General features: G+C 30.9%; 13 protein-coding genes and 4 non-coding genes across 31 annotated transcripts in view; 10 read left to right on the forward strand and 7 right to left on the reverse strand.

The window, feature by feature from the left end:
• Window positions 1–13,884: 13,884 nt before the first annotated feature.
• LOC107417036 (protein translation factor SUI1 homolog) lies at window positions 13,885–16,247 on the reverse strand. The gene is made up of 5 exons (XM_016025592.4): window positions 16,088–16,247; window positions 15,045–15,171; window positions 14,692–14,897; window positions 14,290–14,343; window positions 13,885–14,190 (listed from the first exon to the last, which is right to left on the reverse strand). The coding sequence occupies exons 2-5, from the start codon at window positions 15,079–15,081 to the stop codon at window positions 14,146–14,148; spliced, it is 342 nt and encodes a 113-aa protein (XP_015881078.1). The 5' UTR covers window positions 15,082–15,171; window positions 16,088–16,247; the 3' UTR covers window positions 13,885–14,145.
• Window positions 16,248–38,975: 22,728 nt separating this feature from the next.
• Window positions 38,976–41,154, forward strand: LOC107417037 (APO protein 4, mitochondrial). Its single transcript, XM_016025593.4, is given in 3 exon segments — window positions 38,976–39,364; window positions 39,367–39,412; window positions 40,103–41,154. Coding segments are annotated over 3 exon segments (942 nt in total). The 5' UTR covers window positions 38,976–39,204; the 3' UTR covers window positions 40,839–41,154.
• Window positions 41,155–43,849: 2,695 nt separating this feature from the next.
• On the reverse strand, window positions 43,850–44,926 carry LOC107417038 (uncharacterized). The gene has a single exon (XM_016025594.4). The coding sequence runs from the start codon at window positions 44,674–44,676 to the stop codon at window positions 43,900–43,902; it is 777 nt and encodes a 258-aa protein (XP_015881080.4). The 5' UTR covers window positions 44,677–44,926; the 3' UTR covers window positions 43,850–43,899.
• An 891-nt stretch (window positions 44,927–45,817) lies between these two features.
• Window positions 45,818–48,759, forward strand: LOC107417041 (uncharacterized protein C6G9.01c). 2 transcript variants are annotated; one of them, XM_025072332.3, is made up of 3 exons: window positions 45,839–45,976; window positions 47,393–47,582; window positions 48,240–48,759. In XM_025072332.3, exons 2-3 carry the CDS (start codon window positions 47,578–47,580, stop codon window positions 48,667–48,669), a joined length of 435 nt encoding a protein of 144 aa, XP_024928100.2. In that variant the 5' UTR covers window positions 45,839–45,976; window positions 47,393–47,577; the 3' UTR covers window positions 48,670–48,759. The 2 variants fall into 2 exon arrangements, with proteins under 2 accessions (XP_024928101.2, XP_024928100.2); XM_025072333.3 differs by lacking the exon at window positions 47,393–47,582 and having other exon boundaries at window positions 45,818–45,976.
• Window positions 48,760–51,763: 3,004 nt separating this feature from the next.
• LOC107417029 (peroxidase 27) lies at window positions 51,764–54,108 on the forward strand. The gene is made up of 4 exons (XM_048472665.2): window positions 51,764–52,027; window positions 52,783–52,971; window positions 53,255–53,420; window positions 53,515–54,108. Exons 1-4 carry the CDS (start codon window positions 51,806–51,808, stop codon window positions 53,919–53,921), a joined length of 984 nt encoding a protein of 327 aa, XP_048328622.2. The 5' UTR covers window positions 51,764–51,805; the 3' UTR covers window positions 53,922–54,108.
• Window positions 54,109–60,209: 6,101 nt separating this feature from the next.
• Window positions 60,210–62,087, forward strand: LOC107417043 (peroxidase 3). Its single transcript, XM_016025598.4, has 4 exons — window positions 60,210–60,667; window positions 60,801–60,992; window positions 61,138–61,297; window positions 61,426–62,087. Exons 1-4 carry the CDS (start codon window positions 60,458–60,460, stop codon window positions 61,842–61,844), a joined length of 981 nt encoding a protein of 326 aa, XP_015881084.2. The 5' UTR covers window positions 60,210–60,457; the 3' UTR covers window positions 61,845–62,087.
• Window positions 62,088–70,819: 8,732 nt separating this feature from the next.
• On the forward strand, window positions 70,820–70,919 carry LOC112491491 (small nucleolar RNA Z157/R69/R10). The gene has a single exon (XR_003055775.1). It is a non-coding gene; the product is annotated as a small nucleolar RNA Z157/R69/R10 (small nucleolar RNA).
• Window positions 70,920–71,173: 254 nt separating this feature from the next.
• On the forward strand, window positions 71,174–71,265 carry LOC112491494 (small nucleolar RNA R11/Z151). The gene has a single exon (XR_003055778.1). It is a non-coding gene; the product is annotated as a small nucleolar RNA R11/Z151 (small nucleolar RNA).
• A 131-nt stretch (window positions 71,266–71,396) lies between these two features.
• Window positions 71,397–71,509, forward strand: LOC112491496 (small nucleolar RNA Z152/R70/R12). The gene has a single exon (XR_003055780.2). It is a non-coding gene; the product is annotated as a small nucleolar RNA Z152/R70/R12 (small nucleolar RNA).
• A 113-nt stretch (window positions 71,510–71,622) lies between these two features.
• LOC112491500 (small nucleolar RNA snoR80) lies at window positions 71,623–71,748 on the forward strand. The gene has a single exon (XR_003055784.2). It is a non-coding gene; the product is annotated as a small nucleolar RNA snoR80 (small nucleolar RNA).
• Window positions 71,749–72,276: 528 nt separating this feature from the next.
• Window positions 72,277–77,314, reverse strand: LOC107417064 (uncharacterized). 2 transcript variants are annotated; one of them, XM_048472010.2, is made up of 9 exons: window positions 76,662–77,313; window positions 76,530–76,577; window positions 76,375–76,434; window positions 75,859–75,942; window positions 75,610–75,714; window positions 74,760–74,873; window positions 74,512–74,612; window positions 73,285–73,396; window positions 72,277–72,735 (listed from the first exon to the last, which is right to left on the reverse strand). In XM_048472010.2, the coding sequence occupies exons 1-9, from the start codon at window positions 77,157–77,159 to the stop codon at window positions 72,610–72,612; spliced, it is 1,248 nt and encodes a 415-aa protein (XP_048327967.2). In that variant the 5' UTR covers window positions 77,160–77,313; the 3' UTR covers window positions 72,277–72,609. The 2 variants fall into 2 exon arrangements, with proteins under 2 accessions (XP_048327967.2, XP_015881106.2); XM_016025620.4 differs by lacking the exons at window positions 72,277–72,735; window positions 73,285–73,396 and adding an exon at window positions 73,668–74,413 and having other exon boundaries at window positions 76,662–77,314.
• Window positions 77,315–79,031: 1,717 nt separating this feature from the next.
• On the forward strand, window positions 79,032–84,202 carry LOC107417048 (zinc finger CCCH domain-containing protein 13). Of its 3 annotated transcripts, none has more exons than XM_016025602.3 (12): window positions 79,032–79,184; window positions 79,423–79,674; window positions 80,739–80,849; window positions 81,165–81,204; window positions 81,385–81,529; window positions 81,670–81,726; window positions 81,862–81,959; window positions 82,092–82,163; window positions 82,313–82,524; window positions 82,723–82,928; window positions 83,358–83,564; window positions 83,911–84,202. In XM_016025602.3, the coding sequence occupies exons 2-12, from the start codon at window positions 79,548–79,550 to the stop codon at window positions 83,980–83,982; spliced, it is 1,347 nt and encodes a 448-aa protein (XP_015881088.3). In that variant the 5' UTR covers window positions 79,032–79,184; window positions 79,423–79,547; the 3' UTR covers window positions 83,983–84,202. The 3 variants fall into 3 exon arrangements, with proteins under 3 accessions (XP_015881088.3, XP_048327914.2, XP_048327913.2); XM_048471957.2 differs by having other exon boundaries at window positions 79,033–79,184; window positions 82,735–82,928; XM_048471956.2 differs by having other exon boundaries at window positions 79,033–79,184; window positions 81,171–81,204.
• A 636-nt stretch (window positions 84,203–84,838) lies between these two features.
• Window positions 84,839–89,842, reverse strand: LOC107417059 (histone-lysine N-methyltransferase ATXR2). Of its 3 annotated transcripts, none has more exons than XM_016025612.4 (15): window positions 89,541–89,837; window positions 89,359–89,434; window positions 89,175–89,260; window positions 88,743–89,068; window positions 88,340–88,452; window positions 88,196–88,227; window positions 87,770–87,915; window positions 87,146–87,233; window positions 86,808–86,856; window positions 86,653–86,707; window positions 86,340–86,409; window positions 86,196–86,265; window positions 85,751–85,827; window positions 85,465–85,521; window positions 84,839–85,343 (listed from the first exon to the last, which is right to left on the reverse strand). In XM_016025612.4, exons 1-15 carry the CDS (start codon window positions 89,622–89,624, stop codon window positions 85,233–85,235), a joined length of 1,440 nt encoding a protein of 479 aa, XP_015881098.2. In that variant the 5' UTR covers window positions 89,625–89,837; the 3' UTR covers window positions 84,839–85,232. The 3 variants fall into 3 exon arrangements, 2 of the variants coding, with proteins under 2 accessions (XP_015881098.2, XP_048328652.2); XR_007240519.2 differs by lacking the exon at window positions 84,839–85,343 and adding an exon at window positions 85,930–85,984 and having other exon boundaries at window positions 85,463–85,521; window positions 89,541–89,842; XM_048472695.2 differs by lacking the exon at window positions 85,751–85,827 and having other exon boundaries at window positions 89,541–89,841.
• Window positions 89,843–90,432: 590 nt separating this feature from the next.
• On the reverse strand, window positions 90,433–94,186 carry LOC107417057 (peroxisome biogenesis protein 22). The gene is made up of 8 exons (XM_016025610.4): window positions 93,838–94,186; window positions 92,874–93,110; window positions 92,723–92,770; window positions 92,139–92,195; window positions 91,953–92,054; window positions 91,410–91,475; window positions 90,982–91,083; window positions 90,433–90,859 (listed from the first exon to the last, which is right to left on the reverse strand). Exons 1-8 carry the CDS (start codon window positions 93,940–93,942, stop codon window positions 90,755–90,757), a joined length of 822 nt encoding a protein of 273 aa, XP_015881096.3. The 5' UTR covers window positions 93,943–94,186; the 3' UTR covers window positions 90,433–90,754.
• Window positions 94,187–95,398: 1,212 nt separating this feature from the next.
• Window positions 95,399–97,150, reverse strand: LOC107417061 (cyclin-U1-1). The gene is made up of 2 exons (XM_016025615.3): window positions 96,161–97,150; window positions 95,399–95,836 (listed from the first exon to the last, which is right to left on the reverse strand). The coding sequence occupies exons 1-2, from the start codon at window positions 96,586–96,588 to the stop codon at window positions 95,572–95,574; spliced, it is 693 nt and encodes a 230-aa protein (XP_015881101.2). The 5' UTR covers window positions 96,589–97,150; the 3' UTR covers window positions 95,399–95,571.
• Window positions 97,151–97,632: 482 nt separating this feature from the next.
• LOC107417067 (uncharacterized) lies at window positions 97,633–104,588 on the reverse strand. 5 transcript variants are annotated; one of them, XM_048472699.2, is made up of 14 exons: window positions 104,431–104,588; window positions 103,642–103,751; window positions 103,344–103,477; window positions 102,891–102,929; window positions 102,663–102,755; window positions 102,438–102,554; window positions 101,546–101,641; window positions 100,723–100,836; window positions 100,487–100,540; window positions 100,132–100,179; window positions 99,521–99,671; window positions 98,594–98,759; window positions 98,349–98,418; window positions 97,633–98,044 (listed from the first exon to the last, which is right to left on the reverse strand). In XM_048472699.2, the coding sequence occupies exons 2-14, from the start codon at window positions 103,694–103,696 to the stop codon at window positions 97,787–97,789; spliced, it is 1,395 nt and encodes a 464-aa protein (XP_048328656.1). In that variant the 5' UTR covers window positions 103,697–103,751; window positions 104,431–104,588; the 3' UTR covers window positions 97,633–97,786. The 5 variants fall into 5 exon arrangements, with proteins under 5 accessions (XP_048328656.1, XP_048328654.1, XP_048328655.1 ...); XM_048472697.2 differs by having other exon boundaries at window positions 103,615–103,751; XM_048472698.2 differs by having other exon boundaries at window positions 104,369–104,561.
• Window positions 104,589–139,655: 35,067 nt separating this feature from the next.
• LOC107417063 (putative zinc finger protein CONSTANS-LIKE 11) overlaps window positions 139,656–144,179 on the forward strand; it is a 5,548-nt gene continuing 1,024 nt past the window's right edge. For 2 of the 5 annotated variants that reach the window (XR_007240076.2, XR_007240077.2), the window contains exons 1-5: window positions 139,656–139,988; window positions 140,176–140,930; window positions 141,261–141,467; window positions 142,329–142,672; window positions 143,367–143,431. Coding sequence is in view for 1 of the 5 variants with exons in the window: in XM_016025616.4 (XP_015881102.2) it covers window positions 140,334–140,930; window positions 141,261–141,467; window positions 142,329–142,672; window positions 143,367–143,502 (1,284 nt within the window). In the remaining 4 variants the exon portion in view is untranslated. The other 3 variants (XR_007240080.2, XM_016025616.4, XR_007240078.2) reach the window with 3 other exon arrangements.

Genomic DNA, 144,179 nt, shown 5'->3' on the forward strand with positions numbered 1-144,179 from the left:
TATTTTAGTAACCATTGTATCACTTCTATCAGTAAAATCACATATCATGTGTATTTTCTTAATATGTATTTTTGCTTTTGTGAGAGGACTGTGCTACAGCCCATTGTTATCATAGTAAAGGGTAATGAGCCGATCTATACTTAGTATCACATGAAGATTCAAAAAGAATTTCTTAAGTCATACAGCTTTCTTTGTAGCTTTAGATGCAGTTACGTATTCAGCTTCAACTGTGGAATCAGCAACACAAGTATGTTTAACACTCCTCTAACAAATGGCTGCTCCATTTAGGGTAAACACATATCCTGATGTTGATTTACTAGAGTTAATATCCTCTTGAAAATCAAAATCCATGTAACCAAGGGTTTCAAGACTCTTACTGGAATAGACCAACATATAATCCCTCATTCTCTTTAAATACTTAAGTATATGTTTTACTACAGTCTAGTATTCTACTCCAGGATCTGATCGGTACCATCTTACGACTCCTATTGCGTAGCAGATATCCAGCCTCATACATAACATGGTATATATAAGACTACCAACAGTCAAACCATAAGGTTGCTTACTCATGAGTTCTTTCTCTTCGGGAGTTTTTGGTGATTGCTTCTTAGAAAGATGAATTCTATGTCTGAAGGGTAGAAGTCCCGTTTTGTAATTTTCCATGCCAAACCTAGTTATTGTTTTGTCAATGTAGGAAACTTAGGAAGAACTAACCCCTTATTCTTCCGGTCTTATAAAAGTTTGATTACTGGAATATAGTTAGCTTCACCCAAGTTCTTCATATCAAACTACTCTTTCAGGTAACCTTTCATATCTGACAATACTTTCACACTGTTTTCAATTAACAGAATATCATCTACGTAAAGAATCGGATAGACTACCACTATACCTTAGATCTTTTTATATATACATGGTTCATCAGGACTTTTCTCAAAATAGTATGATTTGATAACTTGATCAAACCTAATGTTCCATGACCTTGATGCTTGCTTAAATCTATAAGTAAACCTACACAACTTGTAAACCACATGTCTTGACCTTTTGCTATGAATCATTTCTGTTATTGCATATAGATATCCTTTTCCAGCTTCCCATTTGGAAAATTGTTTTAACATTCATTTGCTAAATCGTATAATCAGAGGCTGCTACTACAACTAAGAGAATCTAGATAGATTGAAGCATTGCTAGTGGCCAAAAAGTTTCATCATATTCTATGCTCTCTTTTTAGGTATAACCTTTTGCCATCAATATAGTTTTGAAGATTTCAACCTTCCTATCTAGTCCTCTTTTTCTCTTATAGGTTCATTTGCACCCACTAGGTTTTACCCCTCTAAGAGCTTCTACAAGTGACCATACTGAGTTTGAACCTATATATTTCATCTCACGGTCCATTGTCTTTTTCCATTCTTGCACACTAACATCCTCCGATGCTTCTTCGTATATGGTAGGATCGTTATCAGGATTATTCAAAATGACTTGATAAGTTTCTCTTAATAAGGCATACCGTGTAGGTTTACGTATTATTCTCCTACTACGAGTTTGCTGCATTGGTTGTTGCACATGTATAGGAGGATCCAAGTTTTGTGGTTCAGGTGGATCACCAATCTCTTCATTATGGTCCTGTTCTTGAGTTTCTTGAATTTGGTCCTAAGCCGTTTCTTGTGTTTATTCACCTTCGGGTACATTTTGTACATTTTTTCCTCTTTGACCATCAACAGGAAACAAGGGTGGAAAACTAGGAGTTTATGGAAATCTCAAACTGAGTAAAGCTTTTCAAGAACCACTTTACTCTTAGGTTAAAATTGTTCATATAATCCTTTTCTAAGAAAGTGGCATGAGTACTCGCTATCACCTTTTGTTTCTTTGGATTATAAAATATTCCACATCTTGTTTCCCTAAGATCGCCAATAAACATACACATTTGTGTACAAAGATTCCAACTTTTGTTGTTTCTGTACCAAGACGTGTGCTGGAGCACCCTAAATTCTAATAATTCAAGCTCGACTTATGCCCTTTTTCCATAATCTTGTGGATGTCTTTGAAACAAATTTAGATGGAACCAAGTTTAATATCTATACAGTTGTTTCTTACACATAACCCTAGAACGATTAAAGTAATGATGAATAACTAAACATCAACGTCACCATATCTAAAAGAGTACTATTTCTCCTTTCAGAGACTCCATTTTACTAAGACATTCTAGGAGATGATAATTGAGAAATTATCCCCTCTTTAGCTAAGTAAGACTTGAACTCTCCAGATAAATATTCACCACCTCGATCAGACCAAAACTGCTTGATATGGACACCTAATTGCTTTTCTACCTTAACCTTATACTTTCAAAATTTATCAAAAGCTTCAGACTTATGGCGCATTAGGTAAATATAATCATATCTTGACAAGTTATCAGTAAATGTCATGAATATTCATTCCCACATTTGGCTTGAATGCTCATTGTCCACAAACATCAGTATTTACCAATTCCAATTGTACGGTGATACGATTTCCTTTGGCCTTAAAGGGCCTCTTTGTCATTTTACCTTCTAAACATGATTCATATACCAGTATAAGTTCAAAGATCAAAAGATTTAAAAATCCAGTTTTAGCTAAACTATAAATTCTGCTAGAATTAATATGACCCAATCGCAAATGCCATAGATCGATTTCATTTGAAACCTTCATTTTCTTAGATAAGGAAAGTTGGTCATCATCATTATTTTCAATGGTATTAATACTATAAGAATAATAAGTTAAAAAATATAAATCATTCATCAATAATCCAGAACAAATAAAAGCATTATTACTCTTTATTGAAACTGAGTAATAAAACTGCAATGTTAAACCATGTTCAACTAAACAACTAATAGCAATCAAATTTCTCTTGAAATTCGAAACAAACAAATAGTCTTTTAAACATAAAGTTTTATTATCACAACATAACTCTATTAGTCATACTGCCATTACAGAGACATATTCCTTATTTCCCAACTTCAAGCTTCTTTGTCATTTACTAAGTTGGCTGCTTTGTTTGAACCACTGCAAAGAGTATCAAACATAGTTAGTGGCTCCTGAATCAATGATCCATTTATCATTATAATTATCTACAAAACAAACCTCAACAACATTGAGGCTACCCATATATGATTTAGGGCAATCCTTCTTCCAGTAGCCTTTTTGTCTGTACGTAAAGCATTTGTCTTCTAGCTTCTTTATTGCAGCTGGTTTGATAACTGGACCTATTCCTTTTTGCTTCTTATTCTTCTTTCCACCCTTAGGTTCCCCTTTAGATTTTGAGGAACTTTAGCATGATAAGCACTTTCCTATTCACGAAAGACATTTCAGCACTATCAAGCTCGTGCACCAATTCAATAGGAGTAAGCTTCAGTTTGTTCATATTATAGTTCATTTTGAATTGACTGAAGCTATCTAGTAGAGATTCTAAGATCATGTCAATCTTCATCTCTTGTTCCAGCTTAGCCCTCATCACTTCTGCAATATTGATGTACCCCATCATCTTTAGATAATTGTCCCACATATTTTCTCTAGTCATACGAGTGTTCATTAGTGCCTCTATAACTACTTGTCTAGCAGAACTGCTACTTTTAACAAACATCCCATCTAAAGTCTGAACTATTTCCGATACACACTTTAGATCATTAATTTGCTTTTGGAGATGTTCTAGAATGCTGGCAAGAATATAATAATGAGCTGTTGTATTTGCCCGTTGCCAATCTGTAAAATTGCTTTTTAGTTTCCTTTTAAGCATTGGCAGCGAGCTCCTGAGGTTTCAGAGTTGTAATAAATTTTAATCAAGAATAATGTAAAGATTGGTTTTCCATAAGTCGTAGTTATTTCCATCTAATGGTATTTAACTCAAAATTGTAGCTAGAGGATTAAAGGATGCCATTTTCTGAAATTTAAAATGAACATATATTAACACATAATCAACAAAACAAACATACAAATATGTAAATCCCTTAAATTACTTATTATTAATATTTATTGTAACAATAACTTAGTTTCCATTACAAATACTTACATTGGGCAAGACATTTATAATAAACTAAATTTTGAACATGATATACAAAGTGTCTTACTAAGTCGGCTCTTAGGAAAAGTGAGATGGGTCAAACACTCCTTAAAAATCTACCTCCTCTATCTACTCAGATAACACAAACACACACCCATTTAAAATTTATTTTAGAAATTAACAATTGTAATAATCTTTAGGCTTTTAACAACACTAATAGAGCCCCGTTGGGAGGATTATTAATGTTATTAAAATTGAATGTAATAATCATTAATTTAATTTTAAAATTATCTTAAATATCTAAACATTGTCGAAGTTGGGGCTTACAACCTTATTAAAATTTTAAAATTATTTTAAGTCCAATCCAATAAGATCGGATCATGCTTATCCGTTGGGATATCACATAACTATTTTATTATTGGACCCTTAATGGAGCTCGCAGGTTTCAAATTAATTGAATTTTATCTTAACCTTCACCTATTCAATATTTTACATTAATTAATTAGGATTTTCCATAATAATATTATCTAGATAAAACAAATCTAATTATACATATATATATATATATATCAAATGATGCAATTATATGACAGCATCTATTATAAATGGCATGTTAAGCACATATCACATGTTATATCTATATAATTTAAACAATTATAAACATGGAATAATTAATAGGCCCTAATTCATGGTTTTCCAGAAAAGAAAATTACAAGTCCAATAGGGCGAAGAAGCCCAACTTGACATCTAGTCCATACTTCTTCTTTTCTTCAAGTCTTGTAAGTTTATAGGTATAGGCCAAGTTAGAATTGGTTTCTAGGTTTTTAGCCCAAAAAACATAAAACCCTGATATGTCCCTATTGAATCCGAGCACCAAAACTACCACCAGCTGCCACATAAAACTCGGATCATCACAAATTTTACAAAGAGGTAGACCACCACAAGAGGAAGCAATTGACCCAAAATGGTCCAATTTTAACGCTGCATGCACCTCTACATGCCGTCTGAAGTAAGGCACATGAAGCTCACTCATATCCATTTTGATCATGTATGTGGGTGCATGCGGTGGCCTCTGACAACGGTCCTTCTCCCACCAATCCTCCTCCATGTCTTGCATTTGTTCCCATGTTCATTTTTCAAAAGGAAGCTTCAATCGGCATGAAAAATGATGAACAACAACATATACACAGTTTTTCACAGGTATTTTTATATATTTTTCTAATAAATCTGAATTTACATATAAAATTTCAAATAAAAATTGCAGGAAAAAGATAAATAATTAAGGAGAAAACCTAATCTTATGATTAGCCTTTTTTTACATCCCAAAAGAAAATACAAGTAAAAATCTACCATGGATTAAGGTAAAAAACAAATCATTCATTCATAATACAAAAATTATAAATAACATGAATAATAGAATCGTAAGTGTCATATATCTAATATATATCACATATACATGAAAAATAAAATAGTAAAAAAATATATATATTTGATTTATCACACCGATTCAATTAAGACTCTGATACCAATTGTCAAAATCCTGCATACAATGAAAGCCTGATCGAGATTGAATAAAGCATATAATAAACTAGTATCATTATCCATTAAATTTTATTAACCTTTTAAGCAAGACCTTCCAAGCTATTCTAGTTACAACAGAACTATGTGTGAGCACAAGTAATTACGAGAAATAATAAGGTTCAAAGGTTTTATTTTTCTGTTTAGGTTTTCCACTGAGGTTTTCAGCATCTGGAAACTCTGTAGAAACTTTATATGAAGTCTCTTTAAAAAGTAGTCTATTTATAAACTCCAAACTCTAACCTTTCATGGTTTCCTAATTGCCTTGGACCCAATAGATGGGCCACACTTGTCTCTAAACAATTAGTGAATGAGCTTTGTCACTTTATTAGCTAACTTGCAGATCCAACGGCCATTATTAATTAAGGCTCTTAATCAATGATTTAGATTGCTTCTAGAGCATAAATCCAACAATTCACTCCTCAAAAACATGCGCCACTACTGAGCTTAGGAAACAAGAAAATGTAAAAAATAAGAAACAGATAATGACACCTCAAATTAAAATAAAATAATACATTTATATCTTTTTTTGTTAATAAAAATAAATATATTTTATGTATAGGGCTCATGACATGAATTGATATATTGATGAACTTGGAAAAACAAAAAAGTGTGGCCAGCTGTATAGAAAAAATAAAGTAGCAATTATTTTATAAACATGTAATGGAATTGGTTATTATTTTGTAATACATTTTCACATCCACCAATTATGCTCCCAATTAATATGAGAAAATGATTGTTTAAGGACATGTTAGATCATTCTTGCTTTTGTTCTTATCTAGACTCCTTCCCCTTCAATCATTAGGATTTTTTAACATTAATAATATATTGTCAAATGAAATTGACGTAATTGATTGATTATTCATATTTATAATAGAAAGATTATAGATTTGGGATACCGAATGAGGAGAATTATTGTAAATGTCCACAAAAAAAAAATTAATAATATGCTACTATATACTATATTAAAATATATGTGTATGTAAATAATGTTTTATCACTTAACTGTTAAAAATACTCATAGTTTTCTCTCTATTTGCAGTCCTACATTCTTCTCTCTACGTATGGAAAAGCTCATGGGATCTTGCTATTTTGTTGTTTCTGATTCACTAGCATATATAAATATATATTTATATATGTTATGTGTTGGAAACTATTTTCCAATAAAAGACATGTGTATTTACCTTGAGTATAATTTTTTTAATTTTCAATTATTAATTGAATTATTATCCATATAATTTGTTACTTTATTATATTGTTCATTATAAACTAGAAGACAGATTCAATACAAAAAGGAAAAAAAATGTATATTTATATATATATTTAACTCTATTGTGCGTAATTTACTATTTTTTTAATCTCCAACTTGTAATAGCGAACACAAACCAAGTTTTGTTTCCTCCCTTTATAACACTACATAACAAAATAGTTGCAGGGACAAATTATTAAGTTAAATTTGTAATAAATATTAGACAATAAATATTAAAGCATAATTTGGAATCATTTTCTCTTATAAATAATAAAATTTCATATGAACATAGGAGGAAGATTCATAAAATCAGTATCAATGAAAATATCGCGTCTTTAAAATATAGAAATATCCATGAAAATATCAAAAATTATTAAATATTATTAAAAACTCGTAAAACTTTACAAAATATGATGGAAGTTTAGTTAAAATAATGAAAATTTTTATTGGAACTTCCAAATGTACTTATTTGATCAAGTAATTATCAAACTAACTACAAATTTCTAAAAATAATGAATAGATTTTATATTTCTCTTTGTCAATAAATATATAATAAATTTTAATGGTTATAAATATATTATTATCAATAAAAAAAAAGTAAAAAAAAATACATATTTGATTAAAACTTATTTATTCATTATTATATATATATATATAACAATTAAAATGTCATCTTAATACTACATAGAATGCCTAGTGCTTGAAAATCATTGATCACTTCCTTATTCTCATTTTGCAATGTGAAATATGAGAAGTAATTATTAAAAGTTGTATTTACTTAATAATTTTGCATGTAATTATTAATATGCCAATCATATGAATCTTATATTATATAATTGTCCTTTTTGATAATTATTATATGATATTGGTTGCATACATATATATATATATATATATATATATATATAATAATTAAAATGTCATCTTAATACTACATAGAATGCCTAGTGCTTGAAAGTCGTTGATCACTTCCTCATTCTCATTTTGCAATGTGAAATATGATAACTAATTATTAAAAGTTATATCTACTTAATAATTTTGCATGTAATTATTAATATGCCAATCATATGAATCTTATATTCTATAATTGTCCTTTTTGATAATTATTATATGATATTGATTTACTGTATGCAAAATTATTATTCTCCAATTGTTGAGCTTGAAACTGTATCCATAAGTTACTACTAGAATATTTCACACACATCAATTGATATTACATCAATTCATTTAGCTATATTTGCAAATATATATATATATATATAGATATATATTCCCTACACATCTATATAATATTTATAATTTATTTAACATGCATATTTGTATATTTGTCATAATTTATCTATACTTTATAATATTTATAGAAATATTAAATTTATTATAGCAAAAAAATAATGGATTGGTAAACAATTAAACATTAATAATATTTATTAATTTTGTAATTAAAAAAATAAATTTAATATAAATTTCTATTGAAATTTTAAAATTTTCTATAAAAATTACAAATTTTTTAATAAAATTGTAAAACAAATTATGTGAATATTTTGATGGAAATTTTAATAAAATTTTTGTAAAAATATAAAAAATTTTGATAAAAACTTTATCCATTTTATTTTGGAGCAAAATTTCATATTCATTCCGTTAAAACGTAAAAATTTTAGTAAAATCTTTACGAAAATTTCAAATTTTTAAACAGGATATGAATATTTAATATACAGTGGGTTGGTAGCTACGTCCACAGAACTATGTTCCCTCATATTTACTCAGCGTGTACTTTCCGCTTTTCACTTTATTATTACAATTGTTCAACGACCAATTACTTTTCCTGCACAGATAATACAATGGTAAAACTCACCTATTTTCTTTACAATGTTCGAATCTCTCATCTTTTTTTTGTCTTTTTCTACCATTTAGCCAAAAAGGATTACCATTCCATTAATCGTCAAGTACTAAATAAGAGAATTGAATTAAACTTCCATACTTATGGTGACAAAGCAAAATTTATTTATTGCTTTTGTGACTGTTTTTTCAACCTAAGACATTATCATCTACAAGTACAAGAGTTAAGTTTCAACTTTGAATGAGTACCAAAATAAAAATAATTTAAAATACATATAAAAAATGCAACAGGATAAGGTTTTTGTCTTTTTTTTTTTTTTTTTTTTCCTTTTTTTAAGCTTTGTCTTATAGTTCCAACAACCTGTACCTCCATTAGTTAAGTTAATGGGTCCAAATGTTTGAATGATTCAATCCGAATTAAGCCAATGCCTATTGTTGTACTGCATCATTCTGAATAATAAACTTCTGGTTTTGTTCTGAACATTTTTTATTAAATATTCAGAGAATGTCTTGATTGCTCATAAAAAATGAAATTGTTGGAATTAACTTGGCAATGCATATCAACGGTTTCTTTCTCAATTCTCTTCTAACAGTGAGTGTTTTTAGTATTTTAAAATTTGAAAGAAGATTAAGACAAAGGGATCAACTATCCCCTTATCTTTCCATGTCCGGTTTGAAAACATCGAAACTGAGTACCAAGGGATACTAGAAATCAAGTAGTTATTTAAAAACAGAAAACAAATTTCTATTAATTGTACTCAAAACAATGGCTTAGGAGCTGTGTTAGAACAGTAAAAGCAAATAATTTAGTCATTCAACTAGAGCTACATCTTTGTATCCCAGCAAGGACTCCACTAGAGCAGGTTTTTCTAGTCCCATTAATATCAAATCAAATTTACATTCAGGGGAGCTGATAAAATAATCACATAATAGAATATTGAAATTTGAAATTTCCAAAGCATCAAACCAGGAAGGAACTAATTTAATATTGTACAAAGAGTGAACACCATTTGATTGCAACTGATAATAGTACCTCATACTTAACAGTAACAGTTTTTCTTTGTCTTTTGAAATTAAAGAAAACTGCCAATGAAAGACGTACAACCAAACTTACTTTTTGTCACAAAAGAAATACCCCAAAATTTTTTCCTGCTCTTAAACACGAAAGAGAGAAAGAGATAGACACAATCCGATTTTGTGACATTCTTTTTCTTGAATCATTCGCTGCTTGAATATCTTGAAGTCCAATACTTCTCAATTTCCTCTGCTGTTCTTCCAGGAATTCTACCAGCAATCAGAGACCACCTAAAGTAATCAAACACCCCTTTTTTCCATTAGAACAGAAAACCCAGAGAAATTTTAAAAAAAAATTTAAAAAAAAAAAAAAAAAAAAAGGGACCATCCCACCTCTCGCCTACAAGATTATACATCCTAGTAATAAGGGTTTCTTCATCTTCTGAAAACTCAAGCTTTGAATCTTGACTGTTTTCCTCTGCCAAAAGGAAAAGAGAGGAAAAAAAATGAAAAACACAAAATTATTTCAAGAAATTACTGGTAGACCAGATGAAGAAGCTCTGAAAATGTGATTCCCTTCACAAAAAAGAAAATTAAATGAAAAAAAAAAAAGAGTAAAAGAAGAGGTAATTCGAAAAGGGTACCTCTAGAATCGACAGAAGTATCATCAGAGGAGTGATCCAAATCAGCCATGAGAGGGAAAAAAATAAAAAGAAATAAAAAGAAAAAAGCTAGGATTTTCAGCAATGAAGAGGAAGAATATAGAGAGGCAGGGCAGGGCAGGGCAGGAACCGTGTGCAAAAACAGAAGTTACCAGGTTGTATTAATAGGAGGTGGAAAAGGAGTCATCCAAAAGAGAATGGTCTTCATGTATTGGAAAACAAACAGAAATATACCACTCAATGGTTTTTCAGTAAGAAACCCAAACGAAGAATGGTAGTTGACACACTTTGCTCCAGTCCTGCGTTGATCGGTAGTTGAACACTTAACAGTCGGTTGGTATAGATTTTCTCATATCTGGCTCTTATTCTATATGTTACTCACACCCTTAATTTGTACAACAAGATTGGGTGGGTCCACCCTTTTTTTAACACTGACCCATTAAAATTTATGCAGATATATATATATTAGAGGGGTAAGGGTAAAGATATATTGACTTAAACTTCTGCTTTTCCACCTGAGCTTTTAACATACTCTCCTCCTAATTGCTAATTCAACCGCTAAGTTGATAGAGGTTCAAATATTACCATATTATTATCAAAGTTGAAAGTACATGTGTATGGAAGTATGAAATTCAAAAATATAAATGTAAATAGGTTTTAATATTGATGGATCTACAATTTGGGATTGTAAAAATATTTTAACCTTTACCCTTTAAATTTTTTTTTTTCTTTTATAGGAAAAATCAATAAATGTTCATGACAGAGAATAAAATTAACAAATGCAAATTTTATGTTTGAGATTTGCTATTTGTTTTTATTAGTAATCATCATTAATGGAGTCATTACTACTATGATATTTGTTTATTTTTTATTTTTTGATAAAGGCTATGACAATTGTTATTTGGTGACAATTTATTATGTATTAGATTTTTTTTTATTCTAAAACCTAATTTGAAAAATAGATCATGTTGAACAACTATTTAAAATGTCAAATAGCATATAAATTTTACTGACATCACTAAGGATAAATGTTATTTTTCTTTTATGATAGTCATCATCACTCACATTATGTAATAAATGGCCATGGCCTACTTATGCTTGATCATAGCAACCCCTTTTTAAATTTAATTAAAAATATGTGCAATTTAAAAATAAAGATATTGCTATAATTGAGAAAATATATTGAACTAGGCTTTAAAAGAATATTTATTTTACCTTTTTTAGGAAATGAGCATCCATCAAATTTTATGAAAGAAAATATAATACTAAAAGTATCATCTATTTCATTAAAATATCTATAAAGTATATACGTATTATTATTTAATTAATTTATATTTAATAATACTTATCCTATAAAAAATAACACATATACACTTAATAAATGTATTGGTGTATTAAATGTAACTTGTAGCATTGCTGGATAAAAAATTATCTAAATACCTAAGACGGCAATTTCGAAAAAAGAATCTCATATTCGTACCAAATTTGATAAAATCCAAATAGGAACCTCCAATCCAGATAGATATGGAGGTGGTCATTGTTTAGAAGGATAGAATAGTATGCAAATGAAATGATTTTGATTGGAGTAGGTTGGCTGCTTTGACGGTGAGAGATTTCTTGGGCCACCGTTTCAAGGTGTAAGATTCATATATCATAATAGTTCCTACATTTGAAGATGTTTGGTGAAAATCCACTATTTAGGCAAGCACTATCAGCCTTAGCACTAATTGAGAAAACGCCAAACGAAAAAACAAATCTGTGATGGTAAAACACCAAAACTAATGGTATTTAATTTTTCTTGAAAGCCTTTTTCTTACTTTATTTTTTTGGCTTATCAACAAGTGTTTCCTACTTTCGTGACCGATACTATCTCCAAAGAAAACATTCATCAGCGGCTAGTCATCTTGGAGAAAAGTGGGATAATATTTTAGCTTTTCGAAGAAAATTATACAAACGAACAAAATGAGATAGAAGACGACAAATTATAGACAATTATCAAATGGTTTCCTTCAACAACTAGAAAGAGAAAGCATAAAATATGACCTTTAATTTTTTTATTCACTAATTTCTAACCAGATGGATCTATAATAGGAACAAAGAGAAAAAAGCTCAACTAGTCTATAGAGAAAAATAAAAATAAAAAAAAAATAAAAACAAACTTTTTATAAATCATTTATAACAAAGCATTCAATAATCATCTTATGAGAAATGAATGACGATGATCCGATAATATACCTCTCACACCTATGAAGATTGAAAATAACACTGGTTGCACTGCGTTCTCCTTACCCGTAGTGGCTTTTCCCTATCAGAGAAACTTACATAATCCAATCCGTCAATTGAAAGCAGAATTAAGAGTCAGCACATAGGGAAGATTCATATCCTCTGATTGGATAAAGAGAAGCTAGCGGATGAGAATCCTTTTGCATATCTATACAATAAATCTACAATTAATCATTTTCTGGTGAATATCTATTCAATTAATTCATGTTGATGATGTGATATGTCGTTTTACACTCTGTCATTTGGTTTTTTATTTTATTTCTTAATCATCATTCTTTTTTAACTCCTTACCATGAACAATAAAGTGTTATTTGACTAAGATGTTTATTTTTTTGTTTTGTTTTTTTTTTTTTCTTTTTATAGCATCGACACGAACCTCTTAACCAACTTTCAAACCTAATAAGCCCAAATATTATAACATTAAAAACAATAGAACCCATCTAGATTGTTTTAAAATATATGATTTGTCCTTATATGCTGCATTCCACGTTCCAACAAGGGCCACTTAATGTTGTCGAGAATTCACCTTTACACCCAAATGAACCACCATCGTAATCATCCCATTTCAAATCTAATCAGCCTAAAAAATATTTACAACTGAAAATTTAAAGCCTAAAAAAAATTTAGATCTTGATGAATATAAAAAAAATCTAGATCTTGATGAATATAAAGACATAGTAACCAGACTTTATCAAACTAATTTTCTATGCTTTGTCAAACTATCAAGCTGCTATAGCAGTAAACAAGCAAGAGCATCGAGTATAATTTGGTGCCATTTTCATCCAACGTACAATGATCAACTAGAAAGCTTTAATGTTTGGTTAAAATAACAGTTATGTCTAAAAATTAAGGATTAGTAATTTCCAAGAATAAAAAATATGGAATAGAATATATAATCCTATTATTTAGTTTGGTAGAAAAAAAAATAAAAACATTAATATGAAACAAAAAAAATATCAAAGCGTGAAAATGTGTCTTACATTACTTTATTTTAAAAAATACAGATTCTGAGCTTTTAAAAAAAAAATAGTAATTCATTATCCTAAATAATCAAAATTCTATAAGAATAGATAAAACAAATTTTAAAAATCCAACCAAATAAAAGAATATCAAAATTTTAAGAATTCTTATTCTATTCCACTATCTATTCCATAAACCAAAACGTATCCTAAATCTTAGGATTATGCATTTCAATGATGTACGAGCATAAGCCGGAAAAAACTACTAGTGTGTGACCACAAATAAAACGCAGGAATATATCATTATGGTTAAAAGTCATGGAAAAATCAATAATCTTTCCACATAACAGAGCAAGCAGCTGAAACTAGCAGGACACAATGCTATTATAGCAGACCTTTTTCAAAGTACAAATACCAGAATAATTTTTACAAACACTCAACTCTACAACACTTAAATCCAGATCATATACCACTCGCTACTGCATGTCAAGGTAGGGCAGACAACTACATGTAGCAAAATGATACTGTCGCTATTTAAAAACCATGGATCTTGATATGCTCCTTCTTCACAATGCCAGCCTGTTAAACAAACATGGGAGATCCAATGAGTTAGCTACATTTAGACTTGATATACACAATATCATACAGGGGAACTCATAGCAAATCCACATTTATTACCTGCACAAGGAAAGTGGAAACATTCTTCCTCTGGTCTCCCTGAAGCTGTATGACCTGTAGCAATGCAAACGATAACAATTTAAGGTTTTGTATTCAAAGACATGCCTATGCAGTATATGCTTATTAAAGTTGTTAGGGGAAACTCCATATCTCAACAAGGACTTGTAACTCCATGACTCCTCTGTTACATAAGATGAGTACAAAATCTAAAAAGTGCAAGGTTAAGGACTCTATACTCAGGAAACCACAACCATGATATGCATAAAAGAATATACTCCTCATTTATGATAGGAAACTGTTGAGAAAGTCTTTTGTATCAACCATATATACCAACATGAAAATCATAGGTCTGATTGTGCAACAAAAATTGTAATTTGGGTTTAGCAGGGAGTGAAAACAAACCTGGCCTAACTCAGGATCCTGGACAACAGTACCATTACAGCAGAACTCTTTCTTAAGGTCCTTAAGTATCTTGTTATAGCTAAATTCCTTCTTCAAACCTTGCACAGTAGTCAGGCTTTTCCTACCGTTACGTTGCTGTATACGCACATGCACATACTCTTTTGAACCAGCACCTGAGTCCTCAGCATTTGCATCAGCAAAGGGATCTGCCCACCCATACAACCCAACGAAGAGAGGAATACGACTTAAAATATTATCCAAGGCTTTCAATAAATGATATTATTAAAAATACACCGGCTAGTAGGGGAAAAAAAAACCAAAAAGAACCCAAAAAAAAAAAAAACATAGCCTACCAAAAGCAGATGGAATCTGATCGTCGAATTCAGACATGAAACTTGACTTTTGTAGATAGAAGCTTACGTAACCAAGAAAGGAAATCCTTGATTTTTAACCAAGTCTCTCAACAAAGGTTTGACGAAGCTTAAATATCAGATTATCAAGATGCAGCAATAAGTTAATATGTCAGAATAAGTATGACAAATTATTATGAGCATTTACAGTTTCCACAATAAGAAAGCAAAACAATAATATAAGAGTCAAATATATAGGTAAGAATTTAACCAATACATCGCTACACATCCACTCCATCATCCTTACTTACTATTTAATGGTATTGTGTTACCATTGAAGGCTTAACATTTTGTTACAATAAAACCTATTTGCAGAATATGGATGGCAAAATTGCAAAACATATTCCATATTCCATTAACCAATTCAATTCCCCAAAGACACAGCAATCACCCAACATAAAAGTCTCTAAGAATTTGGTTTACACATCAGAAAAACTAGTTTCACATGATTTTCAACAACCTAACAAAAATTACAAAAAGGTATCAAGACTTCAAATTATCAAATTATGATCTTTCCAATACACAGTTATATGCTATTCAAATGCCACTGATACAAAGCATAATTCGATTCACCATCTACCAGAACTAAAGCCCCAAATCACAATAATCTAAAATAAAAAACATTTATTTTAATTAAAAAAAAGCATAATGTGATAAATAATTCAGAAAATGGAACACACCAAGCAATTGCGCTATCATTCAAACCCTAATTAAAAGAAACAATACCAAATAAAGGAACCAAAAAAAAAAAAAAATGAACTCGAAAATCTATAATTAAAACAATAATAGATTTAAATAAAATCAAAATTACAGGAAAACGATCATAACCCTCAAGCTAAATGGAGCAAAAGACCATAGAATTTCCAAGACAACAAAAATCTAACACAGGCAAATACCTTATTGATCAAACACAATACGAAAACACAGAACAAGAAAAGAAAAATTAAATTTATAAAATTAAATTAAAAAAATAAAAAAATAAAAACCTGAAAAGCCGAAGTCGTTGAATCCGAGAGGAGGCAAAGAGAGACGGTAAAGAAACACGAAGTGGGTGAGATGGTTATATATAGAACCCACAAATGTCTTGCGAACCACACAACTTTTTGGTTTTTTTATTAATAAAACGTTGAATTTCCTGGCACCGTACGTCTCTGTTTAATCCGGTAAAAACAATTTTTATTTTTTATTTTTTTTGGCTTGCATTTTAACGGTAGATATTGACCTTGGTATTTTAACGGACGGTCCAAATTAATTTTCAAAGTTTTTTTTTTTTTTTCCTTCTCTGGCTGTTTTTGGTGGTTGGATTTTGCATACGGTTCGTAGGATGTGTACGTGCGAGGCGAGCGTGTGTTCTCGAAAAGCACAAGATTGATTATTCGATACTGTGCGTACAGTGCACGCTTTGACTTACCTGGGACCAGATGAGGAGGGACCAATAATTGGCCTTTTCGACACGTGGGTATTACTGAGGTCACACATGTGAGTATAAAAATGGGATGCTTATCTCAATTTCTTCTCTTTTTATTTGTTTTTCTTTTGTGTTTTTTTTTGTTGTTTTCTGCTTTTTTCATGGAAGTATCATCGATTAGGCGTGCATATCCATATGGTATCTCGTTCAATTTAGTGACTGTAACCAAATAATATTAACAGTCTTAAGGTGGTTATCTATCCTAAAAAAAAAAAAAATTAGTAATAATGAAATTTTAGTACTGATGAAGTGGATTAGTTTCGGTGGTAGAATATTTCTATTTGTATTCATGAAAATATGAGTTCGAGTCATACGGAAAGTAGGAGAAATGGATAATTTGTATTTAGATAATTTATTCCCAAAAAAAAAAAAAACTTGAGTATTAATTCAACACACTTCTAAAACTATTTGGAAATAAAATTCATTTACAAAACCTATATTTATAACCAATCCAACTATATTAATCAGTATAACTTTTTTCATTACTAAATGAACAAATCTATATATGAAATCCAATACAAATCAATCTAACTTATAATCGGTTTGATGATGGATTATGAGCTTGAATTTTTTTCTTCTAATTCTTGAGATTTTTCAAAAAATATTTAGGGTTTTCGAATTTTAAACTTTGAATAGAAACTTTTAACTTTTGGACTTTTTTTATTACATAAAATATTTATTTTTCTATACTACATAAAGAAAAAAAAATACTAATACATAAATATTAAAAAAAAGTTAAAGAATAAGTTAAAGTTTCAAATATCACGTTATAATTATACAAACACACAAACTACCAATAAAATTGTAAAAAATAACATAAAATTTAAATATATATAATTTTATTATTTATATTTTTAATCAATTTAGCTTTTTTTTTAATAATTCACTAATTTACAAACTACCAAAAATTCCCCTTCCTATATCAACAATTCATTCTCTCATAGGCACAAGTAGAGATGCTTTACCATTGGAGCTACCTGCTTCATCAGAAACCGAACCAAACTGAAAAGACAGTCGATTTTTGATTTTCTATATCCATCTGATCCAATTACACTTAAAAAAAAAAAACTAATTCAAATAAATTGGATGAAATTGAATAAACCGGTTTCATCAGTTTGTTAGTCTTTTTCATACACCCTATATGATTGTATATCAACAAAATTATTTAGATACTTTTTTTTTTTTATGGATTGTTTTATGTTGCTGTGAAGGTCAATGGCTGAGATGTAATAGCTTTGCTGGATACAGGTTGTACACAGAACCTAATGGCACAGAGAAAGGTGGAAGAATTAGACTTGAGTAAGGGAGGTTTGTTAGCCTCTTAAGCATCGAATGGGGGTCAAGCATGGATGTCATGGACCATGCTTGAGTCCTTGGTGTGCCTAAAAGGTTGGCACACGGCATTGCTGCAGAGTATGAGGCTGTGTGGGCAGCACAACATGGTGACATTGGTAGGCATTGGGTGGATGTCTCAGACATGGCAAACAGACCGAAGGTGTAGTGAGATGTTGGTAAGCAAATGCATGATGGACTATGCACGGGTTCAGACTTAACCAAGGCATGATGGGGGGAGACTACACAAGCATAGTGGACTAGCCAGACATGTGCGCAGAAGTACATGTACTTGATGCCCGAGAGTAGTGTGCATGGGCAGAGGATGCATACGGACACACCAAGAGGAGCATGATGAGCCCAGGAGACGCAAGTTATGAGGTATGACAGTTGCAACGTGCAGGGCAGCAAAGAAGTGTGATGTAACACTTAACAGGATGTCTAAATGGATCCAAGGATAGCATGGGGGATGCATGAAGCTGTCGGGCACTGTGCGAGTAGGCACAAGTTACGTGCTTGTGCAGAGTGCATGCAAGCTTTGAGTAGGCACAGATGTGGGCTGCTGGATAAAGAATATGCAGGGGTATAATGACCATGATTTTCGAGGTTTGTTGAGCACCCAATGCGGGGTTGTTGAGATAAGTTTGAGTTTGTTGGTTGCATTTGAAATGTGGTCAAGATAATGGGATTTGGCTAAGTTTTGAAAGGTGATCACAAACCTTGATAAGTGGAGATCAAGGGAGTTTGTTGCAATCCTATACTAGTTCGAATTTGAATTCGAAGGATGTGAAGATTTCGCCAAAGAAGACACGTGGCATGGATGGACGCATGACATGTGGCAGGTAGTTATGGGATGGATAACTATTGATGCTAGGTGGCACGAGATCACAGGTTCGAAGAGTCCTGCACAACTAGGAGAGTAAGTTATAATCTCATGTAACTACGGATAAAGATAGTTGCAATCCTATACAACTAGGGATGTTAGTTGCAATCTATTTATATAAATAGATGTAAAACTGAAAGCATGATATACCAATCTCATAAATCAACCCATAGAGTAAATAGGGTGTGGTGATCCGTATGTGATAGGGCATTGTAATCCTTATTTCTTAAGTGAATGAAGAAAAAGGTTAAGGCAAGGGAGTAACCCCTTAAATTGTGAGTGCCATGTGATTACCTAAACACTTGGTGTGTGTGTGTGTGCGAAGAGGCATACTTGACCCTCGAGTTGTGTTGGTTGTGTCAGTGTGTTTGGTGATGGCATACAGAATCTCATGAGTGGGTGCGAGTGTTAGTGAGATAGGCTAAGGTTGGTACCTTTGGCCGAGTGTATACAAGTGTTGCATCTTATTTCCATTGCAATGTGCTTGGAGTGCACAAGAAAAAATTGACTAAGATGGGAGCCCTAGGCCGCACGGAAGCGATTTGGAGAATTTCAAACCCCCATGACAAGGCCTAAATGGTTGATGGCTGCATAGAGGCACTATGAAAAAAGAGAAGTTAAAGCAAAGAAACTGAATTAAAAATGTAAAAAAAAAATAAAAAAATAAAAAAAAAAAAAAAAAGAGGAAAAAGCAAAAAAATAAAAAACTTAATTACAAATAAACAAACATTTGATTAAATAAAATCAAAAGATCAAATGGTGGTTAAAAATAAAAATAAAAAGATAACTAGTTCTCCTTATATATACAAATTTCATATATTGATTTACAAAATAAAAAGAAAAATTAATAATAAAAATATTGTTTAACTACCAAGTAATGATATTACTATGTAGAGTGTTTAATGGGTATACTTGATATGTTTCCTAACACATAAAGATTAAAGTAAATATAACTATATTTTTTATAATCTACATTACATTTGAGAAGGAAAATTAAGAAAGGCTGCTAATTAAAAAAAGGTCAAGGTCATTTACATTCGTTGAAGTGTGTTTTAAATACAATTTGATCTCAATAGTTTTAAAAATGTCATTATCTTCTTTTACTTTAAAAGGTTTTTATTTTTCTTCTTTGTCATTTCATTCATACTTTTTTAAATTGTTTTATTTACATTTCCTATAAAGATATCGTTTATAATTTTTAAAATTTAAAAAATTAAATTAAAATTAATGTAAACTTAAAAAAATTTAAATGGAATATTTTTAATTAAAATTTATTAAATATAGACATCCAAATAGTAAAACTATAGAGATCACATGAGGAGGTAAAGAAACACGAAGTGGGTGAGATGGTTATGTATAGAACCCACAAATGTCTTGCGAACCACACAACTTTTTGGTTTTTTTATTAATAAAACGTTGAATTTCCTGGTACCGTACGTCTCTGTTTAGTCCGGTAAAATTTATTTTTTTTGGCTTGGATTTTAACGGTAGATATTGAGCTTGGTATTTTAAACGGACGGTCCGAATTGATTTTCAAAGGTTTTTTTTTTTTTTTCTTCTTTGGCTTGTTTTTGGTGGTTGGATTTTGCATACGGTTCGTAGGATGTGTACGTGCGAGGCGAGCGTGTGTTCTCGAAAAGCACAAGATTGATTATTCGATACTGTGCGTACAGTGCACGCTTTGACTTACGTGGGACCACATGAGAAGGGAACAATAATTGGCCTTTTCGACACGTGGGTAGTACTGAGGTCACACATGTGAGTATAAAAATGGCATGCTTATCTCAATTTCTTCTCTTTTTATTTTTTTTTCTTTTTATTTTTTTTTTCCTTTCTTTTTTTTCTTTTTTGTTGTTTTCTGCTTTTTTCATGGAAATATCATCGATTATGCGTGCATATCCATATGGTATCTCATTCAATTTAGTGATTTTAACCAAATAATATTAACAACCCTAAGGTGGTTATCTATAAAAAAAAAAAGGAAAATTTAGTAATAATGGAACTTTAGTATTAATTCAACGCACTTGTAAAACTATTTGAAAATAAAATTCCTTTACAAAACCTACATTTATAACCAATCCAGTACTAATCAGTTTAACTTTTTTCATTACTAAATGAACAAATCTATATATGAAATCCAATACAAATCAATCGAATTTGTAATCGGTTTGATGATGGATTATGAACTCGAATTGTTTTCTTCTAATTCTTGAGATTTTTCAAAAAATATTTAGGATTTTTGAATTTTAAATTTTGAATAGTAACTTTTAACTTTTGGACTTTTTTTATTACATAAAATATTTATTTTTCTATACTACATAACGAAAAAAAAAAAATACTAATACATAACTATTAAAAAAAGTTAAAGAATGAGTGAAAGTTTCGAATATCACATTATAATTATACAAACACACAAACTACCAATAAAATTGTAAAAAATAACATAAAATTTAAATATATATATATATATATATATAATAAATATATATAATTTTATTATTTATATTTTTAACCAATTTAGCTTTTTTTTTTTGAATAATTCACCTAATTTACAAACTACTCAAAATTTTCTTTCCCATCATTCGAATTCGTATTTTCGTAGACATAAATAGAGATGCTCTACCACTGGAACTACCTGCTTCGTCAAAAATCCAACTAAACTGAAAAAACAGTCGATTTTTTATTTTCTAAATCCATCTGATCCAATTACACTTTAAAAAAAAAAAAAAACTAATTCAAATAAATTGGATGAAATTGAATAAACCGGTTTCATCAGTTTGTTGGTCTTTTTCATACACTCTATATGATTGTATATCAACAAAATTACTTAGATACTTTTTTTGTTTTTTTTAATCCTTGTTTTCTACAAATAGAGAGTATATACATATATATTATTAAAATTTGCAGTGTTAGAAATTAGGCAGTATATGGAGCATGAACACTCTTCTGTTATATTTTATTTCTGGAAATGTTTAGTTTAAATTATTACAAATATATTGTTGCTTTTTTTAAATGTTTTATTAATCTTAAACATATCTAAATGTATATAATACCAACTCTAAAATATGAAGTCAACTCTAAAATATGAAGTGTCCCGTATAAAATTATATATATATATATATATATATATATATATATATATATATATATATATATTACTATGGTTTGTCTTATTCATAAAACATTTTTTGTGTCCTAGGAAACCATCAATTGGAAAAATTAAAAAATATAAATCCTTTTTCTCATTAATATACCAATTTTTTTTTTTAAAAAAAAACCATCTAATATAAATATATAATCTTTTTTTTTACGTTTTATTTCCAAAATTTGTGCCTTACAAAAAATAATTCCTTAAAAGATCATTTTTAGATTAAAAAATAAATAAAAAGTATGTATATAGGAGAGAGTTCCTTGTACTAAGGAATTTGACATGACAAATCATTATAACTTTTGACTTTTCATATCCAATGGTCAATAAATATGTATGAAAAAACAGATTTTGGAAATTACTATCCATTTGATGAACATCATACAATGTTAATAATAATTTGTCAAATCTATTTGTCTAGAGAACATGCCCATAGAGGAGGGCTCCCCATACAAAATTTTTTGACAAAAAATTTAAACCATTCATTGATATAATCTAAGCGTGTATATTTGCCTTATTTAAAACCCTTTAATTTCTACAAACATCCTTTTGCCATTCTCTATCTAAGCTGCTGCATTTAAATAATATTCTATTTTCCTAATTTGATTTTTCTCTCTGTAATTAAGCCCTAACCATCTTTCTCTCTCCTCCCCAATTATCTCATAAAAAAACTTAACACTGCTCTTATGTTATAATTATAAAAATAAAAAAAAACCCTCTCTTCTAATAAAATTTTAATTGCATATAAAAAGAGAGTGAAAGTTCTAAAAGTCTTTCTTAAAAAAAAAACATTCATCTATCTCATCAACCTCCAATTATCGGTTTCTCAAGAAAACAAAAAATCTTCGATTCTAATGGTTGAATCCATTACAGCACATCCATACAAAGAAGACAGAAAATATGTATATATATATATATATATATATATATATAAGTTTCTTGTTGATATGTGGGTAAAGAAATATACTTTTTTTTTCTTATACAAAAGAGACAACACTTAAAAGGTTTTTTTTCCCCCTAATAAATTAACTAAGAGTTCTACATTTATTAAAATAAAAAAATTAAAAGAAAAAAAAAAACAGAAGGTTCAATATCGTTTATTATTTTCTTGAATACATAATTTATAAAGAGGAAGCTTCATAGGTTGCAAATTGTCAAACACTAATTCTTTTTAGTGAAGTTGTTTAACATCTAATTTTGGAGGTCAAGGAAAAAAAAATTGGGAAGTTTTCTTGGTTAATGTTGTAGAAGTAAATATTTACTTGGGTTCTATATTTATTGATTTGTATTTGTTCGTTTATAGTTTTATTGACTCTTTGTATTTTGCATCTCGCTTTTTATAGTTTATATATTTGTATTTCATATGGATGACTATTATATATTTGTGAATTGCTTTATGATTTTTTTTATGGTAATTGTGAATTTATTTTCATTTTGTAATCGAAAATTGCTTATAGTTGATTATTTGGATAATATTTGACGGATCTATGTATGACAATGATCATTTGTTTGTATTTCGTGACTATATTCGTAAACAAGTTTTATTCTTTTTTTTAATGAGATAATTGGGGCTGAGAAGAGAGAAAAATGATTAGGGCTTAATTGGAGAAATAAAAATTAAATTAGAAGAGAGAAAATATTATTTAGAAGGAATAGTAACTTATTTAAGGAATGATAATAGTGTGTGAACACAGGCAAATACACACCTTTAGATCATATTTATAAAGGGTTTTGATTTTTTGTCCAAAAAATTTGTATGCAGAACCCTCCCTGTATATATATATATATATATATACATGTTAATAATTATTATGGTGCCCTTATAATTATGTATCACACCAATTACAATAAAATCACTATAAACGAATATCCATATGATTATGAAAAATCATTCATTTAAATGGGTTATTAATTTATCGATAAATGAATATTTATTGATTTATTGAGAAATAAATATTTATTAATTTAAAAAGAAATTTAAACTATTTTTGTGTACTAGTTTTACTAACTATATAATATATATTAATAAAAAAAATGATCACTCAAGCTTGATCAACCTACAATCATGAGATTAGCTATCATGCAATCAATAATAAATAAAGAAAAAATAATCAATACAGATAATTTCACCATACAAAAAAGTCTACTAGTGAAAATAATCTCATTGATAAGTGCAAAAAAAAAAAAAAAAAAAAAAAAAAAAAAAAAAAAAAACACGTTGTACAATTGGTTAATTAGTTGACTTTCTACTTATGGAAAATTATAGATTGATTGGTGGATTCTTATTTGAAAACTTATTTCCTTTTCTTGTACATTTTGAAAAAAAAAAATTAGATGCATATTTTGGGGGAAAAAAAAAAGCTATTAATTAAAATTTTCTTATTATAGATGCTGAATGTTCATATATATTACTTATTTTTTACAAATTTGATCAATTATTAGTGTATATATTTAATGGGTCCTATTTAAAAAAAAAATGATTAACTTATTCATTTAGCGAATTTATTCATTTACTAACTCAAGTTGGGATTGAATAATTTATTTATTTCTAAAATTATTCATGTAACCACTCATACCAAGTGTACTGGAATTTTTTGTATTTTAATCAAGTTTGACTGAAGTTGACCAAATAGATCTCATAGTTGATTTTTTTTATACTAATTGAATTTCTATTTGACCAGGACACCATTATGAAGTAAGCGTTATCCCGAGTTTATAGACCAATAGCACCACAAAATTGGAGTTGAAATTAAAAAGTTATGGTCAAAACAAAGTAAGGTCTAGACTGATGGAGTGAGGCCTTGGTTGACTTTTTATTTGTATAAATTGTGCTTAAACTTATGTATCATTGTATAGTGCACGTCAATATGAATTGGTAGACTAGTGGTACACTTAATTTGGACCTACAGTTGAAAAGTCATAAATTTGTAAATTTGCAATTATTTTTCTAGGTCTGACTTTACTAGGTATTTTAGACAACATGTGTAGAATGTGGGATTATGGACGTCAACTTACACGTGCCATATGATAGCATGGAAATGAATCCCATGAATGCATAATGTCACAAAGGAAGCCTTTTATTGGGCCATTTGGCTTGTGAGAGAGGAGAGAGGGAGAGGGCATCCACTTTCCCTAGCCAAATCATCCACCTTCGACCACCCTTCACTTTCATGTGCCGCTCCGTAGCCCACTCGATGGTGCACTAGCCTGCATAATTTCTTAATGAGCAGGCCTACGACGCACTAAGATCAGAGCTTTTTCTTCGACGATGGTGACAATAATTTTCCCAATGAATTTCATCCCTCTCCGGCCACTGTCTCACCTCATTGCCTCCATCATTCCCTTACCCACTCAAAAGCCAATTGAACCCCAAAATTTCATGGTCGATGGATCGCTGACATGTAGGGATTGGGACTTTTTTCAGCCACAGTGATGGCTCGCTGATCTCCCTTTTTCGTCCAGTTTCAGGCCTATCCACCATCCTCCTAAACTTAAATCCAAGGTACTTTTGGCTCGATTCGAATTAGTTTGTGAGACCTGAGACTATTAAGTGGCCGAGTCTTTCCAGCAAGATTTCTGCCACTGCCAGTTGAATCTCTTACGAGGAAGTGTATTTGTAACCCTCGTACTCGGATTTGTAACCCTCCTACTCTAAGTTTCATATTTGATATACAAGTTGCTAGTTTTGGTTGAGATCTGTGTTTAAATTCCTAGATAAACTACGTGTAAAATACCCGATGATGGGTGTTATGTTTTTATTGATACGGTGTTATGTTTTTATTGATATTTTAGGCACCTATGTAAACTAAGGAATGAATCTTGTGAAGAATCTGAAGTGATTCATATTATGAGGTATTTTTGGGTTTAATTGCATAAAATGCAATTATGAATTTTTGGTTAATATTGTATTATTTAAATAAAAGGTAAATTGATATTTATATGTGTTTTATGAATACATACATACATACATATATATATACATATATATATATATATATATGTATATATATATTTTTTTTTCTAAAACTAAAATTGTTAGTTGAGTATTATAAAATAATTTTTATATGGAAAATTATATTTCATAAAGCTTGTAATTTTTGTAAATACAATTTAATAAATTAAAATTAAATAAATTATATGGGTTGATGTATTCTGATGGCCGATAAAAATTTATAAAAATGGAATTGTGTTTAAATTAGAATATCTATATTATTTTTAGATACAATATAAAATACTAGTATTTTGTACTATCATTCTTATTAATTAGCGCGCATGTATTATTTAGTCATCCTATGGAAACTAAGTAAAAGAGGATTGATAAGTGTTTTGCATTATGAGCATTAGTTGGCCTCCTCTTAGCCATAGGATAAGAGGTTGTGAGTATCAGAACCTTAGGATAACAAGGTGTCTGATTGCAGGTATCTCTTCTTATATTTTTTTGTTAGAAGATGTATGGGATGCAAGTGCCACCTGCCATCGCTCGATATATAGTGAGGTGTATTAGGTATATACTTGATATATGTTTTAAAAATATTTTCAATATATGTATTTAATTTATGGGCTTAAATTGTTTAATTAATTAGTTATTAATTAATTAATTAATTAATTTTGTATATGATATTTATTATATTATATTATTTCTACCTTAATTTTACTTATATATTATAAAAGAATATTTTTAGGAATATTTATTTAAATAATATTTTTTAAATTTTATTTTATTTTATTGCCCACAAAAATATTTAAATATTTGGGGATACAAAATTATGGGTCTTGTAAAAATGATTTTTAAATATGAAAATTTTTCAAATTAAGTGAATTAGTGAGGGTTTGGAGAGAAAAATTATTCTTCTAAATTTTTTTATTTTAATTCATTAAATTTTCCTTATCATTATTATGAACATTAATAATATAGCTGTTATAAAAACTTTTAATATTTATCAAATAACTATTTATTATTTTTTATATTAGTATTATATTTATTATTACTAATGTTACTGTTAATACTAGATGAGACCATTCATTGGTATGATTAGCATCTTATTTGTTTTTCATTGTTTTCAAATTCGTTCTCCTAGTTTCAAGTGGTTAGCAAATCAACCACTAGACTGCACCCTTCTAAGTGCGTCCTTCCATTACTATATTTGAGTAGAATCCTTCTTTCTATCTATCTGTATCATTATTGTTAGGTCTAAAATATTGATGATTTTATGCCATATTTATAGCTTAATATTTGTTAGTTTGTGTTAATTTGTTATGGAAAGATACTTAATTATGTATTTTTCTTAATCTAGGTAAAAGAGGAAGAATTTTAGGAAAACAACCATAAAAATGGATTCCTTGGGTCAAATTATGGTGGGAAGCAAGATTTGAGCTCGAACGGACTAAGCATTAAAAAGATTCCAAAAAGATACCTTTAAGATTCCATAAATATTCTATTTAGAATTTCATGATGGAAGTGGATGTCATATGAATCATCACGATCTGAGGATTTCAAATGTCTCGCTATTTTTGGATTTCGAGGTGCGAGCAAAAAGTTATCATCATTTAAAGTTTAGAATTTATAAAAAATAATATTCTAGTTAAATCTCCACCATTGATCAAAAGAGGGAATCTAGACAATTTGAGGGTCAAGATAAAAACAAGTGGCAATAATTGGTTAATTTATCATTAATGAGGCACATGTCATGTCACATGCTTCATTAAGGATAAATTAGACTAATTAACTATTTTTTTTAGGAGGAATTAGATAAAAGGAAAGTAGTAGAGAGCAAGTAATATCCAGTTTCCTTTTTACACATGAAATTCGTCCAACTCTTTTCATGGCCTAAAAAAGGTATCTTCCAAGACTCCCACATTAAAAATAGGGAGAGAAAAAGATTCCCAAGGTCCTATATATATAGCCCCCATCACATTGAAGGAAGATATACAAGTTTAGAGAGTTATTTAAGAGCTTTTAGGAGGCTTAAATAGAAACAAACCAAATTTTGGGAGTTTCTAAGATTCTCTTAAGGGTTCTAGGGTTTTAAAGTTTTAGAGTTTTAGAAGATCAATTGGAGAGCTTGGAGGAGACAGAGAGACGTGGGCTTGCTTGGAGAAGAAGGCTACGACTTTGAGAGCTCTTGGAGGATAATTTCTTCAATAGTTTTTATTCTCTTTTCCTTTCTCTTTAATTGTGAATCTTATTATTTTTAATAATTATGGATGTTGAAATTATTTTTACCATGAACTAATTTTCATAGCTAGGGCTATGATGTGGCCCTAACTATGAAGGTTTAATTATTTTAATATATGTTGAGTTTTATTTAATTAGTAATATGTTTTGTTAATAAATCATTGGTATACTTAATGCTTTCATAGGCCGGAATGAATGAATGATTTTAATAATATTTGAGCTTGGAAAAGAATAATATTATGGATCTCCAATAATTTACATGAATGCATAATTGATTGGAAAATAGTTATGTCTCATACCATATTATTTGCTTAATCTATGCTTGATGAATTTGCATGATTTAATTTATAGGTTGGAAGAAATAAATTAGGTTATGTGAATATTATCAATTGTGAGTGGAAACTACTTTTGATTAATTTTGTGATTAAGTGTGGTTAACAAAATTACTAGTTAATTAAATTCACATATTTAAGTAATTAAATTGGAATAGTTAGTGGTGAAATCAAACCCTAGTATTCATAATTATTCTCTCTCTTACTTGAAATTGATCTAATTTTGATTGATTGCTTTTATTTAATTTAGTTTATTTATTTTAATTGTCATCTTAAATTTTAGTTTAAATATTACCAAAACCTAATTATCTTTGGTACTTAATTCTTAATCCCTTGGGTACGACAACCCTATTTTTTCTCTTTATTACTTGAAAACGATTCGTGCACTTACGAGTTGATTTTACACATCAAGTTTTTGAACTCTAAAACTTTAATGAACATTCAAGGTGGTTATACTCGAAAAATCTAGCTTTAGACTTGAAATTCTCAACATTCATCTTTTGCTCTTTTGCACCTAAACATCTTAAAACCTTGCAAAAACTCAAACAAAACACATCAAAACAACCTAAAAACAAAAAAACAAGCAAAAACAACTAAAATAAATAGATAAAAAATAGGTAAACAAAGAAACTTGGGTTGCCTCCCAAGAGCGCTTGTTTAAAGTCATTAGCTTGACTTCATCCTTTTGATGTTCAACCTGGATTAAATATATAAATGATGTCATCCTTATAATATTGTCCAAGCTTATGATATGGAAATTGTGCATGATGATAATCTTGTGGTCTTAGCAAACTTTTTACTCCTTGTACTATATAAGTCTCAATTTGAGCTAAAAGCATGAATTGAACTTTCTTTTTGGTAGATTGGATTCTTTTAGGTCCAAAAATGCTTTGTTTGTCTCCTCTTGGGATGCATTCAACCTCAATTGCATTTTTGGAGCATGGATTTACATCTTGGGCTCTTGAAAATTCAATATTTGGCTTGAAAAATTGAGATTTAGCCTCTGTTGGTAAGCAATCTTCATGAAGTGCGGCCATAGCTTTATCCTCATCAGATTTGGCCAAATTTTGGCTTGATTAATTCCTTGACTTATCCTCTTCATGATCCTTAAGCCCTTTTTACAATGAATTTGAAGGAAAATTAGAAAATTCCCATGAACTAGTGATAGTGCGTTGGGAAACTTCTTTTGGTGGGCAATCTTGGTTATGTGTGTACCTCATTAAACTTATCCAAAATTGAAGATTCTTGTTGCATTTCACTCCTTATAGACACCTCTTCATGTTCCTCAAATCCTTTGTCATCATTATATGGCTCTTGAACGAATTCAAATTCATCAACTTGCTTATTACACATAATCTCCATGTTAGTTTCCAAGTCTTCTTGGGATCCTTGTGAAAAAGTTGTCATTGATTGCTCCAATTGAACTTGAAAGTTTGTACTTGGAGAATATTGATTTTGCAACTTGCCAATCGCTTCATAACATTTAGAAAATGTTTCCCTATGCCTTTCCATACACTCGATCAAAGATGTGCTCACTTGATAACTTGAAAGATCTGAATTGTCATACCTTGAATAACTTTGCGGAGCAAAAGGACTTCCCACTTGACAATGTTCACTTAAATGATTGCCTCCACACCATTGACATGTTATAGCTTGAACCCCAAAATTTGCAACTTGATTATATTGTCTTGATAAGTCTTCTATTGAGTCTTCTAGAGCAAAAGGATTCCCCACTTGACAATTTTCACTTGAGTGATTTACTCCAAATCATTCACAAGATACAGGTTGAACTCTAAACTTTGCAACGAGTTTAGACATGATTGCAAGATTCTTTTGTAACTTGACAAAATTATCACTTGGAGAACTAGTTGGCACCCCATAATCCCAATAAGGTTGATGACCATAAGCTTGATATTCCATGATTTTCCTAAAAAGAAAGCACTAACAAAACAAAGATTCAAATTAATTGCAAGTTTATAAATCAAACAATTAAAATTAAACCCTAATATACAAACTAAATTTGAAAATAACAAAGATAACAAAAGTTGAAAATAAGAAAAACCCCTAAGTATGCATAACTTTTAACCTAGACACCAATAAATTAAAAATACAATTTTGGTTCCAAGTACCACAAAGTAAGTATTAAAAATTCAAAGCAAGTTGGCCAAACAAGCAAAGAATTAAAACCCTAGCATGCAACACTAAAACCAAAATTAAGAAATAAATATAAAAATTTAAAATAAGAAAACAATGTTCAAAGTACTACTAAACCCAATCCGAATTAATATTAATGCCTTAATCCTCGGCAACAGCGCCAAAAACTTGATGTGTAAAATCAACTCGCAAGTGCACGAATCGTTTTCAAGTAATAAAGTGGAAAAATAGGGTTGTCGTACCCAAGGGATTAAGAATTAAGTACCAAAGATAATTAGGTTTTGGTAATATTTGGACTAAAATTTAAGATGGCAATTGAAAATAAATAAACTAAATTAAACAAAAGCAATCAATCAAAATTAGATCAATTTCAAGTAAGAGAGAGAATAATTATGAATACTAGGACATTTGATTTCACCACTAACTATTCCAATTTAATTACTTAAATATGTGAATTTAATTAACTAGTAATTTTGTTAACCACACTTAATCACAAAATTAATCAAAAGTAGTTTCCACTCACAATTGATAATATTCACATAACCTAATTTATTTCTTCCAACCTATAAATTAAATCATGCAAATTCATCAAGCATAGATTAAGCAAATAATATGGCATGAGACATAACTATTTTCCAATCAATTATGCATTCATGTAAATCATTGGAGATCCATAATATTATCCTTTTCCAAGCTCAAATATTATTAAAATCATTCATTCCTTCCGGCCTATGAAAGCATTAAGTATACCAATGATTTATTAACAAAACATATTACTAATTAAATAAAACTTAACATATATTAAAATAATTAAACCTTCATAGTTAGGGCTATATCATAGCCCTAGCTATGAAAATTAGTTCATGGTAAAAATAATTTCAACATCCATAATTATTAAAAATAATAAGATTCACAATTAAAGAGAAAGGAAAAGAGAATAAAAACTATTGAAGAAATTCTCCTCCAAGAGCTCTCAAAGTCGTAGCCTTCTTCTCCAAGCAAGCCCACGTCTCTCTGCCTCCTCCAAGCTCTCCAATTGATCTTCTAAAATTCTAAAACTTTAAAACCCTAGAACCCTTAAGAGAATCTTAAAAACTTCCAAAATTTGGTTTGTTTCTATTTAAGCCTCCTAAAAGCTCTTAAATAACTCTCTAAACTTGTATATCTTCCTTCAATATTGTGGGGGCTATATATATAGGACCTTGAGAATCTTTTTCTCTCTTTATTTTCAATGTGGGAGTCTTGGAAGATACCTTTTTTAGCCCATGAAAAGGGTTGGACGAATTTCATATGTAAAAAGGAAACTGTATATTACTTGCTCTCTACTACTTTCCTTTTATCTAATTCCTCCTAAAACAAATAGTTAATTAGTCTAATTTACCCTTAATGAAGCATGTGACATGACATGTGCCTCATTAATGATAAATTAACCAATTATTGCCACTTGTTTTTATCTTGGCCCTCAAATTGCCTTGATTCCCTCTTTTGATCAATGGTGGAGATTTAACTAGAATATTATTTTTTATAAATTCTAAACTTTAAATTATGATAACTCTTTGCTCGCACCTCGAAATCCAAAAATAACGAGACATTTGAAATCCTCAGATCGTGATGATTCATATGACATCCACTTCCATCATGAAATTCCCGATAGAATCTTTATGGAATCTTGAGGGTATCTTTTTGGAATCTTTTTAATGCTTAGTCCGTTCGAGCTCAAATCTTGCTTCCCACCATAATTCGACCCAAGGAATCCATTTTTATGGTTGTTTTCCTAAAATCATTCATTCCTTCCGGCCTATGAAAGCATTAAGTATACCAATGATTTATTAACAAAACATATTACTAATTAAATAAAACTCAACAATTATTTTTATTTCTTCCATTTTTGTAACAATTGTATCATTTAAAATAACTTTAAAATACTTTGGTACTGAATTGTGGATCTGATGGTCTGTATAATACTATTCATGTTTATTAATTACTTTTGCGTTTGGTTTTTTTATTTTTTAAGTGTTGCAATCTTGTCAAAATTTCGTAGTAAGAGGGAAAGAATTAGGTGGTTGTACCTTTTTGGAGTGTTTTTCTGTGCAGAAAAATTTTAAGGATTGGACCATTATACCTTTTTGGAGTTTTTTCTGTGCAAGAAAATTTAAAGAAATGTCCAATCCTAGGAAATATGCTGTCAGATATTTTTTTATATACAATTTTCGGTAGGGTTTCCCTTAATCAGGATTAACCTAGTATTCTGATAGAAAATCCTCAAAGGGTCTTGATAATTCATTTATTGAATATTCATTTATTAAAGTTCTTCTGTATTCTGGTGTGAAGTATAATTTAGTATGAATGAAATTGCTAATTATCATGTTGAAAAATCTAAATGCTAATAACCTGTAAATAGTTGATGGTTGTTTTAAAAAGTAAAGAGCTGAGAAGAGATCTGTTAGCCCCTTAAGTATTGGACGAAAGCCAGGCATGGAGGCCATGGGCTATGCTTAGGTCCTCGGTGTGCCTAGGAGGTTGGCACACGGCATCACTACAGAGTATGAGGTTGTGTGGGAGGCACGGCGTGGCGGCATTGGTAGGCATTGGCTGGATGCCTCAAACATGGCAAACTGATCGAGGGCACGGTGAGGTGTTGGTAGGTAGATGAATGATGGACTATACATGGATTCACACTTAACCAAGGCATGGTGGGGGGAGACCGTGCAAGCATAGTGGGCTTGCAAGACATGTGCGTGGAGGTACATGTACCCGATGGTCGAGAGTAGTGTGCATGGGTGGAGTATGCATACAGATGCACCAAGAGGAGCATGATGAGCTGAGGAGGAGTAAGTCATGAGGTGTGATAGTGGCAATATGCAAGGCAGTAAGTGAGTGTGATGTAACACTTAGCAGCATGTCTGAATGGATTCGAGGCTAGCGTGGGGGATGTGTGAAGCTGCTAGGCATTGTGCAAGTAGGCACAGGTTGCATGCATGCGTAGGGCACATGGTTACTTTAAGTAGGCATGGATATGACTTGTTAGATAAAGAACATGCAGGGGCATGATGGCCATGATTTTAGGAGATTGTTGAGCACCAAATGTGGGGTTGTTGAGATAAGTCTGAGTTTGTTGGTTGCATTTGAAATGTGGCCTAGATTATGGGATTTAGCTAAATTTTAAAAGGTGGTTAGAAGCTTTGATAATTGGAGATCAAGGAGTTTGTTGCAATCCTATCCTGGTTCAAATTTGAATTCGAAGGATATGAAGATTTGGCCAAAGAAGACACTTGGCATGGATGAACACGTGACATGTGGCAGGTGGTTATGGGGTGGATAACTACTAGGCTAGATGGCACAAGATCACAGGTCCGAAGAGTCCTGCACAACTAGGAAAGTAAGTTGTGATCCCATGCAACTAGGGATAATGATAGTTGCAATGCCATGCAACTAGGGATGTTAGTTGCAATCTATTTGTATTAACAGATGTAAAGTTGAAAGTATGAGATACCAATCTTATAAATCAACCCATAGAGTAAAGAGGGTGTGGTGGTTCGTGTGTGATAGGGCGTTGTAATCCTTGTTTTTTAAGTGAATGAAGAAAAGGTTGGGGCAAAGGAGTAACATCGTAAATTGTGAGTGCCTTGTGATTACCTACACATTTGGTGTGTGTGTGTACGTGTGTAAGTGTGTGAAGAGGCATACTTGACCCTCAGGTTGTATTGGTTGTGTCAGTGTGCTTAGTGGTGGCATAGAAAAACTTGTGAGTGGGTGCGAGTGTTCGTGAGGCAGGCTAAGGTTGGTGCCTTTGGCCGAGTGTGTGCAAGTGTTGCACATTATTTCCTCTGTGAGTGCTTGGAGTGCACAAGAGAAGGCTGACTAAGGTGGGAGCCTTAGGCCCCACAGATGCCAAAAATTTGGAGAGTTTCAGAGCCTTGTGACACCTGGTATCAGAGCAAGGTTAGTACCACCTCGTGGTATAAGAGCCACGTTGATACTAAGGTGCAAGTATCAAGAGCCGTTTTGCACAAGTTGGGATCAAAGTTTCCTCATTTGATACCGAACTTGAAGAGTGTGGAGGACATAAGATACGTAGGTTTGTAGTTCATTTTTGGTATATTGTGAACTGTGGCTGAAGGTACAACAATGGAGACCTTACGTGAACATGTAACTCATCTAGAGGAATTGGTAAGTGCTACTTCTTTAGATTCAATTGTAAGTCTTTTCGAACCGCATAGATGTTGCTGCAAACAATTTGGATGCTCTAGCGCATAACTTGGAGTTATTTATGATGGAGACAAATAACAAGTTTATAAATGTTATAAAGGACGATGGCCTTTAATGATAGCATGAAGGCAAGAGTAGAAGCCTTGGAGACACAAGTGGCTATTCTAAAGTCGATTACAGGCGGTCTTTCGTCATCAATAGAGGTGGTTCCATCAAATATCAATGTCCTAGATCCGAAGCCGTTAAATGGTGCTCGAAACACCAAGAAATTGGAGAATTTCTTATGGGGCATAGAGCAGTATTCTGCAGCTGCCTACTGCTTGAATCATAAGAAAGTGACCATCACCAGCATGTAGTTGGTAGGTGATGCCAAATTATGGTGGAAGACTCGACTACAGGATGATGAGAACTTTAACCGTTTGAGGATAGAGACGTGGAGAAGGTTGAAGAAAGAATTAAAAGATCAATTCTTGCCAAGCAATACAGCTTGGGTGGCGAGGAAGCCGTTGAAGAAGTTGAAACATACTAGTAGCATATGCGAGTATGTGAAAGAGTTCAATTCTTTGATGTTGGACATTAAGAACATGTCCAAGGAAAACAAGCTTTTCAATTTTATGTCAGGCTTGTAGGGTTAGGCACAGGCTGAACTGAGAAGAGAAGGAGTGCAAACTTTACCGATTGCCATCAATGCCATGGATAGCTTGCTGGATTTCAGGTACGTGAATATGTCATCATCTTCTGAGGTGAGAAAGATTGGAGAGAGCATGAAATCCAAAGGAAGCAAGAAGAGAAGTGGCAAAGAGGTAAAGAAGATAGGAGAGTCTTTGAAGCCAAGGATGGATGACCAAAACACCGGGGTAAGGTGTTTTTATTTGTAAAGGACCACATTATGCTTGTGATTGCCCTAGGAGGGAGAAAGTCAACATATTGGCTGCTGTGGTAAGTGACAATGTGGAAGGAAATGATGATACACCATTATGGGTAGCACCATTGCAGTAGGTGAATGTTGTCACCGTGAAGAAGCTGAACTTGTAGCATGGATTGTTTTATGTTGCTGTGAAGGTAAATGGCTGAGATGTAATAGCCTTGCTGGATACAGGTTATACATAGAACATGGTGGTGCAGAGAAAGGTGGAAGAATTGGGCTTGAGTAGGGGAGGTTTGTTAACCCCTTAAGCATCGGATAGGGGGCCAAGCATGGAGGTTAAGGGCCGTGCTTGGGTCCTTGGTGTGCCTAAGAGGTCAGGACACGGCATTGCTGCAAAGTATGAGGCTGTGTGAGTGACACGGCATGGCGAGATTAGTAGGCATTGGGTGGATGCCTCAGACATGACATACAGATCGAAGGCGCAGTGAGGTGTTGGTAAGCATATGCATGATGGACTATGCACGGGTTTAGACTTAACCAAGGCATAGTGGGGGGAGATCGTGCAAGCATAGTGGACTAGCAAGACATGTGCGCAGAAGTACATGTACCTAATGGTTGAGAGTAGTGTGCATGGGCGGAGCATGCATACGGACACACCAAGAGGAGCATGATGATCTGAGGAGGCGCAAGTCATGAGGTATGACAGTGGCAACGTGCAGGGCAGCAAAGGAGTGTGATGTAACACTTAGCAGCATGCCTGACTGGATCCAAGGATAGTGGGGGATGCATGAAGCTGTCGGGCACTGTGCGAGTAGGCACAGGTTATGTGCTTGTGCAGGGCGCATGGCTGCGTTTAGTAGGCACGGATGTGAGCTGTTGAATAAAGAATATGCAAGGGCATAATGACCATGATTTTCGAGGTTTGTTGAGCAGCAAATGCGGGATTGTTGAGATAAGTCTGAGTTTGTTGGTTGCATTTGGAATGTGGTCAAGATAATGGGATTTGGCTAAGTTTTGAAAGGTGATCGCAAGTCTTGATAAGTGGAGATCAAGGGAGTTGGTTGCAATCCTATAATGGTTTGAATTTGAATTTGAAGGATGTGAAGATTTGGCCAAAGAAGACACATGGCATGGATTAACACATGACATGTGGCAGGTAGTGGGCGGATAACTACTGAGGCTAGGTGGCACGAGGTCACAGGACCGAAGAGTCCTGCACAACTAGGAGAGTAAGTTGTGATCCCATGCAACTAGGGATAAGGATAGTTGCAATCCCATGCAACTAGGGATGTTAGTTGCAATATATTTATATAAATAGATGTAAAGTTGAAAGTATGAGATACCAACCTCATAAATCAACCCATAGAGATAGAGCAAATAGGGTGTGGTGATCCGTGTATGATAGGGCATTGTAATCCTTATTTCTTAAGTGAATGAAGAAAATGGTAGAGGCAAAGGAGTAACCCCTTAAATTGTGAGTGCCATGTGATTACCTAAACACTTGGGGGGGAGTGTGTGTGTGTGTGTGTAAGTGTGCGAGGAGGCATACTTGACTCTTGAGTTGTGTTGGTTGTGTCAGTGTGCTTGGTGGTGGCATATAGAACCTCATGAGTGGGTGCGAGTATTAGTAAGATAGGCTAAGGTTGGTGCCTTTGGCCGAGTGTATACAAGTATTGCATATTATTTCCACTGCGATGTGCTTGGAATGCACAAGAAAAGACTGATTAAGATGGGAGCCTTAGGCCGCACGGAGGCGAAAAATTTGGAGAGTTTTAGACCCCCATGACAAGGCCTAAATGATTGATGGCTGCGTAGAGGCACTATGAAAAAAGAGAAGTTAAAGCAAAGAAACTGAATTAAAAATGTGAAAAAGAAAAAAAGCAAAGGAAAAAGCAAAAAAAAAAAAAAAAAAAAACTTAATTACAAATAAATGAACTTTAGATTAAATAAAATCAAAAGATCAAATGGTGGTAAAAATAAAAAAAGATAAAAAAAAAAAAAAGATAACTAGTTCTCCTCATATATACAAATTTCATATATTGATTTACAAAATAAAAAGAAAAATGAATAATAAAAATATCGTTGAACTACCAAGTAATAATATTACTATGTAGAGTGTTTAGTGGGTGTATTTGATATGTTTCCCAACACATAAAGATTAAAGTAAATATAACTATATTTTTGATAATCGATATTACATTTAAGAAAGGACAATTAAGAAAGGCTACTAATTAAAAAAAGGTCAAGTTCATTTACATTCATTGAGGTGTGTTTTAAATACAATTTGATCTCTATAATTTTAAAAATATTATTATCTTTTTTTATTTCAAAAGGCTTTTATTTCGCTTCTTTGTTATTTCATTCACACATTTTTAAATTGTTTTATTTACATTTCCTATAAAGATATCGTTTATAATTTTTAAAATCTAAAAAATTAAATTAAAATTAATATAAATTTAAAAAATTTTAAATGGAATATTTTTTAATTAAAAATTATTAAATATAGACATCCAAATAGTAACAACTTGTAAATGTATATCACATCAGCTTTGGAGCGAGGAATAATTTGGTATGAATTGTCATATCAATTTTGGAGTGACTTATATCCATTAGTTTTCAGATTATATAACTAATTGCGTATCTATAATACCCTTATAATTATGTTACCATGTGCGGTTGCACCACCAATACATCCTCAAGGCAACCCTAATTGTGTATAATATAGTAATTTTCTTTTTTGAATGTATACAATATAGTTTTTTTTTTTTTTTAATGTATATAACATAGTAGTTGACATGTCTTACAATCGAATGTATAATAATAGAATTATTGTTTCGGACATATTCCAATGATAGAATTTAATCATTTATATAATCTGCAAAACTTTGTCATTTTACATTTTGCTTTTAAAAGAAATAAGTATAATAATTATATATCTTATTTTTTTATTTAAAAAATAAAAGTATAGTAGTTATGAAAATTTGCATTTATTATCAATTATAATTATTTTACTTTTCATGCAACGATTATGGTTTCTAATTTTTGGTTTCATGCTTTTTTACTAAAACGATTATTTTTTGAAAAACCAAAACATTTTATTAGATTTGCCTTCAAACAAGAAAGGACATTTTGTTCGATTTACCTTATCATTTTTTCAGAAAGATTTGTCAAACTTATTGCTGGAAAAATTTAAAATCGTTGAAAATGTCAAAATTAAGAAGAAAAATTTGAAACAAAAAAATAAAGCATCTAACCAACGGATTCAGTCAGCCCACTTTTTTATTTTTATTTTTTCTGGCCCACTAAGTCCATACGCGTCGTTTTGGGTTGTTTTTTGGCCGTCTAGGGCTTGTGTTACTCAGGAAAACCCTGAACATTTTCTTGCTCGTCGATGTTAAGCTCTTAAGAATCCTTTATCTTTGTCCATTTTTTTATTAAATAAAAAAATTAAATAATAATAATGGGTCTGAGGGAAAAATCGTCGGAGATATTGAATTTGAATTTGGAAGGAAAAACAGTGCGTGGTTCTGGTTCATGTCCTACAGTTCTCGGAGGTTTTACAGCTCGAAAATAGTGGATTTGAAGTAACTACGTTCGATGATACAGAAGAGAATTGATAATCGGGGCAATGGTAATCCAATACGTTGATTGCTTCCAGTGGTCCAGGAGGTCCTCAATTCCAGGACACTCTTATATGAGGCGTCAGTGTCTTCCTCAAAGTTTTCCCTCTTCTGGCCCCCAAGTATGTTCTTCAAAAAAAAATTTTTTTTTTTTAACGGTCATTGTTAAGTTCGAATTAAATGGAATAATCCCATTTGTTTTTAGTTCATTGGGGGCTAAAACAACCACATTTTATCTATGTTTGATACATTGTTTGCCTTGAAAACAGTTTTCATTTTTGAATATCTCCATTTTGTTTGTTTCACTTGGTCTGTATTTATGTTTTCTAATGAGAATTTTGATTCTTTCTTTGCGAATAATTTGAGAGGTTTGATTCTGTGAATGATTTGTCAATTAGAATAACAAAAGTAAAAAACAAATAAATAAATAAATAAGTGGTGTTGTAAGCTATTTAGAGTGTGGATGGCAAATGCTATGTGGGTTTATGATTCAATATGCTTGTTCGAGTATGAATATTATACTGGTGGGAAATTATTTTCTTAAAGAAAAAGAGTTTTTTGTTTCAGGAAAATAGTATGCTGAATCATTGCACTACTATCTCAGCTTCCACCAATATTTCATATAGCAGTTAAATGTTTATTTTTTCTACAAGCTGGCTTTTGAAGATAACCAAAAAAAAAAAAAACTGCATAGATTTCATTTTCCGCTTTTAATTTCCATCTAATTCTGCTTTTGTTTCTTATTCTTGTATAAGAACAGACTTCAAACCCGGCCTAAAGACCCAGTTTTCATAGTTGAATGCTTTTTGCAGGTTCTGTTCAGAAGTATATGTTGGCAAGGAAGGACACTCGATTCAGACTTGTTGTGGTTATAGACGAAATGCCAAGAACTGGGTTCATGAATGGATTGTTGGTGGTCTGAGTGATATACTTGTTCCAGTTAAGACATTTCACCTAGAATGCGTGCACCAGGATGTTATTAAGCACCACCAAATATTTGACTTTGAACGTGTTCCTGCAGTTGTTGAGCTATGCTGGCAAGCAGGAGCTGTTCCAAGTGATGAAGATTTATACCCCAGCACTCACAACATCCAAGTTAGCTGTGCTGTTGTTGATGAAGTTGAGTCTTTGTCACCTGATGGACTGAGGTCCATAGCCAACGGAACTTTGAGAGCATGGGAAACACTTGGAATTGGGATACAGAAACTGTTGTTGGTATATCCTGCTAAAGTCTGTAAACATTGTGCAGAAGTTCATGTTGGGCCGTTGGGACATAAGGCTAGACTTTGTTGGGTGTTTTAAGTATGAGAGATGGGAGAAGCCCACTTTTGGAAGAAAGCAGAAGTGGATGATTTGGTGCCCCCAGAGGCTGTGTGGTGACGAAGACCTCAGGATCATCCTGTGCTTTTAAATGAAGAGAGGGACTTTTATGCGCATGCACCTGCAGTGCCACATCTGAGCATAAAAGCTGGTGCTATTGCACCTGCAAAGTACAATTGTATGATGAAAGTGCAAGGCTTATCTGGTCCTGTAGAAATCAAAGTTTGAAACATCCTGTGAGAATAAATTCAAGTGAGGCTTGTTTAGACACATTTGATCTGGTAAATATTAGGGAGGAGCCAAAAGCTCTTTCCTCATATTAATCTGGAGCCTGATTTGTTCCCTGGTTCAAGTGGTTCGAGATTTCTCTGGTATGTCTGTCTTTGAGCTATTATTTTTTCACCTTTTGCATTCATTTCTGCTGGCCATAGAGATATTTGTCTTCACATTACTACAGGGGGTTAAGGGTTTTTGTTGATCCATTTTGGTTGGTAATGTTTTTAACTTGAATGAAAGTTCACTGCCTCGAATGCATTTCTTATTATTTGTAGCGGTAAATTGATTGAACCCTCGCTTCATTGGTTCTTATGATACATAATCTTCTTTTATTTAACTCAAGTATAGCCAATCTAATTATTAGCTGTTAAACTTCAAATGATTACACTGACAATTACTGCATAGCTGGTTAAAAGATACCTAAAATCTTTAATGCAATGGATGTTTCTGTTATTTATAGAAATGTCACAAGATGGATTTCTTTGAATCATCAATGGCTCCATATCAACGGCATGAGCAGAGTTGTTGCAGCTTTTTGAATTCATAATGAGCATTTTAGCCTGATTTGGATTCTCTCATTGAATCACATGGTTGTAGACCTTTGTGGTATGCCTCAGCCTTATGAATATTTTACTTTCAGATTTAAGATGAATGAATGAAATTGTTGTACCTGTACATATAATTTCTTAAGTCTTATCGGTTAAATTCCTAGTGCAACCGGGATACTTCGAATGTGAATATTAAGTTTCACTACTTCCCTTCTCTGAACAGCGCTTGAATAAGAAGATAATCCTGCACTTAACAAATTGACAAAATTTTTTAAGGTAATTGAATAATTTGATCATATTTCCTGTGTTAAATATTCATCCTTCATTGCACCCTTATCATTCATTAATTAATTATCCTTTTTTTTTTTTTTCTTTCTATCTTTTAAGTTCTAACTAAGAAAAATAGAGGGCACCAAGAATTTTACCAGATTATATTTACCGAATAACATGGTATAGTTACGTATCATTATCCTATGGGCTTGTTGAGTCTCACTTATCCTTTTAAGATATTTATAGTTATCCATGTTTAAGTTATATTTGTTTTTTAACTAATAAGATAATGACAAGAAGTTTTGCCACAACATTTAGTAAATAATTTAGGTAAAGTACTTGTTGCTTGTATCGCTACCTTTATTTTCTCCACGTGAACCCAAAAAAAGAGAAAAAAAAAGGAAAATAATGATAATAATAAATTACGTCTCTCTCACCAAAGGAAGGAAGGAAATATATGAAAGAGCCTCTAATAAATTAGCTAAATCTTATCAACTCAATTTTACATTTTTACTTTTTATTTTTTATTATTATTTTTTCCTGAAGAATCTGTCAAGCTGTCATATATGTAGTTGTGAAAAATTTCAATACATATAACACTAAACAAGGGTTGGAGGATATAATTGTAAATGGAAAAAAAAAAGAAAAAAAAAAGCGTTGATAGATATCCTTAATTTTTTTTCCTTTTTTAATTGACAAGGTTAAATCCTTAACTTATACGAGATAAATAATCTAAATAATTTATAGAAAGCTTACTAATATTTATATATGTATATATATATATATATATATATATATATATATATAATTTTTAGGATGACCATATAAATATCACAGATTGATCAGATTACAGATCCTTTCCTCCAAAATCCCATCCCTGTAGTTTGAATCCTACAAGGCTCTAATGTTACTTGTTTAACATTCCAATAGCATGCTACGTACAAATTCACAAACTAACTCACGAAAATGCAGCAAATGTGAACACCTGTCCTTCTCCCTCTCTCTCTCTCTCTCTCTCTCTCTCTCTCTCTCTTTCTCTCCCCCTTCAGTCTGTGTTAGATGGAGACTGATCGAGCAACAAAAGGAAACAGACTTGGGTTTTATTGGTGTTTTTGAAGGATACAATATTAAACTGAGTCATGAGGGTGGTGGTGGAGAATTTGACAGGAACTCTGTTCTACATTCAGCTGGGCAACGATGCCACAGTCCGTGAACTAAAGCGTGAGATCGAGGCCCAGGAGAAACTCCCTTGTGACCGTCTGATCTTGATTCCAGATACCAATCCTAGCTATCCCATTCATGATGATGGTGGTGGAGTCTCGCTCGTTGATTATGGTGTCCAAGATGGGTCCCATATCTATATCTTTTTTAATCCCCTTGATGAAACTAATGATGCCTCCTCCACTCACAGTTTTGTTTTCACCCCTCCTGATCATAATTCTCTCTTTGGTGTAGTGGATTACCTCCCTCCTTTGTGATACATAGAATTACAAACTATAATTTTCAAAAAAATATATTTTAATTTAGTGATATGATTTTGTTACATTTTTTGTTTTTGTTTTTGTTTTTGTTTTTTACTTCTTGAAATAAACAGCATTATTAGTTAAACCATTACTGTGCAGGAAAATCACTCTTAATCAATGAGATTAGTTGCTCCAAATCTGTGTTGTTTCCCTTTTGTGTGATTTTTCTGTTTCTGTTCCCTTTGTCCTAATATCTTAACTCTGTTTTGGTTACTAATTTGGACAGGAATAGTAACTGTACTAGAATTTAACAGAAATTTGCCTTATTTTATTCAAAGTTAATTCGTAGTTAATGGATAATAAATAAGAAACACAGAAACATCCTTGTTAATGCTTCACGCTATTATCATAATGAATGGCATAGAAAACATGCTCTTCCATTCCAAAGAGGGGCTTATAATTAAGTTGCAGTGATTAAATGTATCATAAACTTAGAACTTAATATTTTCCACTAAGCATTTTCAAATCCAGTAGACTGGATTCTATTGTTCCAGAGAGTGCATGTAGCATCAAGAAATAAGCTAGATTATAAAACTGATGGATTATAAAACTAGTTATAATAATCTTTTATTCTCTAAACCAAAAAAAATTTATTCATACTAATCTTGATCTAGATCCGCCTGGTGCCTACTAAATTTCCCATGGAACTTTTTCTGATAGAAGACTGGTGGATCAACTTTCACTGCGAATGATGGTTCCTTTAAAAACATACAGGATATCTCCATCTTCCACACCATGCCACCTGAGGCTACAGTTGTCACGCATAATCCTTTGCCTGTGTATGAACAAGTAATCATCCATTGGAAGAACCTTCCTGCTCAAGAGCAATTGCCTAAGCTCATTAACAGTGCTCGAGTCTATCATTTCCAAAGGGATACTGGCACCATCAAGCAGACTTGATGAAGTCTGCACCACTAGACTCAAGCTCTTCGAGGTTGGTTCAATATCCTTCATACGATTCACATTCTTCAGGAACACATGAATCTCTGAGAATTCACATATCCCATACTCACTCAAATTGCGAAAATCATCCTCCATTTCTTTTCCAGAAATGAAGAGTGACATTCTTCTGATGGGGGTTCCATCAACGATGTGGATTTTCTCTTTTAGACTTCGTACTGTCTCTGTTTTGTCCACCTCTATGTAATGCTGTCTGGCTGAAAATTTTACCACAATCTGGATTTTGCAGGAACAATATTGGTTCACTAAAGGTTCCATGGATTTGATGGTGAGGTCAATCTTGGTACCTTCAGTGACAATCGGATAATCTTCCATGTCGAGTCCATCTAGTAACTCAATACCAGACACTGTTAGACTTTGTGCAGCAATGGCAACACCCAGAAGTTGTTCTATCTTCCTTTTGATTTCAATAACAGGTTCTTGAAATCCCACCTCTATGAAAAATTCGTGCTCCCACATACAAATGATAACCCTCATTGTGTTTCTCATAAATATGATCTTTATGTATTGGTCTGTAAGATTATAAAGTGCTTTTTGTCCTCCTTTATATGAAAAATCAACTTTGATAAAGAGAGAAACGCAAATCACATTTAATAGAATCACAAAAATGAAAACATTTTGTATGACCCTTAAGAGTCTGTTATGTTCCTATCTGCTTGTTAGGCTTCATTCTGAAAGCATTATTGTGTGTTGTTTGTTTTTATGTTTTGAGCATAAAATTAATCACACAAAATTTCATTTTACATGCAGATTCACACACATTTTGGTATGAAGCATAGCTGAATAAACTGTACTTGCATGAATGTGCTTCATCAATTCCTTGTCCAAATCTTTTTCAAAAATTTAAAAACAGCTCTTAATATAAGTAATATCCTTGATGAGGAAAAGAATCATAACTTAATTTGGGACATGTATATAGCATGAGACACTGTCTAGCTACTAAGCTATAGATAACTATATTTTTATGTAACACTTTTAAGAGTGCTCAACCTACATTATTAGTGGAAAGGAAAAACAAAATTTCTACATATATGTGCGTATATGATTATATGTTACACCCTTTTTTTTTTTCCTCAGATTTTGTTTGATGTAAATTAAGCCTCACATGGCTACTTAAAGATTGACTATACTGATAGAACTTAACAAGTCGATTTTAGGTGTGACATTAAATAAATATCTTTTGGTGACAAAATTAAAAGATTATTCTTTTTTTTTTTTTTGGCTTAAAAATTTTTAATAATAACAGATTAAAACTACTATAATGAAAAAAATAAAATAAAAAAATACGAGCTTGAATTTATCAATCAGAGTATATAAGTTTGACTAATAATGTATAATATATCTATTTCTTTTTTCAGACATATCTATAACCATTTCGAAATAAGCATAGATATGACCAAACAAAAAATACAAATAAAAAACACAGAATATTCTTCTAAAATTCAAAATTGATAATATTTTTTTAATCAAAAAATTTATAATCTATTATAATTCGTATAACTGATAATTTTATTTAAAAAAAAAAAAAAAACATGTTTCCCTAAGTAACTCATCAAAATCAAATGCTATGATAACAATAACTAAATATTTGGGAATAATAATAATAATAATAATAATTAAATTATTAATAAAAAAAAATAATAATAAAAATGAATTGCAGCTCGCGCTTGTTTGTCTGTGTGGCCGCTTGTTTTTGGCAACGCCCTACAGACCATTGCCCGTTGCTTGTCTGCCGCCGTTTTCTGAAATTCTCTCATCTTCGTGTTGGAGTTGCGATCTTGGGCAGCTGGTGAGTGAATTCGTCTTCATATGTTTTTCTTGTTGCACGAAAGTTGAAACCTTCACCTCCTTTGGGTGATTTTTTTTTTTTTTTTTTTTTTTTTTTTTGGGGTTTCCTTCGGAGTACTTATAGTACTCTGCTTTCTATGAGGATTTGGTTTTGCTTTTTCGTTTCGATCTTGAGTTTCTCTTTTGATTTTATGCTGCTTTTTTTTTACTTTAAAAAATAAAAAAATAAAAAAAAAAACCAGAAAAAGGGAAAACTCAAAAGAGGAATTACTGGGACATATGAGCAACTTCCGAAGAAAATGAGTGAACTTTTTTGTTTCTTTGATATATTAATTCTTCTACTGTGGTTTCGTGTTTATTTGAAGATAAATGTGAACTAGTTTAAGTACAGCACTTGATGAAATTTTCAATATTTATTTATAATATGCATCTAATAGGCATTGCTAACAGCATAGGTGGTGAGGATAGCATCAGGGCACTATATATTTGATATTACAACTTAATTTTATTTATTTATTTTTTGGTTATTTTGAGAACTCAACTTTCACTCATTGTTACATTCAAATTATATTTAGGCTGAGAAATTTCTTGATATTTTCTTTGTTTTTCCCTACATTGTGACGAATTCACAGTAATGAAACATAGGGTTAGTTTGTGTTTCTTTGAATTTGGAATGATATTGAACCAATGTGGAAAGTCTCTTACATTTTACAGGTATTTCAGTTAGAGATGTTTTCTTGTGTATGTTATGAAGGAGTATGTATTTTAGTTGGTGTCTCTGTTTTTTTTGGCATGCTTATGGGTCTTGAGTTCTCCCTGATTTCTATAAATATAAATATGTTTTTAGTGTTTGACATGCTCATTTGATATGCTTGTTAATTATATAATCACACGGGGTGGAACAATAATATTTGAAAGTTATGGGAAGTGAGAATTAGTGGTTGAATTGACGGAAAAGGTGTTTGTAATGTATGGGTAGGCTTGTAATAGAGTAGAGCATAAGAGAAGTTCAGTTTACTGTTATGGCTGATGGACACTACCACCTCTACCAGTTATATTTTCTTGATACTTTTAAATTTCAGGCTTTACCAATTTGGGGGATAGGGCAGGGTTATGGTGTTGGGAGAGAAAAAAAAAAAAAAAAAAAAAAAAGTGTGGGGAATTTGCGATTGTGAACTTCTAGTAGTTTGAAATTCGTTTTTTATATTAATGCATACACAGAGACAACCTAAACATATATATATATATATATAGTCTTTTTCTTATGTGGATATAGGAAGTTTTTTAATTCCGTATACTTTGTAATTTTACAGGATTATGTAAACTTGTAAAATTACACTGTATCTGGATATCTGCATGTGATAATTTTCCTATATATTTATATATACATATATATATATATATATATATATATCAGAAGCAAATGAAAACTCATGAACTATGGAGTAAGATCTGACGTTTGCATTGTGGAATGAAGTGCTGCCCTCCACTGCTGCTCATTGTTTTAAAATTATTTGAGGCTTAGGCTTTGAGGCTGGCCTCTAAGTGAGGCACAAGATTATTGCCTTGAAGCTATAGCCTTGGCGCCCTGTGCTGAAGCTTATGTGGTGAGGCTTTCTGCCTCAAGGCTGCCTTATGGCTTAAGGCTTGAGACAGTTGAGGCATAAGCCTAACCTTTGCCTTAGTTTGAATGTGGTTTTTCTTTTATGGTTTTAGTTGTTTTTTTTTATTTTTTTATTTTTTTGGGGTCCTTCTCCTCTCTATCTAACTTTTTTAAAGGCTGTATTGAATGAGTCACTGAAACTATAAGAGAGTTGAATCAATCATGTGAAAGAGAGAGTAATTAAATTAGAAGCTTTTGAAACTGAAGAATAATCAACTTAATCAAATTAGATGTTATCTAATATGAAGCTTACGCCTTGTTCCCCTTTGAGGCTTATGCCTCGCCTCAAATTAGAGAAAATGCCTCTAGACTGCTTTAAGATTTTTAAAACTTTGCTGCTCAGTATATTCTTTTCGGTAGCAGGGGGTAAACTTTGTTCATCCTTGGATTATATAAAACCTTCTCTGCAGGCATGCAAGAGTGTTTCTATGCTAGACTCTGGCCAAAATTGTATTATTTGTGAGAGTGCTGTTCAGTAATACTTCTTACCTTTAGGAGCAATTTTTTTATTCATGAATTCTTCCTTGTAGATACAGATCAGATGACACCAATCTTTTACCAGTTTTTGTTTCAACTCTAATTAAGATTTATTTGAACGTAGCTGTGAGATCCACAGGATGACCAAAAAGGGTAAAGCGAGAACTCCTAAGAAATTGCAAAAGAATGCTTCTACAAAAGAGGAGAAGATCTCATTCAAGAAACCTGGTAGTGATAACACTTCTGTAGAAAAGTATAACAGCTCATTGAAGAAACGTACTAGTGAGATCGATGAAATCTTTGCGGGAAAAAAGCGGAAGGAACCCGTAACAGACACTGCAGAAGCTAATGAGGATTTAAATTCAAAACCCAAGAAGATGAAGAAAAAGAACGATAAAAGGTTTAAAGATGAGGATCCTGCAGACTCTTCTTCTCGGCCAAGAAAGAAAATGCAAGATGGCCTTAATATTTACACAGAAGAGGAATTGGGTATTAATAAGGGGGATGCTGGTGGCACCCCACTGTGCCCATTTGATTGTTCATGTTGCTTCTGAGGACACTCGCAAATCTCCTAGAAACTTTTTGTTACCATTTGCAGTTTGATGTTTTACATGAAGAAATAACAATTTATCTGTTTATTGTTCTCTTGTTTCCTTTCTCTGTTTTACCATATATTCTTTATTGTTTCGATGTAGAATGTATCCTATCTTAAAATGAGAAAATTTTTTGTATAAAAAAAGAAGACTTTTTAATGACCTAATTGGATACTTGACATTAAATGTAAATGTCAGGATGAAAGAATTCATCACGAAAAATAAATTCTTTTACAGTGAATTACAATAATCAAACAGGTGCTCCAATATCTGTAAATGAATTGAAGCTGGCTTTGTGAATAGCATTTTGTTTCACCTGGATTGGTTTTTTTTTTTTTTTTTTTTTTCATTTTATTGTTATTAAATTATTTACATACATATTGTTATAAATTAACAATAAGTCAGAAATATTGTACATGTTATATATGATACCAATTAATTTAGGTTAATTTCATAATTATCACATTCCATCCACATTTTGGCAACGTGACCAAAATATTAAACAAACCGAGCGATTTTCCCATTCAAGAAAGGACTGCAATATTTGTAATGGCCTTCATTTACTTGCTAATTTATTAATAGATTGCAGATTTCTAGGCAATTTTCTTTTCAATTAGCCCTACTAACCCTTACAAACTTTGAACCTGCCCTCACATTTGAAGCCACCAACCTATTCACCAAATAAAAAAGAAGAAGCCGCCATTTAACAAATATAACAATCTCATCCCGGCCACTCAAAACCAGGAGCACTGCATGCTGTGAAACTTCTATTATATAGTAAGTTGTATTAAAAAAAATTCAGGAAGTTTCATGTGAGATGCATTAATATTAGTTCATGTATGTGATTGCTTAATCTTTACGTTATACATCAAATTTTATTTTATTTCCAATTGTGAACCTAATTCCCAATTTATGCTGTAAATCTAATTTCAACATAGTAACTGATAAAAATTGTTATTGAACCAATTAAAATTTTAGATTTCAATAATTAATTGATTGAGATGTTACATTTTGTACCTTCCACATACACATTGTTTCCCAGGGTATGATGGAAACATGTTCCCAATGTAACATAACTCACTTATATTTAAGGTTAGTTTGATAATGGTTAAATTTTAAAAGAGTCAATTGTAGTTGTGCTGAATAAAAAATTGGTTTCTATTGTACTTAAAAAAAGAAAAAATAGTGTTTGATAACATGTATTAATAAAAGTTTTGTAAAATGTAAATGTTACAATAAATCTTTAGTAGCTTATTAAATTGAACTGCTGTAAATTTTATAATTACTAAAATGGAAATGATATATATAAGTTTTTTTTTTAATAAAAAAGTAAAAATTTATTTGTAGTTATGTTATGATACTTTTATAGTAAATTTAAATAATATATAATAAATTATCAATAATTTATTATGTGATTGATTCATATTAAAATTTTTATTTGAGCTTGTATTTATAAATTAGTTTTAATTTGAGAATGTTTGTTTGATAAGATAAAAAATAAATATAGTTTGGTATTTTATTAATTAATCAAGAGTATTTTAGGGATTTCAGTTTATCTATTGTAATTATAAAATAATCAAAATTTTAAAATTATCCTAGAATTTAATTTTAAAAACTGCTAACTAACTGCCAAATTTTGTCGAATCACTCATTGTAATTTTATCATATATATAAATGATCAAAAATTCTTTTGTAATTAATTCTAAAACTTCCAAATTATTACCAAACTAAGCCTTAATATTATAAAATGCAAATTAATTTCACAAAGTTGTTAGCACACTTGAAGGCCAAAAAATAAAAAAACAAAAAAAACAAGGTTGTTAGCACGTAACGATCCTCAACAGTCACAGGCCATCTGTTCTTGACCATATTTAACGAATTTGCATTGATAACCAATATGGCCAAGAGAAAGAATGTTAAATGCAAATTGTATAATTGAACAGTACTGGTCAAATTACATTAGACTTCTGCAATTAAAGTTTGTCATATATATATATATATATGACATGTTAATATCAGACACGTTTACCATGATATACAATTAATGGGAGCGTTAGTTTACCTGTGTGTATCAAAATGATGTTTTTGGTTCTGATCTCTTAATAGCTGTCTGTATATACCCCACAAATTATTCCTCTTCAATTATTCAAAAATCATTACTTTTATTTTATTTATTTATTTATTTTTTAATAATTTCCTACTCAATGATTTTGTTCCTTCATGTATTAAATGAAACTTTGTACTTTTCCAAATCTTGTGAATGAAAATTAATTATCCTTAGTTGTCAATTTGGTCCACAATTTGCTAATAATTTATCTGCATAAAACATCCAATTTTCACTTGAACATTTCTATTGCCTTTTGTAGCTCATCGAAGGGAGTTCTCTAGTACTTCTACTTGAACGGTGTCAGTATGTTTGAGGAAAATGTGGATATACAGAATAAATACAGTTTAAAAGGCATTGAAATACCACATATATATATAAAAATAAAAAAAAAAAAAAAGCTACAGTTCGGCCTATCTACATGTAGATCCGCATCAAAACCGATACTAGATTACGATTCGGTGCTTCAACATGTGGATCCGCACCAATTGTGTACATATATACAACAAAGAATATGCTTTTTTTTTAAAACGTCGGCTTTGATGTGGATCCACAGACCACACCGTAACCTCCTTCCGTACATATATATATATATATATATATATAGAAGAGAAAAAAAAATGAATATAAAAAAGGAAATTCTAATCACTTTCTGGCTGGATTATGATGCCCTCAAATATTGTTTTCTATTCTCTACTTGAAGTAGAGCCACGGATTGTCATGTGAAGCCTTTTTTTCTCTTCTCTCCCTGCCGCCCTCCCTCTTCCGCTCTCCCTTTTTTAATATCTTTTACCGAGTATCTGATAAATCATTGTCAACCCCTTTGCTAAAGACATTTTCAATTTAAATTACAAGTTTATATAAAAAAAATTCAAATGACAGCTGCTTGTTGATTTGTTATGACACATTCAAAGGACTAAACTGAGCTATATATATATAAACCTCATAGCTGCTAATTAAGCATATCTATCAAGATCAAACACAGAGAGACAAATGGGTATTCACAAGCTTGTCTCTGTTTTCCTCTTTCAGCTCCTTCTTGTTCTTTTGGTCTTGGAGAGAAGCAATGCAAAGTATTTGAAACTGGGCTTTTACAACCAGAAATGCCCAGATGCCGAGGCTATTATTACGAAGACAACTCACCACTACATTTCTCGAGCACCAACCCTTGCTGCTGCTTTATTGAGGATGCATTTTCATGATTGTTTTGTTAGGGTATGTTGTTTACTACTCACTCTTTCTTCTCCTATTAATACATAAATATATATATATATATATATATATATATATATATATATATATATATATGCAAAATGCAGTATTGATCATGAATAAAAATATATGTTTCCCATTTTAAGTGTCGTGTATATATGTATAATAAACACGATGACCATTAATCATTTATTTGCCTTTCTTGACTTCCAAACATGAATACTTGTTCCCACATCACCATATAATTAAAACATCATGTTTCTGTAAAATATAGTAATAGTTAAGAATATACATATATATTAATGTTTCTTTATAGTACGGATGCATGCATAAAAGATTATTATCAACAATAATTTTTATTTTCAATTGTATTCATAAATTTCTATTATACAGATATTCTTATTATAGAATTTATATATATATATATATATATATATATATATATGTAAACTACACATCTTGAAACAAATATAGATACAAATATAACTAAGGATGTCATAAAGCATCAACAACAGAGAATATATATGTATATACATTTATATGATTGATTAACCAAAAAAATTAAGTAAGAAGGGGGAAAAAATAATAATAATAAAAAAAGTTCAAATGTATTCATGCATTTTGCAAAGTTTTTAATCGTCTCATAAATTTTTTCCCCCTTATCCTAAAACCTTAATACTTAAGCAAAATAATAATAATAATAATTATGAGAAGCTCTGCCTCCAATTAATATTGAACTAGTGTATATGTATGTGCAGGGATGTGATGGTTCTGTGTTATTGAATTCCACAAGGGACAATCAAGCAGAGAAAGCTTCAATCCCCAATCTAACTCTAAGAGGGTTTGATCTCATAGATGCTGCAAAATCGGCAGTAGAAAACAAGTGTCCCGGTGTTGTCTCTTGTGCTGATATCCTGGCCTTGGCAGCTCGAGATTCAGTGGCAATGGTATCATTAAACAAACTGACCTCACTCTCTACACATAATAATTTGTGTCTCTATACACATTCAATATGTGTATATAGATATATATATAAATCAATTATTGAGCGCCTAACGTCCAATTACATGTAATTTGTGCACTTTTTACCCTAATTATATGCAATCGGGCATTAAGCATCCAGTAGAAAATTTTTTCTCTCTCTATATATAGCTGATATAAAACTAATTAATATTGAATAAAGTATCTTAGCACAAACTAAATCATCACCTATTTCAATATTTGTTTCAGATTAATGGACCATACTGGGAAGTTCCTACTGGACGAAGAGATGGAAGAGTGTCAAAAGCCTCAGAGGCATTAGCAAACTTGCCTTCTCCTTTTGGTGACATAAACCATTTAAAATCACTCTTCTATTCAAAGGGTTTAAATGTCAAAGACCTTGTTGTTCTATCAGGTAATGTTTTAGTACCACACTTTTTTTCTTATTTATTTATTTTTTTTCTTTTTGCCATTGAAATCCAACTTTTGAGCTTTTTATTATGCTTTAGGAGGACACACCATTGGGATTTCTCACTGCCCTGCCTTCTCACCCCGGCTGTACAATTTCACTGGAAAAGGTGACGCAGACCCTTCATTAGATCCACACTATGCAGCAGAGTTGAAGAAAAAATGTAAGCCAAGAGACACAACCTCAATTGTTGAGATGGATCCTGGAAGCTTCAAAACATTTGATGAAGATTATTTCAGTATTGTTTCCAAAAGAAGAGGTCTTTTCCAATCTGATGCTGCACTTCTTGATGACAAAGAATCAAAAGCTTATGTCAATCTTTATGTAAAAACACATGGATCTACCTTTGCTAAAGACTTTGCTGAATCAATGGTGAAAATGGGTCATATTGAAGTCCTCACTGGGAAGTCTGGTGAAATAAGGAGGAAATGCGCTTTTGTCAATTGATTAATTATTTGGGTTCTTGATTCAAAATTTTATTAGTGTATACGTTTTCCTTTTCTTTCCTTTTCTTTTCTTTCTGGACTGCAAAGTAATAAGTGTATATGTGTGAGATCTTCAATTTCTTGAGGACAATTAATGGAGATTGAATCCAACATGTATCTTTGTAATATCAGATTATTGTTTCCAATTGAGAAAATAAGATTGTGTTTCTCCATCTCATACATGACTTTGTTATATGTTACATCTTTACATAATTTTTATTATTACTGCAATATTTTGAATTGTAATTAACATATGCATATGATTCCCTCTGAAAAAAAACCATGTGTACCTAATTTGATGGTCTGGCCAGGGACAATTTTGTTTGACGAATATTCTACTCGCACGTCTTGGATTTTTTTATTAATTATTTATTGTACAAAAGCTTTCAATTTTTGTTTCTTCTGAAGGAGGATTATATTTTATTTTGCATCATTAATGCATAGAGAACAAAATAATTATTATTTTCTTTCTATTTTAAACAAATAGCAGTGTTCGATTTTTTATTTTAAAAACAGAAAAAAAATATTTTTTTAAGGGTTTATATCATTTTAAACCCCAAACTATAACATGTTTCTTACTTTACCAACTATGTATAAAATTTGACGCATTGCTGCCAAACATGTTTTTGTATCACTTTAGTTCGATCAAGCATTTTCCATGAATGAATTTGCTGAAATTAACTACACACACAACCCCATGTAACTTTTTTTGAAAACAGTTTTATCATAGTTAACCCCATGTAACTTTTTTTGAAAACAGTTCTATTATATCATATTTTACTTTTGCCAATGTTATGGCTGCTTTGACCAAATTTATTAGAAAAAGTGTATAATCATTGAACTAAAATAACATAAAAACTACAATTTGGGAGGTAATATGGCAAATTTTATAGTTTGACAGACAAGTTAGAAACATATTATAGCTTGGGATAAAATGATACTAACTATCTTTTTAAATACATGACTAAACTTGAGCTACACTTTGAGTTTTATGTTACTAATAAGTAATAACATCTTCTTCTTTTCTTTTCTTATTCTTTTTTTTTTCTTTTTTTTTCCTTTTCTTTTTTTTTTCTTTTCTTTTTAGGATGAATAAAACATCAGTTATGGGTTATATGCTGTCCCGGGGGGAAAGCTGAAGTCCTTGAATTTTAATTCCTATTATTAACACAATATATATATATATATATATAAATAGTATTATGTTTGATAGTTCAAAAGTATAGACGTGTATATATATATACAGTCCGTCTATGGTATGGCCGGTCCTCATGCGGATTACAGTATTGGTGACGGTTTTTTATAGTATTGGTGACAATTTTCTAAAAAATCATCGTTAATACTATGAAAAACCGTTACTAATACTGCGGTACTCATACGAACCGTCTTCATCATAGAATTTTCGTATATATATATATATATAATAATTATTTATAAATATGTAAATAATTATTCAGAATATCTTAATTTTATATAATTCAAATATAGTAAAAAATTAAAATTAAAGTGAAAATAACAAATTTATTATTTTTACTAATTTAAATTATATTTTAATTTTATAAAATTAAAAATTTTAACACACACACACACACGAACACACACACACACACACACACACACACACACACACACACACACACACACACACACACACACGAAACTCCATCCATAGATAGATATTAAAAGGCAACACACACACACACACACACACACACACACACACACACACACACACACACACGAAACTCCATCCATAGATAGATATTAAAAGGCAAGATTGTACTAAAATTACATTGTTTAGTAAGCTGTATGGATTACACTGCGGTGGTAGGTTAAATCATGCTTTCTTCTTCTTTATTTATTTATTTATTTTTGGCCAAAGCACCGCTTTTCTTTTCTTTTTTTGTCTTTCTTTTTTTAAAATAATTAAACACTGCTCTTCTTTGTTAACACATGGACAACTCTTTTTTATTAAAAAATAAAATCATTCAAACAATAATATTTTTTACTTGTGATGTAACTTTTCTTTCGATAAAAAATGTTTTTTTCTTCATAGAAATGTTATCTTTTTGATAAAAATTTATTATGAATAATATAATTATTTTATAAAATTAAATGAGTAAAATGAAAAACCAATTAATCTATTTTAAATTTATGAAAAGCTTTATAAGAATAATAATAAAAATAATAATTTTATTCATTTCGAGTAATGTAATTATATAAGAAAATTTGATGAATAATAATAATCATTTTTATTTTAATGGAAATAATTTTTCTAAAAAAAATTGATTGTATAATACGTTATCATCCTACATACCAAACACATCTATAATATTCTTAATCACAAAAATAAATAAAAATAAATTAATCTCATTATAAAACTAACCAAAACACATAAGCAATAGAAGGGAGCACCAAAAAGATTGAGAAATAGGTGGAGAGAGTTCCATTTGTATTACGTGCATGTATCCTTTATCACAAGCCCATTATATATAATCTCGTATGGGTCATAGATTACAATTACATAAATTACCAATAAACATAAGAATTAATACTATAAAGATATTATATAGGTTACACAATAAATACATATAAATGTGTAAATTGCAAAATATATATATATATATATATATAAATCTATAAATCTCTTTTGTTCATGAGTGGACAATGAAATAATTATTCCTTGAACAATCAAATATATAAGAACCTTATGGCTATTGGCACAGACTTGCAAGTCCCAGGAATCGTCGGATCTTTTATGAGCAATTGCCTTTCCGACTTAGTTACCCCAAAAAAAATAATTAAAAAAGAATAACAAAATAAAAAGACAATTGCCATTCCGACTTCGAAACGAAACAAAGAATCATAAAAAGCAATTCTTCCTTCTAATTAAAGTACCATATATTCAGGACACCCCCTTCTTTTTTCAAAGTAAATAAACGACAGCCTAACAGTTACCAATTATTTGTCTGTAAGACCACGACATTGCCTCTTGTGTACGTTTCTCTTATTTTTTTTTAAATATTAATTTGCTATTTTTTTTTTCGCTCTTTACGAAACAAATCTATTACCATCAAAGTGGATTCGATCTCCTTTTTAATTTCTTAATCTACAATCCCTTTTTGTTACTCTATATTTTCTTCTTTTCTTTTAACAATGGACATTACTGAAGCGGATGCTTTTTTTGTTTTTGAGTTAATAAACTTAATTAATAATCTTTGTTAATTATGCTTTAATTTTGTACTTTTATAGGTATATATATATATATATGATATACATATGATGTTATATCAAAGCAGATTCTGTACAATCACATTTCTTGGACTTAGAATTAATTGCATTTTGTCACCAGAGGCCAGTTGTATATGTACAGCTGCTATACAATTATTATAAAAAGTTACATAAATTATTGATCAAATGATATCATTTCCATTTTTTCTTTTTGGAAGAAAATTATATCATACCCTACAAAACTGGATTTACATCAATTTCTCCATTTTTTCAACATTTCAATTGACAATTCAATTTCAATGAATTAATTTTCACAGAATCGATTATCTTTTTAGTTACCAATCAACTCTCAACTCTTGCTTTCACTCTTTATTTTATATTCTAAACCCTTTTTTTGAAATACCCACCAAAGCTTAAATTAAATTAATTTATCATTTGGGGTCCGACTATTAGCTATCAATTACTCAACTAACTAAAAAAGCATATAACATGATGCATAGGATTTTGATATGTTGGAATTAATTTCTATTTTATGTTGGAAATTTATTAACATGATAAGTTTAAGGGTTCCCATAATTGTCCCACCAGATTTTTAGACTTTGTTTGTTCTTTTTTTGATCATGGACCAGATTTTTAGATTTAATTCACACTTTCAAAAGTTTTTTTTTTTTTTTTTTTTTGAAAAGCATTTTCAAAAGCTAAGAGCATAATCTAGGGATAATTTCAATTGGAGCATAATCTAGGGATAATTTCAATTGTAAAGTGATTTTCCTGTTATATCCCACTGGTTATTTTTAATTAATTTAGTCGTCTTTTGTTTTTTCTAGTTAAATTAACTAGGAAAACGTGCTCGGACAAGCAATGCAAAATTCAAATGAATCTGAGTTGCTAAATATGATGACACTCCCATTAAATTAATCAACGGATAAGGATGAAGAACTATATATAACTTAAGCAAAAATCTAGCTTTGCTATCATGAACCAAATCAAAAGAAACCAAATTGAATATGTTGAAACGAACTTAGCCCTTATATAACAAACTTGTAAAGCTCTATCCCATTATAGATTAGCGCGTGTCGTCTCTAAGTCTCTCTGTTGCTTCTTTCGAGAGCTTTACAATGATATCTTATCAAGGAAAAAAAAAAGAAAAAGAAAAAAGAAAATCATTATTTTAAACTGGTCAAAGTTTTTTTTTTTTTTTTTTTGAATAACAAAAATTGGAAAGGTAGATATTGATGTATCAATCCCAAGCAATGTATCCACCGATTAGATAGATGTGTACATCTATTTTTAATTATAAAAGGTGCACTTATTGGATCAGATACTTTGCGTACATTTATAAATATAAATAGTTCCATAAATATGATTAGATCTCTAATTTAGATGATAGTAGGATTTAAACCTTTACCATTTTAGTCAAAGTCTTAAGTTTTTTTTATGAACCCATCTATTTACCTGCATATAATGGTCAAACAAATTTCATTGTGAACCATATATAAATATATATGAGAAATAATTTATCGGTAACATATCATTCCAACCTTGGATAAAAATATACTTATGTGTCAAATGCTAAGTAAATTATTTTGATTAATTATTTAAAACTAAAATTGTAATTTTAGAAGTAGCAATTTTCAGTATTTATCACATTAATGGATATCCAATTTAATAAGGTGGGAATTATATTCCAAGATCAAAACTATATATCTTTCTATATAATATACATATATATATATATATATATATATATATAAATAGTTATGTTTTTTGGAGTTGTCAAACAAAGAAAAAGTTCGATTTAACGCTCTCTTTTGACCCCTTCGATCCCCACAATGTTTTTTACTTTAGAAAAGGAAGGTGAGGGTTAAATAAATAGAGGACCACAATTTGGGGAGTAAAAAATGCGTGGAGATGATCGAGGTGGCTAGCTATATGCTCTTAACAACAATATTATTAAATTATGGAACCAATAATAATGAATCAAATTAATATCGATGCTCTAACATATTCCATTGTGATGGCCTTATTAAAAATGTAATTTAATTAAGCTTTATACGATCCTCATAATGTCATCAATCTATTCAAATAACTCTGTTTTTGTTTGTTGTTTCAAATAACTCTGTTTTTGTTTGTTGTTTTTCATCTTGGATTTGCATGCACGTCTGAAAATAGAAGAAAAGTACAGATCGTTAGGCATATGATTTTCACCGACTTTGTTCATCACGTTCCACCTCCCCCATCTTCTTTATACTCCCATATGTCACATTATAAGGGCAGCTATTTCTCATGGCTGGCAACAGGTAACCAATCATTGATAAAGAAAAATGGACATTCCAGCACTCATGATAAGACTGCTTTTGTATGTTGTTGGAGCAGTTGAGTCCATTATGTAGCAGTTATGCATTACATAATACACACACACACACACACACACACATAACGCAGATATAGTATACAGACACTGACAAAGTTCTATCACATCCATCAACAGGATTTTCTTTATTAGGCATTAGGTTGAAATTTAAAATATATTAGCCAATGACTCATTAAATTTATATAAAATTGGTTTTATTTATATTATATTTTAATAGTTCACTGATGATATATTTTTAAATTTCAACATTTAAAATAATTTTAAAATTAATAGTTAAAAAAAATTCTAATAATAAAATCTTCATATCCACGGTATTAGCAAAAAGCAAATACATTATTAATGACCCATTAGGTACAGATTAAGAGCTGATAATCCAAGTCAAAATTATATATATATTCTGGAGAAAGCTAGATATAATTTCTATATCTTATTAGAAGTGAAGAAAAGGACAAGACTATCATCAGATAACCTGTGAGAAATTTAGGGAAAAACATGTGCCTAAACATAATCCACTAGCAAAGCAAAGAAGCAAAAGCGATTATTCATATTTAGAACTTAGTAACTTTATGAAATCAGCCCTCCGAAGAGGAAGAGGGGGCAAGTCTAACTACTCATCACTTTTAATAATCGGCGTACCACACCTATCATATAATATATGATGAAAGTATTACCTCATGGCACATGTTAGCTAGCTATAGGTGGACAAACTTAATTCCATTCCTTTTTGCTCTTACCTCGCAGCCTTGTTGTTGAAGATGATGTGGTCTATATATGGAACCCTTTTACTCAAAAACTTCACAACTCACAAGGCAGAATAAAGTGGCTTGTTCTAAAGGAGTAACAACACAATCTACAATACATAGATTGCAAGTGGAATAATATTAAGAGCGAGAATGAGAGGGATATTTTGTTTTGGGTTTGTGATTTTATGCCTTTTAGCAATTTCTGGATCAGCTAGAGCTCAACTTCAACTAGGTTTCTACTACAAGAGCTGCCCAAAAGCTGAGAAAATTGTACAGGACTTTGTTAATGAACACATCCATAATGCTCCATCATTGGCTGCAGCTCTCATAAGAATGCACTTCCATGATTGCTTTGTCAGGGTTTGTATTGGTTTTAACTAATATATTTTCCTTGGCTAATACTTTCTTTGTTTTTTTGCAATTTTATCACTTCCTCTGTGTTTAATATGCATAACACAGAGATTGATTATAGTAATTTTTTCACCTGAATCAGGGATGTGATGGATCTGTGCTTCTGAACTCAACATCTGGTGAACAACCTGAAAAATTCGGTCCCCCAAATCTTACACTTAGAGGTTTTGACTTCATTGAGCGAATAAAAAGTCTGCTTGAAGCTGAATGCGCTGGAATAGTTTCTTGTGCAGATACCATTGCTTTGGCTGCTAGAGACGCCATTGTAGCCACTGTGAGAAACTAAAACAATAGCCAACAACAAATCAAACCCATTTTTCAATTTTTATTTTTATTTTTTTATTCTTTTTTTTTATTTTTATGTTTCTCAAGAAAATGGATGATTCTATTTTTTATATTGTATTTTTTTGTATGGTCAGGGGGGTCCATTCTGGAGAGTTCCAACAGGTCGTAGAGATGGAGTGATTTCGAGGATATCAGAAACCAGCGCCATACCAGCTCCAACTTCCAATTTTTCCACTCTCCAAACACTTTTTGCTAATCAGGGTCTTGATCTAAAAGACTTGGTGTTGCTCTCTGGTAAAGCTAATCAAACACTGTGCTTCACTATTTATACATTTAACTTTTTACTTATTTAGACATACACGTATTAATATATAGACATGACAGAGACGTTCTTATCTTATTACTGAATAATTGTTTTATAGGTGCACACACAATTGGTGTCTCCCATTGCTCGTCATTTTCAAACCGGCTGTACAACTTTACCGGAGTTGGTGATCAAGACCCATCATTGGACAGTGAATATGCCGCAAATCTCAAGGCAAAGAAATGCAAAAGCCCAAATGACAATACAACAATAGTTGAGATGGACCCGGGAAGCCATCGCACTTTTGACCTTAGTTACTTCACCCTTTTGCTCAAGAGAAGAGGTCTTTTCCAATCCGATGCTGCTTTAACCACAAACTCATTTACACAGTCTTTTATTGAGCAGCTGGTTCAAGGTTCAGTAGTCCCTGATTTCTTTGTTGAGTTTGCCAAATCCATGGAGAAAATGGGTCGGATTAATGTTAAAACTGGTTCTGAGGGTGAAATTAGGAAGGTATGTGCTTTGGTGAATAGTTAGGAATCCTAGTCACTGTCACTTTCTTATGCGTCTGATGTTCTGCATTATGTAAACCTAAATTTATTTGGGGATTCTTCTTTCTTTTTTTTTTCTTTTTTTGGGTAATAATTTTATTGGGATGTCTTGTTATTCATATGTCACATGAAGAATAACAAATTATATTGAGCTGTGCTGTAATTTGTAATAAAAATGTGTGAGTTTCTTATGTGAAAATAATATATATATATATATATCATATATAATAGAGTTTGGGAAAAATTACTTGCTCTACCTTTTTTTTGATAAAATAATTACTTGCTCCACCTTGAACTTTATCTGAGTTAGTATTTTGCATTTTAAATAATTTTTTTCTACCATTTTACACTCCAAATTTATACATCTTTTCTTTTGCATCATTGGTCTCTGTTATCAATAAAACAAATGGAATGGCTCAGGTGCATGCGTAGGGGCCATTTACTTTAGTTTGCAAAAGTAGACCCAAAAAGCAGGTTCAAACAGTTGAAACGACAATATTACCAAAAGTTTGGGTCGTCGAAGCTGTCCAGTCCTTGACTCGGTCTCCAACAATGGAATTGCTAACAATTTTGACTCCATCATCCATTTCTCGACCACCCATCTCCAAAAAGACTTCTTCTGCACTTCTATTTTATAATTAGCTTAATATATATATATATATATATATTATAAAAATTATAAAAATATTAAATAGATATTATATTTTTCTTAATCAATTTAATTTATAATAAAAAATAATAATTACAAATAAATTATTATTAATAGAAAATACAAAAATATATATATATATATATATATATTTGATAAAAATTGATTTATTAATTAAGATAAAATAAGTATTATAATTGTATTAGATTTTATAAATATTATCTCAATATTCATAGAATTCTTAGATGGTTGAAAATTATTAATCTCTTCTGTCTTCTTATTTTGATATGTGAAATGTAAAAAAGTAATTATTAAAAAATATATATCTTTGATAATTTTTCATGAAATTATAAATATGTAAACCATAACGATCTTATATTAAATGTATATATCCTTGATATTTAGTATAATATATTTTATTATCTCTTTATTTTTACATACTAAATGTTATTAATTTAGATACTATCAATATCAATTCTATATAATATTTTATTTCTATGTTATTATTTTTCATTTTTATATAATCAATTATGAACTTGTAGTTATAGAATCCTAATGAATCCATTTTATACAAAATATATACCAAGTATATATATATATATATTGTCAATAAATAACATCTATCAAAATTATTTAATTTAATTTATCTGTTTTATTTATATAATTAAATATTTGAAAATAATTAAAAGGTAAAAAAAAAATTACTAAAGTTAATTTGATAAAATAATTTACTAAATATCAACAATATTTATGAATTTTAAAAAAAAAAAAATTTTTTTTAATTTCATAGAAATTTTGAAAATTTCCATATAAATTTCTGAAATTTATATGGAAATTTTCAAAATTTCAATGAATATTATGGATTTTTTAACCAAATTATTAAGAATTTGATGTGATTATTTTGATGAAAATTTTTATAGAAATTTATGCGAAATTTCAAAAAATTTCGAAAATTCGATAGATATAATAGAAATTTTATCTGTTTCCATTTGTGACCTAAATTTCTTTTTGATCTCTTAAAAATAGGAAAGTTTCAGTGAAAATTTTAGATATTTAAAACCTTGATCATAATATTTACATTAAATCTCTAACAATTTGAGTAAAAATTTATAATTTTCATAAAAAAAATTTGAAGTTTTATAAAATTTTAAAAATATCTATAAAATTTATTTTTTAAAATTTTTATCAAAAAAATTTTATAAATATTATTGATATTTAGTAAAATCTTTTGTCAAATCAACTTTATTTGTAGTTTCTTTTTTTTTTTCTTATATTTTAATTGTCTTTCAAACATTTAATGATATAAGCGAATGGATTTAGTTAAATAATCTTGATAAGTTTTATTTATTGATAAAGTATATATATATATATATTGCTGCATATTTTGTAAGGAGAGGATCCATTACATTCTTATAATTACATGTTAAAAGTTGACTATAGAATAATAAATCTTAATAATATAAAATAATAGAGTAAATCTAGAGTAACCAAATTTTTCTTTTTTTAAATCTTGGTATAGAGTGATTTGGCATCCTTTTAGTGATTTTGCCCCATAAATATGGAATAATATCAATTTAACAATCATTAAAAAAACTATCACATAATTGGTTATTAAAATTTTGACAAAAAAATTTGATACTTATAGTATTGTCAAAATAATAATATAAAAATACAATATTATGAATAATTGGTGTTGATATTATTTTTATTAATATAATATAATGATCATCGTCAAGGACTGTCATATTTAATACAAAATCCATATAGTTGGCATATTAATAATTACATACAAAATTATAAAAGAAATTCATATTTTAACAATTATTTTATGACATTTCACATCCGAAAATGAAATTGAGGAAGAAATAACAATTTTACAACTATCCATGAGCTTTATATTGTGGTTTTAAGTTAACATTTATGAAATATAATATAAGTGTAATAAATATTTCATGTATCTTAATTAATAAATAATTTTATTAAATATTAATTTTTTTACATAATTTTATAATCAATTTAATAATTAATTAACTAAATTAATTAATTTTAAAGCTTTAATAAACAATGTTATTTTTTTAAATAAATTTTCTTTTTTCTTTTTTATTTTTTAAGCGTTTATTTATTTTTTCCCTTGTAGTGTTAGATAACTATCACTATTATCTCTACAACTTGTTTTTATTTGACATGTATGTCTATTAAGCTTGCGATTCATATAGCATCTCTGATTTATGTTCAAGCCGTGCGAATTTTCTTTACCATCTCTAATCAGCCCATGTGATTGTCATTCACCAACTTTGATCAAGGCTCATAAAATTTATAATAAATGAGATCAAGATCAAGCAGAGGCCTAATCTCAGATCACACCTGCGTTTTGGGTCTCCCTTTTCTACTTCCCCATTTTCTAACTAATATATAGGCATCGAGTCTCAATGATATGGTAGATTCAAATGAAAGTGAAATTATGTCTCCTATTCTTTGTTTATGCATTGCATGAAATGCACGTGAGCCATTCCGTTTGTTTAATTGAAAGAGTACCAAAATTGCAAGAAATGTAAAATGTCAAAAAATATTATTTAGAATGTAAACAGCTAACCATAATAAAATTCAGAGTATAAAAGAGTCAATTTCTCTTGAAGTTTCTTAAAGGTTTAATTATTGTGTCACTTTCATCTCATTTTGAGATATAATACTTTCTCTCTTAAATTTTTTATAATAAACGAATTTTCTTTTCTCCTTTACAAACCCTTGTTTTTTTTTTTTTTTTTTTTTTTTTTTTTTTTTTTTATATCATATTTTTTTTCTAAACGTTTTACCTTTTTTATATTCTTCTCCAAACATATTATTAGTAGTGATCAGCCGGCGGCTCTTTGTCAAGTGAGGTATTTTATAACATTCACCTCCAACTTTTAACGTATGATGATTTTTGTTTTCTTAATGATTAAGGTTTTAAGAAAAGGAAATGGATTTTTATATTTGATGATTAAGGCTTTAAGAAAAGGAAATAGATATTTATTAAGGTTTAAAAAATCATAACTTAAACACACCCTCACTCTGAGATTTGAGAAGTTGCACGTACCACTTTTGGAGTTAATTTTTAACTAAAATTGATTTTAATCCTCTCTCATAAGTTTTGGAAAATTATCATTTATTTTGGAGTTCATTCTCGACTAAATTTATTTATAAGATGTCTATTTTACGATTCAAATTCAAACTAAATATCAAGACCTTATTTTGTCATCTTTTTATTTTATTTTACAATATTTCAAAATGTAATTTATTTCTCTTTCTATTTATATTGTTTGTCACTATATAAATGATATCTTAAGTAAATGATATTTTAATTATTATAAAATAAACCAGATAATAATAATTAATATTTATTGTGACAGAGTGAGTAGTAAGGTAGACTTTTCTCCTAGATGGTATTTATTGTGACATAGTAGAATAGACTTTTCCTCTAAATCGTAAAGTGATGTAAACTCTGTTTCTGTGGTTTAATGGGAATGAAAATTTCCCTAATTTGAACACATTAGAAAATACGATCCTCTGTCCCCCTTTTAGGTATCCCCACCAACGAATCAATGCCACATCATTTCAAATTATTTTCAACTTCTTCTTTTTTTTTTTTTCTTTTTTCTTTTTTTTTTTTTTTGTGTGTCTGTGGGTTGGGTAAGCAAGTTCCTTCTGTCTTTCGTCTTCCATCTCTGTTTGAATGTCTCATAATTCCTTCTATCAGAAAATATTTTTGAAGGAATTTATTTGTTAGGTGATCATGTGTTTTGGATTCTTCACGTTAAGCGAGTTTTTTTTTTTTTTTTTTGTGGTTTCAAAACTTTGGCATGGTACGAATCAGAGTAAGACAATTGTTACAAAGCAACTCTCAATTTGGATGGAATATTTCACTCAAAGACATTGACTGACGCAAATAAATATACCGACCGATCATATATATTATTTATAGGCTCCTGCTATTATCAGGACCTACCGGACCATTTATATACGGTCCAAAAACGTGATTTAATACTGGCCATTCGATTGAAAATAAACGACTTAGATTACGGCTGTTTGGTATCCTCGGTATCCACCGCAACTGTGTACCTTCTCTATGTATTTTCTTCCAACTAAAAGTCCTCCCACTCTCTCCGTTCACTCCTCACTCTCTCCCTCTCTCCTTAAGCACATCTTTATTTATTTATTTTTTTCTGGGATTGTTTCGGAGAAAAAATAACTGATAAAAGAATCAGCCAAATATTGTTTTGAACATTATGGAAAGGTACCGAATAAAGCAAGTCATGCTGTAAGGGGAACGAGTGAGAGCTTTGCCTTTCCTAACTTAGCCAGCCGATTCGGAACATTTATTCCATGTTTTTGCCCTTTCTGGTACATCATCTGTCACAATCCCTCTTTTCTTTTTTCCTTCTTTTTTTTTTTTTTTTTTTTTTTTTTCTTTCCCATCTTTGAAACTGTCATAGAAAATTTTTCCTTTTTTCCTTTTTCTCTTTTCTTTTCTTTTTATTTTTTATTTTTTTTCAATTCCAACTCTTGGGTCTTAGAAAAACAATCTCTGAGCTACTCTCTCCCGCTCTTTCCCCCAGAAAAACTCAAACAGACACTACAAATCTCTGTGTGATCATTCCGTACTGTTTGTTCTCCAAAAATCTCTAACCCAAAAAACACTCAGCTCCATAACAGTTACAGAGGCTTCATAATGATTTAAGATTTTCTTTTTCAAAAATAATTGAAGAATATTGTATTTAATTTTTTGATAATCGCCACGGAACTTACCTTTAAGCTGCTATAAGTCAGTTTGTATGTCTAAATTGATATATAATAATCTCTATCTCCATCTGAATCCGGTCCTTGGTTATTATCCTGTAGAAGAGCTTAGGGTGACCCACCGGCGTTTGGAACTTTGGCAAAGATGGTGGCGAAGAAGTTTCGTGGCGTGAGGCAGAGGCCTTGGTAAAAACAAAAAATGGGCGGCCGAGATTAAGTTGTTAGTTTTAATCGAATGGGCAATATCAAATCACGTTTTTGGACCGTATATAAAATGGTTTAGGTCGGTCCTCATAATAGCAGGATCTATTATTTAAATATATATATATATATACACAAAAATTCTAGAACGAAAACTATCCGTATAAATATTGTATTAGTACTAATAATAATTTTTTATATAATTAACAATAATTTTTTTAAAAAATCATCATCCTTTTGAGTTTGGTAGAATATGCAGGCTGAATAAGGAAAACCACCAATTTTCTTTGTTTGTTTTTTGGATATGAACGATTCATGTAACGAATATAATATACAAATCAGAATTTGTTCAAGATTTCCAATGTATACCCATTTTGGCAGGGTTGCAAAAATCTCAAGCTTGGTCCAATGATGATTATAGATATGAATGCCGAAGAGATTTGGTTGATTCAAACAATGATTAGAAAATTGCCAATATACACTGATTTTGGCAAAGTCGCAGAAAATTTGAAGCTTGGTCAACAGATGATTTTGAAAACAAATTCGGAAAAAGAGAATAGAAACTAACGTGAGTCTCCTTAATAATTTTTTGAGTAATGTGTCTTAATTCTATTGGAAAGACAGGGATACGGATAGGATGATGAGGACAGGAGATCTTGATCCGAGTAATATGTGTATATATTAACATTTTTACACGAATTATTATTATAATATGTGTGTGTATATATATATATATATATGTATGCATGTACGTAACAATTAAGAGGGTGTAAATAAAGTTAATCAGATGGTCGATTTTGTCGCCGGCAACCATTTTGAAGTTTTGAAAATCAACAGGCCGGTGACTGACTATTGGTCGGTTGGGTGCTTAATTGATTTGGGTTTTAGCTCTTGGGCATGATAAACTAAAATCCTTATCTCTGGTCATTCCGACTTCCATAACCACATTGCTTACCATCTTCTTCATCGAGTAATTCTCTCCTTCTCTCGCTCTCTCTCTCTCTGTCCACACTTAATCCATCACTTTCACAAGTTCGATTGAGAGAAGAGAGTACCACACCACCGAACCCATCCACCACTTTCACAATTCCGGTTTTGGAAGAAAGAGATAGGTGTTCCTCATCATGATAATAATAATAAATTGCAAAAATCTCTGCAATAATGGAAGTGGGAATCAGATATTTGGTTTTTGCTCCACTTTTTGTAATCAACCAAAGTTTGGAAAATGTGAACTCATCATCTCTACCAAATCCATCCAAGCGTTTTTATTTATGCAACCACCACTCAACTTTGCAGAATCAGTTAGGAGGGTAGGGTTTTTAGATATAAAAATATATATTGCAAATAAGATCGACGATCTTGATTTATAAGAAACCATGGCCGATCGCCTTCTTCTTTTTGATAACCAACCAATTACCGATCATTGGAAAACATCAGTCGGTCGGTTTTTTGCTGTTGTCCTAATTTTACGCACACCTTTATGTAATAATAAAGTATAAATCTTTGTCTCGGTTTTATATTGAATTTCATTTTTCCATTCAAAAAATTTTATATGAATTTTTTAATCACTAATATATTTTCGCATAAATAATTTTTTGGTAAACAATTGAATGCTTGCCTGTAACGCTACAAATAAGATCATTCTTTATATGATGGCATTAAATAGTGTAATATTTAAATAAGTTTTTTTTTTTTTTTTTTTTCAATCCAAACCGAACCAATCTACACATAAAATCTAATCTAAATCAACCCAATTAATAATCAGTTTAGATTATTTGAATGATCATTTTTGAGATCAGTGTTTTTTTCTTTAAAAAAAAAATTGGGCTATTCTTAAAAACTTTTGTGCTTTTTGAATTTTGAATTTTGAACAACAACGTTTAGCTTTTGAACATTTTCATTATATAAAATATTTATTTCTTCTAAAATGGATGGATAATTTTTTTTAAAAAAAAATAGCACATAAAGATTCATTAGTATTAAAACAAAAAATCATATAAGTTAAAGCTTGATAATAATTAAAAGATTTGCATATCACATTATAATTATAACTGACCCATAAAATTGTAGATAATAACATAAAATTTAAATATATATAATTTCATTATATATTGATAATTGGTCATGTTTGGTTCAATTTTATTGAATTTTAGAAACCCTATCAAACTAAATTGGAATCAGTTTTTAATTTTCAAAACTGATCCAATCTGGTGCCAAAAAAAAAAAACAATTTGAACAAATTGGATTGAATTGGATCGGTCAGTTACATCGGTTGGTCGATTTTTTTGCACAGTTCTAAAGAGCAAAATCTTTGGTGTCAAAAAAAAATATAAGACTTTAAATATGAAATCTAATTTTCCATGCAAAATTTACGAATAATTTTTTGGTTGGTGGTACAATCCTGAATGAACCAATGATATTTTAATTTTAAATAAATACCAAAATATTTATCTAAAAATATTAATCAATTAAATATTTATATATAATTCTTCACATTATTTGATAAATAAATTAATAAATATTTTAGTAACTTTAAAATTATTGATCATATAAACCATTTAACTTTCCCTTAAACATAGAATAGAAGATTACCAAATAAAAAACATGAGTCAAATGAGTTGGGCTCAGCTACAAGCTTAAGGTTCCGAACACCAAAATGGAGATGAAAAATTATTGTAATTGTAAAAAGGATATTATGACAAAAATAAAAAATAAAAAAGCATGTAATAAAATATCCTATCAAAAATTACACATAAAAGAACTTAAATAAATTTAAATCTTAGAGAATGAGCTGGCTTTTTTTTTTTTTTTTTTTTTCAACACACACATCCAATACTTCCTAGTTACCACTTAAAAAATAAAAAAAGACAACCACAACAAGAACATCCAATAGTTCCTAATCATATATATATATATATATATATATTATTTTGATAACTATACTTCCTAAATCCCAATCATATGTTATATATGTATAAAGATCCAAATAAATAAATAAAACCCTAAGACAAAAATAAAAAAATAAAACCTAAAGAAGCCTTTATTTAAGGCCCATTAAAGCCCAGCCGCCTAACAAACATGAGCCCAACGCCGCTAACCAAACGCGCGTATGTTTAGAAACCCTAATTTTTCTTTTTTGTCTGCCAAGCAAATACTGCCTATATATATAAGAACCTTCGCCTCACCGTCCAGTCATTAACAGCTTCGTCCTCTTCCTTCACCTTCTGTTCTGGTTCTTTAGATCCCAATTCTAGGGCTTGTATGGGTTTATATTTGCATGCGTTAAGTGTATCTTGGTTTTATTTTTTTGTTACGGTTTTTGTTTATTTGTACAGAAGAGTGCGGTGATGATACAATTTTCGTGGACTAGAGTTTCTGATCTGGGTCTCAAAATCCAGAAGCTGATTAACAACCCTTGGCTGTCTGAGCATTCTTCTAAACAACTTAAGTTTTCAATCCTGCTGCAAATTTTTTTTTTCCGACATTGTAGAAGTATTTTAGGAATAGATCTTTTTCCTTTATCTGAAATTTTCTCATTCAATGGATTTGAATCAGATCTAAGGTAAAGGCTTTTTTCAAACCGCCCCTAATTTTTTAAAATCTTTTTTTTTTTGGTTGAAATAGTTTAATTTATGTCATTTTGTATGGTAGAATAGTTTAGGGGTATAGAGAAAAAGAGACAAATTTGGGTGCTAATGATGATAAATTTAATTATCTTAGCGGATTTCAGTGAGATAATATAAAATTGTCAATGATCTGATTGTTACACACACTGAAGCCCCTATTTATAATTACTCCAAAAACTAAAAAATAAAAAATAAAATCTTTTTTTTTTTTTAGCAGTGAAAAAAATTTCTTAAATTTTTTTTTTTTTTTTTTTTTATGAATGTTGTGTTGGAATTATGGGAGGTTGAAGCAATGATGAGATGAAGCACTTGGATGTGTTTTGGGGCAGTGGACGGGATCATTTGGTCTCGCCGTGAGCCTTTATAACTTATAAACGACTTCTCCTTCCACTGAGCTCTTAAAACTCCCATTTAGCCAAATTATAAATTATAAATTTAAGAGTAATTGTTTTAAGAATTTAAGCTAGTAAAATTGCTCAAAGACATAAGATGATAATGAAATTGCGTCCATTACCAATTCTGGGGGATAAACCAGTTCCTCTTGGCATAATGGCTCGGACGCTATATAATTTTTTTGTGGCCATCCTGATCAATGGTCGTTTCCCTGCCATATGATCTTGGAAACACCACGAACATTCACACTCGGTTCAGTATCAAACTACCACAACTAAATTTAGTATTCTAAATTCCAAAAGAAATGTAATCGGTTCTGATCTGATTTTCTGTTCCTTTAGGATGATCCAAAGCCATACCCAAAAATAAAAAAAAATAATGCTATTTTGATTTTGATTGGTGATGCCAATGAATGATTTGCACATTGTAAATTATAATACAGTGAACAACGGGTTCTGATTTTCTGTGATGATTCAATGCCATACCAAAAAGATGCGAAAAGAAGAATTTTTTTCTGTTTAGGCAAGTGAATGATTTGATATTTTTTTTTTTTTAAAGCAAAATTTATATTTGAAGTAATGGAACAGGTTCTGATTTTTTTTGCTTGTGTTCCCTTAGGATTATGATGATCCATAGGCATACCAAAAGCACCAATGCCAAAGAAGAATTTTGATTTGTTGAGGCCGGTGAATGATTTGAACATTTTGAAAATATTAATACAATGAACATTTGAAAGTAAAATATCAATTTGTTGAATAAACTGTTACTTAGGGTGGGGGGAAGTAATCAAAGAACAATTTTTTTTCGTTTTTTGTTGTTGCTTGAAATCAAAGAACAAGCTCTTATGTTAAACTACAGAAAAATAATGTCAGCCTAGCCTACCGCTAAAATGAGTACAATTACGAGCACAATTTGGTAAAATTTCTTTCGACAGTAAATAAGAACTTTTGTGGTTGCCATTCTTGGCACAGTGGTGATCGGTGATCGCCGACGAGAAGGTGGGGGTGGTGGTTGCTTACTATAAAAAAGTTTGTTGTAATTATATGTGAAAAAAATAAAGTTATTCACCAGGCCGTATACAAGGATTTCTGTAGACCAGCACAAATTTACTTTTTGCTTGCGAGATAAACACCTGATATTATGGCTGCTCCAGCAACCACAATGCCAGTGGATTTAAGTATTTTTGCAGCTGAGAAAGCTGGCTTTAATGGAATTTCCATAAGATCCTTCACCTGCACCATAGAGGACACAACACCCACCCATCAAAATATGGCTGAAAAATGCTTGACTGGTTTTGCATAATTGTGATGGTAACTACTACAATAGTATTAACTAACAGCATCTTTAATGGCAAAAGCCCAAAATTTAGCAAACGTCCAAAATTTAGCATTAACATAAGCTCTCCACTAGTAAATGCCTCTGATGGCAAGCGATGGCAAGTGATTTTAAATTTTATTAAACAGTAAGAGGATCCACTTTTGAATTACATTTTATCAATTAAACATAAAATAAATGTTAATTAATTCATTAAATAACATGGGGCTCACATACTTTATGAAAGTGGGGTTCAATGTTTGGCAAATTTTGCCACCCCAGAAGCTAAATGAAAGAAAAATGCCATATTTTGGCAGTGACATGCGCAAATGGCATGCCATTGGAGATGCTTTAATAACAATAATAGGAGTACTAGTGGTAATAATAATAGTGATAGTCTCAAAAATATATTATTCAAAAAAAAATATATATATATATATATATATATATATATGCTAACCACCAACCTCAACAGGCTGCTTCCAATGCTTCCTAATTCCTTGTAGGTGCCCCTTTCCAACAACTGCAACTACTGAACCATGTTCGCTAGCAATTCTCAGTAATGTAGATGACATGTACCTGAAGCATGCAATATCATAAACAAGTAACGTATGGAAAATTATTAAAATCCAAAGGGCTTCTTAAGAAATCATCCAAATACACTTTCTACTCTTAAGGCAGATCCGAGTTAAGATTAACCTATACAATTAATTAAAAAAAGAGAAGAGATAGAAAGGGGCAAGACTGGAGGCTTGTTAGCATCAAGTAGAGCAATACGCTAGTAAGAAAAAAAGATAACAAATCTAGCTTAACAGAAACAGATCTAAGCATGGCTTTCTTTATTTAAAAAAAAAAAAAAAAAAAAAAAAATATTCTAGAATTTAAAAACTATTGTAGGCACCACAAAAGGGTGGCACCCACAACACCTCCGCAAACACAAGAAAAGAAGATTCATTAAACAAACTTGAAGCAAACTCAAAAGCCAAAAAGGACTTCATCAGAAATATATTTGAACACTATATTAGGATACTCAATTGGGAACATTCTTTTATTTGGTGTCTAACTGCATGGTAACATGCCACGTAGTCCCAAATATAACTTAGTTCTATAGTTGCATGCACAAGCAGAACACATACACAAGTCAGATTGGTAATACTCAAAACCTTTAAAAAGGAAGCACTCAAAAATAGCAAAGAGAGATCTGCTGATAGATCAAGTTACTACCATAACATTTACTTTGCACCAATCTATAACCAGCCAGTTACTGCATAATCAGGTTAGCCAAAATAAATAAATAAATAAACAATAAAAAAATAATAATTTCAATAGCCCTCCAAATGTCGAGGGGAACATATATCGAATCTATAGCTCCAATGCTTTCTATACTCATGAAAGAACATGAGAGATTTGAAATCAAATTTAAAAGAGTATTTTCATATTGGGAGAAGGGCATGGAAGTAAAGAGAAATTTAAGAAAGCAAAACTTTCAGCGCCAACAAGGCTAACTCTTAATCAATTATGAGATCCAAAATTATAGGTGTGTAGTACTTAACTTCAATCTTTCTTTTTTCAAGCACAATAACCGTCTATGGGCACCTAGACATAATCATACTTGAATTAAAGTTGTCATGAATTCACAATTAAAAGAATAAAGACATAAAAAAAAGGACTATAGGAAGCAAAAGAATACTAACTGATCTCGCTCGTGTACAAGAGTTTCCATAAGAGTGGGGAACTCCTTACTCATCTCTTGAATCACAAGAGTCAGCATATCAACATCATCCATTTCCTTTAGCTAAAAGCAAGTAAAACCCAGCTATAAGTAACTGTATATTAACATAACATAGTATTTCTTTTCAAACTTCAAATAAGTATGCACTTCAAAATTTGGCATAATGTACCTTAGCTTTTCATGATTAAATTTTAATAGAAGTTAGCTTACCATTTTATTCAGATCCTCAGTACTTGGTAAAAAGACTGCTTGGAACAACAAAGAGTACAACAGCTTAATCTTATGCCAAAGAGGCATTTTTGCCCATGTCCTTCCTATGGTGATCTGTTGCAACCAACATGAATCATATTCAGTCCATTATTTAAAAATAAAAAAAAGGAAAAAGAAAACCAATGAAAATACAGGTGGCTTACATAAGGAAAGACAACTCACAAAATACTTAATGGAGAAAAAAAAAAATATATATATATATATACACACACACATATATATATATATATATATCAATGAAAACACAAGTGGCTTACCTAGGGAAAGACAGGACAAAATACTCGAGGATTTAAAAATTGGAGGAGCATTACCATACAATACTTGAAATTAATATAAAATAACATAAATGATCATCAATGAGATCAAGATTGACTAGACACTTATAGATATTCAGCAAGTCCCATTAATTTCTCTAATGGAGCATGTCTTGACTTTGAAAAGAATAAAGAATAGCAAATTAAGAATCATGCCAAAAGAAGATGGTCGAATAAAGGGCTGCAAGCCCTAAATTGGGTCTAGAGTAAGCTTCTCAAACTGGAAATATCCAGCAATAAGCAGAATACAATGTACAAAGTAAGATGCTATACATGCAAGCTGTGTAATTGTACCATTCATGGTTATTGGACAAGCCCTTTATTCGCTCCATTGAAAGTAAACTAATTAAAAATACTCAAAAATTAAAGCAATCAACCCCAAAAATATTCAAGCAGACAACTTGTTTCTTCCAATAGTCACATGGCAAATGGCGAGATGAGGTGGTGGAAACATAGGGAGGCAATATGTTACTCACCTGCACTGGACGATCACCAAGTATCACTTTACCACCATACTTCACAGCTTCCTCATATGCCACACGGAACTCAGAACCAGGAAAAACCTCCAACTTATTAGCAACCTAACATAAAATGAAAAAAATAAAATAAAATAAAAAAATAAAATTACTTGAACACAGAAACAATATGCTCGACTTTGTCACATTGTACTTGGATGAAGAGGACGAAAAAAAATAGTAACACAGTTTTAAAATATAAAAACATACCTTGGCAAGAAACCAACTGTAAAGTATTCCAAAGATGTTGTGTTTTTTCTTCCACAATTCTACCATTTCTCCAAATGTTGGTACCTAAAGAAGCTCAATATAAGTGCATATGCAAATACACTACTCACCTAAACTATTCTATTCGAATTAAAGAGTACTATCATTTACTGTCCAATCCAAATGCAGACTGACTCAACTCACATCATTATAAATTGAGTGTGTATTGTAACCAAAACAGAATCCAATTATATATATATATATATATATATATCAAAACAGAACACTGAAAACAGGTAATCATTAACCATCAACAAATCTTTGGACTTTCTATAAAAAGAAAACGATAAAGATCCACTAATAGCCACCCCTTTCCTCTTCAACCTTCTATTAACCAAGTCGCTAAGGCAAGAGATAGAGGAAAAAAAATTTGAATCTGCAATCCGAAAGATGTAAATAATAATAATAATAATAATAATAAAAAGAATATATATTAAAGGAAACTATTAAGACTCGAACCTTCAAATTCTGAGGAGTAAGCAAAGCTACTCGACTCGAACATAGCTCCAAGAAAACAACCTATATTGATCAAATGCACAATCATTGTGGATGCTAAAAGTTCATAATAGTTGAAGACTTTCAATCATATCAATAAACCAAAACAGTGAAAGCACCTCCGGTTTTAAATAACTGATTACAGCCTCAACTTCTCTGCAAGATTCCTGCAAGCACGCACAAAGCAATGATTAATTTGAATCCATTTTCCTCAATTTTGAAACAGCATTCACCGAATTCAAGCAAATTACCATTGAAACGTGAGCTGTTCCGACTACATAGACATCGCAAACACCATCATTAGCCGACGATTCACACGAGAGAACTGTCACGCTCCTCGAAAGCTCATCCGGTAGAACCCTCCTCTGCTCCGAGGCTTCTGCTTCAGGAGGCCTCCTAACGGTGATGTTGTCATCGTCATCGTCTTCTCTCGGCACATCAACACGGACAATACTATCGGATAAGCTGTCCACGACGACGGCAGGGTTTTCAATGTGAACGAAATCTTCGCCGGTCGGTGGGTCAGTTTCCGGCGACGACGAATCCATCACCGGCCGGAAATTATCGGATTTATAACGATTGCCGGAAATAGTAAAATTATTTACCAGTTTCGGAGGGATCGAGAATGATTTGAAGGGTGTGGAGGTAAAAGTGTTAGGGACACGACGGAGAGATAGAGAGTTGGCGGTAACAAAGCGGGCCGACTCGGGCGAGTGAAATGGGGTGACTAGGCGAGTCAACCGATTCATAACATTTCAGTTTCTGGTTCGATTACCGGACGTGGTCATCAGCACGGTTGAGAAGAATGAAGAGGATGCTTAAACTCTACCCTAGAATTGGAGCGTCAGCGAGGGTGAACTTGATATTTTTCGTATTTTTGCCTTCAAAATCATTTTTCTTGCTTTTCGAATTACAAAAAACAAAAAATAAAAAAATAAAAAATTCTTTCTTTTCGTATTTAATTTTTAAATTTTTTTCATTAAAAAATTATTATTTCATTTTCTTTTATTTTATTTGACTGATTTTATTTTCGCCCTTACCCCAAAGATATAAAAGATTTTATTTCCTCATGTTATTTTATTTTATTTTATTTTTTATTCAAATTTTTGTTTTCCAAAAATGAATTTTTTAAAAATATTGAAATTTTAGAATATTTTATTAAAATTAAAAATTAATTTGATAGTGATTTTTAAAAATTATTTTAAATGATTTTTTGATTTTTTTAAATATTAAATAAATGATTTTTCAACAACAAAATTATTTTGAAAAAATAATTTTACATTTTATTACCACATACTATATAAAACGTTTTTTTTTTTTTAAATTATTCCTAAAACGTATACCAAGTTTTAAACTGAGCACATTCATTTTTTGTTTATTATAGATCAATTGCTAGTTTTCAAGTTCCAAATAACTAAAATCTAAATAAAATGTTAACTAATATACAGATATAAATGGTACTTGAAGCAATTAATTTTCATAACATGAATAATTGATTTGTTCATCAATTCAATCAATTTTCATATAAAAAGAACTAATTATTACTCGTTTATTTTTTTGCACATAGAATTAATTACTTAGTTTGATTATTTTCTACGTATGACTATGAGGACGGAAACCGTAAAAAGCAATTATTTCCTTGAGAACCAATTTTAATCGGAATCCAATTTTTCTTCACTCACCAAAAAATATAATACAATTTTTCTGGAATAAAGAAAAAGGAAAAATTGTAAATGGTTAATCAATTTTTTGTAATTCGGTAACTCTGTAAAAACGGAAAAATTTCTAATACTCCAAACACTCAAAACTCCTGGCATTCATTAACTGACATGTGTACTTTTTTTTTTTTTTTTTAAATCTAAGTAAGAAAACCTTTTTTTCTGTAGTTTTGTTCTCCGTTTCTGCTTCTGAGTTTCATCCAAGCTCAGAGAGAGAGGACCGAATCCAAGGATCTTTTTTTGTAAATGATTTTTTCACTCTTAAACCAAAAACAATCATAAATCTAAAACCACCCAACAACATCTTGTAAGAGTTTATCTCTCCTTGTTAGAGTGAGTGACTCTGATTTTATATATATATATATATATATATATATGTATTACAAAAAAAATTCAAACTTCATGATCAGTAAAAAATTCCAAGACTAAATATTTTATCAGTTTGGAGATTTTGGGTTCATTTAATTATTCCATTATTTTTCTATTAGAGAATCAGTGACTTTGCTTCCATTTTGCCACTATTGAAGGATTGAATGAGATTTGGTACTTGATTTTTCTTTAATTTAATTTTTGTATTTATTTACCTTTTGTAAATTGACCGACCCAGCGGTAATTGGAAAATGATGAGGTGACGATTAGAGAGTGCCCAAATAACAACGTTGAGATTTTAGTATTTGTGGAAAGCGATTTGAGGCTCCGGGCTCCCTAATGGCAGGGGCAGAATTGGAACCCCAAACAAAGCACTCATTTGCAACGGCGTTTTTACGTGGCCCCCCCACCAAAATACACGTGTCATTTTGTGAATGGAAGGATTTTTTAATGCTCCATAGCCGGAAGTACTAGAAAATTTTCCCCGTATACATAAACGGTATTTGTGTAATTTTAACCGGTATTTTCCGACCCAGAAACCGACCCATTTACCCACCTCCGCTTCATATCCTCGCAGTAGCCAAAAGCCTTCTTCTTCCTCTTTCCACTCAGCGTCAGCGGTTGAAGCATTTTGATCAGCGACACAATATCAATTTCTTCTATTTTTTCTTTTTTCTTTTTTTTAAGGTATTTCCATTTTCATCATCAAATGCTGCATAAATTTTACTTTGATAAACAACAAAAGAAAAGAAAAGTAGAGAAAAAAATATATAAAAATATATTGTTTGGCAGGTTAAATCATTTTCACTGTCCACCATAGTTTCTCAGCAATGGAACTGACTGTTATTTCAGTAGAATTAGGGTTTCTGCTTCTCTAACTCAGAATTTTTATGCTTTTTTTTTTTTTTTTGTTTCTGTTTCTCAGGAATTGTCTTTTACACATTATATGTCCTAGACAAACAAATTGAAATTCTTTCTTCACATTTCCCGAAGGTTAAATATATATATATATATATATATATATATATATATATAATATTTATTGGTGCGATGGTTGAGCGGAAACTCTTCAAGACGAAGCTATGCGTGCTTTATCAGAGAGGCCGATGCACGCGCCAAACTTGTTCCTTTGCCCATGGAGATGCGGAGCTTCGGCGTTTTGCTGGCTCTTTTCATGGTAAATTTTGCTCCTCATGCCTCCTTTTTCTTTAGTGTTTCAGTAATATGAAGAATATACGAAGCTTACAGGTGCTTATCAGGTGTATATGTGTGTGTGTGTGTGATATTTTTGATAGCAGGCATACTTATCACAGTTATTCATATTATATACTTGCAATCTTTGCCTTTGAATTCTACTGGAATGTTTATCTATTTGTGGAGTTAGCAATGGAAGTGACAGTCCGACTGGGATATTGCTTTGAAATGCCCTGAAAATCTCTTTGTTAGAGAGGTGCTATGCCTATGCTGATCAAAACTAACAGGATTGCTGTATTGTTTCTTCAGGATGGATTTTGCTGGTTGATTAGTATTATATCAGATTGTGGTATTTCTGTGGCGATCTTTATCACCATAGTACATCTATCTTCGATATTTATATGATGGATCAGAATTAGGTTGTTGTGGAATATATCTTCTTCTATTTTATCATGAGCATATGCAATTTGGCATATTGTTCAATTATGTTATTAGCCAGTTCAGTTCGTTTGTATTATCATGGGGATCATGCTTTTGTTCACATCGTTTGTCACTTCTTGATTGATATCACCAAGGGATTCCTGTGATGGAGAAAGAATGCTAATTATTGGGACATCTTAGTGGATGAAATCAAATTTTATTGCATTGCTCAGATGGTGCTTTTATTGTGATATGGCACCTTGGAGATATTTCTACTCATTCTGATTGCATTTTATTCTTATTTCTCAACTCAACATCAAGATGGGAGTGCTAATTCTCCTCTATCCAATGCCTCTTTGATATATGAAGATTATCTCCATGGTATAAGCTCAAAATTGGGTTTACTATAGCTATTCATTCATTATATGAGGGTACTAGTTTCTATGGCCCCTTTGGAAATGGCAAGGAGACATCATTACTGTTCATTAATATGTTTCTCATGTTAATCCTAGCAATGGTAAGATTAACCTCAGTATTACTTATTGCCCCTCGCCTTGTTTCTTGTGTAAGATAAATTGTTTTTTATTATCTTTGTGTTAACAAATATTCTTCTCTTTCTCATGACAGGAAGGCGTGAATATCGAACTGATGACTTGAGAGATAAGCTTGAAAGAAGGCATTCTCCAAAGCGAAAGTATTCAGCAGAGAGAGATGGAAGAGGCCGTAATACTGTTCATGGTCAGGAATCATCCTTATAAGTTTTAATTCTGTAAATCCCCCTAATGCACCTTTCTATTTTTTACTGTTTTTGTCTTTTCCTTTATTTTATCTTTCCTTGTCCACCTCTAGCGTAATTCAAGTTAAATTATCATATGATGTTACAGAAATTGACATTTTTTTGGGGACTTCCTCCCTTGTGGTAATAGTTGATTGGTCGTAAAATACCATTCAGGGCTAGATGGTGTCTATTTGGTTTTATGTTCTTCTCATGAAATGACTTCTACTTCTTTCTTTCCTTGTTTGTTTGCTATATTTCTCTTGCTGGATATTGAGCTGCAGAGCATAGTCCATCGAAGTCCCTTGAGAAAGAGAAGTGAGATATTTTCTTCTTTTCTTTTCCTTTCAATTTCATATCCACATCACGGCCACTTGTTTTATTTCAAAAGAAAATTTCCTATATTATACTGAATAAATTTCCTTTAAATGATGTGATGCACATAACTTCTATCCAAAAAAATGTAATACACATAACTGAGTTTGTGTCATCATACAGAGACAGAAAGCGGAGGAAAAAACAGCTTTTAGATGGCCAAAGTGATATTTCTGGAAGTTTGAGGATCACAAATGGGACTGAAGATCAGGCTAAAGAAGGAAAAATTACAACTGAAACTGAGCCCCGAGGTGCACTTGTGGAGCAGGTTTAAAAATTTTGGTCAAAAAATATATATATATATATATATTTGCGACTGACTGCCTTTGAAACTGTAGCCTAGTGTTTTTCTAAACGTTTCTTTTTATTTTTTCATTTAAAGTTTATTTGCTTGGTAACTGGTTGCAGTTAAAGAAAGTGCGGTTAGATATCAACAAGCTTGATCACCACAGATCTCAACTAGAGGTCAGTTCTATCTATCTCAAGCTGCAGTTTCGTAGTGGTTTAACACGTGTGGTGTTTGTAGATCTCTTTTTATAAACAGTGATTGTGATGCCTTTTGACATTTTCGTCTTGCTGTTACTTGCCATTGTTTCACAGGTCTACCTGGAAGAAAAGGTTCAAGAAGTTGATAGTCTTACTTCTAAAATTCAGGAGCTTGAGGATCAATTATACAAAGAGAAAGAGGAAAGTAAAAGGTAATATCTATTTGTAACAGGAAAATTGTGTTCTTTTCCTCGGTCACTGGGTTGGCTGTTTTATTGTTGTATTTCTCGCTGACAAATGACTGCTCTCTTTTTATTTTTTCTGTTGGCTATTAAAATATACAGGATCTTGTCAAAAATAAATAAGTTTGTCAAAGCACATAATCGCTGTTCACGGATACAAGATCAACTAAAGAGGCAAGATTTTGTTAAGTTTAATTCTCGTTTTGCTTTTACATGCATTGATTGCAATCAAGTTTTTTTCTGCCTTATACTTTGACGTGATGGCATCTTCTTTTTTGGACTTTGTAATTGTTGTGATCAATTGATTTTATTGAAACTCATAGGTCACAGCTCCGACTTGGTAAGTTGGGAGATGAGCTTGGCTCAGATATAAATAAAATTGGTGCCAATGAAGAGGATTCATGCATCAACATTGTCAGTGATGAAGAAACAACTGGTTTTCCTGTCAGTCCACGTAATGACCAGCAGGATGATGCTCCTCCAACCAACAAAAGGCTAGATTTTAGTTGTGGTTCTGCCAAAGAATCAAAACAAGGTGACAGTTCATCTAAATTTACAACCATATGTTCTTTTAATTTTCTGTCTGCTAACGGGAGTTCATAGTTTCCAAGACTTTGAGGTATGGAAATCTATCATTTTTAAATTGATTTTCTAAGCGTAATGGCTTGAGATTTCCCCTGTTCTCTTATTTATTTTATTTTATTTTTTTGTTGTGGATGCTTACAAATTTCAGTGGTAAAAGCAGATTTGACAAAAAGCGGTAATATAGCTGCACCAGTGAAATTGAAGAAGCCTTCTCGGTGGAGTATACCTTCTCAATCTAATGATGAGAAGGAGACTCAGGCAGTGGATGGAAGAAGTGGCTGGTCAAGGCCATCTGTATCTATTGAAGGCAGGCATGAGAGGCGAAAGACTCTGAGCATCCTCTCTGCTGAGAAGGTGCATTTGTTAAACTTTTCTACTGCAATTTGGTTTGGTTGCTATTTAATATTTGAGAATTAGCATAATTTTTTTATGAAATCAAAAGCTTAATGGAAGCATGTGCAAGCAATTTTTTCTCCTTATGTTGCACAAGTACCAACTGCAATAAGTTCTTTTAGCAAGTTGGAGCTTTGTAAATGATGATATCATGGACATGTTCATTTGCTTGATTGAGCATATTTTGTGCTAAATAATGTTCTGAAATCAACTTTTAATTGTTTGAACACTAGACCAACTGTGGTCCTTTTCTCCCTAGTATAGAGATCAACCTGTTGATGTTTTGGTTAGCAGTTAGGCATTCATGAAACTGCAGATAATTGCACTTTTTTTTTTCTTTTTCTTTTTTCAATCATAGGACTTTAATCCATTGTACAATCAAATTTGCAGTTGAAGAGATCAGAGACAGGGCTTGTATTACCATCAACCAGCATGGCTGCTCATGCGGTTGATGAAGAAGTTGACATTGAACTGGAGGATAATATTAGGGCTGAGACTGCTTCAACAAGAGCTGAGAAGGGAGCTACATACGAGATCATGGGCTTGCCATTTCCACTTCCCCCACCTCTTCCCGTCCTCAAAAATAATTATTCAATGGTTAGTACATTTACTTGTTTATTTTTTCTGATAAGAAGCATAAATTTTTTGATTGTCAAAACATCATAAGACTCCAAAGCATGAGGCATAAATGACCAATCTGCAGCAAAAAAGAGAATAAAACAAAGGGCATTCATGTTTTGTTAAGCATTATTCTTTCACCATCTTGATTATAGTGCATGAGATTACTGATTCTTGTTATATTATGTGGCTATAATATTAAAATACAGTAAAACTGCTTTAGAATTAATTTTCTGCTATAATATGAAATGCAAGCTGTAGCATATAGTAGAATCTTTCCGAACATATATTTGGTATCTTAATACAGTTTGATTTGGCTTTGCAGTATAAGGGCAACGATGAGAATATTGACGTGGATGGGATTGAGGAGGAGATGGTGCAGGTGGATATTATTTAATATGTGAAATAGTAGTTTTTTTATTACTAAATTTCGTAAATGTTTTGCTAGAGCGTTTTCTTAATTTGATTTGAGATAGTGAAACCTAGATGTTGGTTGACAAAAAATGTACAAAAACTTAATAGCTCCCTCCTGGATGTGTGCATTTTATATTTGTGATATGGTTTTTTTGGCATGATTAAGAATTGGGGTTTTCATGAGAGCATAAATTTGGGGAGCATTGGAAAGGTCTCGATGGGTCTGGTTGATGAATTATCTCAAATATGGTCTTCTTATCGACCTTGTCTTCTTCCTCGTCTTCTTTTTTATATTTGTTTTATTTTATTTTTTCAAACGGTTGTGGATCTACTTTACAGCTGCCAAAAAGAATACTTTTTCGGGAACTTAAATCTAGACTATTAGGTATATTGGTGCTCTTGTATCCTGGCACTCCGTTTAAACATGCACCATTGTCGTACCAGCATAATATCAATGAAACAAATTATTCTTCTTAGGCATCTGGGAATCAATCTGTTAAGCGATAGAAATTTTATGATTTATTATCTTTTCATTATAATGGACAAACATTTTTTGTTAAAAGGAAAAGAGGAACCAATAATAGCTTTTTCTTTATTATTATTATTATTCTTCTTCTTTTATGAATTGGCTTAGAATTTTTCTTGTAGTTAGTCATGTCATATGCTCCCGAGAGAATTTTTCTGAATTTGGACAAAGGGAACAATTTAGGCAATGGGAAATATTTTCTTTAGGGACAAAATAACACCCTCATCAGACCGTGTTTCTAAATTTAGAAGGTTATTATTTATAAAACCATTAACCGAGGCTGTTATGAGTGGCCTAGTGTATTACAAGACCATTTCTCCTGAGAACACTGCGATACCGTTTGCAACAAAGATGTTCACAATCATTGTGTGTAAAGGCAGCTCTTAGATGAAGCTGCTAAATAAATGACTGGCCAGGAATGGACGTTTAATTTCCTGTCAAAGCATACATACAGTGCTATCATTTATCCAAACTTGGCATATCTGACGGAGTTAATGTTTTATGTTTTCTATAATAATTAACTATTTTCGATATCTCTCTCTATATTCCTTCTTTCAATATTTTAAACTGGAAAATGCCATCTTCACTCGTAAAAAATCAAACATCCAAACAGCAACCAAGCGTTTGTCTTTCAAAAGCCATGCTGTTTCTTTCGTGTCGTTATGAGAGATTTCAAGTATTGTTTCTCCATAGGATATTTTGCTAAATTATGGCTCTTCTTCCATACATTTGGGGCACCTGCATTTAAAACCATAATCTTCAAGTAATGCCTGTCTCTCCTCAAATGGAAGTTCCTCGTCTACATACGAAATGGTAACCTGAAAAATGCGGTGTTTTTAAGTAGTAAATATTATGGTTCAAAGGTTCAATGAAATGGGGAACCAAACCTCATTCCAAGAACCCACATGAAGGGTTTTAATCTTAAGACGAACAGACTACCTCTTCTCCCTTGCACATTGGTTTTAGTGCAATTATTGTTGCTTGGCCATCTCTGTCCTGCATCAGGAAAAGGGGGGCGGGTGATGCACATTCCAACACTTAAAACTTAGGATCTAACATACCACTACCTCACACATCAAAACATTCAGAATTCCCTCGTGCTATAATCATGTTTTTTGCTCAAATTTCTTATGCGGTTCGGATATGAATAGATGCAATAATATGCTGTGTTCACTATGTTTTCAGTCATCACCAAAATCCTAAAAGCAACTTAACATTTACATACCTCCTCTCTTTTGAATGCTTTTGCATTTGGACAGCAAGAATGATTCATACAACTCTGCAAAGGATAGAATGCGGTACCTAAAACAATATTAAAAAAATTATAAATTTCTATTTTCTGGCCAAAACGAGAGAGTTGAAATAAATACTATATGATATTTGCAAGTTTCATAAAGAATTTACAAGTAGCAGTTTCAGATATACGAGGAACAGGATGTCAGCTCCACAAAAAGATTAACTAAGAAAAGAATAAGAAAGTTGTGAAATTAATATGGAAGTTTGTTCAAGTACCATAAATAAAATAAAATAAAAATTAAAAGCAACACGATTTTCTGTAAATTTAACATCTGAATTTCTTTTATAGAATTAGGACAGAAGAGCAATGTATTACATGCGGTAATACAAAACAACTAATTGAAAAAATAAAGAAATAAAAAAAAAATGGGTACCCTGGCAACAAACTGCATAGTCATCACCAAGAGCATCTAATAATGGTTGTGTAATGTCCTCAGCTTCTTTCTGCTAATAATGATATGGAATTAGAAATTTCAATCTTCAATAGAATGTTTAACCTCAAGTGTATGCTTTCTAACCTTTTGAGGGTATGGAAGCTCATCAATGTGTAAAAAGTAATCCTCTACTGGAGATGCTACAACCAAATCACTGCAAGTATAAAATATCATATAATTTCCATATCTTAAGCATGTTATATGCAGTACGACAATCCATATTAACTTCTTTGACAGCTCAACACCGCAAGCATAATTTTGGACTCATGCATACTTCACATATTGAATAGGCTTAACAGAGAAAAGGAACAACTTTATTCTTCTTTTATCAGAAAAAGGAAGGGTTTTTTACACATAATTATTGAAAATTGAGGGGTCTTGATGAAGTGTGACTTACAGATTATTCAACTCAAACATGCCAATTAAATGCCCATAAATATCAAGGGAGAATACTTGGTAGAGTCAAGGACCTCAAATCAATAAACTGCAAGGATATTAAGAATTATTATTAAATCAAGAAAAAGGATTTTGATTGCCCAAGTGAAAGGATACGCGGTTCACATTCCATGTCAAAGATGGCTGCCTTTAAGAGCTGAAGTGACTGAAAAGAATCAAAGCATTGTTAGCTTTTATAATAGCAGGGAGTATGCATCATTAAAATTTGGTCACAACAACCACACAGCAGGAATGGGGATTCAAACTATAAAGGAGAGAACAAAAAAATGCAATTACATTTTGAAAAAGAAAAAATGAATCTAATCACAAACTTTGTAATGTAGTTGAAGCTTTGTTGTCAATAAATCTTCCTTTTGAAGGGCACGTGTGAACATATTTTTGTGAGATGGACAGGTCAAGAATACCGCTCAACTAGCTTTATATTTAATTCTTACCGTGAATGCCAGGCTTCTTATTTGCATCCTAAATGGAGCTTCATCAGAAGATTCAACATCAACAGGCAATGCAACGCAATCCCACCACCTAAGAACAACCATAAGTCAGAAAAGGGCCAAAAAACTCGTGTATGCAATCAAAAGAATAAAAGAAAATTATTAATTAACTGTTTACAAACAGAAAAAAGAATAAAGTTCAAACAATTATTTATTATTGGAATACTCTTAGATTTTGCTATGTTGATAAATAAAATAATAAATATTTAAATAATAGGTTTCAAATATAAATAGTTGAAAGAGAAAGGTAAATAGAAAATTTTAAATTTCTTTGTATGCATTATAGATGCATTTTTATCACACAAATGACACCATTCAAAGTTGAATTTTACATTTGAAATGGGTCGTAAAGCAAAAAATTTCATCAAAACTCAGTAAAGTTGAGCATAAGTTATCCTCCAATAATGAATAAATATTTCTAATATGAACTCTGCACATTACTATGTCATCAAATATGCTATATACTCTATAGTCATACATACAAGCTTCCTCTTTTCCCCCCATAAGATGTAGTTAAGATTTGGTTTTTAGATATAACACAAAAAGGAGATACTAGTAGATAACTACCTTCTCTTGTGTCCCATTGATATTGGTTTCCATGCCTCAAAGAGTAAAGATAGATCTGTAGGGCTCGAAGCATTTGGAGTTTTACCTTGTTTTTCAAGATAAGTAGCTTTTAGCTTCCTGTACCTTAATATGGTAAAAGAAATTGCCTGAAAGCATAGTACATAATATAGAAAGTTACACATTTACAGAATATAATGTGTGAAATTGTAATTTGTTATATCATTTTACAGAATATAGAACAAATTGTAATTTCTTCATTATTTCAATGGACAAATATTTCCCGTTCTTGAGCCATGGCAAAACCATAAACAGATAAGCTCAGATTGCATTGCTGCATATATAAGTATATTTTACACTTGATTAGAACATTCAAACCAAGAAGAAGCCATATAAGAAAATTAACATATTTCTCACAATAAGACATACCTTCGCAGCAAGGAGGAATATATCATTTGTTTCTGGCCATTTAAAACATAGAGAGAGAAAGAGTAATCAGATAAAAAAGCACTGTAGAGAATCAAAAGGAAAGCATAAGCTAAAAAAATGTAGTCAATGCAAAACGCATCTTACCATTCGCATGCTGTACAAATTCTAAAAGTGCCTCTCTAGATATTGCTTCCGACCTTTCCCCAGTGCAAAGCAAGGAATGAGAAGTTTCCCAATCAGCCTCTGCACATAATTTGCTACAAAATATTCACTTTATTACTAATATCTACAAGGAATACACAGAAAAATGAACGACCGAAATAAATTTCTGTGAAAAATGTATAAGATATGAAACTAAAGGAGACAATTTTACATAATGAAAATTAGAAATATCCATCAGTTGACTCCCTATAAGCTTTCAGGTTAAACACTTCCTGTGGGTACTATGAAAGTGAATGTGCTCCATAACTAAGGTATATTGGACGAGCAAAATAGGATCCGACAAGAAAGATTATACAAACAAGGGTGGTTACATCATGCCCCTTACCTGCAATAATAAGCTTCTCCACATCCCCCGGGACAAGGAACAGCTGGAGGCAACGAGAACTTGTCGGAATAAGGCAGCACCAATTCACCATTCATGAGTGACTCCACAAGCCCTTTGGGCAGAGAAACTTTATCTTTGGTAGTGCTGGAACCACATGCCATGGAGCTATCACCATTCTCAATGCAAGAATCATCTTCTCCATCAGAAGAGTCGCTTCCACAGCAACCCTTTGGAACTCCCAGCTCTTGCAAATACAGTTTCCTCCCAATTTGGAGCTCAATCGAGCCAATAAAACGAAAGCAGAAGCCACACACCAAGCAGTCAATCTGCAAACATTATACAAAACAAACAAACTGAATAAAAATATCAAACTAAAATTCAAGAACAGCAAAGGGAAAGCTGAAAAAACTGTAAATTCAAAAGTAAAGGGACCTTATTTGAGGAATGTTGAGCACCCACGAGCATTTGATCCTTCAAAACAAGTTGCCCTTCTGTGAAGTCCGACTCAGCATACACACCTAAAGATAATGAGACCTAGGATTGAGAACTGAGAACCACCAAAGATGGCAAAACCCAGAAATTGCCAACACTAGAGAAACTGAAAAAGATTAATTACCCTTCCCAAAGTCTCCATTTGGGTTCACTTTAATGTCCCTGCATTTCCTTGTCGACAAAAGCTGGTCGAAGTACTCCTGAATATCCATATTGTGTTTGGAAGAATTGAGAGAAGAAGCGTTAAAGCCATTGGATTTGAAAACAAACAGAAAATAGTGCAAATATTTGAGAGGGAGAGAGTACCTGTACTTGGAGAGGTGAAGGTGGAGTAAGAAGAGCAGAGATTTCGGAGGCAAACCGTTGGCCGATTGGGCAAATGTTCTCCATTAAAGGTTTAAACTTTGAGCTTCCTTCACTGACCAACTCAGAGTCAGTCTCAACTCAACTCTCACCTAATAAAACTTTCGCCACCGCCGCCAAAGTATCCATCAGGCGGTAGGGCCAATTCTACTCCCTTTGTTATATGGCTTGGGGTGGAAAAAAAATAAAAATAAAAAATAAAAATTACAAAGAGATTTTGCTATTTCCCTGGCAGGTTTGTCACTTTTTCCATTCTATACGTCCCTCTAGTAATCAAAATTAGAATTATACAATATTTATTCTTATAAATAAACAAATAATACAAGTGATTCATATGTTATGTTGCTCTTTGGCTTTTCTTTAGCGTAGAGAGCTTCTTTTTTTTTTTTTTTTTTTTGGCGTGAATAAATACCATTTATTTTTAACAGATATTACTGTCACATTATTTATTCTTCTTAGGTTTGATTAAATCATAAAACAGATTCCATCAAAGTTATCGAAAGAAAAGAAAAAAATTGATAAAAAAGAAATCTATGACTCTATAACTTGTTAATTATTACTTTTAAGATTAAAGAACACAACCCAATAGCAATATTCCTTAATTAGATTTTTCCAACCCCAATAAATCCTGATTGTTAACAGTTGTTATTTATCATTCATAAATAAACATTTTAAAAAGACAAAATTGAAGATATCACCATCTTTGTTTAATTAGGTTAAAATGTTTTTCTCACATTTACTTAAATTCATTCTACTACTTTCAAGTTCTAGCTGATAATATACCTTATTTTTCTATAATGAAATTTACCAAAAATATATAGCATTGAACACCAAATTATGGGCTACAATATGGCATATCCTTTCACTAAGATAAGTTACAACAGCAATAGTTGAAGTAAAATTTCAAGTTCACCGAGTTTGGATGTGACCTAATCTAGTACACAAATTTGAGACAATGAGATCTTCTCCCTTGAAACAGGGACAGAGGCAAGCAACTTTTCAATCCAATACCAGCAACAGCAGCCAAGTATGCACAACGACACTGAGCTGTAGCTGGTACATAACGTATGATTAACGCAACCCCCAAATGAGGAATAAAAGAACAACATAAATAAAGTTTCAAAAAAATATATTTGCACATTTCATTTGTTTAAACATTAAACTGATCCGAAGAACTGTTCCAAGGATGGTGAGCTGAAAACATTAGCAGCAGACCGTTCAGTTCTGGTAGGAGAGATATGAAGTTGATACTTGATAAACCTCTGTCACAAACAAAAGCAAGTTTCAGATGGCAGGCATAATAATGAGCAAGAACAGAGAACAAGTCTGGGAGTGAAATTAAAGAACAAATCTATAAAGATGGCAACAAGTAATGGGACTATACAGCTAATTGAGAAACTATCTCTGGATTTGTGTCAATATGCCAATCTGGTTCCAATTGCCGAACAAAAGATATCCGCCCATTTTCTGTGCTGGAAAAGAGAACCTGCAAATGCATTACAAGTGGTAAACATTCATTAAACTAGAAAGACGATTATAATGGTGGAAGGCAATTTAGATCAAACTGAGTGCTGCAACATAATCTCCCACAAGCTAGTCAATTCAGAAAGTGATTTTAAACTGAGAGTGCTGCTCACAGCTTTACACAATTGAGTAGCAGGTAGAAGATCCCAGTGGTTTCAGGTAAGAGAAACAGGTGAAAAATCTATAAAGCTATATAAAAACCTACAATTACTGTATGTGCTCATCATAAACCATGACAATCAAAGAGGATCATGGCCCTGAGTACTGATCCTAAACTGCTGATCCTACCTTGTCTTTGACCAAGCCACCAGATGTGAAAACCCCAGCATCTTCCAAAGCCAGAAGAACCTTTGTCTGCAGAAAATAGTCCATTCCATTAATAATGGAGAGAAACCAAGAATTAGCAAAGTTGATATAAGAACTGGAACACGCATGGCACCCCAATAAAAGAAAGTTATATCGAGCCACTTTAGAACAAATGGCACTTATTTTGTTAGTAAATTGGTGGGGGGACAACTAACCTGACATGAATATATGCAAGGCTGTTTAAGAACTACTAGAATTACACCACACAGATACATAAGAACTAGATGTATTACATTATACAGATACATACCATCACGTGCACACCAATATTCCAAATGAAGTGAATACACAAGCAAAAATGCAGGTCAGGAATTGATAATAAATAAACATGACTGCTATCACGTTGCAATCAAGAATGAGGATAAATAATAAAAGATACAATATTTTACAGAGAAGAAGAAGGCTCCCTAATCTCATCAGACATGACAACAACAAAAATAATTGATGCAACAAGATTATACGCACTTCGCTTTCATCATCCAGAATTCTTTCCATGAGATACAGGTCACAAAACTTTGTGATCTCCAAGAGTACTTCCAGCACTGAGGACCTTACTGTCGCTTGTTTCTGTCAGGAAGAAAGTAAAACCGCATCAGTCTTTCCTAGATTACAGTTTCAAGCATGAGTTTTAACAAAAGGGAAACTCATCACCTGAAGTTCCTCTGGACTGCTTTCCTCCAAGATTACTCCAAGCAACCGACATGTTACCTACATGGTAAAAAAAAATATCAAGAATGAAATAAGGATCTTTCAATCTTGTATTATTTTTTATTCATAAGCTACAAAGACCAGCATTTTTCAGAAGTTGATACGTTTTCTTTTAATGCACGTTTAATTTAAACATGGAGCACAACAAGATGTGGAAGTCAAGCCCAGAATCTATGTAGCTACAAAATACAAGCATACCTTTCGCAACATGCAATTGAAAGTTGAGAATCACTAGTTTGAGGAATGAAAAAAACAAGTTTCCGATGACCTAAAAGTTACATAAGTTGAACTTGATCCAATGAACTTCTAGATTATGATGATAGCATAGGACTAAATAAGCTCGGAACATGCATGACAAAGTGCTTCCCAACTTCTTATCAATAACCAAGACACAATAGGTAAAATTAAATACCATGTTTGGCTTGCTAAAACAGAAGAGGATATATGCCTTATGCTGTTTTTAACTAAACGCTTGTTTCTATCACAGAGAGAGAGAGAGAGAGAGAGAGAGAGTATATGATAGCTACCTTTCTTCCTTCACTCAATTTCTGCCTGACTATTTGCCCCAAAGTTGGCTGGAAATTGTAAGCACAAGCAAAATATTTTTTTAGAACAAAGCAAGTTGATACATAATAACAACATGCAACTAAATTAGTGGACAAATTACTCAACACAAACCTTTACTGGCTGAAAGAACTGGTCAACGACATTTTGTGCTCTGGTATCCTCTGAAGATGAGGATACTCCAGGAGGCACTAACGCTGCATTTGAATGTGAAGTGATGGCAGAACTACCGCTTGTAGGAGCCTGCCTTTTGGGTTGCCTTCTTTGAGGTTCACCTGGCGATCTCAAAAGTCTCCAGGTGAAGATTATAGCAACCGCAAGCCCCGCAACAGCCCCAAGAGACCGTGAATTCTGATGCCATATTTAAGTAGTGAGCCACACCAAAGTGTCACATACTTTTGGGTTGGGGGATAAATAGTAGTGGGTGGAGGGTGTTTAAAAATATGACAATGATCAAGCATAGAATGGGATAGAGTAACATCAAATTGTTGTTTTTCTATAAGATTATAATTGTAGGCCTAAGGTTCACCTATCTGAATACCAGGAGCCCATGGTATAGTGATAGGGAAGCTAAACAATCTTAACTGTTCTCAATGGAACTGCCTTTTTATTTCAACATGAATTTGTGGGTCTTTCCTTTTCTCGCATGAGAGTTGTTTCAAATAATGAAGAACCCTACTTTCTCCCAAAGTATAACACAGGTGAAAAAGCAGTATTTTGCACCAGGAAAAATAAATAAAATAAAATAAGAATAAAAATTACATAATGCCAAACGATCAAACTACTATACCCAAATAGCTATAATTGCTAATTGTGCCATCCATATGCATCAAATTTTTTAAAAGATTCACCCGAATCAATTCGAATTCAAAAACAGCTTCCAAATTCGTCGTAGATCAAAAGGTAAAACAAAATTGGAACATAAAATCACAAACCCATTAAATCATTTCGCGTAACTAGCTAGAAGTTAACGACTATCAGCCCGAAAGACCCATCAGATCCATGAAAGAAATACAAGAATAAATAAGCAAAAAATAAAAATAAAAAAAGAAAATTGGAAAAAGGGAGTTTTTCGAACCAGGCTCTGGAAGGAGATCGAGAAGAGGTTGGACATCTTGACAGTGAGATACGCCCCGAAACGCTTGATGAGCTGAACAAGTTCTTCTTTGGAAGACTCAGCCATGGCCGAACCAGAGAAAAACGTCGTCGTTATTAAAAAAATAAAAAATAAAGCTTTTTGCGTATCAGCCAAGGAGGGTTTAATTCTCTTTTTCAGCTGATGTATTTCCGCGTCGCTTATCACTGTTGGGGCTTCGAGGAGAGAGAAGAAACCCCAAAATAAAAAATAAAAAATAAAAAATAAAAAATAAAAAAAACAAAAAACAATTTTAAAAAACACAAAAACAAAAACAAAGTTTTGTGCCTTGCGTCAACCCTTCATTCCTTTTGATCAAAAAGAGCGAGCTACGCCTTCCCATTATATGCATTTTTACTTTTATTCTTTTTTTTTTTTTTTTTCAATTAATGGGTTAATGCCTTTGAAAAAACAAAACACATTAAAAACAGGTTATTACAGTAGTATTGGCTATGGACGCAACTTTTTCTTTTCTTACCAAACAACCAACGTCTTCCAAGGTTGATTTTTATTTTTTTATTTTTATATATTATTATTATTATGATAAAATGAAAAAAAGGAACCATTAAAAAAAAAAATCCTTGCCCAAAACAAAAGCAAAAAATAACACTAGAAGTAATATCAAACCCCTTTTCTCCTTTTTATTAATTGTTATAACCCGAAATATAATAATAAAATCGAATTCAAAATCATTCAAGAACCTTTCTCAATACCAAAAGAAAGGGGGGAAAAAAAAAACACTTTCTTCCATTTATTAATGTTGAACTAGTTTCATAGATGTCACATACAAATAAAAGCCACTTACTAATACAAACCCATATATAGCTCTAAGCCAATAACCCCTTTTCTCCTTTTTATTTTTAATTTTTTCTTTTTGGTTTGGTATAAAACCAATAACCCTTTTATAAACCAGAGTGATTCCACTTGAATTTACCTACAAAGGCACCTAAACTCATATCAAACCGCTTGCATTTATTTCATACAATTCCTTTTCATTTATTATTTTTTCCTTTGATAAAAAAAATAAAAAGATGACCAACCACATAGACTCATTATTGTTTCATTCCAAACTGCAAACTCCTCGAAATCAACGACGGGAATGGTTTTCAAAATAGGACCACTAGAAGTAACATCTTGTTCTACTGCCTCTATAAATGATCTAATTTAGCGCCAACAAACATCACCCATTTAGATCAGAATTAATGAAACACTAAAATTATTAATATCAAAATTCATAGTCCCAAGGAGATTCTCTGTCTGAACACTGTCAAATAGCTAGCTTTTGCTATTCACATGGTTGGATTTTACACTCGCTTCAAGATTGGTTTGTGGTGAGAGGTTACTATTCTCCAAGTCTCTTTCCTCATTTTTTTTTTTTTTTCAATACTAGACTACGTACATATACTTCCAATCCACTTCAATCCAACTTCCAATCCTTCCAATCCACTTCAATCCAACTCATTTGTGAAGGGCTCCATTTGAAACTAAAATGTATCAAGAAAAAAAAACCAAAAAGGGTATCCATATATATTCAAATTACTTGGAAATATAAACTTCAAAATCCAACAGTAACTTAGTTTCTTAATTTCCAACCAAAAAAAAAAAAAAAAAGAAAAGAAAAGAAAAAGGAAAAGAAAAAGAAAAAAAGGAAAAAAAGTTTGAAGCACTCTGCTAGGATCAGTCTATCTGAGATGATAGTGAGGAAGTCTGTGTATCTTCCACTGAAATTTCAGTCACATCGTCCACAGCAATTGCCCTTTCAATCCTTTGGCAAGCACCATTCAGCATCATTTCTTTTTCTAAGTGCAAGCAATAACTCTCAAACACTCTAGAGCTGACTGTTACTCCAAAATCCAGCAAAAAAAGCAACTCCAATTCCAGTCTGTTTAATTCAGTATTGCTAACTCCCCCAACCCTCGCATAGAATGCATTGTTATAGTGCCTTGCAATCAATTGCAAACCCATTAAAAAAAAAAAAAAAAAAAACAAACAAACTTTTCAGCTTGTAAGAACTTGAAAAACAAAAATCGAAAAAAAGGGTTTTGATAATCATACACATTTTGACATAATTTTAATCTCTCAATTAACATTAAATAGACTTGTATACTTTAGTCGTATACCAAAATACCAAACCAAAATATATATGCTTGTCTCTTCACTTAATTCAGAACTTGTAAAAATGTCAAAGAAATGTAAACCTTAAGGGTGTTAATTAAACTAAAAAGATCAAAACCCATTTCAAATATAGAAAGAAGAGATTGCTTACATATCGTCGAGCATCTTGGAGGCAACCATGACGCTGGTGATGAGCAACCTATGAACGCTCAAGGAAACGACCAATGAATCAGGGTGTTTGTGCATAAGCCTATCTATATAAACATATCCAACCACAAAACAAGATGGACTACAGTAGGTGTACTTGTATAGCCTCTCCAAGTACTTGCCTATGCTTATACTCGGTGCTCTCACACCATGGAAAGCGTTCAAGCTCTTTCCGACCTGACCCGGTCCACCGCAGCTCAGCCCATCGAGTTGCTGCTGCTGGTGGCTCAGGACTTCTACAATACTTTCGTTTCGATCCACTAGCTTCTCTAACACAAACGACAATATGGTTAACACTCTTGGTGTCGTTGGCTCTACTTGGGTCGGCTCCGGCCGGTTATCGAGACCGGTTAACTCGCCGGCGGCAAGCATTTAGACCATATTTCTTTCTTTTGTTTTGGGTAATTGGGTTGGTGAGAGAGAGGAAGAAGAGTATGAAAGTGGGTTTTGGGTGGTCAAGGTATGAGTTTGCATGTGTGCATGTTATCTGATTTTTGTGTTGTGAGGAGAAAAAGTGGAAGAGTGAACTGGGTTTCTGACACGTGTACATGATATTCCGACATTAGAGTGAGGGGAAAGTTTATATTGGATGTTTGGTAGCTGGAATGTCAAAGAGGATTCATGGAAAGATAAAAAGGGGTAAGGGTGGTTCAAAGCCAATGGATTTTTAAAGGGTCCTACACAAGTTCGTGGGTATAATTTTTTATTTATTTATTTATTTTTTGGACAGCAACCATTCATGTTTGTTCTTTTAGACGATGTAAAACTAATTACACTGACCCTTCAAAAGGGAAGCATGTAACCAGATAGAAAGTGCTCTTTGCCGTTTCCGTACATCCAGAAAGCAACCAAATTACACATTAAAGGGAATGAACATGAAAGCAATTCAACCCCTTGAGCCCACACCGTCCAAAAACAATGAAAAAATAAGTAATCATGGGTGCAAGGTAAGTGAAGAGTAATGTCATTTGCTCATTTTGAGACAACAACAGTGGCTTGCACCAAAGTGCAAGGTAGTGTAATTTTTTGGTAGTGTGCTTTTGGCACCATTTGTCATGCAGGATTAGATCTTAATTCCAGTCCACGTAACAAACAGGCCATTCGTCTTTTGTATTAGCCAAATGATTACCTCTACGACAAATCAATTTGAAGTGTACACGCAATATTATCATTTATTAAATTCAAAAACAAGATTGTATTCTTATCAATTTGAGAATTTGAAAATATATTTGATTTGGAATATAAATGTTCTCATATGTATAGTGATTATGCTCATAAAATTCATGTTTAAATTGTCCAATATTCTACTTCTCATGTCAATTTGCTCCTTGAATTTAAAGCAAACCATCCCCCCATCAAATGGCTACAACATAATGACATTGATGAAATGGGTATGATATATTTAAGGCTGAAAACTGGAATAATCGAACATGCTACTCTATTATGAACAAATATAATGTTCAATTGATTGTATAGAATGCAATTTTGAAAAGGAATTGGTAAACCCTTTTGGTCAAAAAAATTATAAATTCTACATATCTCTACCAATGTGATAAAATCGCTTAATCGCCTATACACTGTGGTCACCAGAAGCGAGTAATTTCTCATCTTCTTTTGGGATGTCAATCATGGTGAGTTGAATATTGGACTTGGAATTCATCTTATTCCACTCATTTTCAACACGGAAGAAAACCCATTGGAAGCGGCGGAAAATTTCCAAGGCTGTGATTGTGAACACGGTGAGGTAGTTGTGCCGGAGATGGGCAGATAGCTTATATGTCCATGTGCAACGCAGTATCAGATTGCTTCCTATCACCCAAAAATAAACCTGCAACTCCATTCACATATAGTCATTTTAAATAATCATTCAAAAGGTCTAAATTTAATAGTCTCTGAAATATTATATCAGTAGAAGTTTCCACTCTTTTGAAGTTATTTGAAGGTGCTACTAAAGAGAAAGCAGTTGCAACGAATTTGGTCTGCTTAGAATTTCTTAGCCTCTACCCCTAGCATTTTCCTTTTTACTTTGTATGCTCTTCAGAAAAGGTGTATGAGAGTCTAATGACGTTAGTTCAGCTTGATAGGTCAGTTGTGGTAAGGATGACATTTATAAACAAAAAATATATCCTCACCCATTTCCGTCCATATAACAGGTTTGATAACAAATGCGGTTTGTTGAACTTGAAAATCCGAGTGAAGCCACTGGAAAAATAAAGAAAATACTTAGAGCCACATACAAAATCGAATGAAAATGTAACTGTTCTGCACAAGAGTTGTTTTCACTCAAACGTCTGGATGGTGCCAATACACATTCTATTTGACAAATCAAAAAGTAGCTTACATGCATCACTTTGGGAAACTATAAACATTCACATACCTCATGTCCCAATCTCGTGTCACGTCCCAGTAGAATGAGTACAAAGAATTTAAAACACTTGAGAGAAGCCAGAGAGGTCGATAGAAGTTCATCCACTTATCAGGGAAGACATGATATTTAAGAGCTGAAAGAAAAATCACTGGTACTGCAGTAGAATATTTCAAAGCTGCACGGGAAATTTAAGTTTAGTATGGAAGTATGGCAACAAATCGTGGATAAACATAATGCAACAGAAACGACAGTTGTAGGTACTGAAATTACAAATAACAATATAAACACACTCACCAAAGGACCTATCCATGAAAGAGGAACAAACACAACATAGAAGGGGAACTACAAGCATATCAGTAAAATAGAACCTTGGAAAATAGAAATTAAAAAGAGAACAATGAGAAGTCACATATAGACTGTAACAGATTCCATAAAACTACCCTCAAGTATGAAACAGGCCAGGCCACATTTACACATTCCCACTCCTATAGAAATAATGAATCATATTCCAGTAAACAATTCGATAACGTAACGAGTACTCAATAAATTTATTTTCAAAATTAGCTTATGTCCATAGCTGAAGGTGCACCATAAATGAAAAATCACAGATCCATAATTTTGTTTCTGACAAGACACATAAAAAGAAAGAAAACAGATAAAACATATAAGATTGAAAATTAGAATATTCTTTTAAATGTACTTCATCTTACTCAGTCAATGCAAAACTAGTTATTTTATGGATTTTTCATGAAATACTAACTGAACAAAATATAAACTACATTAAGAAACAAACTATCCCATATTGATTAAAACACACATTCCACTCAATGAATTTTACAGACTAAAAGAATCATATTCAGAATACATGAATCCATATTTGCAATGTGTCAAAAGACTAGATGTATCTCCAAAAAAACAAACGAACAAAGAGCCTACCATTCAAAAGGGTTGTTTTCTCCCCAGTATCCTTGTATTGCCGGAGACATTGGAACAGACGGAAAAGATAAGGCAAAACAAGAACTAAGGGAATCGCAACAGAGTGACTGCCACAAACAGAATCAGCTTCAAACCATGCAATGGTAGCAACCTGTAGTAGTTAAAAAGGATCTCTTAACACCACAAATAAAGCATCAAAGTTCAAATTATCATTTTTATTTAAGTAAAAGAAAATTGCAATCTGGAACAAGAATACTAGTAAAGAACAAGAAAGCTACAGGCCTTGTCAGAAATTTTAAAGGAAACTAAATGAGTCTACATCATATGGTAGTTGGTAGCTGGTAGCTGGCAAAGAATTCATCATTTAGGGCCTATTAAGCTAAAAAACCATAACCAATTCTAGGACCATGGTAAATCCCATAACCAATTATAGACCATGGTAAGTGAAACGGTAAAATAGATAAGCATAACCATATAAAAGTCTCACCATCCACCACTCCTACAAGAGGACCAGAAGGACATTTATCCAGGGTCCAACAACATAAACATGGCAACTGATAAACAACCAAGGCATAATGTCCATAAATGAAACTCAACTATTAAGCACTAACCTGTCGATGGACCATTCGACATACTGATCTTTCTAAATCCGATAATACCTGCATACAAATGACACCATAAGCACATGAAAAGGGTAGAGTTGCAATTAGCTATCAGTAATTGTTTAGTTATGCCTGTCATATACTTTCTTTCAAAAATCATTTTAAAAAAAAATTTTAGATGCTCGTGTATTTATGTATATATATATATATATATATATTTTCTTTCTTTTATCTTAAAAAAAAAAAAAAAAAAGGGAAAGAAAAGTGTAATATTTCTGAAAATGTAATTTTTTTATTGAAGATTAAATTGCATGAGGGCATGTCAGACTTAGATAATAGCAAACTTAGACATCAAGAAGCATACCTTTGACATGGAGGTCAAAATATCAGCAAGGAAAAAGTCAGAAAATGTGATGGCCTGTGTTACCAAACATACAATAAATGTTACCATCAGAAAGAGAAATCCTTTGAAAAAAAAAAAAAAAAAAAAAGACACTAGGAACCATAGAAATACGAAATGTGAAGTGTATGTGTGTGTGTTTGTGTCTCTTTTCTTCCACCATAGAGGATAGAACAGTATGTTCAACAAAAAAAACTTGCCTGTAATGGGAGAACTATACGCCAAAGAGTCCTTAAGAAGTAAAAGCGAGATGACAAATAAAAAATATCAAAAGGAAAGATCAAAGCTATAGCAAGAGCAGCATATAATAGCACCTGCAGAAGAATGGAAGTGAAACTTAGCACCATTCCAAAAACTTAGCAGGGGAATGACAAAATTGCAGGTTAACAATGCCAGTGTCAACACTGGTGTCAGACACTTTGTAGTGAGACTAAAGTAACACTTGCCCCTAAGATACACGAGCATTTAACCACATTTTATTTTACATTTTTTTTTTTATAGAAATTTCCATAACTTTGTTTACTCAAACAACCAAACATTGATTTTTGCTACACATGAAACCATATTCACATGTCCTGTGGCATATATTATAATTAAGCATATAAAAATTATTAACAAATAGTCTTTGCTTTTTTTTTTGGGAGTGGGGAGGACTTACTACCGTAATGGTTGTATAATTGACCCATGAATAAAATCTTATTTAAAAGGCCAGAATGTAGCACTAATTAGCACTATGTCATGACCCATGCCTTTTGATTCATTTATCAAACTCCCATGTGCATACACTAGTCACCATCTTTTTGAATGTGCATCACTTGATACATGCAACATTCACAGAAAATATACTTTAGCAACTGACATTAATAATCTCGTATACCTATATATATGGTCCAAATTTCATTTCAGCTCAATTTAATTAGAATTTCCTGGATGCCATGAAACTAGAATTACATATTTATTACCATAAAAAATAAAAAAAAAATAAAAGAAAAGAAAAAAAGAAGATGGATGCATCTATTACACTGGTTGTGATGCAGCAAGTGATACTTCTCCATGGGAATAGAGATAAAGATATGCGGACATGCTAGTGGGGACAATGAGTGTCATCCATATGGCACACTGCAGGAAAAAGAGGGGAAAAAAAAAATAATAATAATAATTAGACATGCTCATGATAAATTGATACTCAACAACACTTCTATGCTGCAAAAACTCAGATGGTAAAGACAGGAAAGGTCGTCCATGTTCCTTTCACAATTAATTTTCTTCTTTTTTCACAATAATTGGAGAGAAAAATGATTTTTTTTTTTTTTAATCATCATTAAAATTGAATAACGAAACCCAGAGATTTAATACAATATCCATTTTAACATAATTTTGTAGAGTTTAAAATGTTTCTGGATGATTGCTAAATAATTGCAAATGAGCAGCTACCATTTTGCAAACTGATACAAATAAAAATAAATTAAATCATAACCTTTCCCATATTATGATGGTTTAATATGTTCAGAAAGTACAATATGCATCCAAAGGTAGAAGTTAATATTTTTTTTTTTTTTTTTAATTTTATTTTTTAGAATGCTTCCAGAAACTACAATCTTAAACACCAAATGAGGATGAATTAGCCCTGTACATCCTCAAGGATATAATGCTCCCAACCCCCCACCTTTCTCTCCCTCTTCCCCACACACACACACAAATAGACCAAACAACAAAAACACAGGAAATAATAATAATAATAATAAGGTACAACAATTGGCTTATTGATAAGGTAACATGGCATACTCATAAGCATAATCGTTAGATAATACAGAAAATCAGGCTAATACGCTCAACATATAACTTTCTGAAAAAAAAAAAAAAAAAAAAAAGAGTTCAAGATAACTTAGCAATACAACAGCCAAAATTTAGGTACCTTCCATATTTCTTTGTGGGACAAATGATTTTGATCAAGATCAAAAACTTTTGCATAACTGATGTTGGACTGGGAAAAAACCCATAAATTAATTCCCCAAAGCCAAACCATCAAAGTCTGCACATATCAAAACCATTAAAAAATGAATTAAAACAGAGCTAAAGAAGATAATAGCATGACAAGATAGTCTAGACTGTCTAGAATAAAGAAGAAAACAAAACTAACCACGAGAAGAAGGGGATTATAATATAAAAATGTCTCATACAGAAATAAATCTCGCAAATCCACACTCATTCTCATAACAGAATCCCACCCAAACTGCAAATTACACATATACACCGTGAGAACATCATCATAAAGGGACCAAATCTATCAATATTATAGTTATTGCCACTGTTGCAACTAAATCAGAAGTCTCCTATAAATTTTATGAACGGAAAATATAGTACTGACCTTGCAACAGCTGACACCCCACACGAGAAACAAAAATACCTAGACAAAAATTTAAATTAGGATTTGGCAAAAGTCATATGGATATCTGGAATAAAGCAAGAATTAGAAAAATAAGGATAAAATTAAAATCAAAAGCAATCTCAATAATAACTACAACTACACAAAAAAATGATAGAATTTAGATGTATTCTACCAACATTGATGACCCCTGACATTTGTTTCAAAGCTGTTTTCATCTTTTTTCTTTTTCTTCTTTTCATTATTTTTTTTTTCCAGTTTTATCAATATGAAAGCTTTTTCCTCTTCACGAATTTCTCAAAAAATCAAAATTAATCCAAATATAATGTTAAAAATAAATAAATAAAACATTGTTCCAATAACATGAAAGGCAACAATTATCTAAACTCAAATATATTTACAAACATCCCTAGCAATGATCACAAGCAGTGAAACCTTAAATCTCCACAAAAATATAGGAGACGGCATTATTGCAGCACTATTAATTGGTGTAGTTACGCCCTTCATGTCACTTGTCTCTACGGGATGCAAGAAAGTCTCCTCAGCACCATTTTCTTGCTCAGTTGCGCCTGAAAAATGTTACAAATACAAGATGCTCATCAAGCATTCAGAAATATATATATGTATATATCCCTTAGGGCAAATAATCTATAAATGTAACCCTTAAATACTCATTTTACTCTTAAGAATTATCAATTAACTCTACCCAGATCAGAGACAACAGGTCTGCTACCAGACTTTCTTAAGTGAGGACTATTGGCAGGACCCGTCACAAGACCTCCGAACATAGATGAGATTAGCAAATAGGAAATACTTCTGCACCACTTTGTCTACACCAGAGAACTGCAAAAAGTAAAATCAAATATCAATTAGAACACTTTTCCATTAAAAGATAAAATAAAATAATATAATTCGATAATTTCAAAAGTTGTATTGAAAATGTAATGGGTCTAAAACAAATTACGGGTACAACAATGCAGATACAATGCCATGCATAAACTAAATCACCCGAAAACCAAAGAAATGCAATTCGATCTAGCCCATGTGACTGGGGATAAAAAATGACATAATGCCACTAACCTCCAACTCACTCATCAATAAAGGGTCAAATAAGATACAAACATCTAAGTCAAACAACTAATGCCATGCATCAACCAAACAAAATCAATCCCAGATCACCAAAATTAATGACAGACACAGAGAAATCAGCAAAATTCAAAAAAAAAAATTAAAAAAAGAAAAAAAGAAAAGAAAATTAATGAATTCAGCTCCTCGCGACCTTAATTCCCATATGTCCCATAGCAAATCCTAAAATCCCAGAAGGCATAATGCATTTCCAGTGGCAAAAATCCAGGAAATTCGAGAAAATAACAAATCATGCATAGGCAACACCAAAACAAGCAAGAAACAGTGAAATATCCGAGTTTAGTTCAAAACAGACCAGATCCGAAAACACTTACAGAGGCAAAAGAGTATTTGATTAGAGGTTTTTTTTTAATTAAACGTGCCGTGGAATGCGAACCTTTAATCTCTAATGGTGGGGTTTGCTGGATCTCCAACCTGATATGGCGCAAAAGGTTGATGACGAGAGAGGGGTTTGAGTAAGGGCTAAGCATAAAGCTGGGTGGGAAAACGCATAAAATGGCGTTGTTCATTGGACCAATTTCGCAAATTTAAAGAGTTTAGGGGTGGTCATGGGATTAAATTTCAAAATTAATGCCGTGTTTGGTGCTCGCGTTTCGCTTTCAGAAAATGTGCAACTTCACCTTCAATTTTTCATTTTATTTTATTTTATTATTATTATTATTTTTAGGATAGATGAAATTGAACACCATAAAGGGAATTAGATGTCCCTTACATTCCTCATCACTTCACTTGGTGCATTTTTAATGTGCATCTGGTCAATTTTTTTCTTAATTTATTGAAAAAAATTATTGTTCCTACCTCTATATATATATATATATAAATTTTTAAATGAAAATATAATATATGTCCCCGTTTAGTTTGTGTGGGTCCCAATGGGAATTTCAGATTCTTTGGAGAAACCATGAGTAATCAGTTTTGCAATATTGGAAAAGATTGTGTGGAAAATGGTTCCTAAAACTAAAAAGAAAGTATTATTCTCAGAAAGTTTTATCTTTTTTGTTTTTAACAAATTGTTGTTTAATTTTAGTACACAATATTTTCTTTTTATCATTACAATAATTTTCTCTTTCATTTCAATGTTAATTTTTTTTTAATTGCACTGAAGTCTTTAGCATTCTCAATGATTACTTTTATTATTTAATGTTATTTTATTTGTTTTTCTCTTTTAGATAATATATATCTTGAGTTACAACATTTTAAAAAAAAGGTTAGATAAAATTTGAAGTTTGAAATTTCGTCAACCATAAAGGGTATTAGATAAAAGATGCAAATGATTAAATGTATACCACATAACGTTATTTTGAATCATGGATAATTTTTTAAACAATAAACTTTCTTTTGATATTTATTTATTTATTTACAAATAAAGAAGATTTGTGGCTCAAATTGATTATCTGAAAAAAAAAAAATTATTGCTTAGATTGATTATCTGGAAAAACTTTCTTTCAATATTTATTTATTCTTTGTGGCTCAAATTGATTATACGAAAAAAAAAAAAATTACATATCAAGATTTTCTTTCAAAAAATATGGTGTATGAAAGAGGTGGATGTCACAATATGTATAGATATAATGCAAATAGCTATACTTTTTTAACATATAAACGTTTACAAAGAAGATATTTTTTGAGTAAATTGTTATTGATATTATCATACAAAAATGATAATTTATTAAAAAACTGCTATTTTTGTGTATGTTCGCACATTAACAAAATGCGAACATCTGCATCATAAAATAATACTATAAATTTATAAATGATCTATAGGATGTATTTGTAATTTATTGCCATACAAACCCGCAAGTCTTATAAAATATGAAGTCCAAATAACTGTTTAAATACTATATGATTATCCTTGAAGATATCAAATGGGTTAAATTAATTTTTTTAGAACATCTTCAACGGCTCTGTACATTAATTCTGTTCATTTAAAAATTATTTGCCGTATCAGATAAATAGATAAGGTTTTAAAAAAATCATCTTTAATGATTCTATGCATTAGTTCTATCAAGCTAATGTGGCAAAAGGAAATAGAAGCTGTGAATGACACTATTTACTTCTGAAAGCTCTGTTAGATAGGCTGAGTCAGCATTTTATTTATTTTTATTGACTTTTATTAAAAAAAAATAAATCCTGCATGAGATTTTGGTTTTTTTAATTAGATATAATTTTAAAATAAAAAATTATACATTAGCATTTCAGGACATTTAAAACAGAACCCATTGTAGAGAAATTATCTAAAACATTATCTATTAAATAGAGAGAATACCATATAAGTATGAACACTTTCCAAAATTAATGTCACATAAACTCTAATAGAAATAACCATTGAAGATGCTCTTAGAATGGACAAAGTTTATTTTGGATCTTTACATTTCAATAATTCATTCTAAAATAATCTAAAACTCTCTATTTAGTAGATAATAAACGTTAAAAAGATAAAATTTAGGGTAAAAAAATGGATAAACCATTAGAGTTTTGTTATATTTAACGTTTTGTTACCAAAATATAACTTTTTGGAATTTAGAAGGAAGCAAATACAATATATATATATATATATATATAGGATCAGGCTGAAATCAGACTTTTAATATTAAAACTCATATCATAAATTTATTTTTTAAGCTTTAGATCACAACAAAAATTTAAATTTAAAATTATATTTATTAATAACTAGACTTTCAAGATCAAAACACAAAATTTGTTTGTTATAGAGAAAAGAAGTGCTAGATCTACTAACTAAAACCTGCATGTTGGATTGCAAACTAGTAGAGATGGCCATAAAGATGAATCATAGACTTAGAGAATATTCAAAGAAGGTTCGACCCAACTAACATGGCTTGTCCTGAATCCTGTTTAGTTTTTTGGGCTTTTCCTTTTTAACCTTTTTGATTAATAATTAATAATTGATAGAGAATTTTTTTACTACATTTTGTGTCTAAATAAGGTTATAGTATGTCATTAAATCTAAATTTTACTATTTTTAAATTAGATCCTAATCTTTGACAAAATTTAATGACTAATAAAAGGGATTTGATATTAAAAGCCTTATACATATCAATCCAAAATGAATTTTATCCAAATAAAAAAGGGGCAAAAATGCAATACACAATATGAATTCTTTAAGTAAAAGGCTCACCAGGCCATACGTTAGATGGTTTTTTTGGGGACAAAATAATTTTTATTTTCGTTAAAACATCATTTAAAAAAAAAGAAATTGACAAAATGATCACATTTTTAATGAAAATCCATAATTGGCCATTTTCCTAAAATGTTGTGAAACTATCAACATCAATAACACCCTCAAAAATCCTCATCCTCCATTTGAGCCACATCCATAATAGTCATGAGTCACCCGTTGTATTACTCATAACCATTTCCACAATCCAATTTCTGACAATTCCACGGTTATGTTACAAGCAACCACATCCATAGTCGTTGTTAGGTTTATTGTTTTTTATTATTATGCTTTATGTTGATTTAATGAAATTTGTTTATTTTTTTGTAATTTAGGTAGTTTTCATTTATTTTGTTTTTTGCTTCTTTTTGGGGCTTAGAGATTTTTTATTTTCTTTTTCTAATGTTTCCCAAAACACTGGAGTAGATGGAGCTCCAAGTCAAGTTTTAAGGTAAATTTATTTCTTTATTTCTCTGTTAATGTTTACTTCTATATGTAATTAGTCTATGTTTAATTGGTTTTCACACAATAGGCTTAATTTTGGTTGATGAATGTGAATCACTCATCATCTTGAATCTTGATTAAGCTTTATTAATTTATTGATTTATTTTTTAGATTTTTGCTAGGAGAAGTCATATTTCTTTGAAGTCAACAATCTATTTACTCTTTGTAAATTGAATTTTGATAGTTCTACTTTGTGTTGGCCTTCGTAGAGTTTCTTCATGTAGCATTTGTGAGGACCAAAATTCGTGATTACGTAATAAGAAACACGGTTGAGAAAATATTTCGAGCTATAGTAACAATAAATCCTTTTGAACTTAAAAATATTATAAATCATTTGGGTTTTTTATTGGCACCATTTTAAGTTTCATAAGTTAGTACCGATAATATATCCGAAAAAAGCATCCTAGTAAGTGACATTGCAATTCATATGTGGAACTTGCTCTAAAAAGTAAAACAAAATGTTGAACTCTTTCAACTATTTATATGTGTAACTTTAGCTTGAGTTGTCATACAACTAGCCAATTGTCATATTAGAGCATTCTTTAGGATAACCCAATTATAGTTAATATACCAAATACGCAAGCAAATCAAGCTAAGTTAACTATAAAAAATGAAAATTTAATGTGCAAAATTGTTTGCAAAGTTACCAAAGTGTACGTTTTTATCATTATCAGCAGTTTGAATATAAAGAATGTTTCTCATGTTAATTAAAAGCCTTTAGCTACTTGGTTCCCCTCTCACTATATCGAGGTGGCTAGAATACTAGCATTTAATTTTGTAGGTCACTGGTATTTCCTTGGATTTTGTTAGCTCTCATTTTTTCAATACTATTTGTTTCCTAAGAGTCTATAGTATGTTACTTGTTTCCTCTAATGAGGAGGGAAATCCAAATTCAATTTTGTTAATTCATGTATCTTGATCTCCACTCTTACCTAGTGATACATTTACCTATGATGAATGCTTTGTTTTCTATCAATTATCGAGCTTAATGTACTTGTTCTAGTTCTAGTTTATTAGCCTGCAATAGATGCAGTAGCTATCTCTTATATTGCAAGACGTTTAAGGTTATTGATTATAGTTGAGGTGTGCCATTGCACATAACTACCTCAAAAGAAAACAACTTCTAATCTTTCTAACTTAGTTGAGGGGGTGAAACCACCAGTATAAACATGTTTCGACAAATTTATGCTCTACATGTTATGATCATTTCTGTAGATTTAAACTTTAACGATCTACCACAATATCATAAAAGTAAAGTAGTTTTTAAAAATGCATAGTATAAATGTGTCATTAATCAGTTGGTAGATATAGAAAGGTAATTTTTAGTATCAGCATTAAAAATTGTGTGCCATGTATTTTCTTTATAAGAATTTTGTGTTATGGTGAATATTGGTAACTGTTTCTTGTTGATTAGACCAATAATAACCCAAATTTCAAAAACTTTAATTTCAGCATTGCCAAAAGCTGTAATAAAGTGTTTTGAAATCTTTATGAAAAATTTGAAAATTTTCTCAAAGTTTCTCTAAATTAAGAAACTTAGGTACATTGAAAATTTGTCGGACATATAATAAAAAAGACAATTATGTGAAACTTGATTCAATTATCCTGTTTCATAATTCGGTCAAAATAATGCATACATGAATATATAAAGAATTTTTTTGTTACAGATAAATGCACAAATCCAAATTCAGTTTCTTAAGTTTAATCTATTTTATTGGCTTTTTAACATGGTTGCAATAGAATGTGTAGGTTTGATAAAGAGGGTTGCTTTGCATAAAGCAGAACGCACATGGTACAAAGGAAATTAATATTGCAGATATATGTTGAATTGTTATGTGAAGAGACAAAATTTATGTTGGATATTTACTCTTAATATTATATAGCTAGGTTTTCATTAAGATTTTTTTTGTTAATGATTTGTCTATGAATCTATGCATTTAACTTGGAATTTTTTATTTTTTTTTATTTTTTATTTTTGGATGTTTTGACATATTTATGTTAAGTACAGAGCATTATATGTGTTAACTCTCACTTTATACATTGTCAATCTTTTGATGTTGTTTATATCTATTTATATTTATATGGTTGCTTAAAAAAAACAATAAAAGTGGATTGTACTTTGGATCCATTTTCATTTCTTTAATTAGAAAAGAATTTTTGATTCAAGTTAAGCGATTCTTTTGTCAAAAAATTTCTTAAAACTTTTTGTCCTTACCAATAAGCATAATGATGTAGATTTTGTACAACCATCTTTTGTATTTAATTATTATAATTAATTAAATATATCATGCATGCATATTGATTAAATCTAGCCATTGTTCACCAATATTTTTTATTTTTAAAATAGAAGAGTAATTTATCTTTTTGTTCTTCTTTTATAATAGAAAAAAAGGAAAAAAGATTTTTTAGTTAAAGGCTGAACAAGCTCCTAACGTGCAATGTTTTTTTTCATATACATATTAATTATTCAAAAAGTAAAACATCAAGGAGTTTGATTAAAATTTGAAGTGCACTATGTGCCCATTTGCCATTTTAGTAATTTTTCTTCTATCTCCTTGGAGCTTTGACTTTGAGACAATGTATAATATGGAAGGGTTCTTTTTAGAAGTTTTCATATAATATGGAGACACAATGTATAATATGTAGGACATTGGAATTTCCAAAGTTAGTAAAGTCAAAATTAGAAAAAACCAAGACAAAAATGAGACATAATATATACAAATTAATGAATTAGTAATTAAGTCCCATGGCCCTTCTTAACTTGTCTGTGTTCAACTTTGCTTAAAGAAAAGGTTCTTTAACCAATAACTTAAGAGCACAAAAGGTAAAGCACAAAAGATTATTTGACCAACTCTGCTTTCCTCTTTTTTAAAGGCAGAGTTTATTTGTTTTATATCAATTTATTTTAAAAAAATTGGAGAAGAAAAAATAAAGCAACTCTTTCCACTGTATCAAATTAAACTGATGTTCTAAATGCTCCTATGTGAAGTCTATTTGTTTTATGAACTGCTGCATGAATTCAAAATAATCTAAAAGCAAAAATCCTTGAGTTTCCCATTCCATATATATATCCTTATATATATATATATATTTGGTTGCTTACCGCTTAAATTAATCTATTTAAGTGACTATTAGCATGCACCCTTTTAAAGTAGTATATTTTTTCCTCTAGTTTGGAATATTTCCTCCTATCAAAAAACAATTTTCTCTAGTAGGTAAATCATTTTCAGCAGATGGATAAATATTTTCTATGACATAAGTTTTTTCCTCCAATCGGAATGCCATTTCCTTTAGCCAAAATTTTTCCATATTTTCTTTTTTCCAATTTAATGTGCTTTCTTTCCCTTAAATCTGTTTAATTATTAAATACATCTTATCATTAATTAATTGTTTTTGGTTTTTTGATAAATGGGTTTAAAAGAGCAATCAATATTTATTCATAGGTCTTGAAATTTGAAGATATCTAGGATGAAGATGAATTGCAGGTCGAACTTCTAGAAAACTATTTCAGATATTAAGCATGTCAGGACCTATCTAAAATTACTTATTGGAGCCCTAAAAAAGTTCCAACTACGAAAATACTATTAGACCTTCCTACAAAAAATCTAGTAGCATCTCCCATAAAGATTGCTTCAAAATTTCCTGCATAGAAAATGCATTCTAATAAAGCACCATCTTATTTCTCCCACCTTAGTAAAAGAATTTTCATAAGAAATAACACTTCAATAACAAAAACATAAGAATACATATACTAGAAATATTTAATAAACAGAGAATACCTTTACAATTCATATTTGCCTACACCACCCACTTTTACAATCATATATTTTTACAGTACCTCTTCAATATATTAAATGTATAAAGACACATAGAAGATAAAAATAAAAACAAAGATAATAATAACAATAATATTAATGATAATACAACCTCTTGAGAATTTGAGTAACCTACCCGTAGGATACAATACATGCTCGAAGGCTACGATAATTATCGAAAAACTACAGTACTTGTCCACAAAGATGAATAAGATATGTATGCAGTTGACAACAACAATAACATTCATAATAATAATAATATTTAACAATAACAAAAATAACAAGTAATAATAATAACAATAATGGTAATAATATCAAGTAATAATGATGATAATAATAATGATATTACTAATAATAATAATCGTATAATAATAATAATAATAATAACAACAATAACAATAATAATTAATAATAGTAACAATAATATAATAATAATAACGATAATAAATAATAATGAAAATAATAATAATAATAATAGTAATGATAATAATAACAACAACAACCATATTAATAACAATAACAATAATCATAATAAATGCAATAATAATTAGCAATAATAACAATAATAAATAATTATAAGAATAAAAAATAATAATAATAATAAAAATAATAATAATAGCAATAACAATTATATTAATAACAAAAAATAATAATAGTAATACCAATAACAATTAATAATAAAAATAATAACAATAGCAAATAAAAATAACAATAATAAATCATAATTATAAATATATAAATTAACATTAAAATTAATAAGTATACTACATAATTTGCACAGTTGCAACGGAGGGTACGTCCGATGTACCATATAGCATGTTAATGCATGATTCCATAATATTAACCATCGCAGATATACTGCTACTAATATGGCCAAGAGTGATTGCCTATAGTGGCCACCCTTAGCAATCCGATCCACTAGTCTCAAAGGTAGCAAAAATACGAGACTAAACTGTTCATGAACTGAATCGAATTGTCACCCCTGTACGTTATGGTACACACTGATATGACATAATATATATATATATATATATATATATATGTATGTGTAGATATATATAAGTATATATAAAAAAGACACCAGATGCATCATACGATATACTAATGGTGCCGGATAGTACTCAACATCTTAAGCATTGCTCTAATGGGAGGTTAAAGAGAGAAACTTACAATCGGTCACATTGGCATACTAAGACATTGATTGCCATTAACTTGCCATGACTAAACCAGTTATCCTTCGGCCAAAGAAAGGATGGCTAATGTTATCACCATAAAATACTTGCCTATCTTCTCTTACTGTAGCTCACAAAGAAAGACCATACATATAACGTGTGCACTAAACTATAATATAATAACCAATAATCTTGCGGTCAAGGGAGGACGGTTTAGGCTTACTGTGCAAAATACTTTCCAAGCCTTAGGCGAATAACTCCCATAGGATAGCCATAAGTATATACGCACTAATTATTAATACAATACAATACACAAATACTATATGGTGCATCGAAAAACTATACAAATTTATAATATCATAAATACCAAAATTGAAGAAAATACCATTGGGTTTGAGATACTTTTGTTAAACCCATAAAATTCCATATTTCCTTTTAAACAACCACATAATCTAACAATTTTATAAAATTAATTATTACCACAATAATGCCAATTTCACAAATATTCAAATACATAAATATATTTTTATACACTAAAAATTACTATTCTTTCTTAAATCCATAAAATTAATTTATACAAAATCATATTGAATCACATGAAATTAACACAAAAATAAATGCATGTAAATATATTTTATTTTGCATAATAAATTTAACAATAGAATATAATAATAAATCTCACAATAATTTGATAAAATAATTTCTCTAAAACCATAAATATAAATTGTATGTAATTAATATATTTAAATCACATAACTTCTAAACAATAAACTTAAATAACCATTTTCTTAGATTTTGAAACATATGTAATATTTTTTAGAATTTTAAATAACACAATATATATAGATATATATATATATATACACATCTATATGTACACAAGTATATATATTCATCTATATACATTCATATATATTCACACATATATATAGTCATATACATATAAACACAATCTTTTTAATAAGTACATACATGCTCATATACATATTTATAGACAAATATATATATATATACACATATATGCCCATATATATAATTATATATGTTCACATATATATATATATACACAGTCCGTCTATGGTGCGGACGGTACTCATGCAGACCACAGTATTAGTGACAGTTTTTCATAGTATTGGTGATGATTTTCTAAAAAACCATCGTTAATACTATGAAAAACCGTCACTAATACTGCGGTTCTCATGCGGACCGTCCTCACCATAAAATTTCCATATATATACATATGTATAATTCATCTAACAAGCATATATATATATATATAAATATATATTCATATATATATATATAACTACACACATGCTAAAGGATTACACACATATACCTATATATATGTACAAAAAAATATGGATTTGCAAACATACATACATACATGCATCTATACATTAACATATACATGTATACACAATTTAACACAATTATCACATTAAATACAAAATGTACTAAAAAATAGCAATTTTCTAAATACACCACCATAATTCATAAATAAGGTACCAACATAAAGCTAAAGATATGAGGAACACGATACTAATCTTTGTTTGGTTCAACATTGGTGCAGTGGCCAAAAAATGAGTGATAAGTTTCGGCCAAATTCAAACTATTGTATCTTTTCAATCACTTGAAATTTGAAAAAATGGAGGCCACACCTGGACTCAAGAGGTCGAAAACTAAGGGGAGGGATTAAGCTCATGGTCGGAAGCCATCGAAAAATTGACGAATGGGTGGTTGCCAACTGCGAGCATCGGGAGTGTCGATCCCCGTGAGTCTGCTGGCCAAACTACAGGAGACTTGGCCACAAGCATTGCCTGACCATGGGCTCCCACAGCCACCAGCACGTGTCGCCTCTTGGCTGCTAGGACGCCGCCAAATGGATCAATGGGGAGAGAGAGAGAGAGAGAGAGAGAGAGAGAGAGAGAGAGAGAAGAAAAAGAAAAGAAAAGAAAAAATATATTTTTTATTTAAAGGTGACAGGTGACCCTGTCCAGTCGTGACATGTGGAACCTCTCTAGTCGTGACACATGGCACCTCTCGATTAGAGACACATGGAACATATAAGAGATCTCTTTAAATATTCCCTTAACTGATAAAGTTAGTCCTAGAAAAATAGGCAGAATTTTACATACCTGTAACTTTTCAACTACATGTCCAAATTAAGCGTGCTGCTAGTTTGCATACGCATATCGACAAGCATTATCACATGGTATATGAGTCGACATAAAAATTCATGCAAATAAAAAGATAACCTTGGACTCACTGATCAATCCGAGTCGTACCTTGTTTTAACCATAACTTTCTAATCTTAGCTCCGATTTTAGCTTACCATTAGTCTACAAATTCTTATCGACGAGTACTTTACCACATTACTTCTATCAAAACAAAATTTCTCTCGCAGTAAAAATCAACTATGGAACCCACATTGATCATCCCCAGTCAATTTTGGTCAAGCTTAGTCAAAAATTTAAATTTGAAACATTTTCTCGGATCAAAGTGTTACAAAGCTCAAGCTAACTCCGGCTTAAAAAAAAAATGTTTAAGGATAATTGTTTTAACTACTTCTTGAATGCCAATAAGATATAGTTTAATGGCCATATTGTAAACAACGTGTTATATAAGCAGTATATTTGTGATGACAAGGATGCAATTGTGTTTAATTTTGGAGGTTTTGGTGCTAGTTTTACAAGTAAAAGTTTGTATCAATTATAGGTTTAGAGTTTGGTCATGAACCCAATAGGCAAGTTAATACTCTATGCATATCAATGACACATATTTTGGTGGAAAGTGAAAAGTTACAAATTTGTAGATACTTGAAGCTTTCATGACTACAAAATGTAAAGATGCGATGAACACTATGACGATAGGTTGAAGTTAGCTTCATTTTATTTCCTTGAGATAATGCTGCTTGGTAAGGAAATGATGACTACCACATCCTATAAGCATTTGAAAATGGTGGATGATTTAGAATACTTCAACAAATAGCTGTGGGGTACATTATCTTACATAACTACCATCATATCACTAAAAAGTGCTTTTAAGCATAGAGAGTTTATGTCAGTTAACAAGTCGAAAACAGATAGTGTGTGGGGGTTTCCATTAGCTTTTATGGTAAGTTTGTCAGACTATAAATGAAAGTTTATTAGATAACAATTTATATTTATTTATTTATTGTTTGACAAATTTGAGGATTTGAGACTATTCCTTTATTAGCTGAAACCTTTGGATAGAAGATGGTGGATATTTTAGTTCCTCGGATACTCAACTGGCATATTTTATAAGTACCAAGATATGAAAAGACAGCATCTATATTTCATCATTGCGATGTAAAAAGATAATACGTATAACTTAAAAAAAAAGACCTTATATATAATAGATACAAGTGTTGTTAGTGTCGTTATCTTATTTATTTATTCATATATATATATATATATATGTATTTTAGTAATTTGTGGTTGATATACTGAATGCAACTAAAGATGATCTCTTATATGTTGTCAAAATTGCTTGTGATGTACATTAGTGTACTAGTTCCTATGGTTTTGCACTTATTGTTGGAGACAAGCCACCACAAGATGGACGTGCTAAAAAAATGGGGCTGTTCCACATAAGAACAATGGAAAACATAAGAAATGATAATATGTCAATGTGGAAAATGATAAGATGAAAAGAAGGAGGTAAATATATGATATACCTGTAGACTATGGTGATCATGGTGATTATGCTACACCATTTGCATGTCATTATTCATCATCGGTTATAGGAGTTAGTAATTATAATGGTGTCGATATGCCAAAGCTGTAGAAACCGTCATCCCATGATGAGGTTTGTATAAATTATACTCGTAATGATTGTTTTGTTTAAGTACAAAAATGAAATAAAGTCATAGTTTTTATTTTTTATTTTTTTTATCGAATCTATTAATAATGATTGTTTAAGTATATTTAAAAGATAGATTAATGATTCTTAAAGTTGAAATGGCTGGTGCATGTCAAGATGTTAAAGCCTTAAGAATCTCCATGTTTAGAAAGCTAGCAAAATTACAGACTAAACTCGATAGGCTAATAGAACACTAAAGAGTGAGAGTTTATATAATAATTGTGTTTATTATTGACTCGTATATTTTTCTATTAACTATGTTTATTATTATAATTAATTGTGTTTATTGTTGATTCATTTAGGATGAAAATAATAACCAGAGGCCATAGAATGATTTTTTATACCTTGATTTAGGGAGCTTGGATGATTTGGGAGGTGATGACACTCAAAGTTTAGGAGATAAAAGGAGAGCGTATTTGGAAAATAATGCCATTGCCGGTTTGGGAGATTAGAGGAGAGCAGATTTGGAAGGTGATGTCACTGTTGGTTTGGGAGATAGATAGATGGGTTGAAAGTAGAAGTTAAAGATAATATCGGGTTGGGAGAATAAAGGAAAGAAGATGTCTATTTGATAGTCATATCCATCAGTTTTGGATTATGCAGAAAAAAGCATTGAGATTATCAATACAGTCTTTCCATCTAAGTTTTCTACTGGGAGATGCGATAGAAAGGTACTAGCTACTAAACATTAGGAAACATGATGGGAAGGGTACAGGTACTATAAATACTCCGTATATGTTGGATGCATACGTCAAAAACTGTCATGCACCTTACCGCAATCATTATCTATTTTGAAGTTTAACCCATACAGATCAATATCCACTAAAGTTGCAAAAATTTTGGCCAATATATAAAGATGGCTAATTGTGTAGCAGGGGTGGAAATGGACCTTTTTTATGTTGGTCAAGTTTTTTTGATAGGCTTCTAACTAGTGAATGGTGGCTAATTCACGATGTAAGTACAATTGGATCTAGTTTTTTATTTATTAGTTTTGCTAAACTTTTGTGGTTTTTAGATCTTTATTGTTGTAATTTGAAATTAACTTGTATTTCATTACAGTACACAGAAATCATACTTTACTTATTCTGAGTATGTCTCAATCGATATCCTGATATCTTTGATCCTAGTTTCAAGATGATTGATAGTATATTTTGGGTAAGTAATTTATTTTCTTAGTTGATGTATATTTAATTATTTACTAGTGGATGATAGTTTTTTGAGGGGAAGGGAAGAGTGCATATTTTCTTGTATCATATATATCTTATTGTATGATAAATCACTGATAATTTATTTTGTTGTAGAGATACATCGAGAAGTCTTATGAAAAATTCAATACCAATCCATCTAGATATATGTTCTCAGATGAAATGTAAAAGTATTTTTTGGGGCTTCGAATGAAGGGGTCCATACCATGGAAAAGCATAAATCATTTACAAATGAAATTTTCTTATTACTTAATATTCACTGTTTCTTTATTAATTTTCTTAACTATTTCATGTATTGTCTTAATAGTTATTGATACCCTTGACAATTATTGATGCCCTTGAATAAGTGAAACACGGAGTGGCTCTTAGGATATGTGGATTTGAAGGAGCGACATATGACCATACATGATTCGTATAACGCTGGTAAATGAAACAAAAGGGTGGCCTATTTCAAAAAATTATGCTACATGTTGCCTTACTTATTGCATTCTGCCTGCTTTTATGGGGAGTGGTTGGATCTTGTGGATTCTGTTGATGAATTCACATATATATTGATAGAAAATTGTCCACATCAAACTAATGGGTAATTAGTCCAATACTCACATGTTTGCTGATTGAATTTTAGCTATTGAATATGGCTATAATTATGTTTTTGTTTTGTTGTAATAATGAAATTTTTCAGTGGTAACAATAGGATTTTATGCTCAAATGTGCAGAGTTTTTTAATGTTAGATTATCCTTAAACTTCACACAAAAAGACATGTTGTTTTTTAGAAAGAAGTATGCTCCATTTGAGCATACTTAGTATGAGGCTTATAATAAGGAACTTAGTATATGAGTTAGCTAGTAACCTAGTCTAAAAATAATGTAGTGGATTTGCTAAAGGTTTTTGTTATTGGTAATAGGTTGTGGATTTTATAATAGAGACAAATTTTAGTAACTTAGGTAAATGGCATCCTAATTTAGTAGATATATTTGGTTTTTTTTTTATTCTTGATCTTGTGGGAAACTGTAGCGATTGTTTTATAGAGAATGTTACAAGGACCTATTTATGAAACTTTGAAATACCATTTTTCACTAAAATTGTAATTCCCTCAATGAAATTACATAACACTTTGATTGTCTGCAATCGCATGTGAAATTTTATCCATTATCACAACACAATTTTATTACTATAGAGTAGAATATATATCCATGATACAACATAATTTTGAAAATACATTAATTTAAAATGCATAACTATAACATACTAAAATAAAAATCACTAATACGAAGAATCTCCATTGGGTCCACTATTCTCACTTATATTATAAGAAAATGGATTCGTACATCTTTGCATATTATATCAAATACCATCACATCGGCTACATCTACATCTAGTAACATCTTCACCTTGAGATGGTATGCACTGTATCCTCAACTTATCGGCTCGCCTACAAGTTTAAGTGCATACCTCGGCCTACCGGCTCGCCTACAAGTTTATATCGAGAGAAAAATAATACGACTTGACACATTATCTGGAGTATGCCAATGTTTTTCATTTAAAAAAGGTAAATGAACTTTGCTTAAACTGCATGATATGCATCTACCATGTAGTAATGTGAACACATTCCATCAGGAGTAATTTTATGTTCTTTGGAAGCGACAATATAATGATCACAAGGATATTGATCAAGATCGAAGACTTTGAATGAGTATGTTTTTTGTTGAAGGTTAACTATGCCCTTCAAGGATATTGATCACAACAAACTCATACGTTCTCTGGAAGTAGCAATATAATGATCATAAAGATATTGATCAAGATTGAAAACTTTGAATAAGCATGTTTTTTATTAGAGGTTAACCGTGCCTCTCAAACTCCTACTTTCTCGATGAACTCATACCTATATGTGCTCAATTAATGATACTATTAGCATCTCTCTAGCATTTTGCAAAATACCATTCATGCTTTCTACAATATTGGTGGTCAGTATAGTGTACCTATTACATGGAGAATGAGAGCATTCCCACCTTATAGGGTCATTAACTCGGATATACTGTGTAGCCCTACTATTTTTTGCCTAAATTTGCCCGATATAAAACACTCAAAATCCTCAACCAAATATGCCTTAGTTGCAAGAAAGAAATATTGTATTATCATATCATCATCTTTCGCATGTCCATTAGCTTTAATACTTTTGCTTAATTAGAATGTGCATAGGCCATGGTATGTATTAGGAAAGTATTTGTGTATTGACTTTTCAATAGCTGGGTGTCTCTCACTCATAAACACCATATCTAAGAAATCTCAAATAGCTTCCTTGAGGTTTCGGAAAAACTAGGTAGATGCTTGCTCATTCTCTCCATCTCCAATGCCAAAAGTCAAAGGATACATTTGCTTATTGTCATCCATGGCAGCTGTATTATACATGTATCCTTTGTATTTTCCTTTCAAAGTAGTCGCATCACAGCTAACACAGATCTTATATGGGATATAGATCCCCTAACGATTACTCCAATCACCATAAAAAAAAAAATACAAAATAGTTATTGTTGTCTATTTTGATACGTATCAGATTTCCATGATTCTTTTACTCTGACTCATAACATTATGCTAGCAACTTAGCAATATTCTCCTTGGGCGATCCCTTAACATTGTTAGATGCATATTATCTACTTCTCCATGCTTTATTATGGCTTGTATTCATCCCATATTTTTGCAAAAAGTCATGTTGAATTTCTTTGAATTTGTAAAGACATGCAATCCCTTCATATTTAAATTTGATATATTACTTGATAATTTGGCTACTCGCATACCTATAATCTTAATTCACGATATCTAATGAGCAGTTGTATACATTATTAAAAAAATTTACAATAAAGATTTCCCCATTTTTTAATTTGAGTATACAAACGCCATTTACAAGTATTTTCGAAACACACAACCTCAAATTATTGTATAGTTGACCTTGTCACCTTAAACTCTTTATTTGCACGCGTACAATAAATACTCAATTTATTTGTAACTCATGTTTATTACAAAATATCTGTCCAACTACAATACTCTCGCAACCTGTAAACTTTAATGAAACTATGGCTATAGAACAAATTCTGTTGCTCGATGAAGAGTAGTAACTTGTAGTACGATGAACCCTAATATCATGAAACCCTTCATTGGTCATTTTAGGATACATATCATTACTATCATCTTTCAACTTATGTTCAAATTCTATATCATTATGATCAACATCATCTAACTGAATAGTAACATTATTCCCTTCTGCATTGTAGTTCTCATAATTATTAATATTATGCAACTATTTATACTCTTCTTGGTAAGGAAACCATTAAGCAGAATCACCTCTAACATTAGTTCTTTCATGGATGTTAAATAACATCCAGTACCTATGGACATCAACTTGTTCTCTAAACTGAGTTTCAAGAACTATAATGTTATGAAATATAGCCTCAATAGGGTCAGATTCAGGAACTTGTGTTAGACGAACGCTAATTAGAGGACAAGCAAAAGATAAATGAGTACTCTCACTATCCAAAACAAAGGCGGTTTCATGAACTTTTCTAAATATTTGTTCAACTTTGAAAATTACCTCAACATATAATGGAAGTCACATCATTGTCATCCCTCCATTCCTTACTTCTTGAAGAAAGCATTTCACATCCTTATAATTATATAGTTCTATAAGATCCAACTTTTCAGCACATCGTTGTAACACCCCATCCCAAATCGCACCGGAATCCATGCACGTTGATCGAGGTTGACCGTTGACCGTTGACCATTGACCGAGCGGGTCAAAAGTTAACTTTTTGCTCCAGTTGGAATTTCGAGTTGACCAGGGTACCGTGGTGACGTGCACGATGCCCCGAGTTCGTAGATTGGTAGCACGTCGAAAATGGAGCTACGGTTTGAAAGTTATGAGCAAAACAAGTTGCGGTCCAAACTGTCCAAGGGGTGCCGGAGTTGACTTTTTATTTATGGAGAAATGAGCTTTGACTCATGCATGGTTGTGAAGTGCTTGTCGATACGAGTTCACAGACTAGCGGCATGTTCAAAACGGACATCCGGTTAAAAAGTTATGGACGTTTGAAGTTTACCGGATACCGTAATATTTTAATGTTTTTGAGTCGGTAAACAGTGAAATGCCACGTGTCAGTTTTTGATTGGTCCACGTGGCATGAACAGTGTCACACATGGGTTTTTATTTGATAAAATTCTCGGGGAAGAGAGAGAAAGAGAGAGAGGAGAGAGAAAGAGAGAGAGAGAGTCCGTCGGCCACCGGAATTTTTCAAACTTGCCGCCTGAGTTACTGTACATGCACCGGCCAGCAAGGTTTTCCTCCACATTTCCAGCAAAACCTCCGAATTTCACGGCGAACGGCCGCCGGACGCGCCCGGATCGGATGTCAGAAGATTGGCGGCGAGTTTTTCCCCTCCACCGCCGGCCACCGCAGATCGGCCCACTTCCAGCCATTTTCCGGCCACACGCGCCGTACACCCTTGATCCTCTCCTCAAGTCCGGCCGACCCACCAAAAATCACGGCCATCGGACCACCGACGCGCCGGGATCGGAGCATTTTCCGGCGAGGGGCCGAAAAACTTCAAACCGTGATTTCTTCGCCGTCCGGCCTCCGTTTTGCTCACCGCCAGTCCCGTTGGATTGCTCTCCTCATGATCTACAAATCTACAAAATTTCACGACCAACGGCCACCGCACGCGCCGCCGCCGGTGACGGTTGCCGGTGACCACGACGGCTCGCCGGAAAGTACTGTTCCGGCGAGTACCCGGTTTTCCAGCCAGCTCCAGTCCACTGTGTTCGACCTCCTGAACCTGAATCCGGCTTCCGTTTCCGCCAATTCACAACGGTTTGGGAGAATTGCGGAGCCGAAACTCGAAAAGCTTTCCGGCGAGATTCCGACCCCGTCGGGTCCGATCACCGCAAAGTAAGACCGAATCCGTGATTCTCATCACGCGAGCTTCGATTCGGAATATAACTCATAACCCTTAGGTATCATTTGGTGTTCGCTCCTCGGGTATCCATTTGGGAATTACCCGAATAAAATATTAATATTTTTGGTTGGTACACTATGGTTGTGTAGGTGCGCGTACGAGTGGTGGAGTTGATCCCGAGGAGGATCTTAGTTGATTTGCGTGCTTTAGGTGAGTGACCCACCTTTAAAAATTATTTTGGACAATTAATTATGTTTAATTATATTTAAATTGATATTTAAATTTATGCTCATGTGGTGTGGTTTATTTGTGGTTTTATTTTGGTTTAATTTATTTATTATGCATGAGCAAAGTGTATTTCGGTAGTATTTGTACGTGGTTTCAGTATTACTTTTCCGGGCATAATTGGGTTAATATTTTATGAAAATATTTGTTTAAATCTTATAAATTATGCCCGCGGTATTTTTATGGTTGCATCTCGTATTTCGAAAAAATTGTGGTTTGTTATTATCGCTGTTTCGTACCGGTCTGGTTAAATAAAAATATGTGGGATGGTAAGTGTGATAATTTAATGTATTTCCCACGTTAATTTTGGAAAACGGTACGGTTGGTTGTTAATGTTTATTTTTAGACGCACTCATACAGTATTGGTGTTCTGGTGTATGGTGTATGCACACGTGGTAGCGCGCGGTTATTATGTGGTTTAGCGCGTGGTTATTACTTCACCCGTGAGTTGCCATTGGACCGTGGGCAGGCAAGTTTGCTATTGCGCACAGCCGCCCCCCTCCTTGGCTGGGTTGATGGTTTTAGCAGCGATACTGTGGAAACGCCGAAGTGCCGGTTGCAGGTTTCTCTCTTTAACCCCCCGCCAGTCGGTGCTCGGGACGCTGGGTATCGGAGGGCATCACCGGTATATGGTGTGGTGCGTCGGTGTAAATTGCAAATAATGGTTTAAACACCAAAAGTGTTCAAAATTATTTACTATGATTTATTATATTTTTTTTATTATATATATTGGGGTATGTTTTTATTTATTCATTGTTTATCAAATGGTTTAATCCCTTGGTTTTTGGGAGGTATGTACATTGGGTTTTACGAAAAGGTTTTAAAAAGGGAACATTTCAAACGGAGCGATTGGTGAGAGTTTTGAGGGAAATTATTATTTTCCAACAGTTGTTATTATTTATTTATTAATTGTTGGTATTTATTCAATTCCCTTAATGGTTATTATTATTATTTTATTATTAAAAGTGTTCAGTAGTTAGGGTCACTCACTGAGATGATTAGCATCTCACACTCTTAAATTCCGTTCCCTTAGGTGCAAGTGGTGGTAGACGTTCTTCCGGAGCGAACCAAGCTTTCCGCTGCTGTTGTGTTTCGAGAAATACTTCTGTACTCTTTCATTTCAGTGTATTATTTCTTTCAGCCTTGTTGTATTTCTGTTGTTTAGCACTTATTAAAGCTCTGTATACTATTGGGATATTTATGTTTTATTTATGCACTGGACTGTTGTTGTTTTTGAGAAGTGCTGAAATTTGTGGAATCAATTTGTAGTATTGTGGGAGGAATAAGAGGATGTTTTTTTTAGAAGTATGGTTTTCAGTGCAGGTAATTTGTGGTAAGTAAATCCCTTAGGGGAGGCTCTGCCGGATTTTCCATTGGAGGGTCCGGTAGGGTTTCCCTGGGATCAGGGCTTGTCTAGGATTCCGGGGAAGGAATTCTGGACGGGTCCTGACATCGTCCATATACCCATTGTAAATATTCTTTTCGGTCTACCTTAATAGAATTGAAAATCTTATCTTCTAACTCTGATTTTGTGCATCTTTTACAAATAAAAACCATTTTATTTTTACCATTTTAATACTCCTAAAGACCACCATCATTTCTTACCAATGTTTCATCGTAGAAAACCATAATTATAATATCCTTATGTTCCATTTCACTACAAAAATAAAATGAATAATGTTAAACTATATTAATAAATTTATAAAATATGCATAATACTAATTAAATATATTAACAGCCTCAAAAAAAACTAATTTGTCTTTTTTTTCCACCAAATCCAACATTTTCTTACAGTAAATTGGGGTAAAACAATGAAAAACTAGCAGAAACCAATGAACCAGGTGAAAATTGGTGGAAAATAATGGAAATCTAGCTCAAACCAATAAAGTAACAAAAAATGAGTGGAAATTTGGTGGAAAATAGAGGAAAATTGGTGGAAAAGAGCGGAAAACTAGTAAAAATAGCAAACTAGTAGAAAATTGGTGTAAAATAGTGGAAAGCTAGTGGAAACCGACAAAGCAGTGGAAACTAATGGAACTTCACCTTTTTCACCCAGTTTTCTATGGTTTTGCTAGTTAGCGAATTTGCAAATCTATAAAAAAAATTTCTCTATTTTTCATGCCATATGTAACCTAAATACTTTTAAATTCAAATATAACAGCATATAGATTAATTTTATACATCCATATAAAAAAATCTTTTAAAAAAACTAAAATTCATTGCACAAAAATTTAACCTGTAAGAGGAAAAAAAAAAAAAAAAAGAGAGAAAAATTTTTACTTGAGTTTATCTCCAAAAGGGAGAAAAATGTTTGATAGAGAAAGAGAGTAAGAGAGTAAAAGGGAAAAAGAAGAAAATATATTTGGACAATTTCAAGGTTTGAAAAATAATGGCTAGAGAAATTTGTGGGAAAGGAAAGAAGAGGGAAATCAAAATAATAATGATATACATTGGAAAGGTTTGAGCTAAGGGTATTTTTGTCTAATAGTGGCTATTTGCTAATAAAATAAAAGTTTTTGTTGTTTATTAACTTTTAATATGTGGAGTACCTTGCCTATTTGTCAAAAAAAATGCTCATATTTTCGTTATAGCCCGATCCATGTTCATATGGAGATGAATGTTCTGTATTGCTATATAAGCTTTATTTCATATGGCTATGTTTGGCATTTATAACTATAGTGGAGATTTAAGTTGTGTTTGGAATTCATTTTGAAGCTCTAAATTTGATAGTTAAATAATTTAAAGTTATTTTAAATGTTTGGTAAAATTTAAAAAAAAATAATTTTACAAACATTTATATTTTTTAATAGTCATTTTTAAATAACAACAAAATAGTCATTTTTAAAAAACAACAGAATATTAACTTTTAAAATTCTGACTTTAACATCTTTAATTGTCTCTAATTAACATATAATTTTAATCCTTATTAAAAAATTAAAATCATTTTTGTCCTGATCCTATTGGTATTATATTGAATAAAGTTATAAAGTTATTCAATTGGATTTGAAGTTATAAATTTATTCTATTGGATTTTCTGTTACAATGGATTCATGTTACAAAATAATCTTCTATTTGTTTTTTTGTTTTTTTTTTTTTTTTTGGTTGTTAGCCATTGACAAATCATGAGTAATAGACATGATCAACTTTCTTTTTATTCATTTTTCATTTATTATTATTTTTTTATCAACATTTAGTATAATTGTGATGAAAATAAAAAATTTGCTAAATAGTTTGCAATATATGTTACATATAATAAAAAAAAAAAAAGAAATACTACAAATAAATAGATGATAATAAACATCGTACTATTTATTAAAAATTAATAAATAAATAAATACTGTACCTTTTAGTTATTATCTATATTAATAGCAATTAAACACTATTATTTACCAAACATTCAATTATTAATTTTAAATTATATAATAATTATAAAATAATAATTTATCAAATATTTAATTGATTATTTCTATAGTACAGTTGATTTTTTCAGAACAATATTAAACTAAAACCTAAAATTACGTACTTTTACAAGTTATAGAATCAAACTTACATTAGATCAGTTTGCTGGTTTAACCATTATGATTTTCTTTATTAGCTATTGAATTATTTCATATTATAAAAAACATCTATGGTTTTTAAAATCCCTACAAATTCATTTTCCTTTAATAGGACGTTTGTTCAATAATTTATTTTTAAATTTGATTAATTTAAAGACCTATAAGGAAATATTTAATACTAAAACCATCATCAGTAAGAATTTAATTCCAACCTAATGGATCCAAACCAACCTTCTTTTAGAATCAATAAATTGTTTTTTGAATCACAAAGAAACTCTTCTCAAACTAATGAGACATTTTCGATTTTGGACAGACAAAATAATGAGACTTTGATGTTTATTTATTTTGTATTTATTTATTATCATCAATATATATATATATATATATATATTATCTTGTTTGTATTGGTTGTTACGGTACTTTTTTTAAGTAGAATGGAAGGATAAAGCACCGAAAAAAAAAAAAAATTTTGTTACAGTTATTCATTAATGTGCAAATGGTATTCATATAGGTAAATGCTTTCTTAGCTAGCTAGTTATGTCATTCATGCGATTCAACTTCAAAGTGACGTAAAGCATAAAAGAGAACACTTGGAATTCTACCACTTGTAATTTGTTGAATATTCGATTAGTTGAACTATTTTAAAATTATATAATAGGAGGTTTAAAATTGTTATATATGGAATTCATAACTTGGTGGTAAAAGTTAATATCTGTTCCCAGTATCAAAAAAATTCAATACATGTTATATCTTATTCACCTAATTTCTTTTTTGGATGAAATTATGTTTATAATCGACCATCCGATAGAATAATTAAGTTGTTTGGTAGAGATCCTTCTAAATATTAATTATTTTGTTTTGTGTTGGTATTTTCACCAAGTATACATGTTTCCAAATGAGCATGTGTATGATTTATTCCCAACATTTCTTTTCCTTTTTTATTTTTTGGGTAATATCCCAACTTTTCTTAGCATTTACCATTTTTAAATATGTTAATTAATTGAATAACCTAATTAATAATATGATATCTGCATAAATCTAAAAATCTTTATTATTAATAAAACTACTATATATGCATGCATTTAATATCTTCCAACCTTATCATTTACTTAAGTAAATTGAAAAAAAATAAAAAAAAATAAAAAATAAGAGAAACTACATGGCAAAAAATGAGAAAAGGGGAAGAACAAAACAGGATAAAGTATTTGCTTTTTTGAAAGAACCAAAAAAGCATGCTGTCACACATCCAAAATACCAAGTAAATCTGAAGTGGTAGAAACAAATTAATTAATATGTTGAAGGTGCTCATGGTTTTAGTGGCCATTGTTGCCGTTGATGCAGGAAGACACGGTCCTGCAATTGTCATCAACGGTGGTCATGTGGGGACTGTAGAGCGCCTGGAAATGGCCGTTGATTCGATCTCAGCCGAATTCGGGTATGACTCATTTTTCTGAGGATTTTGCAGTAAAACCCGTCGTTGATAGTGTATTTCCAAGCCAACCTCCTCCTCCTTTTCCAAATTTTCCTCCTGCTCCTCACACTATAAAGTTAATTTAATTTTGTCCCTTTATTATCACTAATTGAGGAATCAATAACGCAAATTATTGATAATTTGCTCCCTTTGTTGTTATCACTAATTTTGTCATTATTATTACTTTTTGTTACTTATTTGTTTTGTTTTTGTGTTTACGAGGATTTCAAGTGTTCATCACCGTTTGGAGTTGATCGAGGGATGGGATACATAAAAAAACAAAAATTCGCTCTGTATTATTGAATTTTTCTATATTGAATTAAAAATAACGGTAATGGAAGCTTTGCTTGGGAACAATTTCATTTTATTTAGTTTATTGGTATTATTTTATGTTAGAAGGAAAATTACATTTTAGTATTTGGTATTTTAGAGTTTGTACCATTTCGACTATAAAGTTTCAATTTTGGCAATTTTAGTTTTAAAGTGTCAAAATTATTGCAATTTGATATTTTAAAATAACAATATTATTAAAATTAACAGTGCTAACGGTGTTGATGTTAGCATGATGTCATGATGCATTGTAATTCATTTTTTAGAAATAAAAATATATTTTTATAAAAAATTGAAAAAAATTAAATTTATTATTTCATTTTATATTTATAGTTTTTTTATTTGGAAGAGTGTATCCATTTCTCTTTTTCATATTTAAATTAAAAAACCAACAATCACAATTAAATGTTTTTGACATAAAATTAAATCAAAGAATAAAAATTAAAATAAAATTAGAATTTTTAGTTTGATAAAAAAATAATTTTATTAGATTAAAAATTAAAAATAATTTCCAATAAAAAAAAGACCAAAATATCAAAATAAAATTAGATTGAAAATTAAAAATATAAATAAAAATATTTTTGGTTATTTTTTATTTTCTTGTCTGATAAAATTACTTTTTTGGTCTAATTTTTATTTTTTCATTTTTAAATGGTTTATTTTTTAGTCAAATAATTATTTTTTTTCCTAAAATGGAAAATAGATCACAATTCATTCCTATATTGGTATTTTGATCTATAATTAGGAATATAAATGAGCTGAACTTAATCGAATATTATGATATTTAAGCTCAACTCATATAGTTTTTGGAGTGATTAAAGCTTTAGTTAAACTCAATCAAATTTTGAAATCCGCTGCTTATGATTGGTTTGAGTCATTTATAAAAGGCTTAAGATCCAATCAATTCATTCTTAAATAAAAGTCCAAAAAAAAAAATTAAACATTTAATTTATTATTTTGATCATTAAATTAATATTTTGTTTAATCAAATTTATTTTATAAAATTAAATATTTCTTATATCATTTATATATTATAAGCATTTTACATTATTAAATTAATATTATAAGTATTTTACATGATTAAATCAATAATAAATATGTAAATAAAAATATAAATTTAAACTACTTATGAACTACCTCAACATAGTTAAGATTAGCTCGCATATTTTTTTCTCTTGATTGTTTGTTCAAGATTGACTTATATTTTTTGCAAGTCGAGTTCAAAGAGTTAAAATCGAGTCGGTTACGAGCCAATCTCGAATCATTGGAATCTATTTACAGTTTTATCTCTAATTCATTTGGTTGAATGAAAACATTTTTCAAAAATGAAAATATTACATCATTTTGGCCTTTTTTTTTGGGTCTATAAAATGGAAAAATGACAAATGTATTGTTTTGATTTCTTTTAATTTTTTTAATTTTTAAATAATCAATTATGGCATCAAACTGAATTCATTTTATTAGACCAAGAATAAAAAAAATAAAAATTAGACAAAAAAATGTTTTTTATTTTCATTTTTTAATTTTTGGTCTAATTTTTATTTTTGCATTTCAGTCTCTTTTTTTTTTTTTGGGTTGGGCATAAAAATTATTTTTTATTTTTGGTCCAATAAAATTATTTTTATTAGATCAAAAATTCCAATACTATTTTAATTTTTAGATTTTGGTCTAATTGTAGGTCAAAAACATTTAATTATGATTTTTGGTATTTTAATTTAAATATAAAAAAGGAATTGATACAATTTTTCAAATAAAAAATCATAAATACAAAATGGAAAACTAATAAATTTATTTTTTTAATTTCTGAAAAATAAATTTTTACATCAGCATAATGTTATGTTATATTAACATTGTTAATTTCAATGATATTGTTATAATAAGGTATCAATTTGAATCAATTTTAAAATTTCAAGGTGAAATTGCTGAATCAAAAACTTTAAAGCCAATATTGCATAAATCTTAAACTTCAAAGTATTAAAGTGTAATTTTTCATCATTTCAATACACAAATTTTTAAAATTGTATTAAATGTATAGTTTAAAGGATTTAAAAGTTGAGTTTTTATTGGAGTCTATAATTATCTATTAAAATCTAAATTATTTAATTAAATTTTTTTAAAAATTTATAATTTATAGAAATTAGGGGTACTCATTCAAAAAAGTCATAAACTTGTAAGGTATATTTTAGAAAAAATAATGAATGGATTTCATTAGATTTTTTTGGATTGATCCAATTTGAAAATTTTTAAATTCATCAAACTTTTTATTGAATACTTTGTTAAAAATATTTTCGATCATTGCTTCATATTCCTTTTGAACTTCACCTTCCACTTGCTATTGACCTCCACCATTGCACATACATATGACTTCTTTCGACCTTGTATCACCACCATTATGTGACCAGAGAATCTTCCGGGTGATTTTTTGAAAAATAACTGCATTATAAATCAAAAACTGAAAAACAACAAAAACTTTTATTTTGTTGATAAATAGCCACTATTGGACAAAAATATCCTTGGCTAAAATTGAAAAATAACATATATTTCAACAACTTATTTCATATTGCTTTGTTTCTCCCTTTCCTACACGTTTCGTGTTCTTATTTTCCCCTTTCCCACATTTTTTCTTCTCTCTCTTTTACTTGCTTACTCTCTTTCCTCATATTTTTCTCATTTTGGAGCTAAAATCAAATAAAGATTTTTCCCCTTTTTTTTTCCTCTTAAAGGCTCTAATTTATGTTAAATGACTTTTGATTTTGTTAAGGATTTTTTTATATAGATATGTATTAAATTAGTTTATGAATTGTGATATTTGAATTTAAAAGTACTTAGGTTATATATAATGTGAAAAATGGTGGAAAAATTTGTAGATCTACAAATTCGCTAAACTTGTAAAACCATAGGAATATAGATGAAAAAGATGAAGTTCCACCATTTTCCACTGGTTTACCATTTTCTATAGCTTTTCGCTAATTTCCACCAATTTACTATAGGAAAATATTGGATTTGGCCAAAAAAAAAAAATTATTTTTTTTTGAGACTGTTAATATGTTTGATCAATATTATTCATATTTTTATAAATTTATTAATTTAGTTTAACATTATTCATTTAATTGTGTAGTGAAATAGAAGATAAGGATATTGTAATTATGGTTTTATATGATGGAACATTGACAAAAAATGATGGTGTTCTTTGGGAGTATCAAAATGGTAAAAATATAATGATTTCTGTTGGCAAAATATGCACAAAATCGGAGTTAGAAGATGATATTTTCAATTCTATTGAAATAAATATTTGCTAAAGCCTATGACTAACTTTATGGAAGAGAAACTCAAACTTCGAAATTTGAAGTCTATCGGGTTGCGTGTGTGGCTATTAATATGTTTAAGTTTGTTGTAAAAGGTGAGAGTTTGAAAGGCATAGTTAACCTTCAATCAAATACGTGCTCATATAAAATATTCGATCTTGATCAATAACATTATGATCATTGTATTTCTGCTTGCAAATAATGCAAAATTACTCTTTATCGTATGTGTTCTCATCACTACACTATAGATGCATATCATGCAGTTTATGCTGAGTCTTTTTATCATCTTTTAGATAAATAAACAATTGCATGCTTCGGTTTATATGTCAAGTCGTATTGTTTTTCTACCAAGATGGACTCATAGGTGAGCTAATAGCCTAAGGATGCAACGCATACCATCTAAAAATAAAGATGTTATTGGACGTAAATATAGCCAATGCGATGATATTGGACATAATAGACAGAGATATATGAATATATTATCTCATGATATACATGAGAATAGTAAACCCAATGGAGAATGTTCGCATTAGGGATAGTTTACGCCATAGGAAATGTTTATCCATCTATCAAAAATGATTTTTCAACCGAAGGAAATTGTTCTCCAACAGGAGTAAAATATTCTAGATTGGAGGAAAATATTCCACACGCCATAGGAGTTCTGATTTTGACTTTACCAAATTTGGAAGTTCAAATGCCCTACATATTATACATTGTGTCTTCCAATATTATACGAAGACTTCTACAAGGAACTATATATCCCTCCATATTATATATCCCTAGTGTCTCGAAGTCAAAGCTACAAGGAGATGGAAGAAAGATTACTTAAATATTTTACCTAAAAATAAAAATATAAACTACAAGCTTTTTTATTTTCCTGGTTGTTATAGAATATTCTTCTTTCAGAATAGGAAAATGAATAATAGTAATAATAATAATAATATTGTGCATTCACTAATAATCATAGAAAGTACAAATATAAATATATTATACAATTTCTATTAACTTTGTTAACAAAGACTACCACACTTGGTATAGAGTCTTGAATGTTCCATGGATGCATATCATGGTTTTATGCCTCAAAACTTCTTCAAACAATCTTTGTGATAATACTTTTTACTCTCTCTCACACTCATGCTTGTGAAGTGTGGAATATATATGTAATGATTTTTTTTCAAATATTGTCTTCTCTAAGAGTTGAATGCATCTGACAAAGACCTTGGGAAAGAAAAGAAAATATGGGTTTTAGCTTTTTTATTTTTTTATTTTTTATTTTTATTTTTTTTATTAAAGATATAGCTTATATGGATAATATAAATAATTTTAGCACAATAATTTTTTAAAAACAAGTAAGAAAAATGTCACTCATAAACAAGGGCAAAAATTCAACTGAAAAAAATAGAATAAAATAACCCCTTAAACTTTTTCGTTTATATTTATAAGGAATTAGTCTCAAACAACCCCTTAAGAACCTTGAAAATTCCAAACTTCTCTATACCTTGAACCCTATTCACATTATGTATGAGCTTTGTTTCTTAAAATAAAAAAATAAAAAAGAATAAAGGTATCATGCTTGTTGTATACACATAATAATTTGTCATTTTGTCATTTTTTGCTTGAATCAGTCTAAATTACATTCGGGGTTTATCTAAATCTAACTCCTCAACTAACACTTAAAAAATCTTAAAAATGAAAAGAGTGGAAGAAGCTATAAAAAAAAAATTAAAAGGAAAAATACTAACCTACTGCAGGAGGAGTGCATAATGCAGACAAATCGACCCCAATTAGCCTTTTTTCAATGCAGGTACTCAGTTGGAAAAAAATAATAATAATAAAACATTTTACTACTTAGACAATATTATTCTCAACATCCAAATAAACTATCAAAAATGCAAAACAATGAATTTGCAATAAAAAATAAATTAAAATCTGTTAAAAAAATAAAATGAAAAAGTTTGAAATCACAAAATTCAAAAGGCAAAAAAGAAAGACAACTAAATCCTAATTTACCATTTTAATCTCCATTTTTTTTTTCTTGAGCTCTGTCTCTCGCTCTGTCAGTGGTGTTTTCGGCATCTGATCATGGCTCAGTAGATCAGCAGCTACATAGAAAGAGGATGAAAGAAAGAAACATTGTGAATGGAGAGCGACCACCTTTTAATTGATGTCCTGTGTTTGCTCCTTAGTAGCTTTGTATGGTTTTTGATTTTTTGAAGCTGCTTTTTCTTGTCCTTCATCATCTTTATGGTCTTTTGGGGATGAAAGGGGCTAGCAGTTGAAGAAGAAGGGGAGGTTTTAGAAAAACCCATTTGAAAATAAAAAAAAACAAAAAAACAAAAAACAGAAAAAAAAAAAACCCTTTTAATTTATTGTTTATCAATTTGGTTAACAAGGGTAGTTTGGTCCAAAAGTATAAAAAGATGGCTATTATTCAATAAAATAAAATTTTTTGTTATTTATCAATTTTAAGCTTCAAAATGGTTGATTTTAAAAAAAACCCTTTTATTGTTATTTCATTTTATCATCTTCTTTGATGATAAAGTGGTAGCCCCAAAAACACATGACCATTCCAATGTTCTCCGCGGAGCCCATGTTTCGGGAATTGGACCAACAAATGTTGATTACTGCTACACATGTGAGATAATTGGTAAGGTTATTAATAATATAAAAAGGAAATGTCACATAAAGGTTCATGAAAATTATAGAAATTCCATCAAAGCCTATTATTCTTTGATAAAAGTCTCACAAACTTCATTAAATTCCATATAAAATTCTTATAAAACTTGTATGAAAACTATGACATTCTATAAAAATTAATGGATTCCTATAATATTTCTAATGCACTTAAATCATCAAATTCTTAATGTATTTGAATAAAAACCGTCAATATGGGGGGACTTCTAGGATAAGGCTGCTGTACTAATGTGGCTTATGAAGATATTGGTGAAATACATATACATATACACATATATATTGTCAAATTCACATTAAAATTGGTATTAATCTTGCTATTAAAAATTTAATTTGAGTTTGATTATATATACAAAAATGATATATTATGGGACTTATGGATAAGGACAAGGGACAATATCTATAGTCATAAAATTTACATGTTTCTCATGATTTGACGACTATAGATAGTTGTCTTTCACAGTCTATTTTTATAAGTTCTTTACAATATTATAATCGTATATATGTATATTAACTTAATAGTTGAAACATTAGATATTTCTTTTCCTTAAATTATATTGAGAGTTATGATTTAAAAATTAAAAATGTAGTAAAAAATAAATTTAATAACATACTAAAATTTTATTTAAAAAAAATAAACTTTATCAGAATCCAATATTAATGAATATAATTTAGAATTTTTACCTTGATACGATTCAAGAACTAAAATAAAAAAAGTCATAACATTAGTTATAATAATGAGGATCTGATTTAAATTTGACCATATATATATATATATATAATTTTATTATGATAAATTTGTATGCTTATTTTTGTGGAACATGTATCACGCTTTTCCATGTTGGGGATGTATAATTTGTATAATGTTTTTTATAAGATTATTAATATATTGTAGAATGTAGAAAAATTTCATACATGCTCCTTAAGATAAGCTTGTAGATTTACTATAGCAAAACTATATATGTATATATATTTATATATATATATATATAAGACACAAAATCCGATTGGAAAAAGTCTAATGACAAAAATATCAATTTCTCTATATTATAGAATATGAATTCTCCAACTCTAAATAATAATAAAAAGAATTAATTACAATTTAAGATTATTTAGTTTGAGAAAATTAGATTCTAGATTCTCAAGTTTAAAGTATTACAAGTTTAGTCATTAAAGGTTCAAATTTATATATTTTGATCCAATTTAATTTTGCCGACTATGGTTAACGGTTTCATCCCACTTTACCAATATTAAAACGTAGCTTGGTCAAGTTTGTTGCAATCCCCTTATTTTAATTTATTGCAGTCTAGACCTTTTAGTTTTATAAAGTTTAATTTTAATGCTGGCTAGTCTAAATTTTGCACTAACTACCATTTGTCAAAATTTCTGATTGGACTAAAATTAATTGAAACAAACTGAAACTTGAAGGCTTTTGTTGCAACATTTTAAACTTTAAGATCCAATGTGCAATTCCTTCACATTAAAGAATACAATATTATAATTAATCAAGAAAATATAATATATAAATATATATAAAATATATGGCGATATTCTTTTTTTTTTTTTTGGGTTAATTGCGATTTAGCAATCTAAATTTTTAAAGTTATGCAATTTGGATCTTGAAATTTGAAATTTATGAGATTTGGGCTCTCAATTTTCAAATTTGGTGCAATTTTATTCAATTAGAAATGAATTGTAGGACGTTTCTGTGCAATTCACTTGATCTTATTTAATTGCACTTTGATATCATTGAGTTTAAAGTTTGTATAATTTAGACTGCATTTAATTTCATTAATGTCCTATTTAAGCTTTCGATTTTTCAAATTCTATGATTTAGATCTTTGATTTTGGATATAATATTATTTAAAATAAAATAATATTTATCAAAAATAATAAAGAATAATCAACGGTACAAAATGTATAAATAGGTTAAAAGTTCTATTTAAAAACATTTTAGTAATGAAAAATATATATTCTTCGAAGAAAAAAATTAATTAATCATTTAGATAAAGATTTTAATGTTGAATAAGCTTAAATTATTTTTTATTTTAATTTAACATCTTATAATATATAATAAAGTAACCATAAAAGAATAAAAATAAACAAAATAAAGAAAATAATTTTTGGGCAAAAGAATAATAGAAGAAATAAAAGATAAAATATTTATTATTTATTACAAATTATTTAAAAAAAAAGTAATTTTCTCTTCTAAACTGCTTAAGGCAAACGGAAAAAAATAATTATATATATATATCTATATTTTAATAAATTTATAAATATTTTATCTTTTATTTCATATATTATTATTATTTTTTTCACCCAAAAATGCTTTTATGGAATTTTTATTCTTATTCTTTCATGGTTAATTTTATTATATCATAAAGTTTAAGATAAAAATATCAATATAAACTTATTCACCAAAAAATCCTTATTTAAATTATTACCAGAAATTTCTTTATTGAAAGCATATATTTTTTCTTGATAAAATATTTTTTAACAGAATTTAAACCTATTTATACATTTTGTACTATTGATTATTAGTTATTTTTTCTAATAAGTATTATTTTATTTATAAATTGCATTATTTGAAAAAAAAAAGAAAAAAAAGAAGAGATGATAATTTTTAGGGCTTGTTGGGGAAAAATTCAAATTGAACGTCTTTGGTTGTGAGGACATACCTCCTTCATTTAGAAGGAAAGAGAGAAAAAAATAATAAAAATAATAACAATTGTACGAAAAATATATATATATATATATTTAATTATACATAACAAACAATTAAAAATATTTTAAAACCATAATGATTAAAATACTTTAATCGGCTAAGAAAAATGAATAAGAATAATATCAAAAAATTAAATATCTAAAGCCAATAAATACAGTAGCACAAAATTAAATAGCTCAACTAAATAATAGGAGCCCTAAAAGGCCAGCACAAAATTATAAAAAAGAAGAAGCAAAAACATACAATAAACAGTCGAAAAGCTTATTCTATATTGAAAACTACAATTAAAACTCTGTTGAAAACTATAGTTAAAACTAAGAAAAACAATCTAGAATAAAGGGGCTTAGTAAATGTTAAGGTGTCTTTTCAAAATGTATAGGAGGCTTTAATATATATAAGAGGGAACCACCAATCATTATCTTGCTTTTCTAATGTAAGATAAAATGCCAGCAAATACGTACTACTAGTATTCATATGGCTTTTGCTTTTAAAACATTGTGGGACAAATAGTATTTTTTTTTTTTAATCATATTCTAGTTTTATATCTAGGTCGAAAATATTAGTATAAACAATGCCATTAAATTTTTTCTTTTGGGATTTTTTTTACGTATATTATATTGATTTTTATTATTTTAAGGGGTGCCAACCTAATTTAAATTTTGTTTTAAGCTCTTTCAAGTAATTTATTATTATTCTTATTAATTATTTTTTTTGGGAAAACATATTATTTCTTGCTAAAATGTTTTTACATAGAAGTTAAACCTATTTTACATTTTGTACTATTGATTATTAATTATTTTTAACAAGTGTTTTTTTTTAATAAATTATTTTATCTGAAAAATGAAAGGCTTAAATGCCATGTTAATGAACTTGAAGACCTAAATTGCATAAGTCTAAAAATTGAGAATATTAAAATACAATTAAAAAGTAAGTGAATTGCATGTAAACAGTTCATTTGTAACTTGATCAATTCACGTCAAATTAAAAAATTAAGAATCCAAATTATAAAATTTCAAAGTTTAGGATTCAAATTGCATAATTTTGAAAGTTTAGATAATTCACTTTTGATCTCGATAAAGCTACTCAAAATCAATTGGTAAGAAGTCAATGATTATGTGAGTTGCTCAAACAATCTCAATTAGCTCCTCTCATGATAGAAGTACAAATAATAACTATTTGTATTGAAAGTAGTGGCTATCTTAATTCATTAGAAATTGGGCAGGTAAGAAATTTTTTCGTTGAGTTATGTATTTACTTGAAAATGGCTAAATCTCATTTCTAAGAAATCATAGATTCTACCTTTTTTAAAAAAGCTATTCAAGAACAGCTGGAATGTTTTCTACTTCAAAAGTTTAGGATACTAATATTGGAATTAACCTTTTATTTGTTTATTTTGTTGCATTTTTGAATAAGCCATATGAAATTTAGGATACATGAAGCTTCTCTCGCTCTATATAGATGTTATATATTTCTTTTCTTTTCTTTTCTTTCCCATAGCTTGAAAAAAAAAAAAAAACTTACTATTGTAATGAATAATGAATTATGAAGAGTATATTTCTTTTCTTTTCTTTCCCATAGCTTCAAAAAAAAAAAACAAAAAAAACAAAAAAAACAAAAAAACTTACTATTGTAATGAATAATGAATTATGAACAGTGTATCGATGCATGATTCGTATAACTTTTTGTATTTTGTTTGTTATTGAAGGTACAATGATTCAAATTCCAAGTCATTATCAGAATTATGAAGAAATAATGATTCTCTAAGATTTTATATTTTAACTTATATGAAATTTGTTAATTTATATAGATATATTAATTTATACAATTATATAATTTCTGGTTTAAAAAAAAAGTAATAAACAAATGAATATTTGTGATAATTACCAATATATATATACACAGACACAGACACACATATATATATATATGTATTTGTAATCATAGTATGTTTTTAATCATTCACACACACACACACACACACACATATATATATATATTTTTTTGTAATCGTTGTATGTTTTTAATCATTTCTTTTTTTTGATTCCCAATTCCAATTTACTAAGGAACAAAAAGAGTTTTGGAAATTAAGCCTTTTTTATCTTGGTTTGTTAAAAGGGAATCAAGCATTTTTGTTAAGAGATAAGTATGCGAAAACTTTTTTAGTAAAAAAATTAAAAAAAAAAAATTTCCAAGGCAAAACTCAAAAGTAGTCTACCACCAAGCTAACTGCCATGTCATCATAAAAAGATGCCAGATAAGCAAACTGCAAACATCCCTTCACCACAAAATCAAAAGCCTTCACCTGAAAGAACCACGTGTCGGTCCGTGAGTTACAGGCTATGACTATGGATTCGGAGCTACATTATCGTATCTGAACGAGAACATATGTTTGGCTGACGTGGCAATCTGGTCGTGGCTCGTGACTTAATTTCTTAACAAAGCCACCTGGTTCTTCAACATATTTACTACTTTTGCCATCGCCCAGGCCACTGTCCGAGTAAACAGGCTATCCATACCAGATTCTCCGAAGGCAACCAATCCACGTCACGGTGCTATCACTTTCCAAAGCCCAAATCTTGCCACGTGGCGAACACCCAGAAATCCAAGGAACAACGTGAATAAATAAACAGTTTTTGCACAAGTAAGCTGATTAATACTGTCACACAACAAAGCCAACATTGCTGTTCTCAAAGCTTGCTTAGCTAACCCTCTTCTCTACCCTCATACCCACTTCCATATTTGATCAAAAATTTCTTGCCTCAACAATTTTTTCATTTTTTTGGACCCCCATTCATGGATCTTGAATTGCCTGATATTGGCTGATTGTGTTTCAGCTAATGTTTTGGCGGGGATTCGGCGTAGATTCATTGGTAAGTGATTGCCATTGATACAACGTTTAGGCTCCTGTTTCTTTTTTTTTTTTTTTCCCTTCATTGTTGGAATTTTTGTTTGCATAAATGCTTGAAGCTATCAACTTAGAAAAATGGGTTTTTGTTAGATTCTTAATGCTTTTTTCTTTCTTTTTTCTTTTTTGGTTGTTTCTTGAAAATGGTGAAGAATTAGGAGGATCATTGGCTTGAACTTTGATGATTAAAACCCATTAGCCGAATTCCCGCCATAAGCTTTGGATTAATTAGTTAATTCGCATTGTGAGGAGGAATAATTTTCTAGACGTTCATTAGGTTTATTTTTTTCTAAGAGGAGTGGTATTTTTTATGGAGCCTCTGTGTGAGTTTTGTGGGGTGGTGAGGGCAGTAGTTTACTGTAAGTCGGATTCGGCCCGGCTTTGCTTGCACTGTGATGGTTGGGTACACTCTGCCAATACTTTATCAAGAAGGCATACTCGGTCACTCTTATGTGACAAATGCAATGCCGAGCCTGCGATTATTAGATGTATGGATGACAAAATATCTCTGTGTCAAAGTTGTGACTGGAATGCTAATGGCTGTATGAGCATGGGGCACCAGCGCCAAACCTTGAATTGTTATACGGGTTGTCCTTCGTTGGCTGATTTTTCGAGGATTTGGTCTTCGGTTCTTGAAGCGCCTTCTTTGAGTGGTTTTGATAGTGGTTGGGGTTCACTTGGTTCATTGCCTACGGACGGACATTGCGACACTAGCAATGTGGAACCTAGAAACGATGACGTAGGGGCATTGGGGATGGTTACTTCCAAGTTACATGAACCGGAACCTTGCATGAAGTTTGACACTTGGCCAGGACCGTCTTCTGTGACTCCACCAAATCAAAATTACATGCTTTACTGTCGAGATCAAGCACCTTTCTTTGCTGAGGAGTCGAACCACCCACCTAAGGTAATATTTTGTACTGGGGAATGTGATTAGGCTTTAGATGGTATTGTTGGCTCTTTGCTAATTTATGTGATTTCTTTCATAGAGCAAGATATAATGCAAGTTTGGAGAAATTCTTCTTGCAGACTCAAATATAATGCACTATCATCTCCACCGGCACTTTGATCTTTGTATTCCCTCTTCCTTCACGAGCACAATACCACAGAAAGCCATAAATAGTGATAGATGACAACTAAAGATGCTTCTGGATTTTTGTTTTTACTTTTTCTTATAAATGAACTTGATTATTTTTATTTTTTTCTCCATGTACTTCGGGGTTGTTCCAATTTCAAGGATCTTGGAATCCATGATGGTGAAGATCTATGTGAAGCTTTCAACATGGATGATGTTCCATTGAACTTCGAAAATGATGATGAGATATTAAGCAATTCACAAGGCCTTCCCAGATGCCAGTTTGAGGATGGAGGAATGGATTGCCTGTTAATGGAGAAAAACCTATCCGTTACTGAGTCTAATGGTCCTATTGAAAATGCTATAGAGGTTGTCTCCTACTTCAATCCCTACACGGTTCTTATAATCTTTCTTTTATTTTACTTTTAAAGTAAATTTATTTTTCTCCCTCAGTAATTCATCTTATTGATTCTACTGGTATATAAACTTTTACAGCACAAATGAAAGTTAGGTTGCAAACTTTGACTTAGTTATTGCTTGTAAAGTTCAAAAGTTTTATCACACCTTTTCATCATTCATATATAATTTGATTTTGGTAAGGCAGTTTGTTTGTTTTCTTTCCTTTTCCTTGGACAATTACTACTCTTAATATTTTTGATATGATCTATAATTTGATTTCATTTTTTGAATATATATATATATATATATATTCTCATAACCATCCTTTTTCTCTGATGCATTTTTTTTTATTCTGCGAGTAAACTCACCTGACCAAAATTGAATTAGTGATTCTGTTTTACATGGGAACTTTTAGAATGGTTCAAATAAGAAACATAACACACATCTCCAGAACTTGTAATAATTTCACCTTTATAAGTTGATTTCAAGTAAGCGGTTTGGTTTTCTCTTTATTTGCTTGATCAATTAAACTAACCAGTTTTAGTAAATTCAATCTGACATATGAATAAATAAAAATCCCCATATTACTGCTAATTAGAGTACCTTATTGTTGATTATATGGCTTGCTTCTCCAGGCACAAGGTTGGAACTTATAAACCACCACTACTGTATAAAAATATTATACTATTCATTCACATGCCTGGGACGATTTTTCTCATACACTGACCTGATAAAAAATTCTTGAAAATTTTATCTTTATCTGCATTCTGCTTACATTTTGGATTTTATGAGATATGCTCACTATGTGTTTGACCTTTATATTTTATTTAGGCATCATCATCAGTAAAGAAGGAATGTGTGACGTTTCAATCCTCTTGTGTTGGTGGGTCATCTAGTTTGATGCATGCCATGAATGGTGGTTCAAATTGCTTACTTGTAAATCCAACTGGTAGCCGAAACATCAATCTGGGATTTCCTGCTGGGCAAGTTCATTCAACCATGTCGCTTTCACTATCCAACATCACAGGTGAAAGTAGTGCTGCTGATTATCAAGACTGTGGATTGTCACCATCATTTCTAACAGGAGAATCTTGGGAGTCAACATTGGAGGGTAGCTGTCCACAGGCTAGAGATAAAGCTAAGATGAGATACAATGAAAAAAAGAAAACTCGAACGTATGTCTCTCAACTCTTTGTATACACTATGCTGTTTATGTTTTGGTAAAGTTCAACTTGCTCTCCATTGCCATATTTAAATGGCATACACAAACACGCACACTTTAGAGTCAGAACTGTCTTTGAAAGTGCAACTTTATTTATTACTTCTGCTCTTTCATGTGATCCAAGTCCCTTGACACAATATATTTATTTGGCAGTTTGAGTTGGATCACAGTATAACTGTGAAACTAGGAATAATAAAGATTGATGGTGACCCCTTCTAAATATATGATTTTCATAGAGTAAAAATATTGTTAGTGTTGACATTTTAAAGATTTTACCATCTGATTTCAGTTTATCCTGGTATCTTATATTGAATCCTATTGGATAGACAAATTTCCATTAGGTAGAACTCCATTGTGCTTGTGAATAACATGTTACCCTGAAGTGCCATAAATTTGAATTGTTCTAAAATATAGGTAGAGTTATATATACGCACATGTGTGAAATATCTATGCATGTGTATGAAATATTTAGCATACATTTCCTCAGCAATGTTCTGTATCAGATGTTTTTGCATGTTGGTTTCTTTTGGCAGCTACCAATCAGTTGTTGTTGGTGCATTAACAAATCTATCCTTTAAAAATGTATTAAATCTCTTAAATATCATACCTCCAACTGCTAAGAAATTTTGTTCATTTCTAACTTGTAGGTTTGGTAAACAAATAAGATATGCCTCTCGCAAAGCCAGAGCTGACACTAGGAAACGTGTAAAAGGTAGATTTGTCAAAGCTGGGGAAGCATATGATTATGATCCTTCAGCAAAAAGGAATTTCTCAGCTGTTTAGATTCTGTCCCTTATCTTGCTAGACCAGGCTCAACTGAAAACGGTACTCCACCAGAGGATATGCATTCATCATTTTTCCTGTCCAGAGATGTCATTATTTCAAGACCATAGAAAAATAAAAGCTCTCGGAACTGATAAATATTCGTTATATTACATTAGATGTGTCAAATTCACTGGACTCAGTGATGCAATGAATTTGATTACTTGGATTTCCTTGCAGATTGGGTTTTGCTTTCTGAATTTGGGTGCAAACTTTTAAGTGCTCATTAACAATAAATTATTTAACTATTCCATGCAAATAAGAATATTTCAGGTATTTGGATAGAATGGCGTGCAAAGCTGGCATTGTGATTCTGTTCAACCATTCCATTTTCTCATTGCATTCGTCAGTTCAAAATGTGCCTGCACTGGAATTAGGATTCTTTTGTTAAGCTTTTAAAGAATAAGATGTAGGGGACACAGTATAGAGTACAATGGAAATTTATGAATTACATTAAGTAGGGGACACAGTATAGAGTACAATGGAAATTTATGAATTACATTAGCATTAATTAGACAGATATATAAAGATGATAGCGTCTATGCCTGGTTTTAGTTGTGCAACATGTTATCTATTCTCAATGTCGATTTTTTCTTTGGTTTTTAGGAAAACGTCTATGATGTGGAAATCTTCAATAT

Source organism: Ziziphus jujuba, chromosome 4 (assembly GCF_031755915.1).
Source record: "Ziziphus jujuba cultivar Dongzao chromosome 4, ASM3175591v1".
NCBI classification, from domain to species: Eukaryota; Viridiplantae; Streptophyta; class Magnoliopsida; order Rosales; family Rhamnaceae; genus Ziziphus; species Ziziphus jujuba.

Coding starts and splice junctions, on each gene's coding strand:
- LOC107417036 (XM_016025592.4), bottom strand. CDS start 15,081: ATGTCTGAATTCGACGATCAGATTCCATCTGCTTTTG. Junction 14,898..15,044: donor TCAGATTCCATCTGCTTTTG/GTAGGCTATGTT, acceptor ATGGGTGGGCAG/ATCCCTTTGCTGATGCAAAT. Junction 14,191..14,289: donor TTTCCACTTTCCTTGTGCAG/GTAATAAATGTG, acceptor TTTGTTTAACAG/GCTGGCATTGTGAAGAAGGA.
- LOC107417038 (XM_016025594.4), bottom strand. CDS start 44,676: ATGAGAAACACAATGAGGGTTATCATTTGTATGTGGGAGCACGAATTT.
- LOC107417041 (XM_025072333.3), top strand. CDS start 45,837: ATGAATTGCAGCTCGCGCTTGTTTGTCTGTGTGGCCGCTTGTTTTTGG. Junction 45,977..48,239: donor GTTGCGATCTTGGGCAGCTG/GTGAGTGAATTC, acceptor ATTTGAACGTAG/CTGTGAGATCCACAGGATGA.
- LOC107417029 (XM_048472665.2), top strand. CDS start 51,806: ATGGGTATTCACAAGCTTGTCTCTGTTTTCCTCTTTCAGCTCCTTCTT. Junction 52,028..52,782: donor TTCATGATTGTTTTGTTAGG/GTATGTTGTTTA, acceptor ATGTATGTGCAG/GGATGTGATGGTTCTGTGTT. Junction 53,421..53,514: donor AGACCTTGTTGTTCTATCAG/GTAATGTTTTAG, acceptor ATTATGCTTTAG/GAGGACACACCATTGGGATT.
- LOC107417043 (XM_016025598.4), top strand. CDS start 60,458: ATGAGAGGGATATTTTGTTTTGGGTTTGTGATTTTATGCCTTTTAGCA. Junction 60,668..60,800: donor TCCATGATTGCTTTGTCAGG/GTTTGTATTGGT, acceptor CACCTGAATCAG/GGATGTGATGGATCTGTGCT. Junction 61,298..61,425: donor AGACTTGGTGTTGCTCTCTG/GTAAAGCTAATC, acceptor ATTGTTTTATAG/GTGCACACACAATTGGTGTC.
- LOC107417064 (XM_048472010.2), bottom strand. CDS start 77,159: ATGAATCGGTTGACTCGCCTAGTCACCCCATTTCACTCGCCCGAGTCG. Junction 75,943..76,374: donor TTACTCCTCAGAATTTGAAG/GTTCGAGTCTTA, acceptor GAGCTTCTTTAG/GTACCAACATTTGGAGAAAT. Junction 72,736..73,284: donor ATTGGAAGCAGCCTGTTGAG/GTTGGTGGTTAG, acceptor TCTATGGTGCAG/GTGAAGGATCTTATGGAAAT.
- LOC107417048 (XM_016025602.3), top strand. CDS start 79,548: ATGGTTGAGCGGAAACTCTTCAAGACGAAGCTATGCGTGCTTTATCAG. Junction 79,675..80,738: donor TTTTGCTGGCTCTTTTCATG/GTAAATTTTGCT, acceptor TTCTCATGACAG/GAAGGCGTGAATATCGAACT. Junction 82,525..82,722: donor TGCCAAAGAATCAAAACAAG/GTGACAGTTCAT, acceptor TACAAATTTCAG/TGGTAAAAGCAGATTTGACA.
- LOC107417059 (XM_016025612.4), bottom strand. CDS start 89,624: ATGGAGAACATTTGCCCAATCGGCCAACGGTTTGCCTCCGAAATCTCT. Junction 86,857..87,145: donor TAAGAAGCCTGGCATTCACG/GTAAGAATTAAA, acceptor GATTCTTTTCAG/TCACTTCAGCTCTTAAAGGC. Junction 86,266..86,339: donor AGCTTCCATACCCTCAAAAG/GTTAGAAAGCAT, acceptor CATTATTAGCAG/AAAGAAGCTGAGGACATTAC.
- LOC107417057 (XM_016025610.4), bottom strand. CDS start 93,942: ATGGCTGAGTCTTCCAAAGAAGAACTTGTTCAGCTCATCAAGCGTTTC. Junction 92,196..92,722: donor AATTGAGTGAAGGAAGAAAG/GTAGCTATCATA, acceptor TTTACCATGTAG/GTAACATGTCGGTTGCTTGG. Junction 92,055..92,138: donor GCAGTCCAGAGGAACTTCAG/GTGATGAGTTTC, acceptor TCTTCCTGACAG/AAACAAGCGACAGTAAGGTC.
- LOC107417061 (XM_016025615.3), bottom strand. CDS start 96,588: ATGCTTGCCGCCGGCGAGTTAACCGGTCTCGATAACCGGCCGGAGCCG. Junction 95,837..96,160: donor TCCAAGATGCTCGACGATAT/GTAAGCAATCTC, acceptor ATTGATTGCAAG/GCACTATAACAATGCATTCT.
- LOC107417067 (XM_048472697.2), bottom strand. CDS start 103,696: ATGTTCGGAGGTCTTGTGACGGGTCCTGCCAATAGTCCTCACTTAAGA. Junction 100,837..101,545: donor CACTTGCTGCATCACAACCA/GTGTAATAGATG, acceptor ATTCTTCTGCAG/GTGCTATTATATGCTGCTCT. Junction 99,672..100,131: donor GTCGAATGGTCCATCGACAG/GTTAGTGCTTAA, acceptor TAACTACTACAG/GTTGCTACCATTGCATGGTT.